This window comes from Nerophis ophidion, linkage group LG20 (assembly GCF_033978795.1).
Source record: "Nerophis ophidion isolate RoL-2023_Sa linkage group LG20, RoL_Noph_v1.0, whole genome shotgun sequence".
Lineage (NCBI taxonomy): Eukaryota > Metazoa > Chordata > Actinopteri > Syngnathiformes > Syngnathidae > Nerophis > Nerophis ophidion.
Genome location: NC_084630.1, coordinates 15,259,444 through 15,403,622, shown reverse-complemented (window position 1 = coordinate 15,403,622; position 144,179 = coordinate 15,259,444). Strand labels below are relative to the sequence as shown.

The 144,179-nt window shown below is 39.4% G+C and overlaps 2 protein-coding genes and 1 long non-coding RNA gene across 4 annotated transcripts; 2 read left to right on the top strand and 1 right to left on the bottom strand.

Moving 5' to 3' along the window:
- The first annotated feature begins 7,858 nt into the window (after positions 1-7,858).
- Positions 7,859-49,891, top strand: dennd1c (DENN domain containing 1C). 2 transcript variants are annotated; one of them, XM_061880571.1, is made up of 22 exons: positions 7,859-8,211; positions 8,477-8,541; positions 16,929-16,972; positions 17,076-17,116; positions 21,068-21,187; positions 21,250-21,319; positions 21,396-21,476; positions 24,200-24,253; positions 24,334-24,444; positions 24,524-24,624; positions 24,698-24,743; positions 24,813-24,911; positions 27,052-27,177; positions 27,494-27,595; positions 35,507-35,594; positions 35,664-35,704; positions 35,771-35,824; positions 35,916-35,951; positions 36,038-36,145; positions 39,382-39,461; positions 40,653-40,854; positions 42,374-49,891. In XM_061880571.1, exons 1-22 carry the CDS (start codon positions 8,042-8,044, stop codon positions 42,998-43,000), a joined length of 2,466 nt encoding a protein of 821 aa, XP_061736555.1. In that variant the 5' UTR covers positions 7,859-8,041; the 3' UTR covers positions 43,001-49,891. The 2 variants fall into 2 exon arrangements, with proteins under 2 accessions (XP_061736555.1, XP_061736554.1); XM_061880570.1 differs by having other exon boundaries at positions 7,860-8,211; positions 24,810-24,911.
- Positions 49,408-55,675, bottom strand: LOC133538786 (uncharacterized). Its single transcript, XR_009803101.1, has 2 exons — positions 55,430-55,675; positions 49,408-50,128 (listed from the first exon to the last, which is right to left on the bottom strand). It is a non-coding gene; the product is annotated as an uncharacterized LOC133538786 (long non-coding RNA).
- Positions 55,676-65,251: 9,576 nt separating this feature from the next.
- Positions 65,252-142,184, top strand: LOC133538784 (complement C3-like). Its single transcript, XM_061880569.1, has 43 exons — positions 65,252-65,413; positions 78,680-78,875; positions 78,952-79,114; positions 79,188-79,282; positions 82,263-82,354; positions 82,573-82,655; positions 82,734-82,821; positions 82,902-83,004; positions 88,470-88,590; positions 88,700-88,815; positions 93,767-93,913; positions 97,731-97,830; positions 97,902-97,996; positions 98,071-98,262; positions 98,354-98,509; positions 98,675-98,804; positions 101,578-101,649; positions 101,743-101,937; positions 104,323-104,446; positions 107,073-107,161; positions 110,413-110,552; positions 110,658-110,870; positions 112,660-112,723; positions 112,813-112,902; positions 115,288-115,494; positions 116,991-117,066; positions 117,159-117,318; positions 117,411-117,506; positions 119,002-119,152; positions 119,299-119,384; positions 121,765-121,842; positions 121,940-122,095; positions 122,178-122,240; positions 126,656-126,737; positions 126,816-126,858; positions 128,140-128,230; positions 128,328-128,417; positions 128,515-128,617; positions 131,363-131,452; positions 133,795-133,887; positions 136,368-136,451; positions 136,561-136,705; positions 141,933-142,184. Exons 1-43 carry the CDS (start codon positions 65,343-65,345, stop codon positions 142,072-142,074), a joined length of 4,971 nt encoding a protein of 1,656 aa, XP_061736553.1. The 5' UTR covers positions 65,252-65,342; the 3' UTR covers positions 142,075-142,184.
- The last annotated feature ends 1,995 nt before the right edge of the window (positions 142,185-144,179 follow it).

Sequence of the window (144,179 nt, the reverse complement as noted above, 5' to 3'; positions counted from 1 at the left end):
GCACGCGTCATCATTCCGCGATGTTTTCAACAAGATACTCCGCAGGAAATTTAAAAAAGCAATTTAGTAAACTAAACCGGCCGTATTGGCATGTGTTGCAATGTTAATATTTCATCATTGATATATAAACTATCAGACTGCGTGATCGGTAGTAGTGGGTTTCAGTAGGCCTTTAACGCTTAGTGTTTCCCACTAAAAGCACTCAAAGGAAGACATGAAACTGCTGCAGGAAAACAACAACAAAACAGGAAAAAACACCAAAATAGGAGCGCAAGACACAGGAAAACACCAAAAAACTACGTCACAACGTGATGTGACACTTACTTTGAGACAAGAGCTATAGTGATGCATGCTTTGTTATGCTTTAATGCAGGGGTGCCCACACTTTTTCTGCAGGCGAGCTACTTTTCAATTGACCAACTCGAGGGATCTACCTCATTTATATATATCATTTATATTTATTTACTTATGAAAGAGACATTTTTGTAAACAAGTTAAATGTGTTTAATGATAATACAAGCATGTGTAACACATATAAATGTCTTTCTTTCACAAAGACAAGAATATAAGTTGGTGTATTACCTGATTCTGATGACTTGCATTGATTGGAATCAGACAGTAATGATGATAACGCCCACATTTTCAAATGGAGGAGAAAAAAAGTTGTCCTTCTGTACAAATACCACATGAAAGTGGTTGGTTTTTGGCATCTAATTCATCCAGCTTCCATACACTTTACAAGAAAAACATTGGCGGCAAATTCCATAGCTTGCTTGATTGACATTCACGGCACCCGAGGGTCTTGTGAGATGACGCTGGCTGCTGCCAGTTCATTATTATGAAAAAATGACAGAGAGGAAGGCGAGAAACACTTTTTATTTCAACAGACTTTCGCGCCGTCCCTTCCGTCAAAACTCTAAAGGCCGACTGCACATTTCCTATCTTCACAATAAAAGCCCTGCTTCATGCTGCCTGCGCTAACAAAATAAGAGTCTCGGAAAGCTGGCGTGCACAAGTGATGTGCACGCCAGCTTTCTGAGGAATCGCTTGTGCACGCCAGTTTTCCGAGACTCTGTATTTAGTTAGCGCAGGCAGCATGAAGCAGGGCTTTTATTGTGAAGATAGGAAATGTGCAGTCGGCCTTTAGAGTTTTGACGGAAGGTACGGCGCGAGAGTCTGTTGAAATAAAAAGTGTTTCTCGCCTTCCTCTCGGTCATATTTTAATAATAATGATCTTGCAGCAGCCAGCGTCATCTCACAAGACCCTCCGGTACCGTGAATGTCATTTAAGTGACGTCTTGGTGAAGATTGATGATCACTAATTTTTAGGTCTATTTTTTTTAAAAGCCTGGCTGGAGATCGACTGACACACCCCCCGCGGTCGACTGGTAGCTCGCGATCGACGTAATGGGCACCCCTGCTTTAATGTCATATCCAACAATTGCAACAATGACTTTTTATTGTCAACATCAACTACCGAGTTTACATTTTTTATGTTTTCTACTGGTGGTGTGCCTCCGCATTTTTTCAATGAACAAAAATCTGCCTTCACTCCAAAAAGGTTGAAAAACACTGCCTTCACTCACGATTTCAAAGCAAGTTACCCATTAATCTTGTCACGGTCTGCATGGCAGTGTTTGCTTTGGTGTTGTTTTCGTGTTTCTTCCTGTCTAGCTCTATCACATCTGCTCCACTTCCTGTTTTGTGGTCGTTATGCAGTGACTTTGCCCCTGCGTCTGGTCGCTGGTCTCCTCAGCTGTTCCTGGTTGGCAATTGATAGGATCACCTGTTGTTGATTGCCCATTAAGGGTGTTTATATACCAGTGTCACCTGCCTCTTGACCCTGCTTTGTCTTTCCCGGTATGCCACTGTGTGGTCTGGTTCATTTTTGCATGTGTTACCTTGCTACTGTTACATGCCTTGTTCTAATTTTTTTTCCCTTTCTGCTTAAAGAGTTAAACATTTTTACAGCAGGGAGGGTGTATATGGCCCTTTTCATCACAGTTGACCTAACACATAAAACTTGATGAATTGGGGGTGCACTATCCACTTTAGCTGTGAAAATGAACTGAAAATCTCCGAAAAAAATATATATGACAAAGTGGCAAGAAATTTGTAATTAATGAGTACAGCAAACTACAAACCCTGTTTCTATATGAGTTGGGAAATTGTGTTAGATGCAAATATAAACGGAAAACTATGATTTGCAAATAATTTTCAACCCATATTCAGTTGAATATGCTACAAAGACAACATATTTGATGTTCAAACTGATAAACATTTTTTTTTTTGGGAAAATAATCATTAACTTTAGAATTTGATGCCAGCAACACGTGACTAAGAAGTTAGGAAAGGTGGCAATAAATACAGATAAAGTTGAGAAATTCTCATCAAACACTTATTTGGAACATCCCACAGGCGTGCAGGCTAATTGGGAACAGGTGGGTGCCATTATTGGGTATAAAAGCAGCTTCCATGAAATGCTAAGTACTTCACAAATAAGGATGGGGTGAGGGTCACCAAATTGTAAACAAATTGTCGAACAGTTTTAGAACAACATTTCTCAAGGACCTATTGCAGGGAATTTAGGGATTTTACCATATACGGTGCGTAAAATCATCAAAAGGTTCAGAGAATCTGGAGAAATCACTGCACATAAGCGATGATATCACAGATCGTTGGTCACTCAGGCAGTACTGCATCAAAAACAGACATCAGTGTGTAAAGGATATCACCACATGGGCTCAGGAACACTTCATAAAACCACTGTCAGTAACTACAGTTGGTCGCTACATCTGTAAGTGCAAGTTAAAACTCTACTATGCAAAGCCAAACCCATTTATCAAAAATATCCAGAAACGTCGCCAGCTTGGCTGGGCCCGAGCTCATCTAAGATGGACTGATGCAAAGTGGAAAAGTGTTCTGTGGTCTGACGAGTCCACATTTCAAATTATATTTGGAAACTCTGGACATGGTGTCCTCCGGAACAAAGAGGAGAATAACCATCCGGATTGTTATAGGCGCAAAGTTCAAACGCCAGCATCTGTGATGGTGTGGGGTTGTATTAGTGCCCAAGGCATGGGTAACTTACACATCTGTGAAGGCACCATTAATACTGAAAGGTCCATACAGGTTTTGGAGCAACATATGCTGTCATCCAAGCAACGTTATCATGGACGCCTTTGCTTATTTCAGCAAAACATTGCCAAGCCACGTGTTATAACAGCATAGTTTCGTAGTAAAAGAGTGCGGGTACTTTCCTGGCCCGCCTGCAGTCCAGACCTGTCTCCCATCGAAAATGTGTGGCGCATTATGAAGCGTAAAATACGACAGCAGAGACCCCAGAGTGTTGAATGACTGAAGCTCTACATAAAACAAAAATGGTAAAAAATTCCACTTTCAAAGCTTCAACAATTAGTTTCCTCAGTTCCCAAACGTTAATTGAGTGTTGTTAAAAGAAAAGGTGATGTAACACAATGGTGAACATGCCCTTTCAAAACTATTTTGGCATGTGTTGCAGCCATGAAATTCAAAGTTAATTATTATTTGCAAAAAAAAATAAAGTTTATGAGTTTGGACATCAAATATCTTGTCTTTGAGTGCATTCAATTGAATATAGGTTGAAAAGGATTTGCAAATAATTGTATTCCGTTGATATTTACATCCAACATCATTTCCCAACTCATATGGAAACGGGGTTTGTATGTTCTGGTCCAAAAATCACCCCATATTCTGTACTGCTCGCCAGTGTTAACATATATGAGTTACTGGGCAGAAATATGGGGAAATAGACAAGCGGTAGAAAATGGATGGATGGATGGAAGTACAAAAGTATACTTATTCACTTAGTGTCACACCTATGGATCATGTTTTGTTTTGTCATGTTATGTTTTTGATTTTGGACAATCAGTCACGTTTTGCACTTCCTGGTTTTGTTTGTTTCCATGCCAACCTCATTAGTTTTATCCTAGTCACGCCCCTGCCCTCAGTCCCGCACCTGTTCCTAATTATCACAGCCACTACTTAAATCATTTTCTTTCTGTCCATCAGTCTAGGATTTTTGCATTCTGCTTCATGCCACATTTCTATCACAAACCTCCACGCCTTGCCACGCTGCTAAACATTTGGACCATGCCACGTAAGGTCCATGTATTCTTTTGCCTAAGTGCTGTTTTTTTTTTGGTTCATTGTTAGCATCTCTTGTTCATTTATAGATAGCCATGCCATTGTGCTGTTTTTGTTAACGTTTTAGCATATATTATTATCCGCCATCGAGCGTGCTTTTTGTTTTGCCTTTTGTATTTAAGTAACAAATAAAAATGTACTTACATTCATGCCTGATTCGTCCCACATCATCCTTGCATCGAGGAAGCACAAACACCCACAGCTCAAGCTTGACACTTAGCATGTTAGAAAAAAAGAAAGGTACTAGAATAATGCATAATCAGCGATACATACAGTGATCACAAATACATTGAAGGCAGCCACCACAGTTGACATACTTCACACAAAATTCGTATTTTCTCTGTGATTGTTGGTCCAAAGCGAATGAAGATTTTGGCAAATTTTTTGGGTCGTTCTGTGTATTTTTTTCACGTTTATTGCATCGTCGGGTGCGTGTTAGAGTGCATATTAGTAAATGAAAACTGCAGCAGGTTTTATCGTAAGTTTATGAGCAAGAGCATTGGTCACCAACCTTTTTGAGCCGAAGATCCCTGGTCTCAGCCAAAAACCAAAGCAAGATCTACCGATGCATCAACAATTAACATACAGTATATGTATAAGTATATGAGTATGTATGTATGCGCATATAAATATATGTATAGAGTATATGTATATATGTGTGTATATGTACAGTCGTGGTCAAAAGTTTACATACACTTGTAAAGAACACAATGTCATGGCTGTCTTGAGTCTCCAATCATTTCCACAACCCTTATTTTTTTGTGATAGAGTGATCGGAGCACATACTTGTTGCTCACAAAAAACACTCATGAAGTTTGGTTCTTTTATGAATTTATTATGAGTCTACTGAGAATGTGACCAAATCTGCTGGGTCAAAAGTATACATACAGCAATGTTAATATTTGGTTACATGTCCCTTGGCAAGTTATAAGGCGCTTTTAGTAGCCATCCAGAAGCTTCTGGTTGAATTTTTGACCACTCCTCTTGACAAAATTGTTGAGTTCAGCTAAATGTGTTGGTTTACTGACATGGACTTGTTTCTTCAGCTTTGTCCACATGTTTAAGTCAGGATTTTGGGAAGGTAATCCTAAAACCTTCATTCTAGCCTGATTTAACCATTCCTTTATCACTTTTGACGTGTGTTTAGGGTCATTGTCCTGTTGGAACACCCAACTGCGCCCAAGACCCAACCTCCGGGCCGATGACTTTAGGTTGTCATGAAGAATTTGGAGGTAATCCTCCTTTTTCATTGTCCCATTAAAAGCACCAGTTCCATTGGCAGCAAAACAGGCCCAGAGCATAATACTACCACCACCATGCTTGACTGTAGGATAGGTGTTCCTGGGATTAAAGGCCTCACCTTTTCTCCTCCAAACATATTACTGGGTATTGTGGCCAAACAGCTCAAATTGTGTTTCATATGACATCACATGGACAAAGATAAGACCTTCTGGAGGAAAGTTTTGCTGTCATAATACATCATTTTTTTTTTAATATTTTCGCAATCGGGGCTTCACGGTGGTAGAGGGGTTAGTGCGTCTGCCGCACAATACGAAGGTCCTGGAGTCCTGGGTTCAAATCCAAGCTCGGGATCTTTCTGTGTGGAGTTTGCATGTTCTCCCCGTGAATGCGTGGGTTCCCTCCGGGTACTCCGGCTTCCTCCCACTTCCAAAGACATGCACCTGGGGATAGGTTGATTGGCAACACTAAATTGGCCCTAGTGTGTGAATGTGAGTGTGAATGTTGTCTGTCTATCTGTGTTGGCCCTGCGATGAGGTGGCGACTTGTCCAGGGTGTACCCAGCCTTCCGCCCGATTGTAGCTGAGATAGGCGCCAGCGCCCCCCGCGACCCCGAAAGGGAATAAGCGGTAGAAAATGGATGGATGGATTTTCACAATCGACCGGTAGGGTCCCAAAGATCAACAGGTTGCCGATCCCTGAGCTAGAGTATGTTTAGAATTCTATAAAGACAATTATTCGATGTTTTTTTGGCCGCTTCAGCTGCCAGACGGCAGTAGAGCGTTGAATATCTTATTTCATTTGTGGCAATTCCAACTTGGACTACAGCGTCCATTGCTGTTTAGAGTGGCATTTTCCATAATTTTCAGCAGACTGCATTGCAAAATGATATTATGTTTATCTCCTCCCAACCTTCCACCTAGGAATGAGGTTGTATAAATTCCTTCAATACTGCACCTGCAAACCGCTTTGTCTTTGCATCCTGAGGTCATGCCAAACTACATCATTCCACATTGTGAAAATATGTTCATAAAAATATAACGATCAAAAACAGTTGGAAGGTTATTATGTTTATGAATTAATTTATATTCACTGTTACAAGTGACATAAATTTGATGTGGCCCTCAATGAAAATGAGTGGGACACCGCTAAGACAACAGAATCTGAGGATGCTAGCGCACATCACTGGGTGAGTTAAGTGTCACGGCCGCTTGGCAGTCCTCAGCGCGCTCCGCTGAGCGCAACTCTGGATACGCCCACAGGCGTTCCTCTCCTGCAGCAGCTCCACCTCCGCCTCTCCACTCACTCTGCAATCCGCACACCTGATGCATATGAGGGTCCACTCTTCATAAGCCAGGGTGTCCTGCGTTCCAGTGCCAGAACGTAGTCCCCCTGTATGGTACAGTAAGCCTACACGTCTCTAGCTCCCTTCCAATGTGCATTCGCTCATCGTCTTGTGTCCTGTGTCGTCATCCGTTTCCTGGTTTTAAGCTGTGCGTCTTGTCTCCCTGAAATCCCTCTGTTTCCCTGGCTGCCTCTGTGGATCTCGACCTCTCGCCTGGTCACGGACCTTGACACCTCGCTCCTGTCTTTGACCTCTCCCCTGCCCACGGACTTCCGAGCTCAGCTTGTCCTCTGTGAAATTCCTCATCACGCTCAACACGCACCTTCAACAACTCCTTGGTAACACTCAGTAAAACACAACACACAGTCACACCTGTCAGGTTCAAACACTGATGACAACTATTAAACAAGACAAGAAGCAAGGAATTAAACAAAGATATAATTAAATGTTGCTCAATTGAGGAGAGCGCGTACACCTGTACCCTTGTACAGTGTCTCACCACGCTCTGACGAAAGCTTGTACGCCTCCTCTTTTATGTGGACGTTCCCTGATTACATTGCAACACTTGTTTCTAAGGGACAGGGGTCGTAAACAGCTATCGCTTTTGGTTACAAAACAGTTCAAAGAAAAGGTCGCCGTGAGGGGGGGTCAGACTCTGCCTCCTCTTCCTGTTGTTTACAATACATCAAAGAAACCGAACCCCTTTGTGTCCTCCCATTGTACACAATGGAGTTAATGTCAGGGTCAAATACCATGAGATATTATATAGACACAGAAACAGAGAATAGAAGACAAACCAGTGATTGCTTTTCTCGTACGAGGAGAGTAACTGGAGCAGTTGTCAGTTACAGGCTCCTAATTTACTCTGAAAACTTTATCCACTCTACTCGCTTTTTAATTCATTTGGGGGCCCTACAGTACAAACACACACAGCTGCACTAGAGGAGGGGGGGGGGGTGTATCTGCAGCTGTGTTGGATACCTAACACCTGTGGTGAGAACGTAACACATGCAAATAAATACAGAGTACAAACAATATAGCAATTTCCTGCATTGCTCTGTACCATCAGCCAATTCCTCTTTGAAGTGGGTAGGTCAACCTAATTTCAATCTAATGCAAGTTTCCTTTCTGCTTGTCTACACAATGCAAAAACAATCAAATTTGAATAAAATGTGATAACTTATTTACAATTAATCCGACAGTTTTACAAGCCTTTTGCTTAGTAAGATCAAAGACAGCTTTTAGTCACACACATTGTGACACAAGACCGACATGAAGCAGGAAGTGTTCAGACACACGCAGGCAGCGTTCATAGCGCAGACCGCCCTACTTCTTCTGTCCGTCTTCCTGAACGCCACCAAAACCAATGCGACCCACTCGCTGAAGATCTCCCACCGGCCGTTTCAGGCGCATGGGACACACAACATGGGCTCCAGACTCAGGTAGGACAAACACGTCGCTCTGGCATTCAAATCATCAGAACGGATATTTAGCCTGTCGGTCTGTTCTTGTGGGTTTGGATCACTTCCTCTCACTCTCGCACTGTGTTGTGAAGATAATCTTTTATTTTGCATAAAATATCATTTGATCATTGGAGTCGCATTGAAACTTTAAGAATAAAATCTGCACAGTCTCTACAACAAATAGGACGTATCACATCTAAAAGCATTGGCAGCTTGATTTCTGACTACGTCTCTGTGTTCACAGACAAAACCCTGAGCAAACATTTAATGTGTTCTTTGAGGCAAGTTGTTCTGCAGCCAAGGACACAGGTGAGTACTCTGACCTCTTTATCCACCTGAGAAAGAGGGTCTGAAAGTGTTTCCACTTTCATCAATGCACCACAGATGCCTCAACCAATACAAAATCATGTTACTTGTGAAAGCTATTTTTGAGCCATGTTGACCGTTGTTCCTTAAATTACTTTGCTTGCAACTTTAGCACAGGTTTTTCCATTAATTGTGCAAGATGACTACATACTGTATGCATGTGCTGATAATAATAAAGCACCACACTCTTCACTGAATGATAGACGACAGCTCTAGATGTCTCTTCCTGTTCTGTGGTTTGACAACCGCACAGCCTATCGCGTTTTGAACCAGACAGCAAAAGTCTAAGTAAATGCTGTCTGTCAACTGGTATGGAAAGTTACTCCATTAAGAATTGCAACATTTATTTACATTACTATATATTTGTTTCTGTTTTTTAACTGATGCAGTAAATGAGCTAAAATATGGTTCTGGTTTCTCTTTGTCTATTACAAAATGCTTTTAAAGTCTCGATCTCCAGCAAAGAGTTATTAACTGGCGGCCAGGGTACTAAATCTGGCCTTCAAGTTCAGTTAAAAACCTGGGAGACGAACATTTTTGCAGCAAATTCCTAAAAACACCACAATGCTCTTGTTGTATAGAGCAGTGGTTGTCAAATGGGGGTACGCGTACCCCTGGGGGTAATTGAAGCTATGGGAGATTTTTTCAAAATATTCTAAAAATAGCAACAATTCAAAAATCCTTTATAAATATATTTATTGAATAAAACTTCAACAAAATATGAATGTAAGTTCATGAACTGTGAAAAGAAATGCAACAATGCAATATTCAGTGTTGACAGCTAGATTTTTTTGTGGACATGTTCCATAAATATTGATGTTAAAGATGTATTTTTTTGTGAAGAAATGTTTAGAATGAAGTTGATGAATCCAGATGGATCTCTATTACAATCCCCAAAGAGGGCACTTTAAGTTGATGATTACATCTATGTGTAGAAATCTTTATCTATAATCGAATCACTTGTTTACTTTTCAACGAGTTTTTAGTTATTTGTATATTTTTTTTTTCCCAATGAGTTCAAGAAAGACCACTACAAATAAGCAAAATGTTGCACTGTTATACAATTTATTAAATCAGAAACTGATTGCATAGTGCTGTATTTTACTTCTTTCTCTTTTTTTCAACCAAAAATGCTTTGCTCTGATTAGGGGGTACTTGAATTAAAAAAATGTTCACAGGGGGTCCATCACTGAAAAAAGGTTGAAAACCACTGGTATAGAGGAACTTGGACCAATGGAAACACATTGGCATTTCCTTGCATTGACATTCTAATCCTAATAACACACATAAAACCCTGGGGTTCAAACTAGTGATTTTCAAGGAACCAGTTTAAAGAGGAACTACACTTTGGGAGTTTTGCCTATCATTCACAATCCTTATCTGAGAGAAGAACACACGTTATCTCTCTTGTGTGGTGTTCGGGTCTGTAGGACCCGTTTTCATTTTTTTATTATAAAAAAATGATACAATGAATTAATTTTTCAAACTGAGACTTACTGACTTTGGCTCATTTTCAGTGGAGAACATATATCAGAATACATATTTAAAGACCACACAACATAAACCCGCCCCCAACACATTTCTATTACATATAAGATGTCGGGGTCCACTGGACCCGGTGCTATTAGTAAATTTATGTTCTGTGTACCACACACACACACACACACACACGCGCACGCACACACGCACACACACACAGCAGGCCTAGACAGGAGGAGGACATAGTGTAGGTACACAGAACATCAGAGGGTCAAATGTGCGAGAAAATGAGAGCAGACAGTGTTGACAAACAATGTTGCAACCTTGTGTGGGAACCGCAGGTGCAGAAAAAAAAAAAATCCTTGTGGGATGCAGAAACTGGCAGAAAAAATGTCCGTGCAACGTTCATATTGTTGTTACTAACCCAGCGTTTGTGGGTCTGATGGACCCGTTGCTTTTTGTGGCTTTTAATGCCTCACAATCAAACACTTTTGCTGAACAGATGTTCATCGTATCCCAATAAACATCTGAACAGTATTTTAACATAAAAATGTTTGATTGTGAGACATCAAAAGCCACAAAATGCAACGGGTCCATCAGACCCACAAACACTGGCTGAGTAACAACAATATGAACGTTGCACAAGGGTTAAGAGATTCTCGATCATAAAATAAATCTCATCCCAGACGGCTAACAATGTAGCTAATGTAAGTAGTCTATTGCGTCCGTAAAGCCCTACAAAAAACATCCAAAACCGCCAACAGTACTCGATTTACATGTTGTGACCTGCATGTTAGCCACATAAGCGCTAACACCGCGGAACTAATTTTAGGTCCTTTCTACACTAAGCCGGCTAAAGTTATCCAGGGTAAATCCCACCGAACCTTATCGTTGTCCACACACAGACACACACACACACAAACAATGGTCGTTTAAGACCCCTTCCCCTGTGGAAAATGCTCACGTCATAGTCACCTCCAGTGTTGCTTTGTGTGCAAGTTCTTGAATGTAACTTATCTGAACAATATCCAGTGTTGCATTATTTCAATTAACTGGAATCCAGTGGGGGCTTCACGGTGGCAGAGGGGTTAGTGCGTCTGCCTCACAATACGAAGTTCCTGCAGTCCTGGGTTCAAATCCAGGCTCGGGATCTTTCTGTGTGGAGTTTGCATGTTCTCCCCGTGAATGCGTGGGTTCCCTCCGGGTACTCCGGCTTCCTCCCACTTCCAAAGACATGCACCTGGGGATAGGTTGATTGGCAACACTAAATTGGCCCTAGTGTGTGAATGTGAGTGTGAATGTTGTCTGTCTATCTGTGTTAGCCCTGCGATGAGGTGGCGACTTTTCCAGGGTGTACCCCGCCTTCCGCCCGATTGTAGCTGAGATAGGCGCCAGCGCCCCCCGCGACCCCAAAAGGGAATAAGCGGTAGAAAATGGATGGATGGATGGATGGAATCCAGTGTGCTGTGGGGCCCTATTGTAGTGAATCACACCCGAGACATCATAAATTAATAAAATCTTTAATAGACAGGTGAAAGTAAAGAACATTTTACATCAATCAATCGAGGGATCTAGATATCTGGTCAGGACACTGTCCCACTATGGATTATTTTGCAGACATATTCAATAAAATAAGCAAGAGACTGAGTCACTTGTTGGTTTGGGCGTAGTGATACACAGGGAAACTCATTTGTTTTTAACCGTAATGTTTGACCTTACAATACCTGAACATCTTCTCATAATTTCCAAATATCTTGGTGAACGTTTTCATCAAAAACCGGCATCGTACGAAATTGAGGTGTACAAAAAGCCGAGGTACAGCTGGATCTACAGTCGGGAAGGGATTCATATGGCCCTATTCCTGGGTGGATCCCGCATGAGAGGAAGTGGGGGTTAATCATGTTGCAATGCAGTCTGCTGAAAATGATGGAAAAGGGCCACTCTACATAGCAACGGACGCTGCGGTCAAAGTTGGAATTGCCATTAAACCCAGTTAAGATATTTAACAGTCTACTCCCATCGCGGCTCTATTGGATAGTACCCTGCCCCAATTTGTCACGTTTTATATGTTAGGTAAACTGTGAAGAATGGGGCCATATGAAACCCCTTCATACTGTATTTTTTACAGACAAAAAAGTAATCTTCTGTCATGCCTGTAATTCAGTTTTAAGTTTGATCATGTTTGTTTTGTTTTTGGACTCTTGTTTCCCGTTTTACACTTCCTGGTTTTGTTTGTTTCCATAGTAACCCATTAGTTTCCACCTGGTCTCCAAGTCACGCCCAGCCCTCAGTCCCACACCTGTTTCTAATCATCATAGTTGCTATTTATATCATTCTGTTTCTGTCCTCGGTCTGGGAACTTTGCCTTCATGCCTGCTATTGCATTGCCTACATATGCTACTCATTTTCCATGCCCACAATCACCTGCCACGCACCTTGCTACTCTTGCCTCCTGTTTTTGGTGACAGTAAGTGTTTTGTTTTAGTTGTTTATAGTCATGCCATCTTGCTGTTCATGTTCATAGTTCATTCATGCCATTGTGCAAGTGTTTTTGTTTCCTGTTTGTATTTTGTAGTCTAGTATTATACCTCCTTGTAAGCGCCCTTTGTTTTGATTATTTTTGTATTTAGTGTATTAATAAATTATCATGTACCTGAATTCACGCCTGGCTCGTCCTGTAATCCCTCTGCGTTGAAGGACCAAAACCAATTCATGTCATACTCCTGACATCTTCCAAGGTGAACGGACAGAAATTCCAACAGAAATACTTAGAATAAAAAAAAGCAACTTGGAAGAGTGGAAATGATTGTGTTTGTAAAGCAGACCTGGGCAAATTAAGGCCATGGCGACATGCCACCCGTTAATCTTTTGAATCTGGCCCGCCGGACATTCCCAAATACAAACCCCGTTTCCATATGAGTTGGGAAATTGTGTTAGATGTAAATGTAAACGGAATACAATGATTTGCAAATCATTATCAACCCATATTCAGTTGAATATGCTACAAAAACAACATATTTGATGTTCAAACTGATAAACGTTTTTTTTTTTCGCAAATAATCATTAACTTTAGAATTTGATGCTAGCAACACGGGACAAAGAAGTTTGGAATGGTGGCAATAAATACTGATAAAGTTGAGGAATGCTCATCAAGCACTTATTTGGAACATCCCACAGGTGTGCAGGCTAATTGGGAACAGTTGGGTGCCATGATTGGGTATAAAAGCAGCATCCATGAAATGCTAAGTAATTCACAAACAAGGATGGGGCGAGGGTCACCAATTTGTAAGCAAATTGTCGAATAGTTTTAGAACAACATTTCTCAACGAGCTATTGCAAGGAATTTAGGGATTTTACCATCTACGGTCCGTAAAATCAACAGGTTCAGAGAATATGGAGAAATCACTGCACGTAAGCGATGATACTACGGACCTTTGATTCCTCAGGCTGTACTGCATCAAAAAACGACATCAGTGTGTAAAGGATGTCACCACAAGGGCTCAGGAACATTTCATAAAACCACTGTCAGTAACTACAGTTGGCCGCTACATCTGTAAGTGCAAGTTAAAACTCTACTATGCAAAGCGAAAGCCATTTATCAACAACACCTACGAACGCCCCCGGCTTCGCTGGGCACAAGCACATCTAAAATGACATGACTTGACTTTATTTATTCATGCTTGCAGTGGAGCCAAGGCCCCACTGAAAAAACAGCTGAACTTTACAATAGATATCAAACAAACAACAATAAAAAATTAAAAGAACAAACAGTATTTTAAAAAATGTTGAACATCCTCAGGGCAGCAGCAGCATGGAAACTGTTAGCATTCTGGTATATAACTATATTACTTATTTAATTAGTGTCATTATTCAGCTTAATTGCAGCGTGCAGGGTAGAGTTTTTAAGTCTCTTTGTCTTTGCTCTGGGCTCGGGTTCAGCCAGCTTATGTTGGTTCCTCAATGTCCTGGCAGTGCGGCTGCCTCGTGTTGGAGGTAGCAGGTCATGCAAAGGATGTTGCTCATCATGCATATCCCTGACCAGCTTCACTGCAGCCTCCTCTCTCCTGGTCTGGAGTGATGGTAGGGGTTGTGAGATGTTTCCAGCTCTCCTTGTAATGATTTTACAGGCACGTTTCTGGACTCGCTCTAGCTCTGCCTGTTGTTTTTTGGAGCAGCCCACTAAGAGCACTGAGCTATATTCCAGACACGGCCTGATGAGGGTGGTGTAGATGGTAACAAGGTTGTCGGCAGGTAGTCCATGTCTCGCCATGACTGTGAGGTAGTGCAGCCGCTTGGAGGCGGTTTTTATTGCCTTCTCGATGTGCACATCTCCAGTGAGGTTTTGGTCGAGGTGGTAACCCAGGTACTTTGTTGTTTCCACGACAGGGACCTCCTGTCCCCACAACATCAGTCCCCCAAAATGGACTGATACAAAGTGGAAAAGTTTTCTGTGGTCTGACGAGTCCACATTTCAAATTATATTTGGAAACTGTGGACGTGGTGTCCTCCGGAACAAAGAGAAAAATAACCATCCGGATTGTTAAAGGCGCAAAGTTCAAAAGCCAGCATCTGTGATGGTATGGGGGTGTATTAGTGCCCAAGGCATGGGTAACTTACACATCTGTGAAGGCACCATTAATGCTGAATGGTCCACACAGGTTTTGGAACAACATGTGTTGTCATCCAAGCAACATTATCGTGGACGCCCCTGCTTATTTCAGCAAAACACTGCCAAGCCACGTGTTACAACAGCGTGGCTTCGTAATAAAAGAGTGCGGGTACTCTCATGGCCCGCCTGCAGTCCAGACATGTTTCCCATCGAAAATTTGTGGCGCATTATGAAGCGTAAAATACGACAACAAGACAACTTAAGCTGTACATCAAGCAAGAATAGTAAAGAATTCCACTTTCAAAGCTTCAACAATTAGTTTCCTCAGTTCCCAAACGTTTATTGAGTGTTGTTAAAAGAAAAGGTGATGTAACACAGTGGTGAACATGCCCTATCCCAACTACTTTGGCACATGTTGCAGCCATGAAATTTTAAGTTAATTATTATTTGCAAAAACAAAATTAAGTTTATGAGTTTGAACATCAAATATCTTGTCTTTGTAGTGCCTTCAATTGAATATGGGTTCAATCAATCAATCAATCAATGTTTATTTATATAGCCCCAAATCACAAATGTCTCAAAGGACTGCACAAATCATTACGACTACAACATCCTCGGAAGAACCCACAAAAGGGCAAGGAAAACTCACACCCAGTGGGCAGGGAGAATTCACATCCAGTGGGACGCCAGTGACAATGCTGACTATGAGAAACCTTGGAGAGGACCTCAGATGTGGGCAACCCTCCCCCTCTAGGGGACCGAAAGCAATGGATGTCGAGCGGGTCTAACATGATACTGTGAAAGTTCAATCCATAGTGGCTCCAACACAGCCGCGAGAGTTAAGTTCAAAGCGGATCCAAGACAGCAGCAAGAGTCCCGTCCACAGGAGACCATCTCAAGCGGAGGCGGATCAGCAGCGTAGAGATGTCCCCAATCGATACAGGCGAGCGGTCCATCCTGGGTCCCGACGAGCGGTCCATCCTGGGTCTCGACTCTGGACAGCCAGTACTTCATCCATGGTCATCGGACCGGACCCCTTCCACAAGGGAGGGGGCGACATAGGAGTAAGAAAAGAAGCGGCAGATCAACTGGTCTAAAAAGGGGGTCTATTTAAAGGCTAGAGTATACAGATGAGTTTTAAGGTGAGACTTAAATGCTTCTACTGAGGTAGCATCTCGAACTGTTACCGGGAGGGCATTCCAGAGTACTGGAGCCCGAACGGAAAACGCTCTATAGCCCGCAGACTTTTTTTGGGCTTTAGGAATCACTTATAAGCCGGGTTGAAAAGGATTTGCAAATTATTGTATTCCATTTATATTTACATCTAACACAATTTCCCAACTTATATAGAAACGGGGTTTGTATTTTTTTAGATTTTTAAGATGGAAAGTGTATCTGCCATTATGATGTGCAGTGATGTTTTGTGATGACTTTAAATCTTCGAGTATACAAAGTATTTCAATGGTTGGAATCAGTGCTTTTGCATGATATATTAGTTATTTTGGTAATTAATTAGTTACTATGGTAATCTAAGTCATGGCAGCTCAGACGAGGCACCAAGCAGTGTGGGTGGGGAGCTTTTCCACAGAGTGTTTCCAGAGCCTGAAATGTGGGTGTCCGGGACAGACACGGAAGGAGATTTTACAACAATGTTCTAAAGCTTAGTGATATAGCAGATGTATCAGAGTAGGTGTTTTTTTTACCGTTTTGGCGATCATATTTTGCTGTGTTTGTATATGTGGAGGAAGAGAGGGTGCGACGTTCAAATGTTGTCAATATTTAGTGTTTTATCGTTCATAGTTAATATTGTAAATCCCACATTCTTTTTTTTCATGTACATTCTGAGTGTTTCATTCAGTAAAAAAATGTGAAAATCCATTGTTTTTAAGGCGGTCTGTCATAACGTTTTTAGCATTCAGTCAGACATTATTGAGAGGTTTTGTATTAGTGTTCCTAAAAATAATACCAGCCCCCCCAGACACATCTTTTTATCAAAATTTGGCCCCCTAGTATAAAAAAATTGCAAAGCCTGCTGTAAAGGGAAGGATTTTTTTATATGTGCTTGCTCTTCTTGTCGGTGTGCCAGTTATAGAAATCTACGATGGAAAATCCATAGACATTAAGAGAAGCTTGATTAATACTGCTTTTTTTTTATGTTTCATGATATTGGAGTTGCTTTGTAGCGCTGTTTGGTTGAATGTATTTGCAGAGAAACATCATGTACAATATGCATATGTTACAGACCCAAGCATACGTCTTCAGTTTCCAGATGACTTCAGAGATGAGGTAGCCCTTTATTTTATTTGAGATTATCATATCACTCTGCTAATAACAGTGTTACTACTTGAAATGATGCATTTATCAACCAAAAAATGTCTCTTCTTTGCAGGAGTCTTTGTCTAGGTTCTGCTTCCCTTACGACATACAAAAGTAAGTTTGTCATCATTTCCAAGGGTAAAGGTTTTGTTTTGATCGCCACTCGTTTGTTTGTCAGTGAGCAAGTTTTTTTTGTTGTTTTTTTTAAACATAGAAATTAATTTACGTGAAACTCTTCTGGATTGTGGCTCCAGTGACAAGTAAGAAAACAGTAAACTATTTGCTGGTACATTCATTCTGGTGCTTTTTAAACCTACAGAATGAGTATACCGGACTGTTATTATTATCATTGTCTAATGCACCGGTGTCAAACTCAAGGCCCAAGGCCCATATTTGGCCTGCCTCTGGATTTAAAGTGGCCCACCACTTCATTTCATGTAAACCCGCCGGCAGCCGCAATATTTGATGTGGTCCGCCACATATTTTGTGATATTACACATATTATGTTGGACTTATAGTTTAGATCAGGGGTCACCAACCTTTTTGAAACCAAGAGCTACTTCTTGGGTAATGATTAATGCGAAGGGCTACCAGTTTGATACACCCTTAAATAAATTGCCAGAAATAGCCAATTTGCTCAATTTACCTTTAATATATATATATATATATATATATATATATATATATATATATATATATATATATATATATATATATATTTAAAAAATGGGTATTTCTGTCTCTCATTCCGTCAAACATTTTTTTTTCCTTTTACAGAAGGTTTTTTTGTAGAGAATAAATGATGAAAAAACACTTAATTGAACGGTTTAAATAAGGAGAAAACACGAAAAAAAAGAAAATTTAATTTTGAAAAAACACAGTTTATCTTCAATTTCGACTCTTTAAATTTCAAAATTCAACTGAAAAAAATTAAGAGAAAAACTAACTAATTCGAATCTTTTTGAAAAAATTAAAAAAAGAATTTATGGAACATCATTAGTAATTTTTCCTGATTAAGATTAATTTTAGAATTTTAATGACTTTTTTTAAACAGGTTAAAATCCAATCTGCGCTTTGTTAGAATATATAACACATTGGACCAAGCTATATTTCTAACAAAGACAAATCATTATTTCTTTTAGATTTTCCAGAACAAAACATTTAAAAGAAATTCAAAAGACTTTAACATAAGATTTAAATTTGATTCTACAGATTTTCAGAATATTTTTTTGAATTTTAATCATAAGTTTGAAGAAATATTTCACAAATATTCTTCGTCGAAAAAACAGAAGCTAAAATAAAGAATTAAATTAAAATGTATTTATTATTCTTTACAATAATAATAATAATAAAAATACTTGAACATTGATTTAAATTGTCAGGAAAGAAGAGGAAGGAATTTAAAAGGTAAAAAGGTATATGTGTTTAAAAATTCTAAAATAATTTTAAGGTTGTATTTTTTCTCTAAAATTGTCTTTCTGAAAGTTATAAGAAGCAAAGTAAAAAAAAAAAAATTAATTTATTTAAACAAGTGAAGACCAAGTCTTTAAAATATTTTCTTGGATTTTCAAATTCTATTCGAGTTTTGTCTCTCTTAGAATTAAAAATGCCGTACAAAGCGAGACCAGCTTGCTAGTAAATAAATAAAACTTAAGAAATAGAGGCAGCTCACTGGTAAGTGCTGCTATTTGAGCTATTTTTAGAACAGGCCAGCGGGCAACTCATCTGGTCCTTACAGGCTACCTGGTGCCCGCGGGCACCGCATTGGTGACCCCTGGTTTAGATCATAGTCAATATTAATGCCAATAATTTTTACCTTGCCTTTTGGCTTCTGACCTAGGGATTTGAGATAATAAAAAAATTACCGACCTACCTACCTAACTACCTACCTACCTACCTATCAATACCTAGAATATTATCATTATATAAACAATATTAAACTGAAAATAATCCATATTTTTTCTTTTTTTTATTCTTAGTAACAAAAAATATATTTATTTTAGTGATTTTTGTTACTGTTTACAAACTAAGGGAGTAAGTCTCTGTTTACAGGAAGGCTTCGAGGGCAAAACCCAAATGATCGAAATGGGAGACAATCATAGTTTTTGCTTTTGTTTAAAATAAAATGTGGTATTCAAGACCACAAATACTTCATCTGATTTACATCAATACTCAAAAATCTAAATGTAACAAGATAAGATTTATAAAAAAATGTTCACCACTATTGTCAAGGTATCGGATCAGGACTTAAAATTGGATCGAAAACGGAGGCCACAAATGTTTATGGGGACATCCCTCCCGTCCAAAGGCAAAACCTAGTAACTCACTTCTAGCTGATTTTGAGAAAACAAAGGAAAACCAATCTATCTTGATGCTGTCTTACAAAGATCTACAAAGTCATCAAACGTATAGATGTTTTCTTGAGCTTTCATTTACTTGCCGATTGAGCCATGGATTGAATCTGCTCTCATGAACGTGTGCCCTTTCTCCAGATATTTTATCACAATCTCGGGTGGGCCCCATTCTGCGTTTGCACATTGGGCAAGAGCCGTGTACAGCGTCCAGTTTTTATTTTGACCTCCACAGTTATCTGCCCAAAAAAGTATGCAAGGGGAAGAATCAAGAACAATACATTTAATGAAGGTGCTTGCAACGCTTGGTCCGCATTGCTGGCAGTAAGTCGGACACGTTTCCAGTGAGGGTTGGACTCCGCCAAGGCTGTCCTTTGTCACCGATTCTGTTCATAACTTTTATGGACAGAATTTCTAGGCGCAGCCAAGGCGTTGAGGGGGATCCGGTTTGGTGGCCACGGGATTAGGTCTCTGCTTTTTGTAGATGATGTGGTCCTGATGGCTTCATCTGGCCGGGATCTTCAGCTCTCACTGGATCGGTTCGCAGCCGAGTGTGAAGCGACCGGAATGAGAATCAGCCCCTCCAAGTCCGAGTCCATGGTTCTCGCCCGGAAAAGGGTGGAGTGCCATCTCCGGGTTGGGGAGGAGACCCTGCCCCAAGTGGAGGAGTTAAAGTACCTAGGAGTCTTGTTCACGAGTGGGGGAAGAGTGGATCGTGAGATCGACAGGCGGATCGGTGCGGCGTCTTCAGTAATGCGGACGTTGTATCGATCCGTTGTGGTGAAGAAGGAGCTGAGCCGGAAGGCAAAGCTCTCAATTTACCGGTCGATCTACGTTCCCATCCTCACCTATGGTCATGAGCTTTGGGTCATGACCGAAAGGATAAGATCACGGGTACAAGCGGCCGAAATGAGTTTCCTCCGCCGTGTGGCGGGGCTCTCCCTTAGAGATAGGGTGAGAAGCTCTGCCATCCGGGAGGAGCTCAACGTTAAGCCGCTGCTCCTCCACATCGAGAGGAACCAGATGAGGTGGTTCGAGCATCTGGTCAGGATGCCACCCGAACGCCTCCCTAGGGAGGTGTTTAGGGCACGTCCAGCTGGTAGGAGGCCACGGGGAAGACCCAGGACACGTTGGGAAGACTATGTCTCCCGGCTGGCCTGGGAACGCCTCGGGATCCCTCCGGAAGAGCTAGACGAAGTGGCTGGAGAGAGGGAAGTCTGGGCTTCCCCGCTTAGGCTGCTGCCCCCGCGACCCGACCTCGGATAAGCGGAAGATGATGGATGGATGGATAGATGGCTTGCAACGTCCTGTGCCAATCTTCCAAATATCCCCTCATGCCATAATATCACATAATCAGGTTGACCGTCGGCCCCCATTCGTGCAAATGTCTCATTAAAGACAATAAGGCGACTGACAAAGAAGCTCCGATTAGTCCCTTGAGATACTAGGTTTTTCTGTTGTATCTACGCGGTTATGTGGTAGTTGCTAGGTCCTGCCATGCGCGTAACAGCTTACCTACGGAACAAATTACAATATCGCATACACTAATGTAAAGCATATCACCTAGGAACTCCAAAATTATTATCAGCTCAGTTTTGACCAAAATTGAGTTACTGGGTTTTGCCTTTGGACGGGAGATCCATAGTGTTTCTCTTCTTGCCTTCTGTTCTAGGTACTTTCTGCCTGTTGTTCATGGTAATCTCTTCCTACTCAGGATGGGTGAGAGCGTGGCTGTGCAGCACTTTTGCTTTGCTCTCACTGACCTCGAGGGATGCCAACGCTTCGGCTTCTGTCGTCTTAGCAACAGAGCTCGGACGTGCCTTTGTATGCTCAGGTGTGAACATGTCTCTCCATGACATCAGAACCTTGCAGTTTGACGCCGTCATGTCATTACAGTTACTTTCCGTGGTTTGAAGTATTCTATAAACTTCTCAACAACCTTGCTGACTGCATCACAAAGGGACAGGTACGCCTGTGATGAAAGTGTAACATGTTCTGAATAACCGTATTTTTTCCCGAGCACGTTTGTCTTCTGGCCACAGACCAATGAGATGAAAGTGATGCTCACTGCGCTCTACAAGCAGTCCGTACCACTGACGGCTGGAACGACCACACTGCAGATGGTAAAATGACGTCATGGACACGAGTCCCTCCTGATGATGAATTAGATTTTCTATAGACAGTTTATGATTTTTTTCCTGAGAGAGAGCAGGTATTGGTCAGCACAGATGTTGGATAATCCTGTGGTACAAGAGGTGGTGAGTCCCGTGAATGTTCAGTGAACAAGACCATAAGTCCGGCTCATTCTCACCCACTCTTCTAATCAAACAACTGTGCAGATGAACACCTGACTAACATACAGTGGGACAAAAAAGTATTTAGTCAGCCACCGATTGTGCAAGTTCTCCAAATTAAAATGACAGAGGTCTGTAATTTTCATCATAGGTACACTTCAACTGTGAGAGACAGAATGTGGGAAAAAAAATCCAGGTATTCACAGTGTAGGAATTTTAAAGAATTTATTTGCAAATTATGGTGGAAAATAAGTATTTGGTCAACCATGCAAAGCTCTCACTGATGGAAAGAGGTTTTGTCTCAAAATCTCACGATACATGGCCCCATTCATTCTTTCCTTAACACGGATCAATCGTCCTGTCCCTTTAGCAGAAAAACAGCCCCAAAGCATGATGTTTCCACCCCCATGCTTCACAGTAGGTGTGGTGTTCTTGGGATGCAACTCAGTATTCTTCTTCCTCCAAACACGACGAGTTGAGTTTATACGAAAATGGATACATGCAGAGGATTGGGAGAATGTCATGTGGTCTGATGAAAACCAAAATCGAACTTTTTGGTATAAACTCAACTCGTCGTGTTTGGAGGAAGAAGAATACTGAGTTGCATTACAAGAACACCAGACCTACTGTGAAGCATGGGGGTGGAAACATCATGCTTTGGGGCTGCTTTTCTGCTAAAGGGACAGGACGATTGATCCGTGTTAAGGAAAGAATGAATGGGGCCATGTATCGTGAGATTTTGAGCTAAAACCTCCTTCCATCAGTGAGAGCTTTGAATGGTTTACCAAATACTTATTTTCCACCATAATTTACAAATAAATTCTTTAAAATTCCTACAATGTGAATTCCTGGATTTTTTTTTCACATTCTGTCTCTCACAGTTGAAGTGTACCTATGATGAAAATTACAGACCTTTGTCATCATTTTAAGTGGGAGAACTTGCACAATCGGTGGCTGACTAAATACTTTTTTGCCCTACTGTAACTTATTACAACTAATCAATTTCCAAATATATCTGATTAAGTGTTTTAGTGTTATCTCTCCATAATTTTTCAGACTATATGGCGCACTGTATTATAATGCGCCCTATCGATGAACAGATCTATTTTCATACAAACCCCAAAACTAGTGGACTTGCCACGTTGAGTAAACCGTAAATAAAAACAGAATACAATGATTTGCAAATCCCTTTACCCCTATATTCAATTGATTAGACTGCAAACCCAAGATGCTTAACATTTGAACTGGAAAATGTTATTTTTTGCAAATATTATCTCATTTGGTATTTGATGCCTGCAACATGTTTCACAAAAGCTGGCACAAGTGGCAAAAAAGAGTGAGAAATTTGAGGAATGCTCATTAAACATTTATTTTTTTGAACATCCCACAGGTGAACAGGCTAATTGGGAACAGGTGGGCACGATTGGGTATAAAAGCAGCGTCCATGAAATGTTGAGTCATTCACAAAAAAAGATGGCGCGAGGGTCACCACTTTGTGAACAAATGCGTGAGCAAATTGCCGAACACTTTAAGAACAACATTTCTCAACGAGCTATTGCAAGGTATTTAGGTATTTCACCATACACGGTCCATAATATCATCAAAAGTTTCAGAGAATCTGGACTTACCTCTGCACGTAAGCGATGATGGTACGGACCTGCGGTCCGTCAGGTGGTACTGCATCAAAAAGTGACATCAGTGTGTAAAGGATATCATCACATGGGCTCTAGAACACTTCAGAAAACCACTGTAAGCAACAACAGTTCGTCGCTACAACTTTAAGTGCAAGTTAAAATTGTAACATGCAACGCCAAAGCCATTTATCAACAACACCCAGAAACGCGGGTGTTGGGCCCAAGCTCAAATAAGATGGACTGATGCAAAGTGGAAAAGTGTTCTGTGGTCTGACGAGTCCACATTTCAAATTTTTGTGGACGGTGTGTCTTTCGGACCAAAGAGGAGAAGTATTAGTGCCAAAGGCACTAATAAATATACATACATACATGCATAAATGAGGTGCATTAAGACAAACAAAACAGTCATATAAGTCAAACTGTATTTAACTATTTCACAATAATTTTCAACATTGTTCAGTTGTAACACAATATCGCACAATACCATGAATGTGGAGGAAAATGAGTGTCTCCATGGGCAGATAATGCTGGTAGTACATGCAAAAAACTCATATAAATAAACTTTTGCACGTTATCAATTGTAAAACCAGTCTTAGAAGGTCACACTGAATCCGCTCACCCAATTTTATGGTTTGCAAACACTGTTTAATACCTGTTAGTTGGATCTTAGTAGATAAGGCCCGTAATGTGTGCATGCAATAGAATCTACGAGCATGAAAGACAGATAACAACGTCAGTGGGGTTGTTGAGTGCCTTGCTCAAGGTTACTTGACTGACCCTTTTCCAACAACCGAACCTGACAACATTTTACACTCCAACAAACTGTATGTTGTTGTTTTTTTACAGGCATTCCAACTTTTTTAAATTGTACAATCCAATTAAATAAAACAATCATTAACATGGAATGTTATTGATTAGGTTCCCTACTTCATTGCTCCAGACCCCAGCAACCTCCCTTCCATTCCTGAAAATGTGAGTATTTGGGATTGAACACTGCATCCATGCATTAGTGTTGTTCTACACCGTCATTTTCCTTGTGTTTGGTGTACCAGAGAAACTTGACTGAGCTGATTGTGGCGGTGGACGTGGCGAACCTTCTACAGCTCTATGCCAGCATGCTATTTGAAAGACGCATTCTCATCCTGGCCTGCAAACTCAGCACTGTTGGTCACATTCATGTCAGCATTTTTTCATGTAATCTTTCCACACAAAACTTACTGCCCACTTTTGTGCCGCCTGCAGTTGACATCATGTGTGCACGCGCTGGGGGCTTTGTTATACCCCATGCACTGGCAACACATCTTCATCCCAGTCCTCCCACCTCACCTACTGGACTACTGTTGGTGAGTGAGTCTCTCTGGGTCACTGACCTCTGTCTGTCTTCCCGTAGTTCATATTTGGTATTTCCTGTTGCAGCGCACCTATGCCATACCTGATAGGGGTCCACAGCAGTCTATCCGAGGTAAAAGCCAATACATGAGTGTCCGCTAACGTAACACATAACATAATCACAATATGTGTTTGGCAGAAGGTGAGGAGTCGTGGTTTGGAGGAAGTTGTCATTTTGAATGTCGATACAAACATATTGGAAACCCCCTTCAATGACCTGAAGAAGATACCTTCCGTTGTGGTAATGCTCTAACAATAAACAAAATATTTATTTTTTAACTACTCAAATGTGTATTTAACCAATTCAGGTATTATTATTATTATTATTATTATTATTATTAATAATACATATCATATTCAAATTTTGTAAAATTGCATACCAGAATTATTTTCAGTTGTAATTTGGAAACACATAGCTTGAACAGTTTCTTTAACTGGAAATATAAGTACATTGTTTGATGTCTTTTTTTAATCCATTCCATAATGTTTATATAAATGTGTATATATATATATATATACACATTTTCTACCGCTTATTCCCCTTTGGGGTCGAAGGGGGCGCTGGTGCCTATCTCAGCTACAATTGGGCGGAAGGCTGTGTACACCCTGGACAAGCCACCATCTTATTGCAGATATATATATATATATATATATATATATATATATATATATATATATATATTAGGGCTGTGAATCTTTGGGCGTCCCACGATTCAATTCAATATCGATTCTTGGGGTCACGATTCGATTTTATATCGATTTTTTTCTATTCGATTCTCGATTCAAAAACGATATTTTTCTGATTCAAAACGATTCTGTATTCATTCAAGACATAGGATTTGAGCAGGATCTACCCCAGTCTGCTGACATGATGGCAGAGTAGTAGATTTTTGTAAAAAGCTTTTATAATTGTAAAGGACAATGTTTTATCAACTGATTGCAATAATGTAAATTTGTTTTAACTAATAAACAAACCAAAAATTTGACTTATTTTATCTTTGTGAAAACATTGGACACAGTGTGTTGTCAAGCTTATGAGATGCGATGCAGGTGTAAACCACTGTGACACTATTGTTCTTTTTTTTTATTTTTATAAATGTCTAATGATAATGTCAATGAGGGATTTTTAATCACTGCTATGCTGATATTATAACTAATATTGATACTGTTGTTGATAATATTCATTTTTGTTTCACTACTTTTGGTTTCTTCTGTCGTGTTTGTGTCTCCTTTCAATTGCTCTGTTTATTGCAGTTCTGAGTGTTACTGGGTCAGGTTTGGTTTTGGTATTGGATTTCATTGTTATGGTATTGCTGTGCAGTGGTTTGTTGGTTTGGAAAATAAAATAAAAAATAAAAAATAAAAATCGAGAATCGATTCTGAATCGCACAACGTATTCGATTCGATTTGTATTCGAATCGATTTTTCCCACACCCCTAATATATATATATATATATTTGGTGGAATGGCTTATGTATGTAAACAATGTCTAAAAGCAACATAAACATGAGATTGATCTAATATTGAGGTGGCCACCTGTCCAGGGTATAATCCGCCTTCCGCCCAAATGCATTTGAGATAGGCTCCCTGCCCCCAGCGACCCCAACAGGGACAAGCGGTAGAAAATGGATGGATTTACATGTCATGCAACCACTGAGTTTAAAATAGTGTCACTGTCAGACAATTTAGCTAAATCCTGTCTGCAGTTATGTTGCACTGAAACAGAGTCATTATTCATGCGTTGTCGCCATTTGTTCCTTGGTGGTTACATGGTGCTGCAAAACATTTAACCACGAATGCAGCATCGACATGTCACGATGCAAAACATCCGAGATGCTCAGCTGACATTCGTAAGGCTGACATGCGTTCACTTTTCCACCGACTCTCGACCAATATAGAATATCAAAAGTCAGTTGTGAAACTGGGCTTCACGGTGGCAGAGGGGTTAGTGCGTCTGCCTCACAATACGAAGGTCCTGCAGTCCTGGGTTCAAATCCAGGCTCGGGATCTTTCTGTGTGGAGTTTGCATGTTCTCCCCGTGAATGCGTGGGTTCCTCCCACCTCCAAAGACATGCACCTGGGGATAGGTTGATTGGCAACACTAAATTGGCCCTAGTGTGTGAATGTGAGTGTGAATGTTGTCTGTCTATCTGTGTTGGCCCTGCGATGAGGTGGTGACTTGTCCAGGGTGTACCCCGCCTTCCGCCCGATTGTAGCTGAGATAGGCGCCAGCGCCCCCCGTGACCCCAAAAGGGAATAAGCGGTAGGAAATGGATGGATGGAGTTGTGAAACTGAGCAGTTTAAAAAGAACAGATGAATGGAAATCAGTCCCTCAAAGTACCTTATTGCGTGTTTACTTGACTTCATTTATTTTTCCTAGACGTCTGGATTGAAGCTTTGTTTGAAACGTGAGGCGGTGTCTCCTGGTTGTGGGGTCTCGCTGGCTTTTCTCAAGGCCCAATCTCTCTTGTTTGGAAGATACAGAGATGCACTGCAGACTCATGAGGTCAGTTTATTATCAACATTTAGCTTTTCCTAGAATCTAATGCCCTATTTACCGATACAGTATGTATATGCATACATTAATCATTATGATTTGTCCATGTTTCATGCTTCAAGATGGTCCATTTATGTTTTTTGGACTAATTTGTAATATAAGAATTTTCGGTTGAGTTTGCTTTGGTCCCGATTTAAGCAGACTGTAAAAAATCTCCACAATCAACAATCCTTCACCCGAAGGGGGGACCCTCTTTCTTCATAAGCCAAATCCCTGCTGACGGATCTATTTATGTATTTTAATCGTTTATAATCTCTTTTTACAGGGGGGCCAGATATGGTTCAATGAAGATGTGTTCCTAGAGCACAAGTCACACAGTATGCAGAGGTTTCTACAGAGTGCCATTCATTTGCAGTTTTTCAAACAGGTACTGCCCTCTGCTGGAAACATGGTTGTATCAATCCTTCAACATTCACCTAGAACAGTGCTTCTCAATTATTTTAAACCGCCCCCAGGAAGAAGAAAATATCTTGCACTCCTATATCATTATACTTCATTTATGCACATTTTTAATTACTATTATCATATTTCTGGTATAATTGTCTGCAGCTCCCCCGCAACCCCATGGATGGATGGATGGATAACATGAATGGATAGATAATTGCATGGATAATTGGTTAATAGACGGATGCATGATTTGATGGATGGATTGATAATTGGGTGGGATGAGGTGCCGACTTCTGCCTGAAGTACTGGGATAGGCTCCAGCACTCCTTGCGACCACGAGAGGGACAAGCTGTAGAAAATGGATGGTTGGATGGATGATTGAATGGTTACAAAATTGGATGGATGGATAATTGGCTAGATGGATGGACGGGTTGTTGTGTTTATAGATGATTGATAGATGATAGATGATAAATGGACTGATGCATGGATTGATGGGTGGTTAAATGGATGGATGGATAATTGGATGAATGAATGGAGGGGTTGGTGGGTTTATCGATCACAAATGATAGATGTAGGATGGATGGATGGATTAATGGTTGAACTGATGCATGGATTGATGCGTGGTTAATTGGTTCCATGGATAATTGGATGAACGGATGGTTGGGTTGGTGGATTTATTGATGACAAGTGATAGATGATGGATTTATGGATGGATGGATGGATGGATGGAAGGTCAGATGGGTTGGTGGTTTTATGGATGGATAATGATGGATGATTGATAGATGAGGATAGAAACTGATGATCCACCGATAGACATATGGCTAATTGGATAAATGGATGGATGGATGGATGCCCTAGAAAATCATTGGAAACTAATTTAATTAATTTGGTAAAATATGTATTTTATGTTATCCTGATGTTTAATTCATGCAAATGTTTAATTATTATTTTTACATTGATTATCATATTTCTAGTATAATTGGCTGCAGCTCCCCCGCAACCCCATGGACTGATGGATGGATAACATGAATGGATAGATGATTGCATGGATAATTGGTTAATAGACGGATGCATGATTTGCTGGATGGATTGATAATTGAGTGGGATGAGGTGCCGACTTGTCCGGGGTGAACCACGCCTTCCGCCTGAAGTACTGGGATAGGCTCCAGCACTCCCTGCGACCCTGAGAGGGACAAGCTGTAGAAAATGGATGGTTGGATAGATGATTGGATGGTTACATAATTGGATGGATGTATAATTGGCTAGTTGGATGGACGGGTTGGTGTGTTTATAGATGATTGTTAGATGATAGATGGATAAATGGTTGGACTGATGCATGGATTGATGGGTGGTTAATTGGATGGATGGATGGAGTGGTTGGTGGGTTTATCCATGACAAATGATAGATGATAGATTTATGGATGGATGGATGGATGGGTTGGTGGTTTTATGGATGGATAATGATGGATGATTGATAGATGATGGTTAGAAACTGATGATCTACAGATAGACATATGGCTAATTGGCTGGATGGATGGATGCCCTAGAAAATCATTGGAGACTAATTTAATTCATTTGGTAAAATATGTGTTTTACTTTATCCTGATGTTAATTTATGCAAATAATTAATTATTATTCATAAATTTGTTATTGTATTTCTATAATAGGCTGCAACTCCCCCGCAATCCCATGGACTGATGGATGGATAACATGAATGGATAGATAATTGCATGGATAATTGGTTAATTGACAGATGCATGATTTGATGGATGGATTGATAATTGGATGGGATGAGGTGGCGACTTGTCTGGAGTGAACCCCGCCTTCCACCTGAAGTACTGGGATAGGCTCCAGCACGCCCTGCGACCCCGAGAGAGACAGGCTGTAGAAATGGATGGATGGATAGATGATTGGATGATTACATAATATATGGCTATATGGTTGGTGTGTTTATAGATGATTGATAGATGATAGATGGATAAATGGTTGGACTGATCCATGGATTGATGGGTGGTTAATTGGATGGATGGATAATTGGATGAATGGATGGAGGGGTTGGTGGGTTTATCGATGAAAAGTGATAGATGATGGATGGATGGATGGAAGGTCAGATGGGTTGGTGGTTTTATGGATGATGGATAATTGATAGATGATGGATAGAAACTGATGATCCACAGATAAACATATGGCTAATTGGATAGATGAATGGATTATTAGATGGATGGATGGATGGATGGATGGATGGATGGATGGATGGATGGATGGATGGATGAACTAGAAAATCATTGGAGACTAATTTAATTCATTTGGTAAAATATGTGTTTTACTTTATCCTGATGTTAATTTATGCAAATATTTAATTATTATTTATACATTTGTTATCGTATTTCTAGTACAATAGGCTGCAGCTCCCCCGCAACCCCAAACATGGATGGATGGATGACATGAATTGATAGATAATTGGATGGATAATTGGTTAATGAACGGATGCATGATTTGATGGATGGATTGATAATTGGGTGGGATGTGAACCCTGCCCTCCGCCTGAAGTACTGGGATAGGCTCCACCACCCCCTGCTACCCCGGGAGGGACAAGCTGTAGAAAATGGATGAATGGATGATTGGATGGTTACAAAATTGGATGGATGGATAATTGGCTAGATGGATGGACGGGTTGTTGTGTTTATAGATGATTGATAGATGATAGATGATAAATGGACTGATGCATGGATTGATGGGTGGTTAAATGGATGGATGGATAACTGGATGAATGAATGGAGGGGTTGGTGGGTTTATCGATCACAAATGATAGATGTAGGATGGATGGATGGATTAATGATTGGACTGATGCATGGATTGATGCGTGGTTAATCGGTTCCATGGATAATTGGATGAATGGATGGTTGGGTTGGTGGGTTTATTGATGACAAGTGATAGATGATGGATTTATGGATGGATGGATGGAAGGTCAGATGGGTTGGTGGTTTTATGGATGGATAATGATGGATGATTGATAGATGATGAATAGAAACTGATGATCCACCGATAGACATATGGCTAATTGGATAAATGGATGGATGGATGGATGGATGCCCTAGAAAATCATTGGAGACTAATTTAATTCATTTGGTAAAATATGTATTTTACTTTATCCTGATGTTTAATTTATGCAAATGTTTAATTATTATTTATACATTTATTATCATATTTCTAGTATAATTGGCTGCAGCTCCCCCGCAACCCCATGGACTGATGGATGGATAACATGAATGGATAGATGATTGCATGGATAATTGGTTAATAGACGGATGCATGATTTGATGGATGGATTGATAATTGAGTGGGATGAGGTGCCGACTTGTCCGGGGTGAACCACGCCTTCCGCCTGAAGTACTGGGATAGGCTCCACTACTCCCTGCGACCCTGAGAGGGACAAGCTGTAGAAAATGGATGGTTGGATAGATGATTGGATGGTTACATAATTGGATGGATGGATAATTGGCTAGTTGGATGGACGGGTTGGTGTGTTTATAGATGATTGTTAGATGATGGATAAATGGTTGGACTGATGCATGGATTGATGGGTGGTTAATTGGATGGATGGATGGAGTGGTTGGTGGGTTTATCCATGACAAATGATAGATGATAGATTTATGGATGGATGGATGGATGGGTTGGTGGTTTTATGGATGGATAATGATGGATGATTGATAGATGATGGTTAGAAACTGATGATCTACAGATAGACATATGGCTAATTGGCTGGATGGATGGATGCCCTAGAAAATCATTGGAGACTAATTTAATTCATTTGGTAAAATATGTGTTTTACTTTATCCTGATGTTAATTTATGCAAATATTTAATTATTATTTATACATTTGTTATCGTATTTCTAGTATAATAGGCTGCAGCTCCCCCGCAACCCAAAACATGGATGGATGGATGACATGAATTGATTAATAATTGGATGGATAATTGGTTAATGAACGGATGCATGATTTGATGGATGGATTGATAATTGGGTGGGATGTGCTGACGACTTGTCCGAGGTGAACCCTGCCTTCCGCCTGAAGTACTGGGATAGGCTCCACCACCCCCTGCGACCCCGGGAGGGACAAGCTGTAGAAAATGGATGAATGGATGATTGGATGGTTACATAATTGGATGGATGGATGGATGGTTTGATAGATGGATGGACGGGTTGGTGTGTTTATAGATGATAGACAGATGAAAGATTTTTACTGATGCATTGATGGATGGTTAATTGGATGGGTAGATAATTGGATGAATGAATGGATGGGTTGGTGGGTTTATCGATGACAAATGATAGATGATAGATGGATGAATGGATTAATGGTTGGATTGATGCATGGATTGATGGGTGGTTAATTGGTTACATGGATAATTGGATGAATGGATGGATGGGTTGGTGTGTTTATCAATAATAGATGATGGGTTTATGGATGGATAATGATGGATGATTGATAGGTGATGGATGGATACTGATAATCCATCGATAGACATGGCTAATTGGATAGATAAATGGATTATTGCATGGATTATTTGACAGATGGATGGATAATAGGACAGTTACATAATCGGATGGATGGATAATTGGATAGATGGATGGATGGGTTGGTGTGTTTATAGATTATTGATAGATGGATAAATGGTTGGACTGATGCATGGATTGATGGGTTGTTAATTGGATGTATGGATAATTGGATGGAGGGGTTGGTGTGTTTAGAGATGATTGATAGATGATAGACAGATTAAGGTTGGATTGATGCATAGAGGCGACGGGCTGGGGTGGCAATTCTCGTTGCCCCCCGGCTCAAAGCTGGGGGGCAATTATCCATCATGGATGGATGGATAATTGGGTCAATGCATGGATGGGTCTGTGGGTTTATCGATGACAAATGATAGATTATGGATGGATGGACGGAAGGTTAGATTGGTTGGTGGTTTTATGGATGGATAATGATGGATGATTGATAGATGATGGATAGAAACTCATGATCCACAGATAGACAAATGGCTAATTGGATGGATGGATGGATGGATGGATGGATGGATGGATGATGGATGGATGGAGGGATGGATGGTTGATGGATGGATGGATGGATGACCTGGCTAATCATTGAAGACCAATTTAATTAATTTGGTTAAAATATGTGTTTGACTTTATCCTGATGTTTAATTTATGCACATATCTAGTATTTATACATTTGTTAATATATTTCTAGTATAATAGGCTGCAGCTCCCCCGTAACCCCAAACATGGATGGATGGATGGATAATATGAATAAATAAATAATTGGATGGACAATTGATAGACTAGGAGTCGGCAACCCAAAATGTTGAAAGAGCCATATTGGACCAAAAATACAAAAAACAAATCTGTCTGGAGCCGCAAAAAATGAAAAACCATATATAAGTCTTATAATGAATGCACTGACCAAAAATTCCTGATTAGCCCTCTAACAAGTCTATAACATCAACAAAGTGCACCTTTATGCATTCACGCACACCATAAAACTTTTGGTGAACAAAATGAGACAAAGGAGTGGAAGATTTTACATGTAAACAAACTGTTGTGTCACAGTCCACACAGTGGTGAGTTCAAGAACTGACAAAATTAGTAGGAAAAGACATCCATCCATTTTTTACCGCTTATTCCCTTTTGGGGTCGCGGGGGACGCTGGGGCCTATCTCAGCTCCAATCGGGCGGAAGTCGGTCTACACCCTGGACAAGTCGCCACACCTCATCGCAGGGCCGGTAGGATGTTCACCAAATACTCTCATCAGTGAAGCATATATACAAACATATTAAACAGTGGGATTTCTAACAATTGGGAAGGTTTGTCCTCAAACAAAAAACATACTAAAACAAAAAATATTTTCCCCCATATTTTTCCATTTTCAATCCTTTTTTTAAAAATACCCAGGGAGCCACGAGGGCGGCACTAAAGAGCCGCATGCGGCTTGAGAGCCGTGGGTTGCTGACCCCTGGGATGGATGGATGGATGGGTTGGTGTGTTTATAGATTATAGATGGATGAATAGTTGGACTGATGCATGGATTGATGGGTGGTTATTTGGATGGCTGGATAATTGGATGAATGGATGGATGGGTTGGTGGGTTTATCAATGACAAATGATGGATGGATGGATGGATGGATGGATGGATGGATGGATGGATGGATGGATGGACGGAAGGTCAGATGGGTTGGTGGGTTTATGGATGGATAATAATGGATGATTGATAGATAATGAATGGAAACTGATGATCCATAGATAGACATATGGCTAATTGGATAGGTTGATTGGCAACACTAAAATGGTCCCTAGTGTGTGAAAGTGAGTGTGAATGTGATTGGCCCTGTGATGAGTTGGCGACTTGTCCAAGGTGTACCCCGCCTTCCGCCCGATTGTAGCTGAGATAGGCGCCAGCGCCCCCCGCGACCCCAAAAAAGGGAATAAGCGGTAGAAAATGGATGGATGGATGGATGGATGGGTTGGTGGGTTTATCAATGACAAATGATGGATGGATGGATGGATGGATGGATGGATGGATGGATGGATGGACGGAAGGTCAGATGGGTTGGTGGGTTTATGGATGGATAATAATGGATGATTGATAGATAATGAATGGAAACTGATGATCCATAGATAGACATATGGCTAATTGGATAGGTTGATTGGCAACACTAAAATGGTCCCTAGTGTGTGAAAGTGAGTGTGAATGTGATTGGCCCTGTGATGAGTTGGCGACTTGTCCAAGGTGTACCCCGCCTTCCGCCTGATTGTAGCTGAGATAGGCACCAGCGCCCCCCGCGACCCCAAGGGGAATAATCGGTAGAAAATGGATGGATGGATACATGAATGGATTATTGAATGATGATTGGTTTGACGGATGGATGGATAATTTGACAGTTACATAATTGGATGGATGGATAATTTGATGGATGGATAATTGGAGGATTACATAGTTGGATGGATGGATACTTGGATAGATGGATGGATGGTTGGAGTGAAGCATGATTTGATGGGTGGTAAATTTCAATGGCTGGATAATGGAATGAATGGATGGATGGGTCTCTGGGTTTATCGATGACAAATGATAGACGATAGATGGATGGATGGATGGAAGGTCAGATAGGTTGGTGGGTTTATGGATAGATAATGATGGATGATTGATAGATGATGTTGGAAACTGATCATCCATAGCTAGACATGGCTAATTAGATGGATGGGTGGGTGGATGGATAATAGGATGGTTACATAATTGGATGTATGGATCGTTGGATGGATGGGTTGGTGGGTTTATCGATGATTGATAGATGATAGATGGATGAATGGTTGGACTGATGCATGGATTGTTGGGTGGTTAATTGGTTAGATGGATGAATGGATGGATGGGTTGGTGGATTTATCGATGACAAATGATAGATAATGGATTTATGGTTCAGGGATTTTTAAGGTCAGATGGGTTGGCGGGTTTATGGATGGATAATGATGGATGATTGATAGATGATGGATGAAAACTGATGATCCATAGATAGGCATATGGCTAATTGGATAGATGAAAGGATTATTGGATGGATGGATGGATGGATGGATAATTGGATCAAAGGAAGGGCAAACAGATAAAGTAAGGAAACAAAATATGGTTTCTTGCTCTTTTAATATTTATGCAGTCAATATTTAACTTATCCTTATAACAGCATGCATAATTATTCAGGTGAGTGCACATGTGCAGTAGAGTACTTTTCTTGATGCATAATAGACATGCTTCATTTGGAGGGAGAGCATGGTACCATATGCATCTTATGGGCTACAACAGTCGGCATATTGATATTTATTGGGTTTTATGTGGCATGATTTCAGTTCATTGATGGACGCCTGGACATCCTAAACACCGGGAAAGTTCCCGAGGATCTCTTTGAAGAGGAGCTACTCAAGTGTGAAGCAACGGGTGTGTTCTATTTGTTTCAGGTGGGATCATCTGACAGCTGTGACTCATTCTAATCTCATTGTTTTGCAGGGAAGAGTAAATCCTATCAAGAGTTAGTTGGTAGTTTAAAGGTAGTTTATAAATATTTAAGTCCATATTGTGGGATATTTTGAAATACTTGTGTACCTTTTTGACAGAAAGGGGGCGGGGCACTGATCCTCAACATTAGGTCCAAAACAAACAACATGAAGGTGAGCGCATGCTGGGTGATGTTTACTGTCCGTGTGTGCTTTACAAGAACACTAGTCCACTTCCAATATTTCTAACGCTTGTCTTCACCAGGCGAGTTCTGGTCTGAAAACTAAGTTGAAGCGTAAGGTGAGTTTATGGTTGAAAAGATGCAGGGCAAATTCAGCAATGATTGCATTTTCAGCCCATTGTGTGTGTTTGTGTGCGTAAGGCAGGCCGGCAACGAAACACGCACTCTTCAGAGAAGCGGATCTGTGTCACACCATCGTTCTCAGTCTGACTGCCTGCAGAGTCGCCTGCCAATCACACCGCATTTTGGAATGGTGACAACCGCAAAATGACCCCACCTGTCGGTTACAATCCAGCCGAAAAAAATTCACAACGCTTCACTTTTTTGTTGTGACAAACTTGTTCTAAAATGGAACAAGTTAATTTTTGTCCTCGAAATTCTAGATAAACCGTTGCTCCAGTTTGAGTTCAACAGTGCGCTGTGGCAGGATGTGTCGGTATATTTCTGCCTTCATCTTTCCCTCTATCCTGACTAGTATCCCAGTCCTTGCCGCTGAAAAACATCAATCAAGATTCAAGATTGTTTATTGTCATATGCACAATTAAACAGACAGTTTGCCGTACAATGAAAAGCTTACTTTGCTAGCCCATCCTTCAACAAGTCACACGGTACTTAGCTAAAATAAAAATAAAACCTGTACAGTTTAGCAGTGAGCTAAACAAAAATAAAAATAGAAAATAAGGTATAAAAAAACGTATAAGGTATATACAAGGTACTGTGAGTAACATATCATTACTGCACATTTTAAGTATAAATAGTATAAATATGGAGGTGACATTGGGTCACAGCAGCAGTTTTTAAAGTGTCTTTAGGGATCAAAGGTGAAAACTGTCTACAGTGATGGTTCACAGTTCGGGGGTGGTCACGGCAGCAGTTAAAAGTGTCTACAGTGATGGTTCACAGTTCTGGGGTGGCCACAGCAGCAGTTAAAAGTGTCTACAGTGATGGTTCACAGTTCTGGGGTGGCCACGGCAGCAGTTAAAAGTGTTTACAGTGATGGTTCACAGTTCTGGGGTGGTCACGGCAGCAGTTAAAAGTGTCTACAGTGATGGTTCACAGTTCGGGGGTGGTCACGGCAGCAGTTAAAAGTGTCTACAGTGATGGTTCACAGTTCGGGGGTGGTCACGGCAGCAGTTAAAAGTGTCTACAGTGATGGTTCACAGTTCGGAGGTGGTCACGGCAGCAGTTAAAAGTGTCTACAGTGATGGTTAACAGTTCGGGGGTGGTCACGGCAGCTGTTAAAAGTGTCTACAGTGATGGTTCACAGTTCGGGGGTGGTCACGGCAGCAGTTAAAAGTGTCTACAGTGATGGTTCACAGTTCGGGGGTGGTCACGGCAGCAGTTAAAAGTGTCTACAGTGATGGTTCACAGTTCGGGGGTGGCCACGGCAGCAGTTAAAAGTGTCTACAGTGATGGTTAACAGTTCAGGGGTGGCCACGGCAGCAGTTAAAAGTGTCTACAGTGATGGTTCACAGTTCGCGGGTGGTCACGGCAGCAGTTAAAAGTGTCTACAGTGATGGTTCACAGTTCGGGGGTGGCCACGGCAGCAGTTAAAAGTGTCTACAGAGATGGTTCACAGTTCGGGGGTGGTCACGGCAGCAGTTAAAAGTGTCTACAGTGATGGTTCACAGTTCGGGGGTGGTCACGGCAGCAGTTAAAAGTGTCTACAGTGATGGTTCACAGTTCGGGGGTGGTCACGGCAGCAGTTAAAAGTGTCTACAGTGATGGTTAACAGTTCAGGGGTGGCCACGGCAGCAGTTAAAAGTGTCTACAGTGATGGTTCACAGTTCGCGGGTGGTCACGGCAGCAGTTAAAAGTGTCTACAGTGATGGTTCACAGTTCGGGGGTGGTCACGGCAGCAGTTAAAAGTGTCTACAGTGATGGTTCACAGTTCGGGGGTGGTCACGGCAGCAGTTAAAAGTGTCTACAGTGATGGTTCACAGTTCGGGGGTGGTCACGGCAGCAGTTAAAAGTGTCTACAGTGATGGTTCACAGTTCGGGGGTGGTCACGGCAGCAGTTAAAAGTGTCTACAGTGATGGTTCACAGTTCGGGGGTGGTCACGGCAGCAGTTAAAAGTGTCTACAGTGATGGTTAACAGTTCGGGGGTGGTCACGGCAGCAGTTAAAAGTGTCTACAGTGATGGTTCACAGTTCGGGGGTGGTCACGGCAGCAGTTAAAGGTGTCTACAGTGATGGTTCACAGTTCGGGGGTGGTCACGGCAGCAGTTAAAAGTGTCTACAGTGATGGTTCACAGTTCGGGGGTGGTCACAGCAGCAGTTAAAAGTGTCTACAGTGATGGTTCACAGTTCAGAGGTGGTCACAGCAGCAGTAAAAGTATCTATAATGTTTCCTCTGAGGTTTAGGGGAGGGGTGATGGTGAGAATCAATCAATCAAAGTTTATTTATATGGCCCTAAATCACGAGTGTCTCAAAGGGCTGCACAAGCCACAAAGACATCCTAAGGTCAGATCCCACATCAGGGCAAGGGAAAAACTCAACCCAATGGGATACAATGAGAAACCTTGGAGGGTTCGCCACAGCATCCCCACAGCATGATTTTGCCATCACCATGCCTCACTGTTTGGATGGTATTGGCCTGGCAATGAGCCATTGCTGGTTTCCTCCAAACATGGTGCCTGGCATTCACGAAGAAGAGTTTAATCAGAGAATTTTGTTTCTCATGGTCTGAGAGTCTTTCAGGTGCATTTTGGCAAACTTTTATGAAGGATTGGCTTCCATCTGGCCACTATACCACACAGGCCTGATTGGTGGATTGCTGCAGAGACTGTTGTCCTTCTGGAAGGATCTCTTCTCTCCGCAGAGGAATTCTGTAGCTCTGACAGAGTGGCCATCCGGTTTTTGGTCACCTGCCTGACTAGGGCCTTTCTCCCCCGATCGATCAGTTTAGACGGCGGGCCAGCTCTCGGAAGAGTCCTGGGGATCCCAAACTTCTTCCATTTGAGAATGATGGAGGCCACTGTGCTCATTGGGACGTTCAAGGCAGCTGGTATTTTTCTTTACCTTTCCCCAGACAATTCTTTCTCGGAGAGCTACAGACAATTCCTTAGATTTCAATCTTGGAATATACAGGCCTTTCCAAATCATGTCCAACCAACTGAATTTACCGCAGGTGGACTCCAATTAAACTGTAGGAATATCTCAGGGATGATCAGTTGAAACAGGATGCTCCTGAGATCACTTTTGAGCTTCATGGCAAAGGCTGTGAATACTTTTGTACATGTGATTTCTTGGTTGTTGTTTTTTTTTTTTTTAATTTACAAACATTCCTGGAAAAAAAAACCTTATTGTCATTTTGGAATAAGGCTCTAACATAACAAAAAAGTGAAACGCTGTGATTACCTTCCGGATGTATTGTACATGGGAGAAATGTAAAAACACAAAAGCTTTACTGTGTGTGTGTGTGTGTGTGTTTTGTTTTACACCTCTGTCACAACGTGCTCGCTTCACTGCAATGTTGCACATGTCAGCCGCGCCCTCGCCGGCCTGTTTGCAGACATGGCGTCACCCACGACAAGAGCAGCAAGGCGGTTGGAGAAGCTTGGACCGGGTAAGGCAAATAAACCTGTGGACAAAAGTTCATAATGGAATCGTTTGTATATTTAAGCACATTTCTTTATAGGTTTCATAGAGGGAAACATTAAAGTGGACAAAGAAAAACAAAAAAGAGCACCAGATTTTACATACGGCAACTAAAGTAAAATTTAATGAAAATTTAAAATTTGAATGAACACATGTGGAGTTATATACTTGACAAAAAAAAGGTGAAATAACTGAAAAAGTGTTTTATATTCTAGTTTCTTCAAAATAGCCACCCTTTGCTTCAATTACTCCTTTGCTCACTCTTGGCATTCTCTCAATGAGCTTCAAGCACACCTGTGAAGTGAAAACCATTTCAGGTGACTACCTCTTGAAGCTCATTGAGAGAATGCCAGGAGTGTGCGAAAAAGTAATCAGAACAAAGGGTGGCTATTTGGTAGAAACTAGAATATAAAACATGTTTTTAGTGATTTCACCTTTTCTTGTTAAGAGTGATAGATAGATAGATAGATAGATAGATAGATAGATAGATAGATAGATAGATAGATAGATGGATAGATAGATAAATAGATATAGTACATAACTCCACATGTGTTCATTCATAGTTTTAATGCCTTCATTGACATTTAATGAGAAGGTGTGTCCAAACTTTTGGCCTAAGCCGTATAAACTTGCGGTGTGTATATAAAATGTTAATGGAGGGTTTTGAAGCTGTTTTAAAAGGCTTTTCAGAATACAACAGTGACTCCAATTATAGCATCTTACAAGTGTTATCCATCCATCCATTTTCTACCGCTTATTCCCTTTTGGGGTTGCGGGGGGCGCTGGCGCCTATCTCAGCTACAATTGGGCGGAAGGCGGGCTACACCCTGGACAAGTCGCCACCTCATCGCAGGGCCAACACAGATAGACAGACAACATTCACACTCACATTCAAACACTAGGGCCAATTTAGTGTTGCCAATCAACCTATCCCCAGGTGCATGTCTTCAAAGCACATCTGTGAAGTGAAAACCATTTGGTTTTTTTTTAAATAATTTTTTTTAAATCCTAAAAAAGAAAAAAAAGATGTGTGTTCTTGTCCCTCATAATGATTGTGAATGATAGGCAACATTTCAAAAGAAAGTGCAGTTCCCCTTTAAAGTTTAGGTGCTACAGTATTTCGCTGCCTGTGAATTAATGTGGCCGTTTTTTGTACCAGGGCTACGTCCGGGCCTGACTCAGAGCTTCAAAAGAATGAAGACGCTGAAGAGGAGTCGCTCCTGTGTGATCTAGAGAAGATGGATCTATTAGGGGAGATCTTTGACACACTCAGCACCCGCAGCATGCATGACCGTGGCCTGCTGTATGGCACACGAAGCCTGGACCTCTTTGGACCAGACAGTCACGACTATATCACAAAGGTAAGAAGGCTTCACTAATAAACACAATATTGAAAGTTGTAATGCAGGGGTCTCAAACTCAATTGACCTGAGTACACCAGGAGGCAATGTCTGGGTGAGGCTGCACAGCACAAATTATTCATTTCTGAATCACGTCATATATATAGACACACACAGTACAGGCCAAAAGTTTTGACACACCTTCCCATTTCAATGTGTTTTCATGACTATTTACATTGTAGATTGTCACTGAAGGCGTCAAAACTATGACACCTGTGAAATGAAAACCATTTCAGGTGACTACCTCTTCAAGCTCATGGAGAGAATGTCAAGAGTGTGCAAAGTAGTAATCAGAGCAAAGGGTGGCTATTTTGAAGGAAATGGAATAGAAAACATGTTTTCAGTTACTTCACCTTTTTTTGTACATAATTCCACTCATTGTTTTGATGCCTTCAGTGACAATCTAAAATGTAAGTGTACCTATGATGAAAATTACAGACCTCTGTCATCATTTTAAGTGGGAGAACTTGCACAATCGGTGGCTGACTAAATACTTTTTTGCCCCACTGTGTAAATATATATATATATATATATATATACACATATATATATATATATATATATACATACAATATATGGTGTTGTGATCCGATGGTCTGATCATCACCATATTGTTATTTTTGTTCCATTTTTATATCACTCTGCGGTTTAACATACTTAGTTCCTGTTTTGTTCGTTTCCATGTTTACTCATTAGTTTCAGCTGCTACTCTCTTTTCCAGCACACCTGTCTTTACTAATCACCACCTGTTTATAAGCCAGCGTTTTCTGTTCACTGATTGTCGGATCTTAGTTTGTTCACATACATCTGTTTATGACTTGTCTCTCACTCTCGTTTTTCGCTAGCTCTCACGCTAAGCTTTATTTTATTCCTAGCTTTCACGCTAGTTGTTTTGTGTTTCCTTTTGTGTGCCTTTGTGCTTCGGTTTGTTTGTCCTAGCTTTCCATGCTAGCGCTTTTATTTGCCTTTTCTATTTGTATCAGTGTTTTTGTTCATAGTTCCTTTTGTTTAATAAATCCCTTAGTTCTTACCTTTTTGCTGTGTTCTTGCTGACGCATCCACGGAGGACCGAATCCGGCATTACAATGCCACACAAGCGTAACATATGGTACATTACAAGGAGGTGTGGCCATTGTTACACAGTAGCGCCTTGATTCTGTGCCGGCACGATGAGACCAGTTCGTTGCGTTTGTTTATAGTGGACATGGTGGACAGCTGGGATGGTATACAATGAAAAAAATATTTATTATAAATTAAAAAAAACATTTTTATTATATACACACCCCCATGTAATGTACCCTGTATGTAACAACAATATGTAACAACCACAGACACTTCAATAAAACCCCTGAAGAGCAGAGAAACCTGTGAAACAGGCTTGTAGGGATGAATTAGCATCTGTGTTTTTTCCTGACCTAACGTGTATGTATGTATGTGTATATTTGAATTGGGTTGAACAACTGCTCCTTTTGTTTTCAAGCTTGGTCCAGCCAATCCCAGCGAGGAGAGCCTCTCTTTGTCCACAAGTGGCAGTGGCAGCGGCAGTCTACACAGCTGGAATCCAGAATCCACAGAAGAGGCGTACCCGCTTGTTGATGACTCTTGTACAAACAACGGCGTCATGGAGGCAGCTGCATTTGAAAGCGAAGAACATGAAGAAGAAGGGTGGAGACTGAGAGAGGTTGATGGAGAAGAACTGCAACTTCGCTCAAAAGAAGAGGAAGATCCAGAAAGGAGAGTGACTTTTGAACAAGGACCTGTGGAGGAAACAGACGGGCAGGATGACGGCGAGGAGTTGAAAAAGACGCAGCAAGATGGAAAGAAGACTGAGAGACACCATGTTGAGAAGAAAACAACCAAAGCGCAGGATGTAGCAGACAAGAATGAAAGTAAAGAGGCGGGCTTTACGGAGAAATTAGAGACTGAAATATTGCAAGTGGGGACGGATGGACCGTGCAACAACAGTGAGAATGGTCAATTATGCGACCCGAAGGGCCAACGGGGCACCAAAAGCTGCATCGAGCAAGAGAAGGAAGACCCGAGTCCTGTCAAGGTGTCGGAACTTAAAAAGAGATTTGAAGCTCAATGGAGCAGCCACGCTGACTGACAGGAACTCAAACAGCCAAATTGGGGGTTTATTTTGAGGCCCTCAATTACAAAAAAAATCCACCCTTTATTTGAATAGATTTTTATATTTTGTTAATCACTCCGGTAATTTAATGGAGGTTTTTTTACTATTGAATCCATGGGGGAAATAAATTGTTCAATAATTTATTTTGTGTGCGCAAAATACATAAATCTAGGTTGATTGGCAACATTAAAATTGGCCCTAGTGTGTGAATGTGAGTGTAAATGTTGTCTGTCGATCTGTGTTGGCCCTGGGATGAGATGGCGACTTGTCCAGGGTGTACTCCGCCTTCCGCCCAATTGCAGCTGAGATAGGCTCCAGCAACCCCCGCGACCCAAAGAGGGACAAGCAGTAGAAAATGGATAGGATGGATGAATGTTTTCGTATCTTAGGATTCAAGCCGAGCACTAACAAATAACGCCACATGAGATTTTGTGTAAGTCACATATGTAACATAGAAGAAGAAAAAACGGTATTAAAATAAATATAATAAATGTTCTGTAAAATTTAACAAAATGAATAATGTGGAAATTACACAAGAATGTAACATTTATTAACACATGATATTAACTTATTAAATGCAAAGTGAGATATATCCAGCCTTTATTGCAGGCCTGGGCAATTAGTTTGACTGCTGGGGGCCACATTTAGAGAAAAAAATGTTTCTGGGGGCTGGTATGTATATCTATCTATCTATCTATCTATCTATCTATCTATCTTAATGGGCTGCATATGGCCCCCAGGCGTTAATTTGCCTATATCTGCTTTGTTGGTTATATTTTTGATAATTATGGCTTGCAGTTTATGAAAACCTTGAATTGAAAATTTCAGCAAATGTGGGGTTCAAAAAATGTACGCCAAAATGATCAAAAAAGGCTTGACATACCTCACTTTAATGAGTTAATATCGCAGATTAGTTTCACATTTGAAGTTAATTGCTGACATGATGGAACTTTTACACCGTGTTCTAACTTTATGAGTTTCACCTGCAATAACTGAGAGAAAATGTGGTGGGAGAAAAAAATCCAACTTTTCTCTGACTACAATTGAACATTTACCTACCGGAAATTAGGATTCTAGACTGTGGCAATATACCACAAACATCGTCGCTCCTCGGTGACGTTTGTCTAGCACAGGGGTCGGCAACCCAAAATGTTGAAAGAGCCATATTGCTCCAAAAAAAAAAAAAAAAAAAAAAAATGTCCGGAGCTGCAAAACATTAAAAGCCTAATATAAGTGTTATAATATAGCCTACTATCAAAGGCTGATGCAAATCTTCGTTCACAGAAATGGTGTATTATAATTTTCATTATAAACATTTTTGCAACATTGGAAATCAGTAGTAAAATGGACGCTTCTCATAGGACGAGATGACATCTAGAAATTACTGGCTCAGAATGGCCAAAGGTATAGATGTGTGTAAAAGTTTAAGGAAACGACAGGCTGTCTTCTTCTAATGGATTTATTACAATCTTTAGCAAGCTTTGTAATATTTGCTGTGGTCTGGAACAACATGACACTCAAACAACTATGAGAAATGCAGCCAATATTACATACAGATCATGTGTCATGAGACATGCAAATATAAAATAAATACTAAGAGGACATAAGTGAGGGAAATTAAATGAGCTCAAATATGCCGTATTTTTCGGAGTATGAGTCGCTCCGGAGTATAAGTCGCACCTGCCGAAAATCCATAATAAAGAAGGAAAAAACATATATAAGTCACACTGGAGTATAAGTCGCATTTTTGGGGGAAATTTATTTGATAAAACCCAACACCAAGAATAGACACTTGAAAGGCAATTCAAAATAAATAAAAAATAGTGAACAACAGGCTGAATAAGTGTACGTTATATGAGGCATAAATAACCAACTGAGAAGGTGCCTGGTATGTTAACGTAACATATTATGGTAAGAGTCATTCAAATAACTATAACATATAGAACATGCTATACGTCTACCAAACAATCTGTCACTCCTAATCGCTAAATCCCATGAAATCGTAAACATCTAGTCTCTTACGTGAATGACCTAAATAATATTATTTGATATTTTACGGTAATGTGTTAATAATTTCACACATAAGTCGCTCCTGAGTATAAATCGCACCCCTGGCCAAACCATGAAAAAAACTGCGACTACCAGTCCGAAAAATACGGTACCTACAAACGAGGCGTAATGATGCATTGTGTACATACAGCTAGCCAAATTAGCATGTTAGCATACATTAGTTTGCAGTCATGGATTGACCAAACCTGCTTGATAAAAGCTCCAGCAAATCAATAAAATCAACAATGCACACTCTTTGTGCATTCTCACACAGCATAAAATGTTTGGTGGACAAAATAAGACAAAGAAGGAGTGGCATAAAACACGTCTTTCTGTGGCAGCATCGGAGAAAGTTGCACATGTAAACAAACTACGATGAGTTGAAGGATCGTTGAAATTAATAGGAAAAAACAGTGCTTGCCAAATACTCTCATCAGTGAAGCATGTTTGATACAAACAGTTGGATTTCTAACAATTAAGAATGTTTGTCCTCCAACAGAAACCATTGTAAAACCAAAAAAAAAAAGAATGAATTAATTTACCTTTTTAATTTTCACACATCTTTGAAAAAGCTCCAGGGTTGCTGACCCCCGGTAAAGTGGCAGACGTGAACAGAGCACTGCCCACCTCGGAGTCAGTCAGAATCTGTCTCTCGTCATGCTCATCTAAATGAGGAGGCATTCATTTCAATTAAGCAAAAATAATAGCGCTAATATGATAGGCGGCAAGTTAAAGGCCTACTGAAATGAGATGTTCTTATTTAAACGGGGATAGCAGGTCCATTCTATGTGTCATACTTGATCATTTTGCGATATTGCCATATTTTTGCTGAAATGATTTAGTAGAGAACATCGACGATAAAGTTCGCAACTTTTGGTCGCTAATAAAAAAGCCTTGCCTTTACCGGAAGTAGCAGACGATGTGCGCGTGACGTCACCGGTGTGAGGGTTCCTCACATCCTCACATTGTTTATAATGTGAGCCACCGGCAGCAAGAGCTATTCGGACCGAGAAAGCGACAATTTCCCCATTAATTTGAGCGAGAATGAAAGATTTGTGGATGAAGAAAGTTAGAGTGAAGCACAAAAGAAAAAAAAAAGAAAAAGCGACGGCTCCAGGCGGCGACGGTGTGAGCGTTTCAGATGTAATTAGACACATTTACTAGGATAATTCTGGAAGATCCCTTACCTGCTTATTGTTTTAACAGTGTTTTAGTGAGATTGTAAAATCATACCTGAAAGTCTGATGGCTGCGGTGAACGCCAGTGTCTCTCAGAGAAGTCAATGCAGGAGCCAAGATCACAGCTGCCTTTCTGAGCTGCAGGAGGAGGTCGCATAATCCGCTGAAGTCTCCGGTAAGAGCCGACTTAATATCACAATTTTCCCATCCAAAAACTTGCTGGTTGACGTAGAGAAACATGTTCGCTTGACCGCTCTGTGTTAAAGCTTCACAACAAACAAAGAAACACCGGCTGTGTTCCGGCTGCTAAAGGCAGCTGCAATCCACCGCTTTCCACCTACTGCATTCTTCTTTACAGTCTCCATTATTAATTGAACAAATTGCAAAAGATTTAGCAACACAGATGTCCAAAATACTGTGTAATTGTGCGATGAAAAGAGACGACTTTTAGCCGTAAGTGGTGCTGGGCTGAAATGTCCGCATCAACCAATAACGTCACAAAGGCGTCATCATTCCGCGACGGTTTTAACAGGAAACTCCACGGGAAATTTAAAATTGCAATTTAGTAAACTAAACCGGCCGTTTTGGCATGTGTTGCAATGTTAATATTTCATCATTGATGTATAAACCATCAGACTGCGTGGTCGGTAGTAGTGGCGTTCAGTAGGCCTTTAATAGCTGACGTATTCAGATGACGTGTTAGCGTTACTACTGCTGCCATGACATCACAGCGGTTAGAAAAAAACATGGCTTTCATTTACAATTATTGCATGTTCTGTGTTCAAATGTTTCAGCATATCCTCCTCTTGATGAAATAGCTGTCTTCTAATTATTACAAGTAGTGCTAATGTAGTATTTTCTTGTAAAATGAGTTTCGGCCAGACATCGCCATCTTGAGATCTGCCGTCACTGAGCTGTCCGCACGTTGCGTTTGATTGATTGATTGATTGATTGATTGATTGAAACTTTTATTAGTAGATTGCAAAGTTCAGTACATATTCTGTACAGTTGACCACTGAATGGTAACACCCGAATAAGTTTTTCAACTTCTTTAAGTCGGCGTCCACGTTAATCAATTCATGGTAATGACGTCATCGCCACCGGGAAGCAACGACAAGAAAATCGCTTGATGTGACGTTTGGTCATTTCCCAACCAATATTCTACAACACAAATACATTAAAACATGCTTTTTGACATTTAATCAATGTTGTTTTCTAACGGTGATTTGACCATTAAAATTTTGTCCTTCTCCAGCCAATATTCTACAACACAAACACGTTGAAACAACATGCTTTTTGACAACGTTTAATCAATGTTAGGTCCCATTTTTAGGGGATTTGGTCCTGTTGAATTGTTCATAGTTTTTTGCTCTAATTTGATTGACTTTTTTGTTGTAATTTGGGACCTTTTTAGTTTGTCTATAGCAGGGGTGGGCTTCACGGTGGAAGAGGGGTTAGTGCGTCTGCCTCACAATACGAAGGTCCTGCAGTCCTGGGTTCAATTCCAGGCTCGGGATCTTTCTGTGTGGAGTTTGCATGTCCTCCCCGTGAATGCGTGGGTTCCCTCCGGGTACTCCGGCTTCCTCCCACTTCCAAAAACATGCACCTGGGGATAGGTTGATTGGCAACACTAAATTGGCCCTAGTGTGTGAATGTGAGTGTGAATGTTGTCTATCTGTGTTGGCCCTGCAATGAGGTGGCGACTTGTCCAGGGTGTACCCCGCCTTCCGCCCGATTGTAGCTGAGATAGGCGCCAGCGCCCCCCGCGACCCCAAAAGGGAATAAGCGGTAGAAAATGGAGGGATGGATGGATATAGCAGTGGTCACCAACCTTTTTGAAACCAAGAGCTACTTCTTGGGTACTGATTAATGCGAAGGGCTACCAGTTTGATACACACTTAAATAAATTGCCAGAAATAGCCATTTCGCTCAATTTACCTTTAATGGATAAATCTATATATATATGTATATATATAAAAAATGGGTATTTCTGTCTGTCATTCCGTCATACATTTTTTTTCCTTTTACGGAAGGTGTTTTGTAGACAATAAATGATGAAAAAAACACTTAATTGAACGGTTTAAAAGAGGAGAAAAGACGAAAAAAATAAAAATAAAATTTTCAAACATAGTTTATTTTCAATTTCGACTTTTTAAAATTTAAAATTCAACCGAAAAAAATTAATAGACACTAACTAATTCGTATCTTTTTGAAAAAAATGAAAAAAAATAATTTATGGAACATCGTTAGTAATTTTTCCTGATTAAGATTAATTTTAGAATTTTGATGACGTGTTTTAAATAGGTTAAAATCCAGTCTGCACTTTTTTGGACCAAGCTGTATTTCTAACAAAAACAAATTATTTATTCTGGATTTTCCAGTACTAAAATTCTAAAAGAAATTCAAAAGACTTTGAAATAAGATTTAAATTTGATTCTACAGATGTTCTAGATTTGCCAGAATATTTTTTTATGAATTTTAATCATAAGTTTGAAGAAATATTTCACAAATATTCTTTGTGGAAAAAAACAGCAGCTAAAATGAAGAATTATATTATAATGTATTTATTATTCTTTACAATAATACAAAAAAAAATTACTCGAACATTGATTTAAATTGTCAGGAAAGAAGAGGAATGAATTTAAAAGGTAAAAAGGTAGATGTGTTTAAAAATACTAAAATAATTTTTAAGGTTGTATTTTTTCTCTAAAATTGTCTTTCTGAAAGTTATAAGAAGCAAAGTAAAAAAATAAAGGAATTTATTCAAACAAGTGAAGACCAAGTCTTTAAAATATTTTCTTGGATTTTCAAATTCTGAGTTTTGTCTCTCTTAGAATTAAAAATGTCAAGTAAAGCGAGACCAGCTTGCTAGTAAATAAATAAAATGTAAAAAAAATAGAGGCAGCTCACTGGTAAGTGCTGCTATTTGAGCTATTTTTAGAAGAGGCCAGCGGGCTTCTCATCTGGTCCTTACGGGCTACCTGGTACCCGGCGGCACCGCGTTGGTGACCCCTGGTCTATGGAATGTGTCGCGGGCAATAAAAATCGCGCTGTGGGATGCCAATTGCCCCAGGGCCGCACTTTGGACACCCCTGGCTTACAGGGAGGGGTGGAACTTCCAACAAATACTGCATACGCGCCTTAGAAAGAACACAGTAACGTACACATTTTTTTATTTACGTACACATTTTTTTTTTTTTTTTTTAACAAAAAAGTGCATTTTATGATTGTCAGTGTCTATCAGTATCCTTCATGGTTATATAAAGTGTGAAACATGTTTTCAAAATAAGCGAGTGCGGTAAAAACAAACCTCATCTTCAAGTTATCTTTTAGACTGAGGAGAGTGACTTTAAATGAGCAAATTCACCAGAAAGCCAAACTCCAACAGTCAAAAGGAATATTTTCTTTTTTTTTCTTCTTTTTTTTTTTTAATACAATGTAACTGGTGACAGATCCGATGTTCTGTCAGTATCATTATTGTTCGGAATTAAAAATCAGTCCAACAAACAAGAGTTGAGTGTGTCATAAGATTTGTGGTGCAAAAGTCAAGCTTGAAACATAACCAGGAGTGAGTGGCAGCAATAATCCAAACGTTGACCAAAAAAAAAAGCTCTTAATGGAGTCCATTTGCACGGCGTAATCATATGAGGCGCTCTTCTTTGGGCAAAGGCAGAGACAGGCCGGACTTGTCGGATCTGGTCCCGCCCATCTGTTTTCTCTCCTCTGCGCTGGGCCGGTATGTTCCCTCCATCCTTCTTTTCTTCTTCAGCACACACAGCATCAGCAGCAGAGCCAAGCAGAGAAGGAGCGCCACAGTGGAGACCAGTGCCGACACCGTGGGTGTGATGGATGTCTGCATCGCTACGGTGACGGACCGCTGCGGACAGGGAAGGAAAATGTCAGACAAGGTCACAAGTTACATGTCAAATGCACATATCCTTATAAAACAAAAAAGTTAAATCATTTCTGCGATTTAAATTGATTATTTTGAACAAAAACCATACATCCATCTTCTTCTGCTTATCCGAGGTCGGGTCACGGGGGCAGCAGCCTAAGCAGGGAAGCCCAGACTTTCCTCTCCCGAGCCACTTCGTCCAGCTCTTCCCGGGGGATCCCGAGGCGTACCCAGGCCAGCCGGGAGACATAGTCTTCCCAACGTGTCCTGGGTATTCCTCGTGGCCTCCTACCGGTCGGAAGTGCCCTAAACACCTCCCTAGGGAGGCGTTCAGGTGGCATCCTGACCAGATGCCCGAACCACCTTATCTTGCTCCTCTCGATGCGGAGGAGCAGCGGTTTTACTTTGAGCTTCTCACCCTATCTCTAAAGGGAGAGCCCCGCCACCCAGCAGAGGAAACTCATTTTGGCCGCTTGTACCTGTGATCTTATCCTTTCGGTCATAACCCAAAGCTCATGACCATAGGTGAGGATGGGAAAGTAGATCGACCGGTAAATTGAGAGCTTTGCCTTTCGGCTCAGCTCCTTCTTCACCACAACGAATCGATACAGCGTCCACATTACTGAACTGAAGACGCCGCACCGATTGATTTGAACAAAAAAATTTGACACAATTAATCAGGATATTTTAATAAAACAATTAGAAAGATATGACATCAGAGGGTTGGTCATGAACTGGGTAAGAAGCTATTTCACCAACAGGAAGCAATATGTGAAGATGGGTGAAAATATGTCAACAGAGCTAGATATATCTTGTGGTGTACCCCTGGGATCAATACTGGGACCAAGATTGTTTAATCCTTATATAAACAACATTTATAATGTTACAAAGGACTTAAAGTTAGTTTTATTTGCAGACGACACAACAGCTTTCTGTTCAGGAGAAATCAAAAAGAAGGTAATATAAATACTAACAGGATAAATGAAGAAATGAAAAAGATGGTTTGACAAAAACAGACTATTTGGTCAATGTAAAAAAGAGCATCATTCACAAATACAAATAGACGGAGTAGCTATTGAAAGGGTAAACAAAACTAGATTTTTGGGAGTATAGATGTTTAAATGAACTGGGAATTTCATATACAAAATATACAAAATAAAGTAGTAGCAAGAAACAATAATGAACAAAAAAAATATGTACTGCGCCAAAATTCACTTCGCTAGTTTTACCATACCTGAGTTACTGTGTAGAAATATGGGGAAATAACTACAAATTACAAATGTGAGCTTCATTCACTAACTGTGTTACAAAAAAGTTCAATTACAATAATACATCATGTTGGATATAGAGAACATACAAACCCTTTATTAAGTAAAAAAATATTGAAGTTGAATGATTTGGTAAAATTGCAAACAGCTAAAACTATGAACTAATCAAACTATAACCTGCTACCCAAGAATGTACAACAATTCTTACCAACTACAGAGGACAAATATAACTTTAGAGGAAAAACTCATTTAAAACATTCCCTGCAGCACCAACTCTTCCGGGTCGCCACAATAGAAACAAACGCCATTAGCGGATCAACGCCAAACATCCACTATAATGATACCAAGCACGATAGCGTATCGAGTCGATACTACTATGATTACATCAATGTTTTCTAGCATCACAAAATCTTCTTTCTTTTTTTAAAATGTATATTATGTTTATAAACTCAGGAAATATGTCCCTGGACACAAGGGGACTTTGAATATGACCAATGTATGATCCTGTAACTACTTGGTATCGAATTGATACCCTAATTGGTGGTATCATCCAAACTAATGTAAAGTATCAAACAACAGAAGAATAAGTGATTATTACATTTTAACATAACTGTAGATAGAACATGTTAAAATAGAAAATAAGCAGATATTAACAGCTAATGAACAAGTAGATTAATAAATCATTTTCAACCACTTGTCCTTAATAATTTTGTCAAAATAATAGAATGATAAATGACACAATATGTTACTGCTTATGTCAGCAGACTAATTAGTAGCCTTTGTTTGTTTACATACTACTAAAAGACAAGTTGTCTTGTATGTTCACTATTTTATTGAAGGACAAACTTGCTATTAGAAAACATATGTTTAATGTACCCTAAGATTTTGTCTTAAAATAAAGCCAATAATGTATTTTTTTGTGGTCCTCTTTATTTTGAAAAGTACCAAAAAGTATCGAAATAATTTTAGAACTGGTTCCGGTACCAAATTATTGGTATCGTTACAACACTACCCTGGAGACATGAGGACTTTAAATATGACCGATGTATGATCTTGTAACTGCTTGGTATCGGATTGATACCCAAATTTGTGATATCATCCAAAACTAATGTAAAGTAGAATAAGTGATTATTACATTTTAACAGAAGTCTAGATAGAACATGTTAAAATAGAAAATAAGCAGATATTAACAGCTAATGAACAAGTAGATTAAAAATTCACTTTCTACCACTTGTCCTTAATAATGTTGACAAAATAATAGAATGATAAATGACACAATATGTTGCTGTATATATCAGCAGACTAATTAGGAGCCTTTGTTTGCTTACTTACTACTAAAAGACAAGTTGTCTTGTATGTTCACTATAAATTTGCTATTAGAAACGTATGTTTAATGTACCCTAAGATGTTGTGTTAAAATAAAGCCAATAATGTATTATTTTGTGGTCCTCTTTAACTAAAAAAAGTACCAAAAAGTATCAAAATAATTTTAGTACCGGTTCCGGTACCAAAATATTGTTATCGTTACAACACTACCCTAGACACATGAGGACTTTAAATAGGACTAATGTATGATCTTGTAACCACTTGGTATCGGATTGATCCCCAAATTTGTGGTATCATCCAAAACTAATGTAAAGTAGAATAAGTGATTGTTACATTTTAACAGAAGTGTAGCTAGAACATGTTAAAATGGAAAATAAGCAGATACTAACAGCTAATGAACAAGTAAATTAAAAATTCATTTTCTACCACTTGTCCTTAATAATTTTGACAAAATAATAGAATGATAAAAGACACAATATGTTACTATATATGTCAGCAGACTACTTAGGAGCCTTTTACTACTAAAAGACAAGTTGTCTAGTATCTTCACTATCTTATAATATAATAAACGTACCATATTTCCTTGAATTGCCGCAGGGCATATAGTATGCGCCTGCCTTGAATTACTGCCGGGTCAAGCTGGCTTCCCAAAATAATTAGCGCATGCTTAGTATTACCGCCTGGTCAAACTCGTGACGTCATGAGTGACACTTCCCCTGTCATCATTTTCAAAATGGAGGAGGCGGACTTCAATACCGGTAATTTGAAATCGCATAAAAGGAAGAAGATTAAGAGCTATTCAGTAGGATTTAAGGTCCGAGCTTACATCACACTCAATTTTTTATTGCATACCTTTGGTAAGTGGCGGAGTGAGAAGAGGTCTTAAAATAATTAGAGCAGGGGCGCTCACACTTTTTCTGCAGGTGAGCTACTTTTCAATTGACCAAGTCGAGGAGATCTACCTCATTCCTATTTATAATTTATATTTATTTATTTATGAAAGAGACATTTTTGTTAACAAGTTAATGGTGTTTAATGATAATACAAGCATGTTTAACACACATAGATTCCTTTCTTTCATGAAGACAAGAATATAAGTTGGTGTATTTGATTCTGATTACTTGCATTGATTGGAATTAGACAGTGGTGCTGATAACGTCCGCATTTTCAAATGGAGGGGAAAAAAAGTCCTCCTTTCTGTCCAATACCACATGAAAGTGGTTGGATTTGGCATCTCATTTGTCCAACTTGCATACTCGTTTTTAAACACTTTGTTATGAGAGTAGCATATGTGTGTGGCCCTTTAATGTCTGGCAGCAGGTGAGTGACGTCAGTGACTGTGCGGGTGGGCAAGCAAGTGAGAAAGCGGTCGCTGAGGGCGGGGGAGAAATACATTGGCATCAAATTCCGTAGCTTGCTAGCTTTCTGAGACTCTTATTTTGTTAGCACAGGCAGGATGAAACAGGTCTTTTATGGTGAAGACAGGAACTGTGCTGTCGGTCTTTAGAGTTTTGACAGTAGGTACGGAGTCTCTAGAAATAAAATGTGTTTCTCTGCGTCCGCCCTGTTAGGGATTTTTTTCTTAAATATGAGCTCGCAGCAGCCAGCGTCATCTCACAAGATCCTCGGGTGCCGAGAATGTCAAAAAACTGACGAAAGTGAAGTCTTGGTATGATTGATGATTGCTCATTTTTATGTCTATTTTTTAATGCCTGGCTTGAGATCGACTGACACAACCTCCGAGATCGACCAGTCGATTGCGATCGACGTAATGCCCACCCCTGAATTAGAGCATGCTTACTTTTACTGCATGCCTTTGGTAAGCGCAGGAGTGGGAAGAGGTTTTAAATTAATTAGCGCCCCGGCGGTTATTCAAGAAAATACGGTATATTTAATGTACCCTAAGATTTTTTGTTAAGATAAAGCCAAATATTGTTTGTCTATCTGTGTTGGCCCTGCGATGAGGTGGCGACTTGTCCAGGGTGTACCCCGCCTTCCGCCCGATTGTAGCTGAGTTAGGCGCCAGCGCCCCCCCGCGACCCCAAAAGGAATTAAGCGGTAGAAAATGGATGGATGGATAAAGCCAAATATGACATTTATTTTGTGGTCCCTTTTTTTTTTTTTGCAAAAGTACCAAAAAGTGTCAAAATAATTTTGGTACCAGTACGAAAATATTGGTATCGGGACAACACTAGTATGTTGCGGAAATGAGGTAGCATTAAATAAGCTGTGCGTCTTCCTACTCCTTTTGGGGCATGTTGCAAAGACCAATAAAAAAAAATGAAAAAATAAAAAACATATTTGTCTGACATTGAAACTGGATACATATTTCAGACAAACTAAAACCATCTAACAATCAAACACACTTAGGGAAATGTGCAGCATAATCAACTTCAGATGCAATTCTTGCAATGGATGTCATTAGATTGAGCCGGTGTGCCTAATATTTTGACCATATATGCATACCAAAAAAAAAAAAAAAACTACACACTTATTTCATGTTGCATTAAAATGATCCAAAGCAAACGTGCGTGACTATTCTTGATGGAGTACCTGTACGTAGCAGGATGTGGTGTTTGAGGGCAGGAATGCGGTCTTTCCTGCCGCACCTGTCCTTGATGAGCGGATCAACAAACAGCTGAGCAGTTTCTTTCAGAGTCGCACGCGATTCATTCTACGACATATTTACCTGTCGAACGGCCAGAAACCCGTGGGGGAAAGGTGAGCCGTTTTGAGGACGTCCCAGTTGAAAAAAAAAAGGAAGAAAAAACAACAAATTTGATCCGAGGAGACGGAGCGGCGTTGCACGCACAGCCGGGACTGTTTGCTCCCACTCTACCTGGCCGTATGGTAATGAGGCAGGTCACGTGGTCCAGCTTGGCCAATCAGAAGTCGCTCACTGTGGTTTCGCTCTAGTTTTGCTGATACTTTTGTATTTTCACACACAGCATAGAGACACTTAATAATCATTATTTATACACATAATTAATACAATTTTAAACACATACGTTCATAGCATCAGTGACACGTGGTCAGGGAAGACAGTCCTCTTGAAAAAAAAATTGTAATAGTAAAATGTTTTCTAACATGTTTTGAGCTAATAATCCCATTTCTCTCAACTTAAAACTCATTTGTATACTCTAGCCTTTAAATAGACTCCCTTTTTAGACCAGTTGATCTGCCGTTTTAAGTCTCACCTTAAAACTCATTTGTATACTCTAGCCTTTAAATAGACTCCCTTTTTAGACCAGTTGATCTGCCGTTTCTTTTCTTTTTCTCCTATGTCCCACTCTCCCTTGTGGAGGGGGTCCGGTCCGATCCGGTGGCCATGTACTGCTCGCCTGTGTATCGGCTGGGGACATCTCTGCGCTGCTGATCCGCCTCCGCTTGGGATGTTTTCCTGCTGGCTCCGCTGTGAACGGGACTCTCGCTGCTGTGTTGGATCCGCTTTGGACTGGACTCTCGCGACTGTGTTGGATCCATTATGGATTGAACTTTCCCAGTATCATGTTAGACCCGCTCGACATCCATTGCTTTCCTCCTCTCCAAGGTTCTCATAGTCATCATTGTCACCGACGTCCCACTGGGTGTGAGTTTTCCTTGCCCTTATGTGGGCCTACCGAGGATGTCGTAGTGGTTTGTGCAGCCCTTTGAGACACTAGTGATTTAGGGCTATATAAGTAAACATTGATTGATTGATTGATCGATTGATTTAAAGGCCTACTGAAACCCACTACTACCGACCACGCAGTCTGATAGTTTATATATCAATGATGAAATATAAACATAGCAACACATGCCAATACGGCCTTTTTAGTTTACTAAATTACAATTTTAAATTTCCCGCGGAGTTTCTTGTAGAAAACGTCGCGGAATCATGACGCGTGCGCGTGACGTCTCGAGTTGGAGAGGACATATTAGCGCAGCACCACTAACGGCTAAAAGTCGTCTCTTCTCATCGTGCAATTACACAGTATTTTGGACATCTGTGTTGCTGAATCTTTTGCAACCTGTTCATCTAACAATGGAGAAGTCAAAGTAGAAAGATGAAGGTGGGAAGATTTAGCCTTTAGCCACACAAACACACAGTGTTTCCTTGTTTAAAATTCCCGGAGGTGAAGCTTTACTATGGATCAGAGCGGTCAAGCAAACATGGATCCCGACCACTTGTCAACCGGCAGGTTTCGGTGAGAAAAATGTGGTAAAAAGTCGCCTCTTACCGGCGATCAGCGGAACTTCTGTCGTGCTGCTGCTGCCGTGACTAATTCCCTCAGAGACTGGCGTCAAGACACCCGTGGACACACCACTCCGACTATCAGGTACTATATAATCGTACTAAAACACTAGCAACACTATTTAAAGATAAGGGATTTCCCAGAATTATCCAAGTAAATGTGTCTAAAAACATCTGAATTGCTCACAATGCAATCGGCTTTCTTTTTTTTTTACTTTATTTTTAAATTTTTTATTTTTCTAGTCCTTCGCTATCAATATCCTCAGCCACAAATCTTTCATCCTTGCTCAAATTAATGGGGAAATGGTCGTTTTCTCAGTCCGAATAGCTCTTTTTGTTGGAGGTTCCCATTATAAACAATGTGAGGACGTGAGGAGCCCTCACACGGGTGACATCATCGTCTGCGACTTCCGGTAAAGGCAAGGCTTTTTTATTAGCGACCAAAAGTTGCAAACTTTATCGTCGATGTTCTCTACTAAATCCTTTCAGCAAAAATATGGCAATACCACGAAATGATCAAGTATCACACATAGAATGAACCTGCTATCCCTGTTTAAATAAGAAAATCTCCTTTCAGTAGGCCTTTAAGTATTCAGTAAAAACAAGGTAGAGGTTTAATTGAACAATAATATTTAATATTATTTACACACAACTTGAACAGTGACACTGTCTTTATATATGGGAAAATTAAACACTGTAGTTTAATCAAGTGATTCTTTAGCTTACCACTGGATCAGGGCAGGGCAATTATTTTGACTTGGGGCCACATTTAACGAAAAAATGTGTCTGGGGCCGGTATATCTATTTTTAGGAACACTAATACAAAACCTCACAATAATGTCTGATTGAATGCTGAAAAAGTTATGACGGACCGCCTTAAAAAACATAGTGGAATTTTACCTTTTTCTATGAACGATAAAACACAGAATATTGATCAAATATGAATTTCACACCCCCTTTCGATCGACATATTTTACAATCAAGTGAAACGCGACAAAAATGCAACAAAAAGTGAAATATGAACGCGGAAGGTACAAAATAAACCCACCTACAATCTGATACATCTGATAGATCTCTAAACTTTAGAAATTTGTTGTGGAAATCTCCTTCCGCGTCTGTGGAAACGCTTCCCACCCACACTGCTTGGTGCCTCGTCTGAGCTGCTGTGATGTAGATTACCATCCATCCATCCATCCATTTCCTACCGCTTATTCCCTTTGGGGTCACAGGGGCCTATCTCAGCTACAATCGGAAGGAAAGGCGGTAGATGACCATAGTAACTAATTAGATTACCATATTAACTGGTATATCATCCAAAAGCGCTGATTCTAACCATTGAAATACTTTGTATAGTTCAAGACTTACATCATAATAGCAGCTACACTTTCCATCTTTAAGATCTAAAAAAAAGTATTTGGGAATGTCCGGCGGGCAATATTGAAAAGATTAACGGGCCACATGTGACCCCCGGGCCTTAATTTGCCCAGGTCTGCACTAGATGGTACGTGGGCCACAGTTTGAGAAACATTGAGTTATGTCATTCAAACAATTAAGCATTTCCAGTAAAATATATTTATCTGCAAATAAAAGCGATATAAAATATTATTATTAATAAAATATACAAAGAAACATGTGGTGTGTATGAAAAAGAGCAGGAAGAACTGGCCCATAACTCAAATAATCTGATTTTAAATCATCAATACATAATCACCCGATAGTATTCGTTATAGTAATACATAATTATGTTATCCAAGATGTATAAATAATGATTTTAGTTGTACTTTGTGAACACTCTGAGTTTGAACAGTTTCTTAACTGCATCATATTAGTAAATGTTTTGATTTATTGGTTTAATCCATTCCATAATTTAATCTCACATACCGAAATACTAGAGGTTTTATGTGTTTTTACCATGTTTATTTTTACCAGGTTATTTTTCTCATTTGTCAAGAAGAATTGCTGGGTAGCAGGTTATAGTTTGCTTTGTACATAATTTAAGATGTTTGTGTGGCACTTAGTGATTTATTTGGATTAAAATAGTTGCCTCCCATTAAAAACTCTTTAAGGTCAGAAAACTAGATTTAAATACTGTTTATAAACCGATTTTTTTTTGTGAGGTCAGGGTTTTCTATGTATTTCCATGCAGCAAGTGATATTTAGTTTTACCAACAGAGGGCGCTATGAGTAGCTGGCACCGTAGAATAAGTCTGTCAGTACGTAATATGAAAAAAACAGATGCATCAAGCTCCGGTTGTAACGCTGCGTTAATTGTTTTGCAGGTAAGCTGGTTTGCATATAACACATACAAACAGTAGTATACTTTATTCTGTACCTTTTAGAACAAGCAATGTTGAACTAAGGTTTTTTTTGTTAATTTTATGAGCTAAAGACAAGTCACATGCAGGTTTATTTTCTAAGATGGCGGACGTCGGTCCGACGGTAACCACGGTGACGAAGCAAAATATAGTTAGCTTTAGTTTAAGAGTAAGTTCACAGCATAAATCCATCCATCCATCCATCCATCTTCTTCCGCTTAGCCGAGGTTGGGTCGCGGGGGCAACAACCTAAGCAGGGAAACTCAGACTTCCCTCTCCCCAGCCACTTAGTCTAGCTCTTCCCGGGGGATCCCGAAGCGTTCCCAGGCCAGCCGGGAGACATAGTCTTCCCAACGTGTCCTGGGTCTTCCCCGTGCCCTAAACACCTCCCTAGGGAGGCGTTCGGGTGGCATCCTGACCAGATGCCCAAACCACCTCATCTGGCTCCTCTCGATGTGAAGGAGCAGCGGCTTTACTTTGAGCTCCTCCCGGATGACAGAGCTTCTCACCCTATCTCTAAGGGAGAGCCCCGCCACACGGCGGAGGAAACTCATTTCGGCCGCTTGTACCCGTGATCTTATCCTTTCGGTCGTGACCCAAAGCTCATGACCATAGGTGAGGATGGGAACGTAGATCGACCGGTAAATTGAGAGCTTTGCCTTCCGGCTCAGCTCCTTCTTCACCACAACGGATCGCTACAACGTCCGCATTACTGAAGACGCCGCACCGATCCGCCTGTCGATCTCACGATCCACTCTTCCCTCACTCGTGAACAAGACTCCTAGGTACTTGAACTCCTCCACTTGGGGCAGTGTCTCCTCCCCAACCCGGAGATGACATTCCACCCTTTTCCGGGCGAGAACCATGGACTCGGACTTGGAGGTGCTGATTCTCATTCCAACATAAATCCTCAGAGATATTTGAAAATAGGGTTTTAAATACCATTTATGTTACAAGGACATGCTAAACGAACTTTTGAGTGTTGTGTTGATCATAAGCACACCAGAAATGTGTGCCAAAGCTGAACTACAGTTAGCGTGTGCTAAGGCAGTAGATGTACAGTCGCATATAGGACAGTAGATTGAGTACAAGTAATGATAAAATGACATAGATAAATACAATAGATACATATAAATAAAATCCATATATTATTAAACAGTGATTAATATTATTCAAACAAGGTAGATAAAAACAGTAAAAATGGTTTTTGTGTGTTTGTATATGTATAATAGATATGGTGATGACATGTGTATGTATATGTATATATTTGGAATATTTGTAGAATTGTTCAACTCCAGACATTGTAGACCGTAGAATAAGTCTGTCAGTACGTGATATGAAAAAAACAGATGCATCAAGCTCCGGTTGTAACGCTGTGTTAATTGTTTTGCAGTTTCATCCTGAAAAAAATAAATGTGTCGCACAAAGAAAGAGTTGGCCCATCTTTCCAGGCGTGTAACATTTGCAAATGTACCAAATCATTGAATATCATTTTCTTTTTAATTCTAAAATTAAACTGTATTCTTCAGAACCAATTTATAACAAAAAATATATACATCATAAGTTGTGCTGTGGAAACATTTACATTTTTTAATCAGGTTTCTGTGGATACATTTTTATCAATCACAATTAAATGTGTATTATTTATAATCAATAATGTGAGTGTGAGTGCAGCTGGGATAGACTGCAGCACCCCTATACATATATCAATCAATCAATCAATCAATGTTTATTTATATAGCCCCAAATCACAAATGTCTCAAAGGACTGCACAAATCATTGAGACTACAACATCCTCGGAAGAACCCACAAAAGGGCAAGGAAAACTCACACCCAGTGGGCAGGGAGAATTCACATCCAGTGGGAGGCCAGTGACAATGCTGACTATGAGAAACCTTGGAGAGGACCTCAGATGTGGGCAACCCCCGCCCTCTAGGGGACCGAAAGCAATGGATGTCGAGCGGGTCTAACATGATACTGTGAAAGTTCAATCCATAGTGGCTCCAACACAGCCGCGAGAGTTCAGTTCAAGCGGATCCAAGACAGCAGCGAGAGTCCCGTCCACAGGAGACCATCTCAAGCGGAGGCGGATCAGCAGCGTAGAGATGTCCCCAATCGATACAGGCGAGCGGTCCATCCTGGGTCCCGACGAGCGGTGCATCCTGGGTCTCGACTCTGGACAGCCAGTACTTCATCCATGGTCATCGGACCGGACCCCCTCCACAAGGGAGGGGGGGACATAGGAGAAAGAAAAAAAGCGGCAGATCAACTGGTCTAAAAAGGAGGTCTATTTAAAGGCTAGAGTATACAGATGAGTTTTAAGGTGAGACTTAAATGCTTCTACTGTATATATATCTGCGATGAGTTGGCGACTTGTCCAGGGTGTACACCGCCTTCCGCCCGATTGTAGCTGAGATAGGCACCCACGACCCCAAAGGGAATAAGCGGTAGAAAAATGGATGGATGGATGGATGGATATATATATATCCATCCATTTCTACCGCTTTTTCCCTTTATTTATATATATATATATATATATATATATATATATATATATATATATATATATATATATATATATGTATGTATGTATGTATGTATGTATATGTAAGATACACAGACACATACTCACGGAAAACAACACTTAATATAGCTAAACATATATCACGTATAAATAAGGCAAGAACTTTCCTCTAGAAAGTCTTATCTTTGTCCATTTGATGTCAGAAGAAACAAAAATTGAGCTGTTTGGCCACAGTACTCTGCTATATGTTTGGAAGAGAAAAGGTGAGGCCTTTAATCCCAGGAACACCATTACTACCACCAAGCATGGTGGTGGTAGTATTATGTTCTGGGCCTGTTTTGCTGTCCATTGGAACTGGCGCTTTACAGAGAGTAAATGAGACAATGAAAAAGGAGGATTACCTCCAAATCCTTCAGGATGAACTGAACTCATCAGACCGGAGGTTGGGTCTTGGGCGCAGTTGGGTGTTCCAACAGGACAATGACCCTAACCACACATCAAAATTGGTAAAGGAATGGCTAAATCAGGCTAGAATTAAGGTTTTAGAATGGCCTTCCCGAAGTCCTGACTTAAACGTGTGGACAATGCTGAAGAAACAAGTCTGTGTCAGAAAACCAACACATTTAGCTGAACTGTACAAATTTTGTCAAGACGCAAATTCAACCAGAAGCTTGTGCATGGCTACCAAAAGCGCCTTATTGCAGTGAAACTAGCCAATGGACATGTAAGCAAATATTAACATTGCTGTATGTATACTGTTGACCCAGCAGATTTAGTTACATTTTCAGTAAACCCATAATAAATTCATAAAAGAACCAAACTTCATGAATGTTTTTTGTGACCAACACGTATGTGCTCCAATCACGCTATCACAAAAAAATAAGAGTTGTAGAAATTATTGGAAATGCAAGACAACCATGACATTATGTTCTTTACAAGTGTATGTAAACTTTTGACCACGACCGCAGCTCGCAGCCTGTCAGAAAATGTCCATGTTTCTGGAACTCCAAATAATGTTTGTCAAAGATTACACAACTTTTTAACCTTGTGTGCTTGCTGTCCAAAATAACGAATGAGTCAGCAGGCTCAGAATTAGCGTAGATTAAAGTAAAGTAAAACAACATGATTCATGCATTATCTATAAAAGAGATAATTTTGGTTAATCTAAGATGTAATGCCTGTACTTATTTGTGTGTGTTGTATTCCATTCAAGTGAAATGTGTCACAAAATCACATTTAAACTATTTTGGATTGGTTATGTAATTGTGGTCAAATATATTTCTACAAGAGAAAGTCAAACACAAATCCAAATAGACGGAGTAAATATTGAAAGGGTAGAAGTAAACACATTTTGGGGTGTAATAATAGATGATACTAATTAATTGGAAATCTCATGTAAAAAATATACAACATAAAGTAGCAAGAAACACGTCAATAATGAATAAAGCAAAACGTGTTCTAGACCAAAAATCACTTCATATTCTTTACTGCTCAATAGTGTTACCATATTTGAGTTATTGTGTAGAAATATGGGGAAATAACTACAAAAATACACTTCATTCACTAACGGTGTTACAAAAAAATCAGTTAGAATAATTCAGAGAATATAGAAACCCTTTATTTATTTAAGGCCTACTGAAATGAGATTTTCTTATTTAAACGGGGATAGCAGGTCCATTCTATGTGTCATACTCGATCATTTTGCGATATTGCCATATTTTTGCTGAAAGGATTTAGTAGAGAACATCCACGATAAAGTTCGCAACTTTTGGTGCTGATAAAAAAGTCTCGCCTTTACCGGAAGTCGCAGACGATGACGTCACAAGGGTGATGGCTCCTCACATCCTCCCGTTGTTTGTAATGGAAGCCTCCAGCAGCAAGAGCTATTTGGACCGAGAAAACGACAATTTCCCCATTAATTTGAGCGAGGATGAAAGATTTGTGGATGAGGATATTGATAGCGAAGGACTAGAAAAAAATAATAATAAAAGAAAATTAAAAGCGACAGCTCCGGGCGGCGGCAGTGTGAGCGTTTCAGATGTAATTAGACACATTTACTAAGATCATTCTGGAAGATCTCTTATCTGCTTATTGTTTTAGTAGTGTTTTAGTGAGATTGTAAAGACATACCTCGAGGTCGGATGGCTGCGGTGAACACGCAGTGTCTCAGAGAGAAGCCGAGGAGCCAAGCTTACAGCTGCCTTTTAAACATCTACTGCAGAAGGACGAAAAATCCAAGGATGTCTCCGGTAAGATATATATCACAATTTTCCCATCCAAAAACATGCTGGTTGACGTAGAGAAAACCTGTTCGCTTGACCGCTCTGTGTCAAAAACAAAGAAACACCGGCTGTGTCTCGGTGCTAAAGACAACTGCAATACACCGCTTTCCACCAAAACCATTGTTCTTTATAGTCTCCATTATTAATTGAACAAATTGCAAAATATTCAGCAACACAGATGTCCAAATTACTGTGTAATTATGCGATGAAAAGAGACGACTTTTAGCCGTAACTGGTGCTGAGCTAATATTTCCTGACAGTCCGTGACGTCACGCGCACGCATCATTCCGCGTCGTTTTCAACAAGAAACTCCGCGGGAAATTTAAAATTGCAATTTAGTAAACTAAACCGGCCGTATTGGCATGTGTTGCAATGTTAATATTTCATCATTGATGTATCAACTATTAGACTGCGTGGTCGGTAGTAGTGGGTTTCTGTAGGCCTTTAAATCACAAATATTGAAATTTAACGATTTGGCGCATTTGCAAACAACTAAAATGATGTACAAAGCAAACTAGAGGAAAAATCTAATTTAAAACAATTGTATGCTCATACAACACTTAAAACCTTTAGCACATACGTATGTGGAATTAAATTATGGAATGGATTAACCAGAGAAATCAAACAAAGCACCAATATGATTCACTTTAAGAGACTGTTCAATCTATTGTGAACACAGAACAAGAATTATGATGAATATCTTGAACCCTTTTTTTTTCATTGAGACAAATATTTTTTATGTATTTAATATTTGTTTGCTTACTATGGTATATTATTTATTTATTATTCGTTTGTTCACTGTTTTGTTCCAGAAAACAAGGAAATGGGGATATAATTGCAATGGTATGAAAAGGGGTAGGATTAAATATGCTCTGCTTCTTTCTATTCCTTTTCGGACGTGTTGTAATGAAACAACTGCAATTGTGTGACGCATTATATTGTATCGTACGCATGTTTCAAATAAACTGAAACTGAACTGAGCTGAACTAATGTTCACTTGGTCAAAAAACCCCAAAAACAACAAATGTAATTTAAGTTGATCCAGTGATTGATTTTTTACTGTTTATCTTTGTGTTGACCTTTGTCGAAATTCTGCAGTTTCTCAACTGTTGTCGGGAAATGATGTCGGGGAAACCCATGTGGGCGCTCTGGGAGGAGATTGGACAAGAGGAGCGTGCAAAGGAGCATAAAAGTGGACGACTGCCGTGCTGGACTCTTACTGACAGCAGTTCAGGATAAGGGAGACCATGACCCCTCTGTGGCTGCTGGCCTCTTTGGCCTTTACCTTCTTGTCTTCTGTGGCTGATGGAGTTCCATTGTAAGTACATTTAAGGCTCATTTTTTTAACATTTTCACCTGAAAGTGAATGCATTATCTACCGATCTATTGACAGCAGACATGGGCAAGTGGAACGTTGGGTTCTGTGCTGTGCAGTTAAATCTGTGGTAGTTCAGTTCAGTTTATTTGAAACATGCATACGATACAATGTATTACATCACATATTTCCAGTTGTTTCAATACAGCACGTCCGAAAAGGAGTAGGAAGAAGCTGACCTTATTTAATCCTACCCCTTTTCATACCATTGCAATTTTATCCAATTCCCTTGTTCTCTGTTACAGACCAGCGAATAAATAAATAATTGACCATAGTAAGTAAACAAATATTAAATACATGAATATTATCTGTCTCAATAAAAAAAAAAAATGTTCAAGATGTTCATCATAATTGTTGTTTTGTGTACTTTGTGAACACTTGTAGTCTGAACAGTCTCTTAAAGTGAATCGTATTGGTGCTTTGTTTGATTTCTTTGGTTAATCCGTTCTATAATTTAATTCCACATACTGATATGCTTAAAGTTTTAAGTGTTGTATGAGCAGACAAATGTTTTAAATTCTTGGGTAACAGGTTAATGTTTGCTTTGTACATTTGTACATCATTTTAGCTTGTTTTCAAATGCACCAAATCGTTGAATTTCAATAATTGTGATTTATAAAATAAAGGGTTTGTATGTTCTCTATATCCAACATTATGTGTTATTCTAATTGATCTTTTTTGTAACACAGTTAGTGAATGAAGTGCACATTTATAATTTGTAGGTGTTTCCCCATATTTCTACACAATAATTCAGATATGGTAACACTCACGAGCAGTAGAGAATATGAAGTGATTTTTGGTCCAGAACATGTTTTGCTTTATTCAATATTGACATGTTTCTTGCTACTTTATGTTGTATATTTTTACATGAGGTTTACAGTTCATTTTATCATCTTTTATTACACCCAAAAATGTGTTTTATTTTACCCTTTTCAATGTATACTCCATCTTTTTGTATTTGTGTTTGACTTTCTCTTCTACAATTACCAAATAGCATTATTTTACTTTTATTGAGATTTAAAGACAGTCTGTTTTTGTCAAACCATGTTTTTAATTTGTTCATTTCTTCTGTTATTGTTTGTATTGGCTTCTGTGTGTTCTCTCCTGAACAAAACACAGTTGTGTCACCTGCAAATAATATTAACTTTAAGTCCCTTGTAGCTTTACAAACATAATTTACAGTGGGGCAAAAAAGTATTTAGTCAGCCACTGATTGTGCAAGTTCTCCCACTTAAAATGATGACAGAGGTGTGTAATTTTCATCATAGGTACACTTCAACTGTGAGAGACAGAATGTGAAAAAAATCCAGGAATTCACATTGTGGGAATCTTTCGGCAATCTTCACATAAAACAAAGAACAACAACAAAAAAAGAAAGAAAAAAAAAACACTCATTTGAGCAATGATTGAGCCGAAAGGGTGTAGGTTGAAGCAACGCTTATATAAACCTACCCCATCACAACAAGAACAAGGTTCAAAATATATAAAATCTAAAACATGCTTCACTTATATTACTTTTTTTTTTTTTTTTTTTTTTTAACAATATATAAGCAAGCACACGTCTCATATACACAGTTTAACATTTAAATCAAACATATACATTTGTACACTTATATATATATATGTATATATATATATATATATATATATACACAATTTATTCAAATTCCATATAAAGTGGTAATATATACATTTTAATATAACCTATATGTATAATTATGAAATCATAAATTGTATTTATATACATGTTATATATTATTGTCTTTCTAAAACAATGTTTGCTCTTCTTTCTTATATTTACTAATGATAAATGATTTAAAAAGCTTTTTAAACTGGTTTATGTCGGTGCTGTGTTTTATTTCATCCTTTAAACAGTTCCATATTTTAACCCCTGCTATTGTTATACTCATTCGTTTCTGCGTTGTTCTACAATATTGGATTTTAAAAAGTAGTTCTCCTCTTAAATTATAATTCCCTTCTCTCTGTAAAAATCTTCTCTGTAACCCTGTTGGAAGTGAATCTTTACTTGCTTTATAAATCATTTGGGCAGTCTTGAGTTGGATGAGATCTGGTAGTTTTAAATCAAATGTTTTTATAAATAATCCATTAGTGTGTTCTCGGGGTCCTGTGTTATGTATCAGTCTGATGGCCCTTTTTTGCATTATAAATAGTGGTTGGATGTTCGTCCTATATGTATTTCCCCAAACTTCTATACAGTAGCTCAAATATGGTAAAACAAGTGTACAATAAAGAGTGTGTAATGTTTTTTGATTAAGAATGTGCCTTGTTTTACCCAGGACAGCAATACTTCTCGCCAACTTCCCTTTGATGTATGTAATGTGTGACTTCCAGCAGATCCTGTGGTCCAAGATCACACCCAAAAATTTGATTCTGTTTACTCTTTCTATACTAACATTGTCTATATATAATTTTACATCTATATCATTTCTCTTATTTCCAAATAACATAAAGTTAGTTTTATTTAGGTTTAATGATAATTTATTAGCATCAAACCATTTTTTTAGTTTACACATCTTAAAGAATTTATTTGGAAATTATGGTGGAAAATAAGTATTTGGTCAACCATTCAAAGCTCTCACTGATGGAAGGGGGGTTTTGGCTCAAAATCTCACGATACATGGCCCCATTCATTCTTTCCTTAACACGGATCAATCGTCCTGTCCCCTTAGCAGCAAAACAGCCCCAAAGCATGATGTTTCCACCCCCATGCTTCACAGTAGTTACGGTATTCTTCTTCCTCCAAACACGCAAGTTGAGTTTATACCAAAATGGATACATGGATGATACATCAGAGGATTGAGAGAATGTCATGTGGTCAGATGAAACCAAAATAGAACATTTTGGTATAAACTCAACTCGTCGTGTTTGGAGGAAAAAGAATACTGAGTTGCATCCCAAGAACGAATGAATGGGCCCATGTATCGTGAGATTTTGAGCCAAGACCTCCTTCCATCAGTGAGAGCGTTGAATGGTTGACTAAATACTTATTTTCCACCATAATTTAAAAATAAATTCTTTAAAATTCCTACAATTTGAATTCCTGGATTTTTTTTTTCACATTCTGTCTCTCACAGTTGAAGTGTACCCATGATGAAATTTACAGACCTCTGTCATCATTTTAAGTGAGAGAACTTGCACAATCGGTGGCTGACTAAATACTTTTTTGCCCCACTGTATATAGAGATTGAACACTTTTGGTCCAAGTATTGAACCCTGAGGTACACCACAAAAGATGTTCATCTCTTTAGCAGTGTGTTTGCCTATCTTCACGACTGTTTCCTGTTGGTTAAGTAGCTTCTAATCCAGTTCAATACCAACCCTCTGATTCCATACCGTTCTAACTTTTTTATTAAGATGCTATGATTGATTGTGTCAAATGTTTTTGTTAAATCCATAAACACTGTAGCAGCACATTTTTTGCTGTCTATTGCAATGGTTATCTTTTCCTAGTATTTTTAATTTTTGTCAGGGAACTTTAATGCAAGGAAATGTTGTAATGACCAACAGTATCCATCTTCTCACTGCATATATTAATGTGTATAAAAATTCTGGGGCCCTGTTGCAAATCAATAAAGTGTACTACAAGTGCACTGGAGCCTATCCCATGCAGCTAATCTTGGTTAAGAGATGGGTTACACCATAGACCAGAAATATTCAGCTTAACAGTTTTAGGTGGCACATTTTCAGAAAGCTAAGGACCGGTAGACCGCACTTCTCCCGTTACTATTAGTCTTATTTTGTATAATCCTAATTAGAACCAGGGTCCTCTTCAGCAGACATTGGATTTTGGTTTATTTAATTTGTCAGAGTGGCTGGAGAGCTCTGCTGCTTTTAGGGGCCTTCCGCAAAAAAAGCTAGTCAAAGGTCATCTGGTACATAAATGTGAGTCCCTCACAAGTTTTTTTTTAACTAAACTCGTGGGCTACTAGTTGAAAAGCCCAAATGATGAAAAAGAGAGGACCTAAAATGTAACCTTGAGGTACACCACTACTATATCCAAAGTAGTTGAACAAATGAATACTGACTGGATCTGAAGCTACAGCAACACCTCAGTTCCATAAATCACATAACGGAAAAAAATGGTACTGCCATAAAAAGATGCCCTAAGGAACGCCTCAGTTATGTCAATCACAAGTTCGGACCCCAGTGGTTTGTGTTTAGGTAAGTTTAAAATGATAATGCAAGTATCTGCCATTATGTTTACATTAGTCCAAGCACTGCAGTGTCTTTAAACTTGCTGCAAGAAATGTTCGTCTTCCAAATTTTGAACTGAGTTGAATAGCCCTGATCTAGGACAGGGGGGTCAAACATTTGGCCCGTAGGAACAGGTTTTATCCGACCCGCGAGTTGTGTCTGCTCAGTGTAAAAATGAGCTGAAATTTTGGAATGAAGGAAACTGCAGTTCTGAATGTGTCCACTGGATGTCACAATAGCAATTCTTTGAATGCTACATACTTATGCTGCTGAGTAGTGATAGTATACAAATTGTGGATTGTTATGTTTATGGCTTAATTGTTAAATATGTTGTTGGTAATGTAACATGTAACATTTATACCTAGATTCATGCTTTTGATAATCTGTACATTTTGTGTTGTACTTATAACTGCATGGAGACTTTTTCTGGGTGCACTAAAATATTCAGAAATAATATGTATCCCCTTGACTAGTTATCCATCCATCCATCCATCCATTTTCTACCGCGTATTCCCTTTTTGGGGTTGCGGGGGGCGCTGGTGCCTATCTCAGCTACAATCGGGCGGAGGGCGGCGTACACCCTGGACAAGTCGCCACCTCATCGCAGGGCCTAAGTTACATTTAAACCAGTGTGGGTGGCACTGGTAGCAGGTGGGTAAAGTGTCTTGCCCAAGGACACAACGGCAGTGACTAGATTGGCAGAAGCGAGGATCGAACCTGGAACCCTCAAGTTGCTGGCACGGCCACTCTACCAACCGAGCTATACCGCCCCCTTGACTAATTAAATGAGTTAAAATTTTGTTGACTGGACTCTCACACTATTAACTAGATCCACTCGATATCCATTGCACCGGTCTCCCGGGGGGAGGGGGGGTCCCTATATCTGCAGTCCCCTCCAAGGTTTCTCATTGTAGCCCATTGCGTTGAGTTTTTCCTTGCCCTGATGTGGGATCTGAGCTGAGGATGTCGTCGTGGCTTGTGCAGCCCTTTGAGACACTCCTGATTTAGGGCTATATAAATAAGCTTTGATTGATTGATTGATTGATTGATGTTGTGGATGATGGTACATTTGTCCGTACATCATTTGAGAGAAATAAGTAAAATACATTTTAATAACATCCTGTAATTTGAAACTGATACTATTATTCACTTCGTTTTCCGAAAATGTTCACCCATGAGAGCATTTAAAAACTCTGCCTGATTCAATTAACCTATTATTATAATGAAGATTATTACAGAAAGTATAAATAACGACAAATGAAGATATAATGCTATTAACTGAAACGTGTACTGTAAGTGTAAAAAAAAACTAAACATTATGATTTGTACATTTTCAGAAATTGCTTCCTCTATTTTAAACAAAAAAAAACAAACAAAAAAAACAATCTGAAGTTCTCATGCTATGATTTTACCAGTCCGGCCCATTTGGGAATAGAATTTTCTGCGCGTGGCCCTTGAGCTAAAATGAGTTTGACACCCCTGCTCCAGGACATCAATACTTGACATCGATCATAACATTTTATTAGAATGTATCAAAACACGAATTGGTATGTCAGACTTAGCCCTGTCTTGGTTTAACTCTTATCTTACTGACAGGATGCAGTGCGTCTCCCATAACAATGTGACCTCGGACTACGTTAAGGTAACGTGTGGAGTTACCCAGGGTTCGGTCCTTGGCTCTGCACTCTTCAGCATCTACATGCTGCCGCTAGGTGACATCATACGCAAATACGGTGTTAGCTTTCACTGTTATGCTGATGACACCCAACTCTACATGCCCCTAAAGCTGACCATAACGCCGGAGTGTAGTCAGCAGGAGGCGTGTCTTAATGAAATTAAACAATGGATGTCCGCTAACTTTTTGCAACTCAACGCCAAAAAAACGGAAATGCTGATTATCGGTCCTGCTAGACACCGACCTCTATTTAATAATACAACTTTAACATTTGACAACCAAACAATTAAACAAAGCGACACGGTAAAGAATCTGGGTATTATCTTCGACCCAACTCTCTCCTTTGAGTCACACATTAAAAGCGTTACTAAAACGGCCTTCTTTCATCTCCGTAATATCGCTAAAATTCGCTCCATTTTGTCCACTAAAGACGCTGAGATCATTATCCATGCGTTTGTTACGTCTCGCCTCGATTACTGTAACGTTTTATTTTCGGGTCTCCCCATGTCTAGCATTAAAAGATTACAGTTGGTACAAAATACGGCTGCTAGACTTTTGACAAGAACAAAAAAGTTTGATCATATTACGCCTGTACTGGCTCACCTGCACTGGCTTCCTGTGCACTTAAGATGTGACTTTAAGGTTTTACTACTTACGTATAAAATACTACACGGTCTAGCTCCATCCTATCTTGCCAATTGTATTGTACCAGAAATCTGCGTTCAAAGGACTCCGGCTTATTAGTGATTCCCAAAGCCCAAAAAAAGTCTGCGGGCTATAGAGCGTTTTCATTTCGGGCTCCAGTACTCTGGAATGCCCTCCCGGTAAAAGTTCGAGATGCCACCTCAGTAGAAGCATTTAAGTCTCACCTTAAAACTCATTTTTATACTCTAGCCTTTAAATAGACTCCCTTTTTATACCAGTTGATCTGCCGTTTCTTTACTTTTTCTCCTATGTCCCACTCTCCCTTGTGGAGGGGGTCCGGTCCGATCCGGTGGCCATGTACTGCTTGCCTGTGTATCGGCTGGGGACATCTCTGCGCTGTTGATCCGCCTCCGCTTGGGATGTTTTCCTGCTGGCTCCGCTGTGAACGGGACTCTCGCTGCTGTGTTGGATCCGCTTTGGACTGGACTCTCGCGACTGTGTTCGATCCATTATGGATTGAACTTTCACAGTATCGTGTTAGACCCGCTCGACATCCATTGCTTTCGTCCTCTCCAAGGTTCTTAGTCGTCATTGTCACCGGCATCCCACTGGGTGTGAGTTTTCCTTGCCCTTGTGGTTCTACCGAGGATGTGGTAGTGGTTTGTGTTGTGGTTTGTGCAGCCCTTTGAGACACTAGTGATTTAGGGCTATATAAGTAAACATTGATTGATTGATTGATTGACATGTGCATGCATGTTCTTGCCTTTTTTGCATCAATGACGATAAAATTTTGCATGTACATCCGTCCTGAAAGCACCAGTTCTTAATCATCATTGCATCCATTTCACTTGTGTGGCTGTTTGAGGAACATAGATGTTTGTAATGACAGCACCTGAACTCTGGCACTGATTGGCTTACTATAACATTTTCCCCTACTTTTTAGCCAACAGAAAAAGAAAAAAAACCTCTTATTTGCAGCTTTTGTCCTGTGCCAGGTCGGATAAAAGCTGCTAAATTCAGGGCATAGTTTACTGTCGTTGTAACGTTTGAAAAATAAATTAAATAGATGTATCCTTTTAATGCCATCTCCCCCAATATTGGTCAGGACTATTATGTACCGTATTTGTAACTGATTAATTGGGAATAATAAACTTTAACTTATCTCACTTACATAAGGATCAGCAGACCTTCAGTTTGCCCTTTAATGGGGTCTTTTAAATCATGCCAGATATCGGGTGCGTATCTGATCCGTGTTTGCACAGTGGAGCATGACACCAGGCACAGCAAACAGTGCTGTGATGACATTTACCCAAGGCTGGATTTTAGTCCCTAAAATCAATAGCTGACTCATCGTTTGAGTCCATGTAAGAGCAGGCTTGGCGGAGGTTTGAGACCCCGAACCTAACACGATGAGGTATTTTCAAAAGGAAGGTTGTAACATGATCAGCATGTTGAGAATAAGGTGAAGGTGGCGTGTAAGGCCATGTCCACACGAACACAGACAGCTTCAATAACACATATTCGGGGTTAAAACGATCTCCATCCAAACAAGTGTCAAAACTGTCTATGTCGACAAACAAACGCATACACCTGGTGTCATGCACATTTGGTCCAATCAGAAGCCTGATAAAACCAGCCATAGCTGACTTGGTGGAATTACACCTCATATTATGTTTATTTTGATATACTAGACCAGGGGTGTCAAACGTTCAGGTTTTATCCTGCCTGCGGGATGAGTTTGCTAAGTATAAAAATGAGCTGAAATGTTTGAATGAAAGAAACCGCTGTTCTAAATTTGTCCACTAGATGTCACAATAGCAATTCTTTGTATCTTTGTAGATGATGCTACATATGTACAAAAAATAAATAAATAAACCACATGATGTTAGTGCACCAGTCGAGTAAAATCAATCAATCAATCAATTTTTACCTATTTAGCCCTAAATCACGAGTGTCTCAAAGGGCTGCACAAGCCACAACGACATCCTCGACTCAGATCCCACAACAAAACAAACAAAAAAAAACTCAACTCAATGTGATGACAATGAGAAACCTTGGAGGGAACCGCAAATGTCCATCAACATATCCTGAATGGAAACCCGACACTCCAGTGGGAAAACGGCATTCATTTACTACACAGCAAAAAAAAAAAATAGATTCCACTGTAAAAAATACCTGGCAATCCCGTCTCCATATTTTTACTGTAAAATGTACAGGCGACCGGTGCAATAGACGACGAGTAGATCTAGCATAATAGTGTGAGAGTCCGGTCCATAGTGGATCTAACATAATAGTGTGAGAGTCCAGTCCATAGTGGATCTAACATAATAGTGTGAGAGTCCAGTCCATAGTGGATCTAACATAATAGTGTGAGAGTCCAGTCCATAGTGGATCTAACATAATAGTGTGAAAGTCCAGTCCATAGTGAATATAACATAATAGTGTGAGAGTCGAGTCCATCGTGGATCTAACATAATAGTGTGAGTCCAGTCCATAGTGGATCCAACATAATAGTGTGAGAGTCCAGTCCATAGTGTATCTAACATAATAGTGTGAGAGTCCAGTCCATAGTGGATCTAACATAATAGTGAGAGAGTCCAGTCTATAGTGGATCAAATATAATAGTATGAAAGTTCAGTCCAAAGTCGATCTAACATAATAGTGTGAGAGATCAGTCCATAGCGGATCAAATATAATAGTATGAAAGTCCAGTCCATAGTGAATCTAACATAATAGTGTGAGACTCTAGTGTATAGTGAATCTAACATAATAGTGTGAGAGTCTAGTGTATAGTGGATCTAACATAATAGTGTGAGTGTAGTCTGTAGTGTAGGGGTCACCAACCTTTTTGAAACCAAGAGCTACTTCTTGGGTACCGATTAATGCGAAGGGCTACCAGTTTGATACACACTTAAATAAACTGCCAGAAATAGCCAATTTGCTCAATTTACTTTTAATATATAGATCTATATATATAAAAATATGGGTAGTTATGTCTGTCATTCCGCCGTACATTTTTTTTTCCTTTTACAGAATGTTTTTTGTAGAGAATAAATTATAAAAAAAAAACACTTAATTGAACGGTTTAAAACAGGAGAAAACAGGAAAAAAATTAAGAAAATTTAATTTTTAAACATAGTTTATCTTTAATTTCGACTCTTTAAAACTCAAAATTCAACTGAGAAAAAGAAGAGAAAAACAAGCTTAAAAAAAGAATTTATGGAACATCACTTGTAATTTTTCCTGATTAAGATTAATTTTACAATTTTGATGACATGTTAAAACCCAATCTGCACTTTGTTAGAATATAGAACAAATTGGACCGAGCTATATTTCTAACAAAGACAAATCATTATTTCTTCTACATTTTCCGAAACAAAAATTTTAAAAGAAATTCAAAAGACTTTGAAATAAGAATTAAATTTGATTCTACAGATTTTCTAGATTTGCCAGAATAATTTTTATGAATTTTAATCATAATAAGTTTGAAGAAATATTTCACAAATATTCTTCGTCGAAAAAACAGAAGCTAAAATGTAGAATTAAATGGAAATTGATTTATTATTCTTTACAATAAAAATTAAAAAAAATACTTGAACATTGATTTAAATTGTCAGGAAAGAAGAGGATGGAATTTAAAAGGTAAAAAGGAATATGTCTTTAAAAATCCTAAAATAATTTTTAAGGTTGTATTTTTCCTCTAAAATTGTCTTTCTGGAAGTTATAAGAAGCAAAGTAAAAAAATTAATGAATTTATTTAAACAAGTGAAGACCATGTCTTTAAAATATTTTCTTGGATTTTCAAATTCTATTTGAGTTTTGCGGGTGCTTGGTGTCTTGAAACCAGGCTCAGTCTGTGGATATGTGCAGTGCTTCTGAGGTTCGGGAAGATGATTATTGGGCATAGTTATCTCAGGTGGCGGCTGGAGATGATTCACATCCTCCAAAGAGAAGGAGAACAATGAGCAAACACCTTGCTCAAAGTGTTGTGCTCTCAACTGTGGGCCATACAGGTGATGATGACCTTACCCTTAGTCCCCATCAGTCTCTGAAAAGATCTCTGCTCAACATCCTTGGCAGAGCCATTTCAGAAATGGAAACTAGATTTTCATAGAGAAATCTTGATCTGATTAAACCCATATCTAGTCTTGCACCCAAATCTGGTGCATTTCTAGATTCAACCCAGTTGTACCCTCTGGCTGTGCTGGCTGGCACAGTGGCAGACAATGCAAGTCTGAAAAATGAAATCCTTGTATCAAAACAGATGTTGCTCAAGAAATGTCCAAATGAAACAGACCTGTCCACTGATGTGAAAACACCTGCAGGAATACAGGGATGCTTTTCCTGTGTTGCATAAATTGTACGTAACAGCTCTGGTAATTGGTGTGTCTTCAGCAGCATGTGAGAGTTCCTTCTCCACATTGTCACGGGTTCTAACCCCCTATCGTCGCACCATGTTACACAAGAGAAAGAGGAATCTGGTGATCTTGGCTCATGAGAAGTCCATAACAAATTACTTGGACATGGATGAATTTGTGAGAGTTTTTGCAAAGGGAAACCAGAAACTGCTGTTGTAGAGTGGAGTGGAGAGAAAAAAGAAGAGTTGAGAGGAGTGAGAGAACTGAGAGAGGAGTGGAGAGAAAGGAGTTTTTGAGCTGTTAAGTTGCCAACCCAAAAAAAAAAAAAAAAAAAAAAATACAAAAGAAAAAAATGTTCTACTGTAAATCTGTTCTGTTTTATAAATTAGTTTGAGATTCTTTTTTATCATTATTCATCAGACTAACTTTCAGTTTTGTAAATATTGACTGTAGTGTGTGAAGTCCTACTTTGGGTCAAAATTTATTTGAGAGTTAGGCCATCCAGTTAGGATAAATGTTATGTTGTTGGTTGATAAAATCTGGATGAAGGATGTTTTATTTTATTTTATTCATTTATTTTTATTTTTCAGTTTCCCCCCCCCCTTGAGGGATTGCCACCTTATTGTGGTCAAGGGGTTTGCGTGCCTCAGTGACCGTAAGAGCTATACCAGCAAGAGTTTAGTCTTCAGGTGGGACACCCAAGTTGGACAGGTCTGAAGGTAGAGGCCTGACAAAGTGATAAATAAATAAATGGGTTGTACTTGTATAGCGCTTTTCTACCTTCAAGGTATTCAAAGCGCTTTGACACTACTTCCACATTTACCCATTCACACACACATTCACACACTGATGGAGGGAGCTGCCATGCAAGGCGCCAACCAGCACCCATCAGGAGCAAGGGTGAAGTGTCTTGCTCAGGACACAACGGACGTGACGAGGTTGGTACTAGGTGGGATTTGAACCAAGGCCTCTCGGGTTGCGCACGGCCACTCTCCCACTGCGCCACGCCGTCCCAATGCAATCCACTACTCCGCCCCAGTGCAATCCACTACTCCAGGTTCGGGTTTGACACATAGCTAAAGACCCATTTCAATAAAGAAAGCATCATTACTATAAGCACAGAAGAAAAGGTGCTGGAGCATGAAGTGTACACATGATGCCCCCTTCACATTTCTGACTTCCCCCTCATATAAGCATGCCTAGAACCGCCCCTGCTTAGTATGGTAATTGATTGCTACTGTATTCACTCCACTAACAATGAGCACATGGCTAATTAATATGGTGATTTATTCACGTGTGGGTCGAGACTTCAGTAGAGAGAGAGAGAGAGGGAGGGGGGGGGGGGGGGGGGATGAGAATCACTGCGTGAGGTAGGTAACGTTAGCCAACAAAAATTTGTTGATTATATTATTTTGATTTTGATTTGACTCAAACTGTAACGCCTAGATGGATTTAAGAAAGTTATTCGCCCGCAGCAGAGAAGAAGCAGCGGAATGAGAGATGTAAGTGAAGTCCTAGCAAGCTAGGCAACATCATTGTTTTAAGTTGATGCTAAGTTAGCTAATGTTATTCCTTGTATCAGACAAACATATTCATTTGCTGTACGAGCTGTCGGGGGAATTTCCAATGAACATGAAACATAATGTTGGTTATTGTCTGCTGGTTCTGCATCAATGATGATTTGGAGTAAGCATGTGTGAGTTGAGTGCTTCTCAAATGGTTTATCTTCAGGAAGAAAAACATTTTTCCATATCATCAAGTCGTGAGCCAATTTTTAAATCATTCAAGTTTATTTCACAGAAAAATAGCGCAGTAGACTTGTCTTGTTAATCGGTGTGACTAATCTAGATTATCTAGTTTCACATATTTGGGTTACAAATAGGGGTTGAAAAACACTGGTATCCATCCATCCATCCATTTTCTACCGCTTATTCCCTTTCGGGGTCGCGGGGGGGTGCTGGCGCCTATCTCAGCTACAATCGGGCGGAAGGCGGGGTACACCCTGGACAAGTCGCCACCTCATCCCAGAAACACTGGTATATACATTGAATTATTTACATTATTTACAATCGTGACGTCATCGCAAGTCTCCGTTTGTGCGGTCTACTCTCATACGCAAAGCAAAGAGATTTGGATCTCTACACTTTGGCCAGAGTTTGTAAACGTATGCGTTTTTAAAGACAAAAGAATGTGTCTGCGTGTGGACAAGAGGCCTGAACGCAGAGATAGGTATGTGTTTATTAAGTATCTGTGTTCGTGTGGACATGGCCTGAATCTGAATATTCTAAAGTTTTCTCCCCATCTAATGTGTTACAGGAAGTTGATGTCTTCCCCGAACTTGTTGCGGGTAGCTACGCCAGAAAACATATTTGTGGAGTGTCAAGACTGCACTGGGGGGGACATGAAGGTGGACATTAAGGTGATGAATCATCCAACCAAAACCAAACTGCTGGGACAAACATCGGTGACCCTTAATAGTGGGAACAACTTCCAAAGCTTTGGGCAAATTACGGTACCAGAAAAGTTACACACTTGTTTTGGTGGTGTCTCCAAGGTCCTCAAAACAACTTGTGTCTTTCCTATACTAGATACCACCAGCAGACTTCAGAAATGATCCTGACATAAAGCAGTATGTATACTTGCAAGCTCAGTTTCCTGACCGACTGCTGGAAAAAGTTGTGTTGGTATCCTTCAAGTCCGGCTATATCTTCATCCAGACCGACAAGAACCTCTACACTCCGGACACCACAGGTGGATAAAGCCCTGGCAGTTGTTGCAATATTCTTTTTTTTTTTAATGACAAACTTATCACGCTGTCTTTCAGTGAACTACAGAATGTTTGCCGTCACGCCCAGAATGGAACCTGTCGAGAGAGATCAACAAAGCAACGCGGAGGCTGCTATAACTATTGAGATGGTGGTTCGTATTTTATTCCACTTGTTGGGACGAGCGGTAGGAAATGGATGGATGGATGGATGGATTGTTCCCAGCTCAATTTTTCAGTCTTCCTCCACAAATGTAATGTATCAGAGAAATATAGATAGATAGATAGATAGATAGATAGATAGATAGATAGATAGATAGATAGATAGATAGATAGATAGATAGATAGATAGATAGATAGATAGATAGATAGATAGATAGATAGATAGATAGATGGGTGGGTGGGTGGTATTGGGTGGATGGATAGATAGATAGACAGATAGGTAGATAGATAGGTAGGTGGGTGGGTGGTATTGGGTGGATGGATGGATAGATGGATAGGTAGGTAGGTAGATGGATGGATGGATGGATAGATAGGTAGGTAGATGGATGGATGGATGGATGGATGAATAGGTAGGTAGGTAGGTAGATGGATGGATAGATAGATAGATAGATAGATAGATAGATAGATAGATAGATAGATAGATAGATAGATAGATAGGTGGGTGGTATTGGGTGGATGGATAGGTAGGTAGGTAGATGGATGGATGGATGGATGGATGGGTGGGTGGGTAGATAGATAGATAGATGGATAGATAGATAGGTAGATAGTACTTTATTGGTTCCTTCAGGAGAGTTCCCTCAAGAAAAATAAAATTCCAGCAGCAGTGTACAGAATTGAGATCAAATTAAAAAAGTAAATAATAAATAATGGGGGTCATTCTAGTACCCTCCATTCCCCCCCAGAGAGGAGTTGTACAGTCTGATGGCGTGTGGGACAAAATAGTTTTTGAGTCTATTAGTCCTGCACTTGGATGAAGCAGTCTAGCACTGAACAGGCTCCTCTGGCTACTGATAACGGTATGCAGAGGGTGACTGGCATCATCCATGATGCTCACTAGTTTTTCCACAGTCCTCTTCTCTGCCACCACCACGAGTGAGTCTAGTTTTATTCTGATTGTAGAGCCAGCCCGTTTGATCAGTTTCTCCAGCCTGGAGTTGTCCTTAATAGATGTACAGCCCCCCCAGCACACTACCATGTAGAACAGAACACTGGCAACCACGGACTGGTAGAACATCCACAAGAGTTTTTTTTGCAAATGTTGAAGGAGCTCATGCAGCCTCCTCAGGAAGTACAGCCTGTTTTGTCCTTTCCTGTACAAGTGGTCCGTGTTAACAGTCAATTCCAGCTTGTTGTCCACGCACACCCAGAGGTACTTGAATGAGTCCACGGTCTGTACCTCGACTCCCTCGATCACAATAGGTTGTGACCTTTGACTGGACCTCCCAAAGTCAATAATCAGCTCCTTGGTCTGGTAATGGGATGTTTAGAATCGCCAATAGTAAAATGGTGCCAATGGTAATGTATCTCAGGGGTTCTTAACCTTTATGACCATAGGGCCCAACTTTTCTACTACAGAGAGGCTCAGGGCCCACTCAAATATTAACACTACATTACTAATCTTATTTTTGATTTTGTTTATATGCAATAATTATATCTAACCTACTTACACTTTAACACAGGGGTTGGCAATCCAAAATGTTAAAAAAGCCATATTGGACCAAAAATACAAAAAACAAATCTGTCTGGAGCCGCAAATAATGAAAAGTCTTATATAAATGTTATAACGATGGCAACACATGATTGAAGTGTCTATATTAGTTAGAAAATGACTATGTGTCGCAGACCGAAGCAAATCTTCGTTGACAGAAATGTTGAAATGTAATGTTTATTCTACACATTTTTACATTAGCAACTATTAGTAAATCAGAGGCTACTCAGAAGATGACTGTTTTTAATGGCCAAAGGTATAGATGTTGTCTTGAACAACATGTCACACAAACAACTATCAGAAAGGCAGCCAACATTACATACATATAATGTGTCATGAGACATGCAAAACTAAATTATATACATAGGGGATAAAAGTAAAGGATTTTAAATTAGCTCAAATATACCTACAAACAAGGCATAATATTGCAATATGTACATGCAGCTAGACTAAATAGTATATTAGCATCAATTAGCTTGGGCGGCATGGCGTAGTGGGTAGAGCGGCCGTGCCAGAAACCTGAGGGTTGCAGGTTCGCTTCCCACCTATTGACATTCAAATTGCTGCCGTTGTGTCCTTGGACAGGACACTTCACCCTTTGCCCCCGGTGCCGCTCACACTGGTGAATGAATGATTGGTGGTGGTCGGAGGGGCCGTAGGCGCAAACTGGCAGCCACGCTTCCGTCAGTCTACCCCAGGGCAGCTGTGGCTACAAATGTAGCTTACCACCACCAGGTGTGAATGAATGATGGGTTCCCACTTCTCTGTGACCGCATTGAGTATCTAACAATAGAAAAGCGCGATATAAATCTAATCCATTATTATTATTATTATTGCAGTCATGCAGAGACCAAATATGCCTGATTAGCACTCCAACAAGTCAATAACATCAACAAAGCGCACCGTTGTGCATTCAGGCACAGCAGAAAACTTTTGGTGGACAAAATGAGACAAAGAAGGAGTTGAATAGTTTACATTAAAAAATTAGTTTCAACCAAATTAATTCAAAAATTATTTTTTTAGTGCACGTACCCATACTGAGTGTGTGTTCACTATGAGGGGTGGTGACATCATGTTTAGGGTGGGGTAGGGACCTTTCAGGAGTCTAATAATACTACCAATAATAAGTCATATTAAAGACAAACAGATTCTTGTTTAGTGTCACACAAAGCCTAGGGCCATCCCTGGTTTCAGGGTCCATAGAAAGTTGCAATCTGTCCCACCTGACTGTGTGCAAAAAGTAGACTACATCGTACTGATCACCAGTCACTAAGTGGGAATTGATCTTCCCCTGGTTGCATTTAAGTCACCCATAGCCACTACTAATGACCTAAAATGTATTCATTTTTTAAATAGATAATACATTACTGGTAGTAAACTTGTGACATTGATGATCAAGACTGCCCCATGTTCTTTATTCTCAGACCCCCGAAGGCGTCATTTTATCTCTTGAAGCTGCAGTCTTTCTGAAATCAGGGATGCACACTGGAAGTTTTCAACTCCCTGATATTGTCAGGTGAGATATTTTGTTGTGCTGTTTTACACTTACTGAATCTTAGTTATGAATGTTTAGTTGTATTCAACAACTCTGCATTTAGACCATTGAGTCAAGCAAGTATTGGCATTTTCAAATTGTAAATGTAAATATGAATATAACCCGTGTGACAGACATAGATCACATTAATGGATCCAACTGCCTCTGAAAAGTTTTACCTTTCAAAATATTTTGTGTAGCACCGGATTGTGGAAAGTGGTGGCAAAGTTCCAAAGTCACCCACAACAAAGTTTCTCTGCGCAGTTTGAGGTCAAAGAGTACGGTAAGGACCTCCTACATCATAAACTGCCTCACAGAAAATTGTACCGTGTCATTTTTATGCATTTAACATTTTTTGCAGTGCTTCCCAATTTTGAAGTCAAGTTGACACCCGTGGTTCCCTTCTTCTATCAGGACAACGAAGAGTTCACTGTCAACATCAGAGCCACGTATGTGAATGTTCTCTTTTAAGGTAACTTTTTAAAAATCAGCGTGTGGATTTCAAATGGCCTACTGTCATGTGGTTTAGGTATCTTTTCGGTAAGGAAGTCGATGGGACAGCGTCCGTGGTGTTTGGGATTTTGTACGACGGCCAAAAGAAGAGCTTTCCCGCTTCTCTTCAGAGAGTGTCTGTAAGTGCAGAATATAAACTTATCTTGCATCTCATTTTATTAAACAGCATGTCTGCAGAAACAGATTCAGGCAGATATCAGGCAAGGGTATTTAACCAACTTACCTTGGTGGTCTGTAACCAATAATTATCCGTGAACCATCCAACCACAATAAGACATGCGTGTTCTTGTCTATAATAATTATTGTGAACGATAGGCAAAACTCCAAAAAAAGTACAGTTCCCCTTTAATTGGTCCAAATTTTTTTATTAATTTTCAGAGATGTCTTGGTCGGGATCAGCTCGAGGCAGATATTTGCCTTGTTTTTACTGATCAGTGATTGGCTGATGAGTTGAAAAAGATCTTTACCACAGCTGTGTCGCAGTGTTTAAATAGCTTAAGATTGTACTTATTCCTTCAAAAGGGATGCAAGCTCAGGGAGACACAAATGCATTTCCACATTCCTTGTTACACACATGCAGGAGTTTCATGGATTTTAGAGTGTCTTGTCAGAACAACTCCAATTGGAAAGCAAGATTCAACGAAGGCATTGTCTATCCACAATGCGGAGCCGCTTCAAAGAGACTAACCCTCACCACCACGGTTCAATATCAATGGATAACAAGAGAAAAACGAATGGCTCAGCATGATATACTGTGGGGCAAAAAAGTATTTAGTCAGCCACCGATTGTGCAAGTTCTCCCACTTAAAATGATGACAGACGTCTGTAATTTTCATCATAGGTACACTTCAACTGTGAGAGACAGAATGTGAAAAAAAAATCCAGGAATTCACATTGTAGGAATCTTAAAGAATTTATTTGTAAATTATGGTGGAAAATAAGTATTTGGTCAACCATTCAAAGCTCTCACTGATGGAAGGAGGTTTTGGCTCAAAATCTCACGATACATGGCCCCATTCATTCTTTCCTTAACACGGATCAATCGTCCTGTCCCCTTAGCAGAAAAATGTTTTCACCCCCATGCTTCACAGTAGGTTTGGTGTTCTTAGGATGCAACTCAGTATTCTTCTTCCTCCAAACACGACGAGTTGAGCTTGTACCAAAAAATTATATTTTGGTTTTATCTGACCACATGACATTCTTCCAATCCTCTGCTGTATCATCCATGTATCCATTTTGGTATAAACTCAACTTGTCGTGTTTGGAGGAAGAAGAATACTGAGTTGCATCCCAAGAACACCACACCTACTGTGAAGCATGGGGGTGGAAACATCATGCTTTGGGGCTGTTTTTCTGCTAAGGGGACAGGACGATTGATCCGTGTTAAGGAAAGAATGAATGGGGCCATGTATCGTGAGATTTTGAGCCAAAACCTCCTTCCATCGGTGAGAGCTTTAAATGGTTGACCAAATACTTATTTTCCACAATAATTTACAAATAAATTCTTTAAAATTCCTACAATCTAAATTCCTGGATTTTTTTTCACATTTTGTCTCTCACAGTTGAAGTGTACCTATGATGAAAACTACAGACCTCTGTCATCATTTTAAGTGGGAGAACTTGCACAATCGGTGGCTGACTAAATACTTTTTTGCCCCACTGTACGTACACACCGAGCAAGACCACACAAGAAGCTAACCGCTAGCCCTTCAATCTAAATAGGGGCGATCGGCCCAGATGTCGATAATATCGATACCTCGTATAGTCTCAGTATGCAAACAATACTGAAGGGATTCGATCGTCATTTTTTTCTTTTCCTTTTTCCTTTCATCACAGAATACTTTTGGGATGTTTTTTGTTTTTGTTTATGTACTCGGGGATTAAGTATGCGGATACAGGAAGGCTTTAAGGGCAAATCCCAAACGGGAGCCAATAGTAGTTTTTGCTTTGTTCAGTTATTATGTACTAGCCATTTCTTTTAAATTGAACTAGATAAGTTGTTTTTTTGTAAGTTTTGTATTGTTTACTTTAGTTATTTGCTATAAAACATTTTCAGTTTTATAATATAATGCCGGGTTGCAATCACGTGACCCAAAGGTACATCCGGGCACTTCTGGTTTTGAGGATATGGTCTAGAGGAAATGGTCTAGAGCAGTGGTTCTCAAATGGGGGTACGCGTACCCCTGGGGGTACTTGAAGGTATGCCAAGGAGTACGTGGGATTTTTTAAAAATATTCTAAAAATAGCAACAATTCAAAAATCCTTTATAAATATATTTTTTGAATAATACTTCAACAAAATATGAATGTAAGTTCATAAACAGTGAAAAGAAATGCAACAATGCAATATTCAGTGTTGACAGCTAGATTTTTTGCGGACATGTTCCATAAATATTGATGTTAAAGATTTCTTTTTTTGTGAAGAAATGTTTAGAATGAAGTTGATGAATCCAGATGGATCTCTATTACAATCCCCAAAGAGGGCAGTTTAAGTTGATGATTACTTCTATGTGTAGAAATCTTTATTTATAATTGAATCACTTGTTTATTTTTCAACAAGTTTTTAGTTATTTTTATATCTTTTTTTCCAAATAGTTCAAGAAAGACCACTACAAATGAGCAATATTTTGCACTGTTATACAATTTAATAAATCAGAAACTGATGACATAGTGCTGTATTTTACTTCTTTATCTCTTTTTTTCAAACAAAAATGCTTTGCTCTGATTAGGGGGTACTTGAATTAAAAACATGTTCACAGGGGGTACATCACTGAAAAAAAAGTTGAGAACCACTGGTCTAGAGTCCCTTTAGGCAACTGAATCATGACCTGTTTCATCACAGCTGGTGTTTTAGTCAGTACGTGGCGGTACCTTTTGGTTGAAAAATCATATGAAGGTCTATGTTTACAGTAATCGTTGATGAGCAACTCAGGCAGATGTATTATGCAGGTTGCTGAAGCGCTTCTTCCCAGGGGAGGCTCAGACAAGCGTACACTACATCACAGACATTACTTCAAATTCCGAGAAGTTCCCTTTTCAGCCTTAAAAAGTAAAATTGAGTACTCGTCCAGTAAATGGCATTATGTACATACATGACCTATATATTTTTGTGGCATAACTGGAAGAATAATTAATTGGTGACATCTTAAAAAGATATCTTCCTTGTGTTGCGCCAGGTCCACTATGATGACTGAATGGTGATTTAGGATCAGAAACAGGAAGTCATTGAGACAAACACATACAGTAGTAAGGGGATTCATATCACCCAACCAGTCTTGGTTTACCTCAGACATGAAACGTGACAAATTGGGGGGTGCACTATCCGCTTTGGCCACCAGATGCCGGTAGTTTTTTTAATGTCCTAAAATGTGTTTTGTGGCAATTCCAAGTTCGACCACAGCGGCAGTTGCATCTAGAGTGTCACGTTTCAAATGTATTTACCCCCCACCTTTCTGTCCCAGGAAAACCAGCCACGAATGGGGTAACATGAATCCCTTCCATACAGTAGGAAGTTCAGAATCATAATCAGAAGTACTTTATTAATCCCAATGGGAAAATTAAGATTTTCAGCACAATCCCATTGAAGATCAGACAAACATTACAGGGAGACCGAACAGGATCGCTGACGAGTCTGCCAACTTACGGCGCCCCTTACAAAAAAAGTGAGAAAAAGGTAAACGCTAGGGACAGGGAGTGAGGAGGGAAAAAAAATCAATCCAAACCTGGGCCCCTGGAGAACCGGTCCAGACTGAGGCCAAGGGAAAAAAACTCATAGCCATAGCACACATAAACGTGTGTAAGAGGGAAACATCAAAGAATACAAAGGACATTAAATACATGAAAAGAGCAGAGCTGACGCAACCAGCCGCTTCTACACACAGCCACAAAAGTGAAAAAATAAATAAATCAACCAATGATATATGTCAGGTTCAAACACTGAGGACATCTATTAAACAAGACAAAAAAGCAAAGAATAAAACAAAGACAGAATAAATCTAGACTCGGATCCAAGCAGAGGCATGGCCACTGTACACCCTGTACAGTCCTGCACCATGCTCTGCCCCAAGACCGTGCTCCTCCTTCTTTATTTGATTTTCCACCCCCTCCTTCCCACAGCTGCTTCCTCATGAAAGTGGGTCGTGACCAGCGTTGCCTTCGGTTCCCGAACAAATCAAAGAAAGTTCCATAAAATATATAAAAGAGGGTCCCATAAAATAGATCAAAAAGAGTCCCATAAAATAGATCAAAGAGGGTCCCATAAAATAGATCAAAGAAAGAGTTCGTAAAAGTACTTGAAAAAGAGTTCCTGTGGAAGTTGGGCAGGTTTTGCCATCTGTACGCTTGGACGTCCAGAGGGGTTTTACCATCATTCTTCTTGGACGATTTCAGCCTTTTGTCTCTTTTCCCGGAACACAATGTTATACAAAGTTATATTCGATAATTTACACACAATTTTTCTGACGATATACATTGCGCACACACGATTGCACCATGCATAGACGAGCAACCAAAAAAAAGCATAATTTCAACATCCACACTGTGATGGCCTCTGCTGTGTTCCACGCCATCGTCTGCTGGGGCGGAGGGAGCATGGCCGGAAACAGGAGCAGACCCAACAAAGCAACGAAGAGAGCCGACTCCACCCTCAGCCGCCAACCAACTCTCGGCCAGTGTCCAGTCCGCATGGATGACCGAGGCGTCCGATACACGCTCATTCAGCCAAGACACTGTGAAGCTTGTCCGCAGCCCTGTCTCTTCATCCGCATCTCCTCCAGTCTCTCCAAACGGACTCTGGCGTGGCAGAGACCAAGCAGCTGGTCTCCATGGCCAAAAGGCTCCCGAGAGACAGATCCAGAAGTCCACAAAAAAGCACACCAGAAGTCACGAACGGCGTGGCGAAGTTGGGAGAGTGGCCGTGCCAAAGAATCTGAGGGTTACTGGTTCAATCCCCACCTTCTACCATCCTAGTCACGTCCATTGTGTCCTTGAGCAAGACACTTCACCCTTGCTCCTGATGGGTCTTGGTTAGCGCCTTGCATGGCAGCTCCCGCCATCAGTGGGTGAATGTGTGGTGTGAATGGGTGAATGTGGAAATACTGTCCAAGCGCTTTGGGCTCCTTAAAAAGTGGTAGAAAAGCGCTATAAAAGTACAACCATTTAATTTACGAAAGTGCCACCCCTTGTCACACAGTCACAAAGGGTCCTGAACCAAAAGGCAAAAAAATAAAATACCATCACATGAAAACAAGAGGGAAACACCAGGAACACAAAAGGATGACAAAAGAGCACAGAGCTCCTGCCATTACAACGGCACCATCTTGGGAAAAATTGATGCACGTTAATTTTACAGTTGAATCACTTATCCGCTACAAAAATTTAATAAAATTTCCCAAAAAACAAAAACAGCCCTAATTGGCTGGCATTGCAAAAACATGACCAACACACCACCACCTTAATGCACGTGTCACCAATATTTCATGTTGTCACGCGAAGCTGACAGGGTTTGTCGAATGCAAAAGAAATAACACCACAGAGAGAATGTTCACCATTTATTTACTCATCCATTGTCTGTTTTGGCCTTTTAGGTTGACAGAGGTGTTGGAGTGGTCACACTCAAGAGAGCGCACATCACCCAAACATTCCCAAACGTCCATGAGCTGCTGGGGCATCACATGTTTGTGTCTGTCAGCGTGCTGACACGAAGTGGTAGGCCAGCGTGCAGAATTAACTCATACCACAATTCAACTGCAACAGTTAACCGATATTAAGTGTGTCTAAAAAAATACCTTGCTGTGTGTGCATTTTGTGTTCACAGGTAGTGAAATGGTAGAGGCCGAGTTAAGAGGCATTCAGGTCGTCACCTCGCCTTACACTATCCACTTCAAGAAAACACCCAAATATTTCAAACCAGGAATGTCCTTTGATGTTACGGTAAAGTTCATTTCTACTTAAAAATGATGTACAAAGCGAACTATAACCTGCTACCCAAGAATGTACAACAGGGGTCACCAACGCGGTGCCCGCGGGCACCAGGTAGCCCGTAAGGACCAGATGAGTCGCCCGCTGGCCTGTTCTAAAAATAGCTCAAATAGAAGCACTTACCAGTGAGCTGCCTCTATTTTTTTAAATTGTATTTATTTACTAGCAAGCTGGTCTCGCTTTGCTCGACATTTTTAATTCTAAGAGAGACAAAACTCAAATGGAATTTGAAAATCCAAGAAAATATTTTAAAGACTTGGTCTTCACTTGTTTAAATAAATTCATTCATTGTTTTACTTTGCTTCATATAACTTTCAGAAAGAACATTTTAGAGAAAAAATACAACCTTAAAAATGATTTTAGGATTTTCAAACACGTATACCTTTTTACCTTTTATATTCCTTCCTCTTCTTCCCTGACAATTTAAATCAATGTTCAAGTAAATGTATTTATTTATTGTAAAGAATAATAATTCAGTTTTAATGTAATTCTTTATTTTAGCTTCTGTTTTTTCGACGAAGAATATTTGTGAAATATTTCTTAAAACTTATTATGATTAAAATTAAAAAAAAATATTCAGGCAAATCTAGAAAACCTGTAGAATAAAATTTTAATCTTATTTCAAAGTCTTTTGAATTTCTTTTAAACTTTTTGCTCTGGAAAATCTAGAGGAAATAATGATTTGTCTCAGTTAGAAATATAGCTTGGTCCAAATTGTTATATATTCTAACAAAGTGCAGATTGGATTTTAACCTATTTAAAACATGTCATCAAAATTCTGAAATTAATCTTAATCAGGAAAAATTACTAATGATCTTCCATAAATTCTTTTTTTAATTTTTTCAAAAATATTTGAATTAGCTAGTTTTTCTCTTCTATTTTTCGGTTGAATTTTGAATTTTAAAGAGTCGAAATTGAAGATAAACTATGTTTCAAAATTTCATTTAATTTTTTTTTCCTGTTTTCTCCTCTTTTAAACCGTTCAATTAAGGTTTTTTTTCATCATTTATTCTCTACAAAAAACCTTCGGTAAAAAATGTACGATGGAACGACAGACAGAAATACCCATTTTTTTTTTATATAAATAGATTTATTTATTAAAGGTAAATTGAGCAAATTGGCTATTTCTGGCAATTTATTTAAGTGTGTATCAAACTGGTAGCCCTTCGCATTAATCAGTACCCAAGAAGTAGCTCTTGGTTTCAAAAAGGTTGGTGACTGACCTGGAAGTATATCCTTACCCCGTGTTTCAATGTAGACTATTGCCACATTTCTCTTAACAGTAAACCTTGCTTGCCTCACCATCAGCAGCTGTTGGACTATTGTAGTGAATCACACCTCGGCCAACATTCATGAATCATATCTTTAATGGACGTGTGACAGTAAACAATGTGATAAAGAACATTTTACATCAATCATAGATATCTGTTCAGGACACTGTGCTTGTAGGCTGCAATTGGTGGTCGTGGTACCTGACAGCCGCAACCACTTAATGGCTTCACAATGGTTATGGAGTACAAAACTAGACATTGAGTAATCGCTCGACATACATAGCGGACAATAACCAGTAATAGTCTGCTTTGCCAGTCGAAATGTATTCGCTGTTTTTCGTAGTCTGTCGTTGTCTCCCCTTCGACAAATGGACAAAGTTTTTCACTAAGTACAACCTGGACCTAGACCTTCGAAAGTTCTCTTGCCGTTCAGCTGGCACAACACACTCGGTGACAAAACATATCCCTCCAGGCTGCCAGTTTTCCAGGCCTTATCCAAAACCGTCGCTCAACCGTCTATGTTAGATGTGTTGTATCCGAAATAGCTGCAATTGCGCGTTTTCTTCTCTCAAGGTATTCATGTGTAATTTACATCTTTCTGACGTCATTTCCTGTGTAGGGCGCGGTCTTTCTGGCGTCACTTCCTCTCCGAACTCAGTTTGTAAACGGTTAAAGAGTTCATACAAAGCTAAGAGCTGGAGATTCAAGAAATACACTTAACCGTGTAAAAAAATTGTCCGAGGAGGGGGACCTTAAACGCTGATTTAGTGTGGCTGGAACGAGGCTTAGGCTACATAATAATTCGTTTAAGGCAGGGGTAGGGAACCTGTGGCTCTTTTGATGCCTGCATCTGGCTCTCGGATAAATCTGAGCTGACTTTGCTTAACACGATAAGTAATGAACAATTCCACTTGTAATCACAGTGTTAAAAATAATGTTCAAAATGAAAAACATTCTCATGCATTTTTAATCCATCCATCTGTTTTCTACCGCACCTGTTCAAGAAGTTGCATTAATGGTAAGAAGTTATTTATTTATCATTGGTTAGTGTGGGGCTTGCCCTCCTGGGGGTTCTTCAGACCACCAAGCACCGACTGAGAGCCTGTTTCAGGGTTACAATATTGTTTTATTTTTCAATAAGTCTCTCAGTTGCTTTCCAGCAATTGTCTTTTTGTCTTTCGTCCTCGCTCGTGCTTTGGCTCCAGCTCCAACCCCATCTCTCCTCCTAGCTGCTGCTTATAACAGAGCTAAAGGTGATTAGATAACAAGGCCCAGGTGGGCCATCTACGCAGCTGTCGCTGATTTCGAGGCTGATCGTGGCAACACCCCGCTTCGATGCAGGCCCGCAGGCCACGCCCCCTCCACAGTTAGCTTCCGAATAACACTGTTATTATAAAGAATAAAAGACTTAATATACTCTAGAAATGTTGGTCTTACTTAAAAATGCACGAGTTTAGTTGTGTTCAGTGTTAAAAAAAATATTATATGGCTCTTACGGAAATACATTTTGAAATATTTGGCTTCTTGGCTTTCTCAGCCAAAAAGGTTACCGAACCCTGGTTTAAGGGGTTATCCAGCTTAATGTAGACATAGCCTTAGTCCGACTTTAATAAATACCTCTCATAATACCGTAGTGTGTGTCACCACATGACCACTTCTAGATAAATACTATACTTAAACACACTTGCGCACTACTGCTCATTGAATCACCTCAATAGTGTACAAAACGGGCTAGTTTCCAGCACATATAAAAAATCAATAAACCCACATCAGCAAGTAAAACATATCTCAACGTGCTTCTGTCAAAAATTTTATGATTGTTAAATTATATTAAATGAAAAAAACTATTAGTACAATATTTAAACCCACTATTTGTAGCACCCATCGAAAACCGTAATCCAGGGGTTGATTTGATTGGAACAGGAAGTGACCAACCCTCTTACCGGCCGTGACAGGGATGGCCGACCTCGGCTCACGAGATCTGGTTTCTCCTGAAATGTCCTTCTTAGAAATGACCTTTCAGATAAATATCAATGACATAATCAACGTTTTGCTCTACTTCCTTGCGGGTTAAAAAAGCGAGTTGATATCGGATTTCTGGCTTGGGTGCAGCACTTTCTGCTCTCGCAACACAACCTGTGAATGAATACTCACTAATGTGAGTCACACGTGAGTATAAAATCACAGTAGGCATGAATATTATGAAAGTGTTGGTCAACATGAAACAACCAAGAAGAGCTACTGTCAACAACTCGTGATCTAATTGGCTATTTCAACTGTTTATCAACCATGTGATTTCATTTGGTGCTGGCAACAAGCTAGCTGAATTCTAATTGAATAAAAGCATTAACGTTAAACCAGCAACATTTGAGCCTAATATGACATTAAGAGAACATGATGAATACTTTTATATTTTTAGGGAAAGGAAATTAAAAATGTAATTAAATGTTATCAATTTATGATCATAATTTATGTTCGGCAGGCACAGAGGGCTTACTACTGTAGAGGTTTCGTACGGCACTACAAAAATTATATTCTCAATACTCACTTCTGTCATATAGCTCAACAAGGCAAACCAATTACAAAATCCTTTAAGCAGCGCCGTTTTTGAATTAGCTTCTATTCCATCTTGAAACTACATTTAATGTTGTGTGCTGTTAGATGTTGAGTGGTGGTGTTCTAGTATCATATTGTTCTTATCAGTCAAGTTATAAGTTGCCACAGAATAACTTAAGTTCAACTACCACATAGCCAGGTTTGGTCTACATGTGTATTAGGGGTGTGGGAAAAAATCGATTCGAATTTGAATTGCGATTCTCACATTGTGCGATTCAGAATCGATTCTCTTTTTTTATTTTTATTTTTTTTTATTTTATTTTTTTATTTTTATTTTTTTTTTAAATCAATCCAACAAAACAATACACAGCAATGCCATAACAATACAATCCAATTCCAAAACCAAACCTGACCCAGCAACACTTAGAACTGCAACAGAGCAATTGAGAGAAGACACAAACACGACACAGAACAAACCAAAAGTAGTGAAACAAAAATGAATATTATCGACAACAGTATCAATATTAGTTGTAATTTCACCATAGCAGTGATTAAAAATCCCTTGTTGACATTATCATTAGACATTTATAAAAATAAAAAAAAGAACAATAGTGTCACAGTGGCTTACACTTGCATCGCATCTCATAAGCTTGTCAACACACTGTGTCCAATGTTTTCACAAAGATAAAATAAGTCATATTTTTGGTTCATTTAATAGTTAAAACAAATTTACATTATTGCAATCAGTTGATAAAAACATTGTACTTTACAATTATAAAAGCTTTCTACAGAAATATACTACACTGCTTGCATGTCAGCAGACGGGTAGATCCTGCTGAAATCCTATCTATTGAATGAATAGAGAATCCTTTTGAATCTGGAAAAAATCGTTTTTGAATCGAGAATCGTGTTGAATTGAAAAAAAAAAAATCGATTTTGAATTGAATCTTGACCCCAACAATCGATATTGAATCGAATCGTGGGACACCCAAAGATTCGCAGCCCTAAAGTGTATATCTTTTAACTTTTGATTATCTGTTTTCAACGTAACTTATTTTCCGTGTCTTGGATGACAGGTTGAAGTTCTGAACCCGGATAAATCTCCAGCAAAAGATGTTCCGGTGGTGGTGAGCCCGGGTGAGGTGAAAGGCATCACGACAGAGAGTGGCACTGCCAAACTCACCATCAATACAGTCGCAAGGGATCCAAAATTGACAATCAATGTGAGTATTAAATAAAGCTACTGTTCATAAGTTTATGTTTAAAAAAGCAATATATTATACAAAAAGTGCATAAGGGTTGTTCATGTTGATGCTAGCCTGCCCCGTCTGGTTGGATTTACTGCAGATGTGTGTGCCCAATTCCAATTTGCCAGACTAAAATTAATTGTTTTCATTTTTTCGGACAATATTTTTGCGTACCTAACTCTAACCTGTATTGTCTTGTCACATTGAAAAAGGTGTAGCCCATATGTCACTTCACTTAATAGGGAGCGGTTTCCGCTCTAAAAATATTTTCTTTACACTATCACGATGCATACCATGAATTGTGCTGCTTGAGCGTCAGAACTTTGTCAATGGAACCATGTTGTGTAAACCCAGACTTGGCTACCTCTTGAGGGTAACCATATGTCTTGCCAGACTCACATTGAAGTTGGTTTAGCCAATATGTTGGATATCCACTTCATATCAGACATTTATTTAGTTTCTGCTCTAAAAATAGTCTTTACACTATCACGATCCATATTGTTAATTGTGCAGCTTGAAGAAGGTGTAGCCAATATGTTTGATATCCAGTATATATCAGACACTTAACAGAAAAAATAGACTAACTTAAAAAAATTATGTTTCATAAATAATTACATCAAATTGTATGTAAATGTAACTATGCATATTAATTGTAGATTCAAGGGTGAATTTTTTAATCGATAAAGTATTCTACTTTTTTACTTTTATAATGCATTGGGGTCAAAGATTTCTCACTGGGGATACTGAAGAAACTTTGATTGATTGATTGATTGATTGAAACTTTTATTAGTTGATTGCACAGTTCAGTACATATTCTGTACAATTGACCACTAAATGGTAACACCCGAATAAGTTTTTCAACTTGTTTAAGTCGGGGTCCACGTAAATCAATTCATCCATTACTCAATTCACTTGAGGAACTACCACTCAGCATAATGGGGAGACAACTTAAAATGATGACAGTATTTACTGAAAATATTGTGTTTTCATTTTGTTTGGTCATTTCACATTAAAATTGGGAGGAACTAACCAGAAATGTCAACAATAGCAGCTAATATGTTTTCGTTGGTACATAAGCTAGTTAATGTGCTCCAAAAGGTTGGGGACCACTATTTTAGAAGAGTCAATCAGTTTTATAATATATCATTTTTGCTATACCGTATTACCTTGAATTGCCGCCGGGGCCAAAGTAATGCGGTAAAAGTAAGCATGCGCTAATTATTTTGAAACCTCTTTTCACTCCGGCACTTACCAATGTTATGCAGTAAAAATTTGAGTGTGGTGTAAGCTTGGACCTTAAATCCTACTGAATAGCTCTTAATCTTCTTCCCTTTATGCGATTTCAAATTACCGGTATTGAAATCAGCCTCCTCCATTTTGAAAATGATGACAGGGGAAGTGTCACTCGTGACGTCACGAGTTTGACCAGGCGGTACTACTAAGCATGCGCTAATTATTTTGCGAAGCGAGTTCGACCCGGCAGTAATTCAAGGCAGGCGCATACTATATGCCCTGCGGCAATTCAAAGAAATACAGTAATCCAAATATACAGTCGCGATCAAAAGTTTACATACACTTGTAAAGAACATAATGTCATGGCTGTCTTGAGTTTTCCAATACTTTGTACAACTTTTATTTTTTGTGATAGAGTGATTGGAAGCACATACATTCATGAAATGTGGTTCTCTTATGAATTTATTATGGGTCTACTGAAAATGTGACCATATCTGGTGGGTCAAAAGTATACATACAGCAATGTTAATATTTGCTTACATGTCTCTTGGCAAGTTTCACTGCAATAAGGCGCTTTTGGTAGCCATCCACAAGCTTCTGGCAAGCTTCTGGTAGAATTTTTGACCAGTACTCTTGACAAAATTGGTGCAGTTCAGCCAAATTTGTTGGTTTTCTGAGATGTACCTCCAAATTCTTCAGGACAACATGAAATCATCATTGGGTCTTGGGCGCAGTTGGGTGTTCCAACAGGACAATGACCCCAAACACACGTCAAAAGTGGTACTCAGTGGCCTAATGCAGTGGTTCTCAACCTTTTTTCAGTGATGTACCCCCTGTGAAAATGTTTTTAATTCAAGTACCCCTTAATCATAGCAAAGCATTTTTGGTTGAAAAAAAGTGAAGTGAAGTGAATTATATTTATATAGCGCTTTTCTCTAGTGACTCAAAGCACTTTTACATAGTGAAACCCAATATCTAAGTTACATTTAAACCAGAAAAGAGATTATAAAAAAGGAAAATACAGCACTATGTCATCAGTTTCTGATTTACTAAATTGTATAACAGTAGTGGTCTATCTTGAACTATTTGGGAAAAAAAGATATAAAAATAACTAAAAAAACTTGTTGAAAAATAAACAAGTGATTCAACTATAAATAAAGATTTCTACACATAGAAGTAATCATCAACTTAAAGTGCCCTCTTTGGGGATTGTAATAGAGATCCATCTGGATTCACGAACTTAATTCTAAACATTTCTTCACAACATTTTTAACATCAATATTTATGGAACATGTCCACAAAAAATCTAGCTGTCAACACTGAATATTGCATTTCTTTTCACAGTTTATGAACTTAAATTCACATTTTGTTGAAGTATTATTCAATAAATATATTTATGAAGGATTTTTGAAATGTTGCTATTTTTAGAATATTTTTTCAAAAATCTCCCGTACCCCATGGCTTACCTTCAAGTAACCCCAGGTGTACGCATACCCCCATTTGAGAACCACTGGCCTAGTGGTTAGAGTGTCCGCCCTGAGATCGGTAGGTTGTAAGTTCAAACCCCGGCCGAGTCATACCAAAGACTATAAAAATGGGACTGATTGCCGCCCTGCTTGGCACTCAGCATCAAGGGTTGGAATCGGGGGTCAAATCACCATAAATGATTCGCGGGCGCGGCACCGCTGCTGCCCACTGCTCCCCTCACCTCCCAGGGTGTGAACAAATGCAGAGGACAAATTTCGCCACACCTTGTGTGTGTGTGACAATCATTGGTACTTTAACTTTAACTTTAACTTAAAGAAATGGCCAAATCATGCTAGAATTAAGGTTGTAGAATGGCCTTCCCAAAGTCCTGACTTAAAAGTGTGGACAATGCTGAAGAAAACAAGTCCATATCAGAAAACCAACAAATTTAGCTGAACTGCACCAAAAGGAGTGGTCAAAAATTCAACCAGAAGCTTGTCAGAAGCTTGTGGATGGCTACCGAAAGTGCCTTGTTGCAGTGAAACTTTCCAAGGGACATGTGACCAAATATTAACATTGCTTTATGTATACTTTTGACCCAGCACATTTGCTCACATTTTCAGTAGACTCATAATAAATTCATAAAAGAACCAAACTTCGTGAAGTTTTTTCAATTATGTGCTCCAATCACTCTATCACAAAAAAATCTATGTTAACTTTTGATCGCGACTGTAGCTATGATGAAGGGTTGATGTTTTGACTTGCTGTTTGGTTCTGATTTTGTATGAAAGCACTTATTCTGGTCAGGGAGGCTGATGGGTAGAAGAGTAGAGAAGAATGCAGTTTGTGTAGCTGTCTCCTATGTGTGCTGGCTTGGCTTGGCTTCTGCAATAAGTCCTACCTGTGTACAGCATCCAATGGACATGCTATGTCATGGTCTTGGTAAACCTAATGTCGCATAAACCTAAGAGTGTTTTCTATCATATGGTGCAATTTTGTATAAAAACTGCTGGTAGATCCTATGTGGTTTATGTCAATTGCAATGAGCGTCATATAGCATAATCATGCATTGAATGGTTTGTTTTTACTACAGGCAATGACCAATGATCCTAAAATATCACAAGATAGGCAAACCTCCGCCTCAATGGAAGCACTCCCATACAACACCAAAAGCAATAACTACATCCACATAGGTAATTTGCATTTGTACTATCTCATGTACATATATTCCAAGCTGTCGTGTTAAAACATTTATTTTTTGCAGGGGTGGATTCAGCTTCACTGACTTTGGGAAAAAACATGAAAGTCAACCTTCATCTGAGCAGGCAGTCAAACCCCGATACTGATATCACATACTTGGTAAGAGGTGTTTTGCATGTGAATACGTTTGTGTTTTTGACTGTTGATGAACACTGACAATTTTTACATTTCAGATCTTTAGCAGAGGTCAACTGGTGCAATATGGCCGTTACAGGTCAAGAGGGGAAATTATCATCTCCATCATTGTCACCGTCACCAAAGACATGCTGCCGTCATTCCGGCTCATAGCTTACTACCATGCAAATGCAAACGAGGTGGTCTCTGACTCTATTTGGGTGGAGGTCGAGGACTCCTGCATGGGCTCGGTAAAATGACAATTGAGCAACGTGAAGTGGTATTCGGAGAAAAGGTGACACGTCTCTGTGTGTCTCACTTGCTTCCCTTCCTCGCCATCAGCTGAAGCTAGAACCAACAATACCTCAACCTGCCTACGAGCCTGGCAAGTTATTTGGACTGAAAGTCACTGGAGACCCAGAGGCCACGGTGGGACTGGTGGCAGTTGACAAAGGTGTCTTTGTTCTGAACAACAAGTATCGCCTCACTCAGAAAAAGGCAAGAAATGGTACCTTCTTTTTTTTTGATGCATGTGGTTAGTTATTCTGTATATGTTCCCAGTCAGCCATTATCCAGTTAAAAACACGGTGCTGCAGATTAAAGTATGTAATTTGTTGGGTAATTTCACAGTTATATCAATGTTTACCTCTTGGTGAATAACAGGTGTGGGATGTTGTGGAGCAGCACGACACAGGCTGCACTCCAGGTGGAGGCAAGGATAGCATGGGTGTGTTCTACGATGCCGGACTAGTTTTTGAGACCAACACCGCTTCAGGAACTCCTTACAGACTAGGTGACATGTCTATGTCTATACTTTTTCTACATTTCATATTCTCTTAATATAGTGGTTCTCAGACTTTTTTCACCCAGTACCACCTCAGAAAACACTTGGCTTTCCAATAATAATAATGACCAACAATAAAATAAACAAGCCTGAATATTCATTAAAATCAAGGCAGGGGGGTTTATTTAACAGGTATATTTAATATTATGACCACTGTAACATTACACACAGTGCGAATAGTAACACTGTGTCCGAATAGGTAAGTAGGTTGGTTTTTATTGTCAATGCACAAGTACAACAAAACTTTATTTTCAGCACAAACCCGTTCAAGATTAGACAAACAAACAGTGTACAGGGTTACAGAAAAGGAACGCTGATGGGTCATGACAAGGCGCCCTGTAAAAAATGGGGATAAGGTCAATGCTGGGGGACGATGAGGAAAAAAATACAATCTAGACTGGGTACCTAAGAGGGCCCAGTCTGGAGTGGGAAAAAACCTCCATAGCAAAGGACATATACATATTACAACATCCATTTCGAGGCTAGCAACAGAGGGGAGGGAGTGGGGGCCACGGTGGAAGGCTGCAGCTCTTCAGGCGCTGCCAATCCATCCATCACCTCTAAGGGATTCGCGTCAAGGGCGTTGGAAAGGGGTGGGGTATGTGTGTGTGGCGTATATATTTTTGTGGGTGCATGTGTGTGTGTGTGTGTAAGCCTGCCGCTTGTCTCCATTCCGCGGCGAATATTTAATTAACTGATTATTTGGCAGAAAGGTTAGTGCGTCTGCCTCACAATACGAAGGTCCTGAGTAGTCCTGGGTTCAATCCCCGGCTCGGGATCTTTCTGTGTGGAGTTTGCATGTCCTCCCTCTGTACTCCGGCTTCCTCCCACTTCCAAAGACATGCACCTGGGGATAGGTTGATTGGCAACACTGAATTGGCCCTAGTGTGTGAATGTGAGTGTGAATGTTGTCTGTCTATCTGTGTTGGCCCTGGCAACTTGTCCAGGGTGTGCCCCGCCTTCCGCCCGATTGTAGCTAAGGCTCCAGCGCCCCCCGCGACCCCAAAGGGAATAAGCGGTAGAAAATGGATGGATTTCGCGTACCACTAGATGGAACACATGCACCACTTGTGGCGCAGTGGGAGAGTGGCCGTGCGCAACCCGAGGGGTCCCTGGTTCAAATCCCACCTAGTACCAACCTCATCACGTCCGTTGTGTCCTGAGCAAGACACTTCACCCTTGCTCCTGATGGGTGCTGGTTGGCGCCTTGCATGGCAGCTCCCTCCATCAGTGTGTGAATGTGTGTGTGAATGGGTAAATGTGGAAGTGTCAAAGCGCTTTGAGTACCTTGAAGGTAGAAAAGCGCTATAAAAGTACAACCCATTTATATGTACCACAGTTTGAGAAGGGCTGCCTTATTATATAAAGAACAAAGCATAGGTAGCTGGGCAGAAGTCCACATTCCTTGCAATAACTTGCTGAGAACTGTTGTTCTTAAACTGTTCGACAATTTGCTCACGCATTTGTTCACAAAGTGGTGACCCTCAGCCCATCCTTGTTTGTGAATGACTGAGCTGAAAGAAGCTGCTTTTATCAATCATGACACCTACCTGTTCCCAATTAGCCTGTTCACCTGTGGGATGGTCCGAATAAGTTTTTGATGAGCATGCTTTAACGCTCTGAGTCTTTTTTTTTTTTAAACGTGTGGCAGGCATCACATTCCAAATGAGCGAGTATTTGCAAAAAATAACAAAGTTTTCCAGTTTGAATGTTAAGTATCCTGTCTTTGCAGTCTAATTATTTGAATATAGGCTGAAAAGGATTTGCAATACATTGTATTCTGTTTTATTATATGATTTACACAACGTAACAACTTCACTGCACTGCAAAAACTGAAATCTAAATATCGGAAATAGGGTGATATTTGCTTGTTTTCTGACTGCTAAGATATTTCTTCTACCTAAGCAGATTTTATGTTAGAGTGTTTTAATGATTTTGGTCCTGAATTATCTCAGTAAGATATTACAGCTTGTTGAGATTTTATGACCTATATTGAGTAAAACATGCTTGAAACTAGAATATCAACTGATGCGAAGCTGTGTCATCAATACTCTCAAGTATAAAAGTACTTTTTTTAAGTAATAATTTCTTACTTCAAGCATTAAAAAAAAATCATGAAGTCAAGACAATGGCACTATTATTTACTTAATTTAAGAATATTTTTCAACATATTGACAAAAAGGTCTCTTTTTTTTCTACCAAGAAAAGTGCACTTGTTATTAGTGAGGATATACTTATTTTAAGGTATTTTGGGGTTAATTGAGGTTAGCTAATTTTACTTGTTTTGGAAAGTCTTGACAAGCCAAATTTTCTTGTTCTATTGGCAGATAATTTTGCTTAGTTCAAATAAAATACCCCTAATTTTTGTATTTTTTTTTCTTGTTTTCTAAAACTGACTTTTTGCAGTGTGGTTTGGGGGTTTGTAGTTAATCATAGAACTGGCACACGCTGTTATTAAAAATGTATTGATTTTGAATTGAATCGTTAGCCCCAAGAATAGAATCGTATTGAATGGTGTGGTGCCCAAAGATTCACAGCCCTAAAAACAACTGATCTTTACTTGTCCTATCAAATATGCTATTAAAATAGTGATATTTTTTTTCTGACTGACTTAGACAATGATGGTGTGGTTTCCCAACTGATCTTGAAAGTTGCATGACAACACATGTCTGTAAACGTATTCAGAGATGTTTCGTTGACTCAAACTGTACTGCACTTCCAGAACTGAATTGTCCATCCACCGGCAGCAGGACGAGACGAGCTACTACTCTTCTAGAGGTTACAACAACCCTGGGTGAGACCGATGTTCAAATCTCTACGTACCTTAATCGCCATTATAAAAAGCATTGACCTCACGCGTCTTTACTTCTCCGCCGTCTGTCCTCAGCGGGTAAATACAAAGGGATGCAAAAGGATTGTTGTTTGGATGGCATGAGCGAAACTCCTCTCTCGTACACTTGTGAAACGCGCAGCGAATACATCACCGACGGCGCCGAGTGTGTGGAGGCCTTCCTGCACTGCTGCAAGGAGGTGGAAAGCCAACGGGCTGACATGAAGCATGACACCCTCAAAATTGCTCGCAGTAAGTGATTGACAGTTGGGATGGGATGAAAGCTCTCCGCAGTATTTGTCCGCAAGCCGTGGTTCATTAGTTTTATCATTTAAAACCTGTTACGGTACAGGGAGAAGAAGACGGCACAGAATGCAGGGACGTAGTTTTAGTTCATTTCATTATATTTAGAAAAGTATGGAGTGTGAAACTAATCCAAAATGTGTATGGTGTGCGACTATGTGTAGCGATTATCTGTAGAGTGTTACCGGAAGTGTTGAGCGAGGTGCGGAAATCCAAAGGGGCAAAGCAAGCTCGGAGATCCATGGGCAAGCGTGAGGTCAAGGGCAAGGATGAGGGTCTGGATCCAAGAGGCAGCCAGGGAACCATAGGGCAGTGATTCTCAACCTTTTTTCAGTGATGTACCCCCTGTGAACATTTTTTTAGTTCAAGTACGCCCTAATCAGAGCAAAGCATTTTTGGTTGAAAAAAAGAGATAAAGAAGTAAAATACAGCACTATGTCATCAGTTTCTGATTTATTAAATTGTATAACAGTGCAAAATATTGCTCATTTGTAGTGGTCTTTCTTGAACTATTTTGAAAAAAATATATAAAGATAACTAAAAACTTGTTGAAAAATAAACAAGTGATTCAATTATAAATAAAGATTTCTACACATAGAAGTAATTATCAACTTAAACTGCCCTCTTTGGGGATTGTAATAGAGATCCATCCGGATTCATGAACCTAATTCTAAACATTTCTTCACAAAAAAAAAAATCTTTAACATCAATATTTATGGAACATGTCCACAAAAAAATCTAGATGTCAACACTGAATATTGCATTGTTGCATTTCTTTTCACAGTTTAAGAACTTACATACATTTTTTGTTGAAGTATTATTCAATAAATATATTTATAAAGGATTTTTGAATTGTTGCTATTTTTAAAATACTTTTGAAAAATCCCACGTACCCCTTGGCATACATTCAAGTACCCCCTGGGGTACGTGTACCCCCATTTGAGAACCACTGCCATAGGGAATAGGGGGAGACGAGACACACAGCTCGTGAAAAGGGAATGGAGGAATGCTGCTGGAAGACGACAAGGGACACAAGACAAATGGACACGGAGGGGGGGGAAACACAGAGAGAGTGAGTGTGTATAGAGCTACAGCTATTCGGCTTACTGTACTGGATGGAACAGGTCGATACGATTTGGCCTGGAACGCAAGTTTTAACTGGCTTAAGAAGCCCAGGAAGCTCTTCAGCAGCAGGTGTGTTAAGTGCTGACTGATTGCCGATTGAATGTAGCCGCCTGCTGCAGCCGGAGTGCCGAGCACAGGCGCATGCAGCGCAGTGCACAGATGAATGTGTACTGGAGTGCGCTCGGTCTGTGACAAAACCAGCACAAAAAAATCAAATGGCCCTTTTTTTTTTGTTTCAGTCTTTAAATACGACTAGAAATATTGTCATCTCCATAGTTCTCCAAATTTATCATCCATCTATTAAATTGAAAACTGTGTAAAACCGGGGGGGGGGTCAAACGTACGACTCGAGGGCCGGATCAGACCCGCGAACAGGTTTTATCCGGCCCGGAGGATGAGTTTGCTAAGTATAAAAATTTACCTGAAATTTTTAAATGAAATAAACAGCTGTTCTAGATGTGTCCACTGGATGTCTCAATAGCAATTTGTGTATCTTTGTAGATGATGCTACATATGTACAAAAGAAACCACGTGATGTTAGTACATCAGTCGAGGAAAATAATCAAACTACATAAATAACATACTGTAATTTTATTTTGATATAATTTTTTTTGTCTTGATAGATTGAAAATGAACACCAATGAGTTGAGTGTTGAACATTATCACATAACTTATTCAGAAAAGTTAAATAACGACAAATAAAGAGAAAATATTATCGACCGCAACATGTCAGTGCAAAAAAACCAACAACATTATGATGTGAAAAATTTCAGAATGTTGTTGTTCTATTTTTAAACAAAGAAAACAATCTGTAGTTGTCTTTATTTTTAAGTTGTCGTTCCAGTCCGGCCCACTTGGGAGTAGATTTTTCTCCCTGTGACCCTCTATTTAAAAGGAGTTTGACACCCATGGTGTAAACAAATAAACAAGTGTATGAACCGTATGTGTGTGACTTTGTTTTAGCTTCTTTTACCCATAAGTAGTTTGTACACAGATATTTTTGAAAGACCAAGTTGCTCATAATTTTGTGCCTGTTTTGCCACTTTCCAAATCTGTATTTGTGTCAGCAAAGGTCTATTCATGTCAGCATGCATATACTTAGTTTCCCTTCTTGGTCTTCTTGTATGTTTGTTTGCCCGCAAGCCCTAATCCACTTTCATATCACTGAAATTACTCTCTCTCATGATTCTTCTTAATTCCATTTTTTAGGTGAGCAGCAGAACAACGACCTTTACGTGGACAACATTGAGATTATTACCCGCACCGAATTCCCTGAGAGTTGGCTGTGGACCACTGTCAAACTGCCTACTTGCCCTAATCAAACGCCAAAATGGTGAGGAAACCAATCTAAACAGTATGATCCTACATAACACAAGCTAAATTGCGTGTGCAAACTATAAAATTCTGTGTATCAGGGTTGTACGGTATAACGGTATTTGTATAGCACCGCAATACCAATTAATCATATTCGGTACTATACCGCCTCTAAAAAGTACTGGTCCCCCACCCGTCGTCATGTCAGCTTTGAGACACGTCTGGGAGACAAATCAAGTACATTTCTAACCCCAAGTGTCAACCATTTAGGACAAGTGATGTCTATACACGCTTCATTACACACTGTAGTCATGATAATAGTTGAATTAGGATTTATCTATGATTGACATTCACAAGACAAGATTTCATCATGCCCGATCATTGACCATTAAGACGAGCTACTCGGCTTTCAACACACCAATCACGTGAATGACTGTCATACTAATTCAACAGCCATACATGTCACACTAAGGGTGGCCATATGAACAATGCCGACACAGTCATAAACATGTGCCATATGGTGAAACCAGACTAAAAAACAATGACACATTTTGGGAGAATATCTGCACCGCAACACAAAATAAACACTACAGAACAAATTCCCAGAATTCCCTGCAGCATCAACTCTTCCAGGACGCTATGATATAAACAAACGCCATTGGTGGTTCTACACCTAACATCCGCTGTAATGATACCAGTACAGGAGCGTATCTAGTCGATACTGCTATAGTTACATCGATATTTTTTAGCAATCCAAAATCTGCTTTCGTTTTTTTGTATCATGTTTATAAACTCAGAAAATAGGTCCCTGGACACATGAGGACTTTAGATATTACCAATGTATGATCCTGTAACGACTTGGTGTCGGATTGATACCCAAATTGTTGGTATTATCCAAAACTAATGTAAAGTATCTAACAACAGAAATATAAGTGATAGTTACATTTTAACAGTGAACATGTTAAAACAGAAAATAAGCAGATATTAACAGTAAATGAACAAGTAGATTAATAATTCATGTTCTACCACTTGTCCTTAATAATGTTGACAAAATAAAAGGATGATAAATGACACAATATGTTACTGCATACGTCAGCAGACTAGTTAGGAGCCTTTGTTTGTTTACTTACTACTAAAATACACGTTTTCTTGTATGTTCACTATTTTATTTAAGGACAAACTTGCAATACGAAACACATGTTTAATGTACCCTAAGATTTTTTTGTTCAAATAAAGCTATTAATGAAATTTTTTGCTGTCCGCTTTATTTAGAAAAGTACTGAAAAGTACCAAAATACAATTTGGTACCGGTTTTTGTACCAAAATATTGGTAATCGAGACAGCACTAGTGTGTACTATTAGTGGGCGAGTTGCGTGTGATTTACTAAGACTGCATGCACAATTGATAACAAGCGCTCTATCTGACCAAGGATTTTGTGTGATACCGGCTGTCACCACTGGGGCAGTCAAATGCTGCATACCCATTGCAATATACAGTGGGGCAAAAAAGTATTTAGTCAGCCACCGATTGTGCAAGTTCTCCCACTTAAAATGAAGACAGAGGTCTGTAATTTTGATCATAGGTACACTTCAACTGTGGGAGACAGAATGTGAAAAAAAATCCAGGAATTCACACTGTAGGAATTTTAAATACGTTTTTTTGTAAATTATGGTGGAAAATAAGTATTTGGTCAACCATTCAAATCTCTCACTGATGGAAGGAGGTTTTGGCTCAAAATCTCACCATACATGGCCCCATTCATTCTTTCCTTAACACGGATCAATCCTTGTGTCCCCTTAGCAGAAAAACAGCCCCAAAGCATGATGTTTCCACCCCCATGCTTCACAGTAGGTATGGTAGTCTTGGGATGCAACTCAGTATTCTTCTTCCTCCAAACACGACGAGTTGAGTTTGTACCAAAAAGTTCTACTTTGGTTTCATCTGACCACATGACATTCTCCCAATCCTCGGCTGTATCATCCATGTATCCATTTTGGTATAAACTCAACTTGTCGTGTTTGGAGGAAGAAGAATACTGAGTTGCATCCCAAGAACACCATACCTACTGTGAAGCATGGGGGTGGAAACATCATGCTTTGGGGCTGTTTTTCTGCTAAGGGGAAAGGACAATTGATCCGTGTTAAGGAAAGAATGAATGGGGCCATGTATCACGAGATTTTGAGCCAAAACCTCCTTCCATCAGTGTGAGCTTTGAATGGTTGACCAAATACTTATTTTCCACCATAATTTACAAATAAATTATTTAAAATTCCTACAATGTGAATTCCTGGATTTTTTTTTCACATTCTGTCTCTCACAGTTGAAGTGTACCTATGATGAAAATTACAGACCTCTGTCATCATTTTAAGTGAGAGAACTTGCACAATCGGTGGCTGACTAATTACTTTTTGCCCCACTGTATGTATGCAGCGTGCAACTTTGTACTGTGTTTATTCAGCTATCATGTTGTTCGTCTTCCATGTATGCTGTGCTGCACGCTCTGTTATTATGTTGTGCATTTTATGCTTTACCATTGCACATCTGACCAAAACGTGTACCAATTTACAAGAATGAAAAATATTTCGTTAGAAAGCGAAAATCCCCAAGTAAGAAATGATCAAGCCTTTTTTTTTTTTCATTTCAGTGACACCACATCACATGTGAGTTCCTTTCCCCTGCAAGACACCATCACAACATGGCAGTTCACGGGCATTAGTCTATCCAGAACTCACGGTGAGAGTCCGCTCACGAAAAGCTGTCTTTCCTTTAAAGGGACCTGTGATGATGCTAATCTGCATCTAAAATACTTCTCTTTGGTCCAGATCATGCGTATTGGACATGCTTCGGTGTAAAGTGCTGAAAAATTTTGCTCCACGGTCACTTTTATGACAAGCTTTTTGAGTCTGTCTGCAAGATGTTAGATTCTGGTTTCCGGATTATAACTAAAACCACGCCCCTTAATCTCATAATGTATCTTTAAAAAATGTACACTGTTTGCATATACACTTTTCAGTTGTCATTATTTTATTTTTCAGACATGTTCCAAAATAAATTCATAAACATTCTATACTGTATATTCACCTGGCCACAAAAATAGGTACACGATCGCTGATTGATTCAGACAAAAAAAAGATGCTTTTAGCAGCATTTATCTCACTCCATGTTGCCCATCGGTGTCATTAGGCCAAAACTACATGAAAATATAATTTTGTCCCTCCTAAATTGTGTTTCCTCATAGCCTGAAGCACCGGTTAAGAGCTTTAGATACACAGTGCAGGCCAAAGGTTTGGACACACCTTCTCATTCAAAGTGTTTTCTTTATTTTCATGACTATTTACATTGTAGATTGTCACTGAAGGCATTAAAACTATGAATGAACACATGTGGAGTTATGTACTTAATAAAAAAAGGTGAAATAACTGAAAACCTTCGCTCTGATTACTTTTTCGCACGCTCTTGGCATTCTCACGATGAGCTTCAAGAGGTAGTCACCTGAAATGGTTTACACTTCACAGCTGTGCTTGAAGCTCATCGAGAGAATGCCAAGAGTGTGCATAGCGGTAATCAGAGCAGAGGGTGGTTATTTTGAAGAAACTACAATATAAAACATTTTTTCAGTTATTTAATTTTTTTTGTTAAGTACATAACTCCACGTGTGTTCATTCATAGTTTTGATGCCCTCAGTGACAATCTACAATGTAAATAGTCATGACAATAAAGAAAATGCATTGAATGAGGGGAAGGTGTGTCCAAACTTTTGGCCTGTACTGTATGTCCAAATAAGTACGTCCGCCTCGCAGTGACGTCACAACGTAGCCAGATTGCAAAAAAACGACAAACAGAGGCATTCAAACCTATGTGCAAGCTCGTGCTCAAATGTATGAACCTTATGATTTGGACCAGGGGTTGGCAACCCACAAAGTTGAAAGAGCCATATTGGATCAAAAAATACAACAAAGTACCGTATTTCCTTGAATTGCCGCTGGGGCGCTAATTAATTTAAAACCTCTTCTCACTCCTGCGCTTACCAAAGGCATGCGGTAAAAGTAAGCATGCGCTAATTATCTTAAAACATCTTCTCACTCCGGCACTTACCAAAGGTATGCAGCAAAAATTTGAGTGTGTAAGCTTAGACCTTAAATCCTACTGAATAGCTCTTAATCTTCTTCCTTTATATCTTTGTTGTTGCTATTTTTGTATTATGACAATTTATTATTGGATAATGTTGTACTGCATTTTAATCGTTTGTTCTGTGGTTGTGTGATGTTTTTTGCCTGGACCCCAGGAAGAATAGTCTCCACTGCGGTGTAGACTAATGGGGATCCTTAATAAACTAAATGCAATTTCAAATTACCGGTATTGAAATCAGCCTCCTTCATTTTGAAAATGATGACAGGGAAGTGTCACGAGTTTGACCAGGCGAGTAATACGAAGCATTCGCTAATTATTTTGGGAAGCAAGTTTGACTCGGCAGTAATTCAAGGCAGGCGCATACTATATGCCCTGCGGCAATTCAAGGAAATACGGTATAAGTCTTATAATGAAGGCAACACATGATGTAAGTGTCTATATTGGCTATAATAGCCTACTATCAACATGACTATGTGTCGCAGGCTGAAGCAAATCTTTGTTGACAGAAATGTTGAAATTAAATATTTATTATAGACATTTTTATAACATTAGAAACCTTTAGTAAATGAGAGGCTACTTAGAAGGTGAGATAACTTCTGGAAGCAACTGGCTTTTAATGGCCAATAGTATAGATGTGTGTGTCCAATTAAAGAAAATGATAGGCTACCTTCTTTTAATAGATGTATTACAATCTTTGGCAAGCTAGGTAATGTTTGCTGTGGTCTGGAACAACATGGCACACAAATAACAGAAATGCAGCCAATATTACATACAAATAATGTGTCATGAGACGTGCAAATCTAAATTATATACAAATAGGATACAAGTACCAAAATATTGGGCGGTATAGCTCGGTTGGTAGAGCGGCTGTGCCAGCAACTCGAGGGTTGCAGGTTCAATCCCCGCTTCCGCCATCCTAGTCACTGCCGTTGTGTCCTTGGGCAAGACACTTTACCCACCTGCTCCCAGTGCCACCCACACTGGTTTAAATGTAACTTAGATATTGGGTTTCACTATGTAAAGCGCTTTGAGTCACTAGAGAAAAAGAGCTACATAAATATAATTCACTTTACAAGTAAAGGGTATTAAATTAGCTCAAATATACCTACAAATGAGGCATAATGGTGCAATATGTACATACAGCATTGATTAGCGTGCAGTCATGCACTGACCAAATATGCCTGATTAGCACTCCAACGAGTCAATAAAATCAACAAAGCGCACCTTTGTGTATTCACGCACAGCATAAAACTTTTGGTGGACAAAATAAGACCAAGAAGGAGTGGAAGATTTTACATGTAAACAAACTGTTGCGTCACAGTCCACACTATGGTGAGTTCAAGAACCGCCAAAATTAGTGGGGCAAATCGATATTCACCAATTACTCTCATCAGTGAGGCATACACAAAAACATATTAAACAGTGGGCTTTCTAACAATCAGGAAGGTTTGTGTCATGTTTGTCCTCAAACAAAAAACATCCATCCATCTTCTACGGCTTGTCCTGTTCAGGGTGGCGGGGGGTCGCTGGAGCCTATCTCGGCTGTATTCGGGCGGAAGGCGGGGTACACCCTGGACAAGTCACCACCTCATCGCAGGGACAACACAAATAGACAACATTCGCATACTAAAACCCCAAAAATATTTTTCTCCATCTTTTTCCATGTTCAACCCTTTTTTTTTAAATGCTCCGGGGAGTCGCGGGTTGCTGACCCCGATTTAGATGCTTTAACACAAGTCTCCAGCACTGTAACAATATTTATAAGTCAGAAAAGACAAAATCATAGGTCCACTTTAAAGCCGAAAGCCAGTCCGACACTGTAGTCCTTGTACTAACTTTCTGATATTTTCTAGGACTCTGCGTTAGTGCACCATTAGAGGTGATCGCAAGGAAGAATTTCTTTATCAAACTCATGCTTCCTTATTCTGCTGTGCGCGGAGAGCAGATTGAGATCAGAGCCATCCTGCACAACTACAGCCCCAATGAAATCCAGGTAGGTCTGTTTGCCTCCAGCCTGCTGTTTTCTCTTAAACAGTTCACAGTTTCGACACAATAAATCCAGTCCATCCCCTCAGTCTTGATATCCGTCTGGGTTCAGGTACGTGTGGATCTTTTTGAGACGGAGCATATATGCAGTGCGGCCTCCAAGCGGAGAAGGTTCCGTCGGGAGATTGACGTCGGGCCCCAAACCACGCAAGCTGTACCTTTTATCGTCATTCCTATGAAGGAAGGAGAGTTTGGTATTGAGGTCAAAGCAGCTGTGAGAGATTCTCATCTCAACGACGGAATCATGAAGACGCTGCGCGTGGTGGTAAGAGGAAATTACATTCATCAAAAGTATTAATTTATTTTGCTGATGCGAAGTGACGTGAATTATATTTATATAGCGCTTCTCTCTAGTGACTCAAAGCGCTTTACATATGCAAGTTACATTTTTAAAGCAGGGTAGGTGGCACTGGGAGCAGGTGGATAAAGTGTCTTGCCCAAGGACACAACGGCAGTAACTAGGATGGCAGAAGCGCGTATCGAACCTGGAATCCTCAAGTTGCAGGAATGGCCACTCTACCAACCAAGCTATACCGCCCCAATAATGACACTATTAGTTATTATTAGTCAAATAATTACTAAACAGAAAGCAACTGATTTAGCCTACTTCGTGCCTAAAAATGCTTTAAAACAGGGGTGTCAAACTCATTTTATATCGGCGGCGAGATGGAGAAAAATCTACTCCTAAATGGGCCGGACTGGTAAAATTACGGCACGATAACTTAAAAATAAAGACAACTTCAGATTGTTTTCTTTGTAAAATCACGGCACAATAACTTAAAAATAAAGACAACTTTAGATTGCTTTCTTTGTTTAAAAATAGAACAAACACATTCTAAAAAAATGCACAAATCATAATGTTGTTGTTTTTACACTTACATGTTGGGGTTATAATTTATTCGGCGTTATTTATATTTTCTGAATAAATTATGTGATAATGTTCACCAGTCAACTCATTGGTGTTAATTTTCAATCTATCAAGATAAAAAAAAAATTGGTAACACTTTAGTATGGGAACATATTCTACGTAACAAAGACTTAATTTGGAGTTATTTGGACATTAGGGGAACATATAAGGGTTAGGATTAGGGTTAGGGTTAGGATTAGTAATAAGCAATAATACTGAGGTTATTGAGGGAAGACTCTTGGTTAATGGCTTACTGGTTGTATAATAAGGCCATGCAGAATAGGTTATTAATAAGTACTTAAAAAATACTAATTAAGAGCTAATATGTTACTAATTTGCATGTTAATAAGCAACTAGTTAATGGTGAATATGTTCTCCATACTAAAGTGTTACCGAAAAATTATATCAAAATTAAATTACGGTATGTTATTCATGTAGTTTGATCATTTTCCTCGACTGATGTACTAACATAATCTGGTTTATTCTGGTCATATGTTGCATCATCTATTAAGATACAAAGAATTGCTATTGTGACATCTAGTGGACACCTTTAGAAAAGCTTTTTCCTTTATTAAAAAATTTAGGCTCATTTTTATACTTGGCAAACTCATCCAACGGGCCGGATAAAACCTGTTTGTAAACCTAATCCGGCCCGCGGGCCGTACTCATTTGTGGTCACCTAATAACCTCTCCACGCAGGAGAGGGTGGCAAAGCGGGAAAGAGCCGGCAGATCAACTGGTCTAAAAGGGGGGTCTATTTAAAGGCTAGTGTATACAAATGAGTTTTAAGATAGGACTTCAAATCTTCTGGAATACACAATTAGGAAAAAACTTGAATGTAAAAAATAAGACAAAAATTTTGCTAGGGGTATGAATCATTTTGCCTTGACTCTTTATGCAAAATTATATTTTACCAAGCCGATACCAACGTAAATACACGTATCATACATTACACAACAGCTAAATAAATAATTCAAATAAATTCCAGCAATACCAACATTAAGCACAATTAGCAAACAGATTATGTCCAATCTTTTTTTCTGTTTCTGTCAGGCATCTGTAAAGAAAGTTTAGTTATACTGTACCGTATTATTAGTTTGTTTGTTTTTTTTTTACTTGAAAATGTTTTCTTTTCTTACTTTTCCAGTCAGAAGGTGTTCTGGTTAAAGCTCCCAAGACAATTGTTCTTGACCCTACCAATAAAGGGAAAGGTGAGTTTCATTTCCAACACTGTAATTTGGCACTGTGTTTTTTTGTTTGCCCTTTGATCCATCCTCTAATGTGCGTGCTTTGCCTGCAGATAAAAAACAAGAATTCATTCTCAACAGCCAAATTCCGAAACAGGATATGGTTCCAAACTCTCCCACCAGCACAGTGATCTCTGTCATAGGTGAGATATCATTTTTGTATTTTGCCTTAAACATTTTGTTATATATCTACAAAACTATTAGGACATCCTGCCATTTCACGTAAATGACGGCGATCCGACAGTCCGGGTTAAAGAATAAATGGGGTTTGCTCCGCCCCCTTTTGTAACAGCTTCCACTCTTTTTTACGCTCTTGTCTGCAAATTATATTAGCTGATTAAATCTGATTTAGGGACTAGAAATGTCCTATGTCGTCGTTGAGCCTGCGATCTAGTCAACGTCCAAAGTCTAATCAATGTATTTGCTTGAATACTAGAAAGGACAGAAGATTTGCGCTGAATAAATTTGATTTAGAGCCTACAGCTGTCCTCTCTAGTCATTGAACCTTTAATCTATTCAATGCCCAATGTCTAATCAATGCCTTTTTTAAAGACTAGATAGGACAGCTCAAGTCTACAGATGATCAGAACGGACTAAATCTGATTTAGTTGTTGAGCCTGTGATCAAGTCGACGTCCAATGTCCAATATATGTATTTGCTTAAAGACTAGATAAAACAGCGCTAGTCTACAGAGGATCTGAATTGACTAATTCTGAGTTAGGGACTAGAAATGTCCTATTTAGTCATTGATCCTATAATCTAGTCAATGTCCAATGACTATGCTACAGACCAGATAAAACAGCTCTAGTCTACACATGCTAAATCTGACGAGGTCTGATTTAGAGACTAGAGCTTTCCTATCTAGTTGGTAAGCCTGTAATCTAGTCAACGTCCAATGTCTAATCAATATATTACCTTAAAGACTGCAGATGTTCTGATCTGACTAAATCTGATTTAGAGACCAGAGCTGTCCTCTCTTGTCATTGAACGTTTAATCTGTTCAATGCCCAATGTCTAATCAATGTCCTTTTTTAAAGAGTTGATAGGACAGCTCTCGTCTACTGACTAAATCTTATTTAGAGACTGCAGGTGTCCTTATTTAGTCGTTGAGGCTGTACTCTAGTCAACGTCCAATGTCTATGCTACAGACTAGATAAAACAGCTCTAGTCTACGGATGTTCTGATCTGACTAGATCTTATTTAGAGACTAGCGCTGTCCTATCTAATCGGCGAGCCTGTAATCTAGTCACAGTCTGATATCTGTGCCCTAAGACTGGATAGGACAGCTATAGTCTACAGATTATCTGATCTGATGAGACCTGATTTAGAGACTTGAGCTGTCCGATCTCGTAGAGCCTGTAATCTAGTCAACGGCTAATGTCTAAACAATGTCTAATCGAAAACTAGATAGGACAGTTATAGCATAGAGCTATACTCCTGGAAATGACTGGCTTTTAATGGCAAAATGTATGGATGTGTGTGTCCAAGTTAAAGGAAACGGCAGGCCGTCATCTTCTAACAGATTTATTACAATCCTTGGCAAGCTAGGTAATGTTTGCTGTGGTCTGGAACAACATGGCCCGCAAACAATTATCAGAAATGCAGCCAATATTACATAAAGATAATGTGTCATGTGACATGCTAAACAAAATTGTATACAAAGAGGATACAAGTAAAGGATATTAAATTAGCTGAAATATACCTACAAATGAGGCATGATGATGCAATATGTACATAGAGCCAGCCTAAATAGCATGTTAGCATTGATTAGCTTGCAGTCATGCAGTAACCAAATATGTCTGATTTGTGCGCCAACAAGTCAATAACATCAATAAAGCTCACTGTTGTGCATTGATGCACAGCTTAAAACTTTTGGCGGACAAAATGAGACAAGGAAGGAGTGGAAGATTTTACATGTTAACAAACTGTTGCGTCAGTCCACACTATGGTGAGTTCAAGAACCGTCAAAATTAGTAGGACAAAACGATGTTCACCAAATACTCTCATCAATGAAGCATACACACAAACATATCAAACAGTGGGCTTTCTAACAATCGGGAAGGTTTGTGTCTTGTTTGTCTTCAAACAAAAAACATACTTAAAAAAATGCTCCAGGGAGCCACTGGGGCCGCACTAAAGACCCGCATTACGGCTAGAGAGCCGCGGGTTGCTGACCCCCGGCCTAGAACTAGCTCAGCTCTGATCTGGTCTCAGCTGGTCTATACCATTGCTGTTCTATCTAGTGTTCTGTCAAACACTACAGCCGTTATTGGCAAAGATTTTTTTTATCTGACTACAGATGTGCTAATCTTTAGACTACAGCAGTCCTATCTTGTCTTCAAACAAATACATACTTAAAGACTAGATAGGACAGCTGTAGCCTGGAGACTATAACTGTCTTTGAACTCATTAAGCCTGCTCAGGTGAGAAGTGAAACGCCTTCCAAAACAAATGAAATTCACAGTCGTGTTCTAATTCTTTCACATGAATACATATGTGTTTATTTATGTGTTTGTTTATTTTTACAGGTAGAGAGCAAGTGAGTGTACTGGTGGAGAACGCCATTGCCGGAACGTCTATGGGTAGTCTTATCTATCAGCCCACAGGCTGTGGAGAGCAGAACATGATCCACATGACCCTGCCTGTAATTGCTACCACGTATTTGGACAAAACCAACCAGTGGGAGACTGTAGGCTTTCAGAAACGTGCCACGGCCCTACAACACATTAAGACCGGTAGGTACACTTTACGTTATCCACATTTTACTCAAAGGTTTTTGTTCCAGCACATCACTGAAAACTGTATAACTTTAAGTTATGACCACATTCTGCGGATTGCTCGATGGTTCAACGACTGCTATGGTTTAAGTCAGGGGTTCCTAACATTTTTGATCTCGGGGCCCACTAAATTCTTAACACTGAATTATTAATCTTACTTTTGACTTTATTCGTACTGACTATTTATATCTAATGGTTTACAACCTTTTTAAAATTATATGAAAGCCTGTGTTAATCACAAAGATTATTATGAAGGCTTAGGTCAGGTTGATTACAAAAAATAAATACTAATTAAATATACTGCAAGAGAAGGAAGGGACTCATAAAAACTGATGAAAAAAAATGTACATACAATTAAACAGCGCTAGAATAAATACATTCTAATTTAACTAATAATAATAAAAAGATGTATTTATTTTATTTTATTTTTACATCTTCACCGCTTTAGTCATAATTTTTGCGCTTAAGAAATATCTCCAAGACTTGAGCTCAAACTTCTTTTATTTGTTTAATATTGTTATTACCGCACCAAGTGGTGGAAAAGTGTATTATAACCGTGTACCGCTGCGACCCATACAGCTATTTTTGGCGGCCTCCGACGGGGCGCTCAAAGTTTATGGTTTAAATTATATCTGGCCAGAAATACTGTCTCCAAAGGCCCTGGGCAGGTTATATTGACATGGCAACACATATAAGCTTATATCTGATTAGACAAAAATAATCAAACAAACTGTGGTACGTGCACCATTATTAGTATGCAGGCTCCATCTTGATTAAAGTACAGTGTTTTATTTTACTATTTTTAAACATAGTGTTACTGTTCAAACTGTGCGTAATGTTACAGTGGCCAAATATATTAAATATACTCTTTAAATAAAACCCCTGCCTTGTATTTAATAAATACTTAGGCCTAGTACGCTACTGTATTTTAATGTTGGTCATTATGGTGATACTTGGAGATCCAAGTTTTTTTTTCTGATGTGGTACTTGGTGGAAAAAAGTTTGAGAACCACTTTATTAGACTACTGGAAATATAAACAAATACCAGAATTTGAGTTGTAAAATGTAGGTCAGTGCTTCTGATAGTTTTTAGGCCTGGAAACAACTGATTAAACTGAACAGGCACAATATCAAGTAACATTTAATATTCAGAACTATTGTGAAAGCCTTAAGAAAGGTTGACCACTGTATAATGAGGTTAAATACAACTCAAATAAAGCATTATGACACATTTCCATTAATTTTGTTCATGCATCCTGATGTCCAACAAGGATGTGAGCGCCATGTTTTGTTTAACCTTTAGAGAATATTTTTTACAGAAGAAGTGTAAAGTTGTAGAATGTTCAAGACCAGAGGTTGCACTGTATAATTGACCTCAACTGCAAACAACGAATGATAATTACGTAGATGTCAGAGTGGTCAAAGTGGTTCAAAAGTTTGTTTGATGTGCACAGGATTCAAAAACCAGCAGAAATATCGGCAGCCGGATGGTTCTTTTGCTGTTTGGGCCAAAGGAAAAGGTAGCAGCTGGTGAGTCAAACAGCCTCTTATATTTACACATCATGGAGGAGATTGTGCATGCATGCAAATAAACATAAGTTGTGCACTCTCTCTTCTCTCAGGCTGACAGCCTATGTTGCCAAGGTTTTCTCCATGGCCAACCAGCTGGTGGCAGTGCAAAGGGATGTGATATGTGATGCTGTCAAGTTTCTTATCCTCCATGCACAGCAACCTGACGGCATGTTTAGAGAAGTTGGAACGGTTTCTCATGGCGAGATGATTGTAAGGGCAATACATCAACAATGAAATTCTGAGGATGCCGCTGCTGCTGACAACAGTGTGCTTCCGTGTCTTGTTTGTGTTTGTGTGTGCAGGGCGACATACGTGGTGGGGACTCGGATGCCTCCATGACGGCCTTTAATGTCATTGCAATGCAGGAGTCAAGGGCACTTTGCGCTGAGACTGTTAATGTGAGTATTCCTTTTGCTGACCTCCTTAGTCCTAAAATAGGGGTCGCCAACCCATCGATCGCGATCCCCCAGTGGATTTTTGGGACCCTACTGGTTAATGGCAAAAATATTTGAAAAAATATATATATTAATAGTATATAGTCGCCTGCCTGTGACGGAAAGTTAACAAACTAAATAATAAAGTCCGTGAACATTGCTCCAAAGTACGGATTTTGTGTTGATTAATTATGAATACAAAACTAAATTATGACTTAAATTATGACCTATGACCTTGTAAAAAAAAAAATTCAAAATATTATGTCCAAATATTTAGTATTTTTAAGTCTATTTAAATTATTGATTCTGATTTGTGATGTTCATGCTTAATCCAAATTTTAACGTACAATTAATATTATTTTAAATAAATGGAATGAGTGGAATGAGGTGAAGTCTAACGAGAAAAAGTTGCAATGTTGACACAAAGCTGCCATGCGTGCTTTTTTTTTTCTTTAGTGTTTGTTTATTTTTCTTTTTTTTGACATTGCTCAAAAAAAAGACAACAAATCTGTTATAATGAATTATTGACTTATTCATGGCTCCAATTACTTAAAATAATGCACTTTAAAATGTTTTATGTGTAAAAAATATGGTGTGTGGTTGCCCTATAAAAACATCACAGTTTTAATTGACAAAAGAGCATAAAACAAACAAAATAATAGTTCAAACATAAAATCGACAGATATATCTGAAGTAGAGCTCGTAATTGAATTGTTAAAAGTTTTTTTTAAAAACTAATAAAAATATATCACTTTGAGTGAGATACCTTTTGGATCCCAAATATATTTAGTAGGTTTTTATTTAACTTTTCTCTGTGATTACTCAAAAATATTAAATAATTAAAATCAATGGTGTCCTGCATTATTGAACTTTTAGGTCTTTAATTACTAAATACTGCATATTTCAGTTTTACTATAAAAAATAAAGTTGTCTTTGACAAAAAAAACTTTTTTTTTTACTTTATATAAACCTCAACGTGATATAGAGATTTACTGTAAGCGTTAAATGAAAAAATAACATTAATTTGACTCATTTTCAACATTTTAATCACTGAGACACTTTATGGTCCCTAGGAGCCCTAAGGCTTAAAAAAAATTAAAAATCCATATATTTTTTTATGGTTTGAAAATCAAAAATATCAAAATGACCCCCACATGCTTACATTTTTTTCCACGTACGGCCTTCTGTGGAAAACGTTTGGACACCCCTGATTTAAAGCATCACATCAGCATCACTATGGATTAAACAATTGTTGCTTGGTTATATTCTATCATTATTACGAGTGTTTTAAAAATGTTTTGCGCACACTGATTGTTCACCAGTTGAGTCAAACGAGTCAACTACACGCCAGCATTAGGCAAAGCACAGTCATTTGTCTTAATTGTTTAATTCATATTTAGGTCAACTATTTTTCCATCATGACCCCGTCCCTCTTACTCTCCCCGCTCCTTCCGTTCAGAGCTTAGAGGACAGCGAAAACAAAGCTATTACTTACCTGGAGAAACGTCTGCCCAGCCTTGTCAACCCATACGCTGTTGCCATGACATCTTATGCTCTGGCGAATAAGAACAAGCTGAACAAGGAGATCCTGTTTCGATTTGCTTCACCAGGTAAATTATATAACAAACTAAAAACATTAGATTACAACACTTTAATTAAATTACGTTACGTTTCCATAATATTTTCTAACAAAAAAACTATATTACGAAACAATGATTCTGGTAGAAATATAAGTTTTTGTATTTCTCGTCTGCAGACCTGAGCCACTGGCCTGTGCCTAAAGGACATATTTATACTCTGGAAGCTACAGCCTATGCTCTTCTGGCCCTGGTCAAGGCCCAGGTGAGTTTCCTATATGTTTATTTGTCAAGGCCCGCCACAAACAAATTTGGCACCACCCACACGGAGCGGTACGGATCAGTGTTGCCAACTTAACGAATAAGCAAACCGCTCCAGCTGTTTAGTTTCATTTGTTTCAATCCCGGGTTCTGGATCTTTCTGTGTGGAGTTTGCCTGTTCTCCCCGTGACTGCGTGGGTTCCCTCCAGGTACTCCGGCTTCCTCCCACCGCAAAAAACATGCTCCTGGGGATAGGTTGATTGGCAACACTAAATGGTCCCTAGCGTGTGAGTGTGAATGTTGTCTGTCTGCGGTGGGGCAAAAAAGTATTTAGTCAGCCACCGATTGTGCAAGTTCTCCCACTTAAAATGATGACAGACGTCTGTAATTTTCATCATAGGTACACTTCAACTGTGAGAGACAGAATGTGAAAAAAAATCCAGGAATTCACATTGTAGGAATTTCAAAGAATTTATTTGTAAATTATGGTGGAAAATAAGTATTTGGTCAACCATTCAAAGCTCTCACTGATGGAAGGAGGTTTTAGCTCAAAATATCACGATACATGGCCCCATTCATTCTTTCCTTAACACGGATCAATCGTCCTGTCCCCTTAGCAGAAAAACAGCCCCAAAGCATGATGTTTCCACCCCCATGCTTCACAGTAGGTATGGTGTTCTTGGGATGCAACTCAGTATTCTTCTTCCTCCAAACACAACGAGTTGAGTTTATACCAAAAAGTTCTATTTTGGTTTCATCTGACCACTTGACATTCTCCCAATCCTCTGCGGTATCATCCATGTATCCATTTTGCCAATCAGCCGCAAGTGAGGGGAAACAGCTCTCAGACAAAGATGTGTGACGTGGTCACGAAAAATCACCAACACAACAGGAAGAGTCACCAAAATAAAAGCGCAGAACAGGAACCAACCCAAAAATCCAACAAAAAGGACACGGCTTGACGTAAACAGCCGTGACAAGATCATTAGATTTAAAAAACAGGGGGAGACTTAACTCCGGCTGGCCTGGGAACGCCTCGGGATCCCCCGGGAAGAGCTAGACGAAGTGGCTGGGGAGAGGGAAGTCTGGGTTTCCCTGCTTAGGCTGTTGCCCCCGCGACCCGACCTTGGATAAGCGGAAGATGATGGATGGATGGATGGACTTAACTCCATGGAGATGCACTAATAATATATTTAGACTAATAGTGATGTATTATTATGATTCGTATTATCCACTGGTGATAATCCTGCCTTCTTGCTTCTCGCGGACTGACGTCATGCATGCGACATGTCATATTTTCAGTATAAGGACCAGTCCAGTGTTGCCAAATTGACGACTTTCCTGCCAAATCTGGTAACTTTGCAGCTCCTCCCAGCTACTATTTTTTGCATCAGAAGCAACGAGTGACAAATCAAACTCCTTTTTTTCGGGTGTTTTCCAGACATAAAAGCACAAATCACTCTGCATTGAAAGTCTTCAAGGAGTGGCAATGTGTACTGTCTACTATACCTGTTACGTACGATGGGTGGAGGGAGATGACACAACGGCAGGGATCAGGCCAATAGGTTTATTGAACCCGATGATGATGTGTTTGGGTGTGTATGCTACTCTAAGTAAATGGTGCAAGACGATGCGTAAAATTAACAGTGTAAACGTTACCAGAGTTTGTTGTACTATAAGTTCGTGTTGGATAAATGCCAAAGGGGCAAGGCGAGAAGGCAGTCTGTGGGCAAGCAAGCGATCGGGGGCTGGAGAGAATGAGGTCTGTGTCCAAGGAGGGGTCTAGGATTAAAGGAGGGTAATCCAGAATCCAGAGGCAAGTCGAGGCATACAGCTTGATTATGGTAAACAGGGGAAGCACTGCGGGGAACACAGAGGACATCAGACATGGGATCAGGGAAGGCACAGAGACAGAAAAAGTATGCAGGAGGGAAGCCAGAGACGGGATGCTTACTGCAAGGAGTGAACTAGGTTCTGACACTGGTTCTTTGGATCCCCTGGTCTTTATGCTGTCTGTCTTCATCAAACCCAGACGTGCTGATTGCAGATTACCTGCAGCCCTGCAACCGGCGTGCTTCTCGCCGCAGATGACATGCGGGGTTGCGCATGCGCCGTGACAATAACCCCGTAGCCAATCACTGGGACAATTAGATTGCAATCCAATGGGTAACACGGCGCTGAGGCCTTTTGTTAATGCATGGTTCTCCAGAAAGCTGTCATGAATATATGATATTCTCCAGAAAAATATATATATTGTCAAAAAAGAGATGGCTCAATAGTTTGTGAAGCCTCATTCCCCTGTACCATCATGTTCAATTGGTCCATTCTCTTGTACCTGTAGTTTCACACACACACACATTTTTCCTTTGATCTGATTTGCAAAGGCCTTTGAGGACGCCCGACCTATAGTTCGATGGTTCAACAAACAGCGAAAGGTTGGCGGAGGTTTTGGATCAACTCAGGTGAGTGAGATACAACTTGATCATATAACTATACCTGGTCATGTCATCTACGCTTGGCTTAGTATTTTTGGGTTTTTCGTTTTTCGCTCTTATCTAGGCCACTATCATGGTATATCAAGCTATCGCTGAATACTGGACCAACGTTAAAGAGCCAGATTATGATCTGAAAGTGGACATCCAGCTGCCGGGCAGATCAAAGCCGATCAAATACAGCATCAACAACGAAAACCACTATACCACAAGAACATCTGATGTGAGCATGCATAATGTCTCAATAATGTATGATATCTACAGTTGTAATATATATGCTGTTGTATATCCTTTTTAACGCACAGATGAAGCAGATTAACCAGGATGTGAAAGTAATTGCAGAAGGTACCGGGGAAGCAACACTTACAGTAAGTTATTACCTCAACTAGGAGGTTATGTACAGTATTTGTCTTTCTGTTTGTTAGTTAGCAACTTAAAACTTATGGGTGGGTTCTGATTAATCTTTCAGGAAATGTCAGAAATGGGATAAAGAACAAGTGATTAGATTTTCCGGTAGGGTGACTGATCACCACCCGGATTTAGCCTTTTTTTTTAAAGGGGAACATTATCACCAAACCTATGCAAGCGTCAATATATACCTTGATGTTTCAGAAAAAAGACCATGTATTTTTCTAACCGATTTCCGAACTCTAAATGGGTGAATTTTGGGAAATTAAACACCTTTCTGTTTATCGGTCCTTTAGCGATGACGCAGAACGTGACGTCACCGAGGTAACACACCCGCCATATTTATTTTCACATTACAAACACCGGGTCTCAGCTCTGTTATTTTCCGTTTTTTCGACTATTTTTTGGAACCTTGGAGACATCATGCCTCGTCGGTGTGTTGTCGGAGGGTGTAACAACACTGACAGGGAGGGATTCAAGTTGCACCACTGGCCGAAAGATGTGAAAGTGGCAAGAAATCTGCCGCCAGACCCCCATTGAATGTACCAGAGTGTCTTCACATTTGACCGGCGATGCTAAGACAGACATGGCACAGAGATGTATGGATAACCTGCAGATGTATTTGCAACGATTAAGTCAACGAAATCACAAAAGTTGAGTTTTGTTGATGTTGTTGACTTATGTGCTAATCAGACATATTTGGTCACGGCATGACTGCCAGCTAATCGATGCTAACATGCTACGCTAATCGATGCTAAAATGTTATTTACGCTAGCTCTATGTACATTTAAAACAAGATACCCACATTTAATGCGAAACAAACACTTACCAATTGACGGATTTAAGTTGCTCCAGTGTCACAAGATGCGAAAGTCCTGATCGTTTGGTCTGCACATTTTACCGGCGATGCTAATAAGGCAGCCATGCTATGGGCCACTTCATTAGGTACACCCACGCTATGGCCGAATAGCGTCAATAGCTATTCGCTCAATAGCTTCAATTTCTTCTTCAATTTCGTTTTCGCTATCTGCCTCCATACTTCGACCATCTGTTTCAATACATGCGTAATCTGTTGAATCGCTTAAGCCGCTGAAATCCGAGTCTGAATCCGAGCAAATGTCGTTACCGGTAAAATTTTGAAAAAAACTTCAAAAAATACAACAAGCCTCTGGGAACTGATTTTTATTGTTTTCAACCCTTTTGAAATTGTGATAATGTTCCCCTTTACAGGTTTCTTTACTATTGGGAGATATGCCCAATACTCTTTCTCAATACAGGCATAGACAGTGTTCTATATGTACAGTCGTCCCTAGTTTGTCACGGTTGTTTGGTACATGACTTCGATAAACATTTGTCTGCAAAACAGGACTATTATTAATTAATCTAATACTTTCACAGTTTCAATATAAGAAAACTGTTTATGACCTTCTACATATGTTTTTGATATTATTAGAGCCATCTAAACATTAAAATAACCCATATACAACCCCTTTGCACTTGTTTCATATAGTAGCCCTGAGGGTGTCCTACTGTAGTTACAGCACTCACCGGTAGCTCAGAGGACCCTCTAAGTGTCATTCCTCTGGCAGTCGTCCGGTCACTACAACACATCCACAGCCTGAAAATACTTTGTCACATCCTGGCTAATTACTTAAGTACTGTATTTTCCGGACTATACGGCGCTACTTTTTTACAAAGCTGTCAGGCTGGGACTAAGGAGTAGATTCAGACGCAGAGTAGGGACTCTTTAGTAGGGCTTTTATTTTAACAACTCTTTCACCTCCAAAGTCAGAGTAATACAAAATTAATAAATAACAAAAACGGTCAGCAAAAAAGGTTCCAAAGAAGTGAACAACCAAAAATCACTCCTTAAAAGGAGGAAAATGCAAAAACAAAGACGAACTATAATTTGCGCCGTATCTACTATGAAACTTAACATAAAACGCTCCAACAGGAGGACGGAAACAATAACTATAAAAATCTCTACTCTTAATTTTAATCTAATAAAGGTAAACAAAAAAATCACTTGAGAAATTTGAGGAAGGAAAGATTATTAGGAAAAAATAATAACTCACCAATTCGGTTGAACAAAGACTAAGTAACAAAATTCACTCTGAGGAAGAGAAAAAGTTAAACTCAAAATTACAGCGAGGGATTTCAGGATCCAAGGAAATAGGCGTGGGACGAGAGACATAAAGATGGAAGCAAGACAGGCACGAAAGCTCGAGACAATCTGGCACAGAACAAGGAGAAGCATGGGCTTAAATGAAACATGAGGGTAATGGTAAACAGGTGGACACAATCAGGGGTGAGGGATGACGTCAGACTGGTGACACAAGAGGAAGGGCCAGTGATCTGAAACGAGAGGAGTTGCTTTTCAAAATAAAACATGCAATTCACAAGACAAAAAAAAAAAACAAGAAAAGACATCCCTCACCGAGGTGTAACAAAAGTGTTGAGCCCTGCGGTTTATCCAAAGGTGCGGGTATTCTATGGCTGTTTCTTCGCCAACGGCTAAATTATAGAATGGCTTTAGCAAAAAAAACTAACTATGTACTAAAATGATCCACTTCCACTGTAAAAAAAAAATCCAAGCAATTGTTAAATAGCAACAGTAAAACACCGTAAAACCATAAACAGTTTATTACAGTAGTAAATGCAGTACTACGGTTAAAGTACATATAAAACACAAGACTTTAATGTGAAAATAATGAAAGATTGCACAATGCATTTGCAAATATTTAATGTCAAAAGCATGCAAATACTATAAAATTCACGGTGTTATGTCTAATTAAAGATTTTGCAGATTGTACATTTAAATGTACAACATAAAGCATCTTAATTGCTTTAGGGGTTTGTGTTAAAGCATTAGCCTTGTTTACTTTTGGCTAACAACATGTTTTTTTTGTATTTTTGTGGCAAGTTGTTTCTGGTATTGAGGGGTTATGTCTATGAGCTTCATTGCAAACTGCATCGAAATTAACCACACTGTGTGTTTAAGTGTGTTGGAACTGGTTGCAAGCAGCTATTTAACAGATATGGAGCATTTAAGGATAATTTTTTAATAGCTCACTTGAAGGAACATGTTGTGGAAGGCCATGTTGTGAGTTGTCCAGTGAAAGGTTGTACAAAAATTTCAAGATAAAATCCTCAGGTACAACTCACATGTCTCAGAAACACAGTATTGGTGACCTGGTGGAAGATTAGATAACGTTCGGGCTCACAGTGAGAAGGACCTGGGTTTGATTCCCGGTCTAGGGGCATTTCTGTGTCGACTTGGGATGTTCTCCCTATGACTGCGTGAGTTCTTTCTGGGTTCTTCTCATCTCTAAAGACATGCATCTAGGGACAGGCTGATTGGCAACACTAAAATTGGTCTAAATGTGTTTTATTGTGAATTCCTGTTAACTCCTGACATTTTTTTTTTTACCTTAAATTCTATTGTTTTTCTGTTAACAGGTTAACAATATATCAGTTTTTTTCTTAGTATTTTACAGTAAGCAAAACCAGTTATCAACTATAAAATTTACGGATTCAACATCAACATACCGCAGCGTCCTATACATCGTGACTGTATTTTTTACGGTGAATTCGAGGCAACCACAGGTATTTTAGCATAAATTGTGCAGATTTTTTTTTTTTTACATTGTGTTCAAACTCAGTGTTCACAAATTACAAGGAAGAAGAATCCCGATAAACATATTGAACCTTATTATTGAAATTATAAATTCTTCTTAATCTCAAAAAGGATGATTAAAGACATTAATGCCTTTTCTGTTTTGTTTGTTCAGCTATTTAACTGTAATTTGAAATTGTCACAGTGAAGATAGAGTAGCGCCAAAATTAGCCGCCTGTTGTAGCGTTGTTCACCCTTAATCCGGAAACGATTGGTTCCATAACATAATATTGGAAAATAGGACATATAATGCACCTTATTACATAAATACAAACGTAACACTTCATTTAACACTTACTTTATTCTTAAAAGAGATGTTTTTAAGTTGTGTTTTAAGGATTCATTTTATATATTTAATTGTTTTTTTTTCCAAATCTGCGACATAGTGAGACCACGATATTTGGATGACTGTATAGTTCAAATTAAATCAAAGTAAATGAAAAAACTCATTGGATTGTGCCTCAAGTAACCAGTTTTCTTTATCAAATGATGCAATGTAAACATATGTGTTAATAATTGAGTTATTAATAACTCTGAAACTAGTTCTTGTAGGCTTTCACTACTGTCTTTTGTCATTTCAAGACAGGACACACCCATGTAACAAATACTTATTCATATATATTTACTACCGTAATGTTTTTAGGAAAAAATGGCTTTAGGTCATGCAATAATATGATGTGCTGTTGTCAATTGTGGCAGATGGTGTCGTTGTATTATGCCCTGCCTTCCCAAAAAGAAAGTGACTGTCAGAAGTTCGACTTATCCGTGAAGTTGATCCCAGGTAATTTGATTAACTGAAGAATATATTTGCCGACGAATGCAGTTGTTTGCATGTAAACATTTCATCTTGTTAAAACAGATATCAAGGATCCGGAGGACTTCAAGCTCCAAATAGAGGTTATGTGAGTACAATCGATAATGGTAAACTTTTCAAGTTTGATTCAGTCTCCCCCTGTATCTTATTAAAGGTTTTTTGTGCAATATACTGAATTCATAGTTGCTTCAGATGCTGTTATTTGCATGTGAATGATCTGATTACCTTGCTTCTGAGGCACCATAAGCCAGCTTTATCATCCTGAGAATGAAGCAACAAATGATAACAAAGATAATATTGAAATGCTACCCATTAACTGTACCATATTTGGCATTATCTTAATGCCGTTTGTCAAAGCCATCAAGACTGAGATACACTCGTTTGCTTTTGTTTTTGGTCGGTCATAACGTTTTAGCATTCGAGCAGACATTATTGTGTGACCCATACTGCATATGTATAGCTAAATATACATACGTTAGGTCAGGAAAAAACACAAGAGGCTATGTCATCCCTTTTTCAGGTTTTCCTGCTTGTCAGGGGATTTTATACATACAGTATAGGCCAAAAGTTTATATATATATATATATATATATATATATATATATATATATATATATATATATATATATAGAATAGAATAGAATAGAAAGTACTTTATTGATCCCTGGGGGAAATTCAGCACCACAGTTCGCTCACAATAGACAAAAATAATAATAAATAATATACAACATATATTATATATATAATATATGAATAATATAAATATATTCTACATATATTTTACATTTAAGTGCAGTCAAGAAGGAACATATGCATTATACAGTCTGATGGCTATATATATATATATATATATATATATATATATATATATATATATATATATATATATATATATATATCATACCTACATATATATATATATATATATATATATATATATCATACCTACAAGCCTGTTTTGCAGGTCTCCCTGCTTGTCAGGGAATTTTATTCAATAGAATACAGTCAGGGGATTTTATTTTTTTCAGAGATACCTGCAAAACAGACTTGTAGGGATGATATAGCCTCTGTGTTTTTCTGACCTAACGTATATTCCGCTCTACCCCGGTAGTGAGCACTGTGTAACGGATAAACTACAGAAACCTCACACATACACACTGGCCCCCAGACACATGTGGCCCCCGAGTCAAAATAAATGTCCAGGTCTGGTTCAGTGTGGTTTGTCTGGTTTAGTAGCTTTGGCCCTAAAAATATAAACTTTAAAACAGCAAATTACCATTTTAGAAGGTGAGAAAACCCACCAAAAATTATTTACATGATTTCCTGACTGTGCATTGAAATGCAAACAATATGTTTGGTGTCTGAGCAGGTATAAGGACAAAGACCATGATGCAACAATGACGGTCTTGGACATTGGCATGTTGACTGGTTTCACTTTCAACACCAAAGACCTGGAGTCTGTAAGAGCCCTCAACCACACACACACATACATACGCTCATGCCTTACATTGTTCATAGTTTCAAGAACATGTCTAATGGTGTCTTGTGTTTCTATAGTTGTCCACGGGACATGCCCGCAACGTTGCAAAATATGACGTGAACTCACCCCTGTCAAAGACAAGCTCGCTCATCATCTACCTGGACAAAGTGAGATATCTCTTCACCTTACTGACATCTCCAATTTGTCCTTTTCATCACCTGCCACTAAGAGCTGCCTCACTCTTGTGTCACATTATGTGTGCAGGTTTCTCACACCCGTATGGAGGAAATTAGCTTCAGGGTCCACAAGGACTTCATAGTCGGCGTCTTACAACCAGCCGCAGTCTCTGTCTACGAATACTACGACCGTAAGTCATTAGACACATACAGGACTGTCTCAGAAAATTAGAATATTGTGATTAAGTCCTTTATTTTCCGTAATGCAACTAAAAACATGAAAATGCTATACATTCTGGATTCCTTACACATCCACTGAAATATTGCAAGCCTTTTATTGTTTTAATATTGCTGATAATGTCATACAGCTTAAGAAAACTCAAAAATCCTGTTTAAAAAAAACTGAATATTTCCTCAGACCAAGTAAAAAAAAATTTTTTATAACAGCAAATCAAAATCAAAGATTTGAAAATGTCAATTAATGCACTCAGTACTTGGTTGGGAATCCTTTTGCACGGATTACTGCATCAATGCGGCGTGGCATGGAGGCAATCGGCCTGTGGCATTGCTGAGGTGTTATGGATGCCCAGGATGATTCAATAGCGGCCTTCAGCACATTTGCATTACTGGGTCTGGTGTCTTTCAGCTTCTTCTTCACAATACCCCTACAAATTCTCTATGGGGTTTAGGTCAGGAGAGTTGGCAGGCCAATCGAGGACAGTAATGCCATGGTCAGTACACCAGTTACTGGTGGTTTTGGCACTGTGAGCAGGTGCCAGATCATGCTGGAAAATTAAATCATCATCTCCATAGAGCTTTACAACAGATGGAAGCATTTACACAGCTGCATTGACTCTGGACTTGATGAAACACAGTGGACCAAAACCACCAGCTGACATGGCTCCCCAAACCATTGCTGACTGAAGGAACTTCCGTTGTCTAGAGTTCAGGAGTGGCTTGACCATGGGAATACGGCTATTGAAGCTGTATCTGTTGAAAAGCTCTATGGAGATGATGATTTAATTTTCATACTTTATTACAATATTCAAATTTTCTGAGACAGTCCTGTATACCGCATCAAGACATTTCTACTAATGGGCCTGATCTACTAAAAGTTGATGTGTATTAAAAAACGTGCAAACTTGATAGTGCACGCCAAGCTGATCTACTGAACTTGTGCATAGAAGATTGCTTCTCAATCAAAATAGCGAGAAAGTCAATTTAGTGTGTCTTTCTTTATGTATATGCAGACTATATGCTCTATAATAAAATGCCCAGAATAGTAGGAGAAGAAATGCACTGCATTGTGATTAATCAAGGCTGGAACTGTTTTGCAGCCACTGTTTTTCACGTTTAGAATGCTTGTGCAAACTGACACAGTTACGCACAAATGGCTGCGCTTTAGTCTTTCATATTTTTTTTATCTTTGTCGGTTTCATTTGACAAATAATGTACATACAAATGTATATGTGCCAGATTGTAAGCTAATTTCCATCTGTAAAGTTAAAGTACCAATGATTGTCACACACTCTTGGTGTGGCGAAATTATCCTCTGCATTTGACCCATCACTCTTGATCACCCCTTGGGAGGTGAGGGGAGCAGTGGGCAGCAACGGTGCCGCGCCCAGGGAATAATTTTTTGGTGATTCAACCCCCAAATCCAACCCTTGATGCTGAGTGCCAAGCAGGGAGGTAATGAGTCCCATTTATATAGTCTTTGATATGACTCGGCCGGGATTTGAACTCACAACCTACCGATCTCAGAGCGGATACTCTAACCACTAGGCCACTGAGTAGTCCCTGGTCTGGTGGATGGTACGTACAATAAAGTCTGTAAAAAACAAAACATGTCTATAAAAAATGCACAACACCAGCATCAAACGTCATATACAAACCGTACAGCCCAGTAAAATACATAGACTCCGATACAACAAAAGGAAGGTGATCGCTGCAATATGACAGACGATGGAGAGAAAGAATCTTCCACGATTGTGTCGACATATTTCTGTACAGAATTAAAAAAAAAATAGACATATCGTGTGTCCAGCAGTCCATGTTTTAAACTAATGAATACCTTAAGGGCTAATTTGGAGACTGGCAATTTTTTAATGATGTTTAGTTTTTTTTTATAAAAGAAATATATTATTACCTTCTCTCATATTTTGAAAATTTGTTTTTGCAACATCTGGATAATTCCAGTTATTAAGTTAAAGTTAGAGTACCCATGATCGTCACACACACACTAAGTGTGGCGAAATTATTCTCTGCATTTGACCTATTACCCTTCATCACCCCGGGGGAGGTGATGGGGAGCAGTGAGCGGCAGCAGTGGCCGCGCCCGGGAATAATTTTTGGTGATTTAACCGCCAATTCCAAATTCTCGATGCTGAGTGTCAAGCAGGGAGATAATGGGTACCATTTTTATAGTGTTTGGTATGACTCGGCCGGGGTTTGAACTCACGACCTACCTACTCTAACCATGTCTGTGTTGTACCTGTGCATCATTAGCCTGCTAAGTAAAAAAAATAAGTTATCTTGTCAGAAAAGGTGGCACAGATTATAGTACCGGATGTGCAGGAAATGGAGACAGCTGTGTACTACACCAAACATTCTTCATTTTAATAGGGCGATGTGTACCACTTTTGCACTTGTTATCCATTGTGCACGCAGTCATTGTAGGTAACCTGCAACACACTCACATATTTTTACACGCCATTTTATGTTTCGCACTCGATATCTAGCACTCATTATTTGGATCTTAGTAGATCAGGCCCTTACTGTTCCCTCTCATCTGTAATAGATTTAGAGTTTGGTGTAGAAGAACACCACTAAACTCTCAGAACTTTGTCTGTCGGAGTAATTCATGGATAATCAGACTAGAAAAAAATTGCTGTGTATTTCAGTAAAACCAACACAATTTGTTTGTCTTATTGTAGAGACCCAGTGTGTGAAATTCTACCATCCGGAGAGGAAAGGTGGTCAGCTGCTAAAGTTGTGCAGAAATGATGAATGCACATGTGCTGAAGGTAAGCTACGGTTGACTGTGACTGATTTGTTTAAAGGGAACTTATAATGCAAAACCAACTTTTCTTACTTATTGGTACCAGTTTTTGTGTATTTGTGATCTGCATAAGTCCCGAAAATTTGAAATCAAACGGAGATATTTATAAAACAATCTTGCCTTCCATCATACTTCCTCCAAACGAACCATTTGGAATTTGTACAACTTGTGACATCAGCGGAAATCTCCATATATGGTAGAGGTTTACCCGAAGAGCTTTGCACGGGTTTTCCATTGCAGCCCAACATTGTAGTCAACTCCCTTCTGTTCTCTATCCTCTTGTTATGGGGCAGACTGGCTCGTACGTGCACATGCATCCTCTTTTGTTGCCATTTCTATTAAAAAGTAGCTATATAGTATAGTTTTAACTTATATTAATCAGTAGACACAATATAGAAGTGCTAAAAATTACAACGTGGCTGTTGGTGTGAAGACACAGTCGGAGTGGAGGCACGTTATTAAGACTGCTCACAAAACGGGGCATCCTGAAAAGATGATCAGAAGGCGGTTTGAAAATGGTCTGTAAAGCAAAACAAACAAATGAGTAGCATATACTTTATTTGCGCGAGGATGAAAGATTTGTGGATCAGGAAAGTTAGAGTGAAGCATTAAAAAAATAAATAAATAAATAAAAAGGCGACGGCTCCAGGCGATGGCAGTGTGAGCGATTCAGATGTTATTAGACACATTTACTGTACTAGGATAATTCTGGAAAATCCCTTATCTGCTTATTGTGTTAATAGTGTTTTATTGAGATTATAAAGTCATACCTAAAAGTCGGAGGGCTGCGGTGAACGCCAGTGTCTCTGAGAAAAGTCAATGGAGGAGCCAGGATCACAGCTGCCTTTTTGACAGCTACAGGAGGAGGTCGCATAACCCACTGAAGTCTCCGGTAGGAGCCGACTTAATATCACAATTTTCCCATCCAAAAACCTGCTGGTTGACATAGAGAAACATGTTCGCTTGACCGCTCTGTGTTAAAGCTTCACAACAAACAAAGAAACACCGGCTGTGTCTCGGTGCTAAAGGCAGCTGCAATCCACCGCTTTCCACCAACAGCATTATTCTTTATAGCCTCCATTATTAATTGAACAAATTGCAAAAGATTCACAGATGTCCAAATTACTGTGTAAATATGCGATAAAAAGAGACGACTTTTAGCTGTGAGTGGTGCTGGGCTAATATGTCCGCTACAAACATGGTGGATAGCACAGAAAGGTATAGCATAGTAGCTCGGATTCAGACTCGGATTTCAGCGGCGCAAGCGATTCAACAGATTACGCATGTATTGAAACAGATGGTTGGAGTGTGGAGGCAGGTACCGCAAACAAAACTAAAAAAGAAACAGAAGCTTTTGAGCCATATCACGACAGACAGCGGCAAGGGAGGAAGCGCGGACGAATTTGGCGATCGCCTTCTAACCAACGATTGGTATGTGTTTGTTTGGCATTAAATGTGGGTGGAGGGAAAGGCTGGATGCAAATATAGCTGCAAATGAGGCATAATGATGCAATATGTACATACAGCTAGCCTAAATAGGATGATAGCATCGATTAGCTTGCAGTCAAGCCGTGACCAAATATGTCTGATTAGCACTCCACATAAGTCAATAACATCAACAAAACTCACCTTTGTGATATCGTTGACTTTATCGTTGGAAATGTATCTGCTTTGAGTGTCGCAGGATATCCACACTTTTTTGCCATCTCTGTCCTAGCATAGCTGTCGTCGGTACAGTGTGCAGAACAAACAAGGGACTTTCGCATCTTTTGGCCACTGTTGCAACTTGAATCCGTCTCTGTTCGTGTTGTTACACCCTCCGACAACACACCGACGAGGCATGATGTCTCCTAGGTACCGGAAATCAGTCGAAAAAACGGAAAATAACAGAGCTGATTTGACTTGGTGTGTGTAATGTGTTTGAGAAAATGGCAGGTTGCTTCACAATGTGACATCACGGGTGAAAGGTCATCGCTCCGACAGGCGAACAATTGAAAGGCGTTTAAATCGCCAAATTCACCCTTTTAGAGTTCGGAAATCGGTTAAAAAAAACATATGGTCTTTTTTCTGCAACGTCAAGGTATATATTGACGCTTACATAGGTCTGGTGATAGTATTCCCCTTTAATACTGTGATAAACTATTTATGATTTTAAGGTCTTTACTGTTTTTATTTAACAATTGCTTGCCTTAGTTTTTATCATATTTTTTTACAGTGTGGCCCAAAAAAAATCCCAAAATATATTTTCTAACAGAAACACCAGAATATCTTTAGCACATTTTAATCCTATGTTCTCTCCTCAACTAGAGAACTGCAGTCTTCAGAAGAAAGGCCAAATCAGCAACGACTTGCGCACGGAGAAGTCTTGTGAGAGTACACCGACGAGCAAGATAGACTTTGGTAAGTGTAAATACTGACCTGGTGTGACATCCACACCTGGTAATGCGTTAATATCTTTGGGGTTTTTTGTGTGTGTGTGTGTGTGTTTTTTTCACTTTAATGTATATGTACTAATCAGTGTCTATACAGGTTGATCATTAAAGGCCTACTGAAATGAGATTTTCTTATTCAAACGGTGATAGCAGGTCCATACTTGATCATTTCGCAATTTTTCCATATTTTTGCTGAAAGGATTTAGTAGAGAACATCGATGATAAAGTTCGCAACTTTTGGTCGCCAATAAAAAAGCCTTGCCTGTACCGGAAGTAGCAGACGATGTGCGCGTCACGTCACGGGTTGTGGAGCTCCTCACATCCTCCCATTGTTTATAATCATAGCCACCAGCAGCAGGTGCAATTCGGACCGAGAAAGCGACAAGTTCCCCATTAATTTGAGCGAGGATGAAAGATTTGTGGATGAGGAAAGTTAGAGTGAAGCATTAAAAAAAAATAAAATAAAAAGGCGACGGCTCCAGGCGATGGCAGTGTGAGCGAATCAGATGTTATTAGACACATTTACTGTACTAGGATAATTCTGGAAAATCCCTTATCTGCTTATTGTGTTAATAGTGTTTTATTGAGATTATAAAGTCATACCTGAAAGTCGGAGGGCTGCGGTGAACGCCAGTGTTTCTGAGAAAAGCCAATGGAGGAGCCAGGATCACAGCTGCCTTTTTGACAGCTACAGGAGGAGGTCGCATAACCCACTGAAGTCTCCGGTAGGAGCCGACTTAATATCACAATTTTCCCATCCAAAAACCTGCTGGTTGACATAGAGAAACATGTTCGCTTGACCGCTCTGTGTTAAAGCTTCACAACAAACAAAGAAACACCGGCTGTGTCTCGGTGCTAAAGGCAGCTGCAATCCACCGCTTTCCACCAACAGCATTATTCTTTATAGCCTCCATTATTAATTGAACAAATTGCAAATGTCCAAAATACTGTGTAAATATGCGATAAAAAGAGACGACTTTTAGCTGTGAGTGGTGCTGGGCTAATATGTCCGCTACAACCCGAGACGTCACAAACACGCGTCGTCATTCCGCGACGTTTTCAACAAGAAACTCCGCGGGAAATTAAAAATTGTAATTTAGTAAACTAAAAAGGCCGTATTGGCATGTGTTGCAATGTTAATATTTCATCATTGATGTATAAACTATCAGACTGCGTGGTCTGTAGTAGTGGGTTTCAGTAGGCCTTTAAGATGATAACAAAAAAGGGAGTAATTCACTATCACAAAAATGTTACCAAATACTTTTTGATCTCATTTATTTGCTCTGAGAAAATAAATACAACATTTTGAATTTTTTTACTGTCCTGTACTTATATGTGAAGCAGCACTATGCATCGAGAATACATACTTTGTGTGATCACCTCTGTTTCGTCTGAAAGTCCAATTTCAAGAGATAAGTTAGATTGGATGTAGATAGATAGATAGTACTTTATTGATTCCTTCAGGAGAGTTCCTTCAGGAAAATTAAAATGTAATTAAAATGTATGACCCTACTAGGGTTGTAGGGTACTCCAGTATTAGTATAGTACCTCGATACTATTGAATCATATTCGGTACTATACCGCCTCTGAAAAGTACCGGTCCCTCCCCGTTACAAGTATCATCCCTATAGGACGAGGAATAGCTAAACATGCTTCACTACACAGCGTAGCTCACCCTAACCAGATGCGGCTCTTTTGATGATTGCATCTGACTCTCAGATAAATCCTAGCTGACATTTTTATTAACAGGATAAGTAATTAATAATTCCGCTGGTAATCACAGTGTTAAAAATAAAATTCAAATTATAAAACATTCTCATGCATTTTAATCCAACCATCCGTTTTCTATCATACCTGTTCAAGATGTCGCATTAATTGTAAGAAGTATTATATATTTATTATTGGTTAGCTTTAGAATAACAATGTTATTAAAAAGGATAAGAGATGTATTATACTCTAAAAATGTTGGTCTTAAAAATACACGCATTTAGTTGTATTCAGCGTTAAAAAATATTAAAAGGCTCTCACGGAAATACATTTTGAAATATTTGGCTTTCATGGCTCTTTCAGCCAAAAAAGTTCCCGACCCCTGGGTTAGAGTGTCCGCCCTGAGATCGCTAAGTTGTGAGTTCAAACCCCGGCCGAGTCATACCAAAGACTATAAAAATGGGACCCATTACCTCCTTGCTTGGCACTCAACATCAAGGGTTGGAATTGGGGTTTAAATCATCAAAAAAATATTCCCAGGCGTGGCCACCGTTGCTGCCCACTGCTCCCCTCACCTCCCAGGGGGTGATGGTGGGTGATGCGTCAAATGCAGAGAACAATTTTGCCACACCGAGTGTGTCATCATTGGTGCTTTAACTTATGCATTTTCATGCGTATTAGATTTTAGCAGTTTGAAGGCAAGAGTGATGAGAGGCTAACATGTGACTCGTCTGTCCTCAGTTTACAAGGTGAGAATTGAAGGATTTGCCGACCTCGGGTCAACTGACATGTACACGGTGCGGGTGGAGCTTGTCATCAAAGAAGGTGAGATTTTGATTTCCTCTTTTGGACTGTTTCCTTGGAGTCTGCTTTGAAAAAGTGGTCACATAAAACAATTCATGCTTTTCTTCCCTCTCCCGTGATCCCATTACAGGAAGTACCGATATGGGCGCTCAGGGCCAACTGCGGACGTTCCTCAGTTATCAACACTGCAGGGAAGCTCTGGACCTAAAAACCGACAAGACCTATTTAATCATGGGCACTTCCACGGATATTTACAGAGATGAAGAGAGGCAAACGTAAGTCTGTGTTTTCTTATGAACAGAATGTGCATGCCCTTGGTTGTCCCCTTTAGAATCGTATGTTGTTGTTTTTTTGGCCTTATGGTCTACAGCAGAGGCTCTAATGATGCTTACACTGTAGTGAACAGATCAATGGAAGACGTCTTTAATGACACTTTTTGAAGCTGAGCACCCAATTGGTTGAGTGTGTCATATAACAAGTAGGACCCGCCTCTATCGCTGCTGTACCAATCACGAGGCTCTGTCAGGTTCTCTGTGATTGGCCGAGAACCTGTTATTTAGCAGCTGGTTTTGTCAGGACTTGGAATAAGGAGTGGATCCAGATGCAGAGATGAAGTTCTAATAAAGCTTTTATTTTGAAACAACTTTTAACCTCCGGTGCCAGAGTATTACGCACTTAATGATTAACAAAAAAAACGCGGAAATAATTCCGGAAAAAGATCAACCAAAAATCACTCCAAAGAATAGGAGGAAAAAACTAACAAAAGGACGAACTACAATTAAAGTCGTATCTACTATAAAAATAATACGAAGCGCTCCAACAGGAGGAAGAACAAAAAAAGCTATAAATAAATACTTGATAAAGATAAACAAAAAAAAATCACTCAATCTTTGAGGAAGAAAAGGAATTTAGAAAAACACAAAAACTCACCAATTAGGTTGGACGAAGGCTAGAATAACAAAGGATGCTCTAATGAGGAAAAAAGTAAAAATCTAAATTACAGCAAGAGATTTCTTGATCCAAGGAAGTAAACGAGGAAATAAGCAAGGCAAGTATACTAACATGGACATGGGCATGGACGCTGGATTGACACGAAAGCACGAGACGATCTGGCACAGGACAAGGGGAGGCATGAGCTTAAATAGAACATGATGGAGATAGGCGCCAGCGCCCCCCGCGACTCCAAAAGGGAATAAGCGGTAGAAAATGGATGGATGGATGGTAATGGGAAACAGGTGGAAACAATCAAGGGTCGGGGATGATGTCAGACTGGTGACACAAAAGAAAGGGCCCATGATCTGAAACAAGAGGAGTTTCTTTTCAAAATAAAATATGCAAATCACAAGACAGAAAAAAACCAAGAAAAGACTTCCCTCACCGCGGTGTGACAGGTTTTTGTTTAAGCAGAGCGGAGATAAGACTACCCTTCCACCTCAGAAACAACAGTTTAGCAGGGTACTTGATGGTCAACTTGACAGTCACAGCTACGACCATTTGCCGTGTTGTCAGCATTCTGTGTTGTTAGACTTGCGTGTCCCATGTTGTCATTCCACATCAAATGCAAATCAACAGAGTTAATTTCCACTTAGCTTTGCCCAGACAGCTGCTGATAGCTGATAGCAGTCTTGTTTCCATTAAAGGGCGCCCTGAGTCACATCAATCAATCAATCAGTCAATCAATCAATCAAAGTGTATTTATATAGCCCTTAATCACAAGTGTCTCAAAGGGCTGCACAAGCCACAACGACATCCTCGGCTCAGATCCCACATCAGGGCAAGGAAAAACTCAACCTAATGGGATACAATGACAAAACTTGGAGGGGACCGTAGATGTGGGGTACCTCCGCCCCCTGGGCAACCGGTGCAATGGACGTCGAGTGGATCTACTTAATAGTGTGAGAGTCCAGTCCATAGTGGGGCCAGCAGGAGTTCATCTTGAGTGGAGACAAGTCAGCAGCGCAGAGACGTCTCCAACTGATGCACAGATGAGTGGTCCACCCCGGGTCCTGACTTTGAACAGCTAGCACAACATCTGTGGTAACCTAAAAACCCCTCCATGCAGGAGAGGGGGGCAGAGCAGAAATAAGACAGCAGATCAACTGGTCTGAAACGAGTGTCTATTTAAAGGCTAGCGTATACAAATGAGTTTTAAGATGGTACTTAAATGCTTCTACTGAGGTAGCATCTCTAACTGTTACCGGAAGGGGATTACAGAGTACTGGAGACCGAATAGAAAACGTTCTATAGCCCGCAGACTGTTTTTGGGCTCTGGGAGTCACTAATAAGCCGAAGTTCTTAGAACGCAGATTCCTTGCCGGGACATATGGTGCAGTACAATCAGCAAGATAGGATGAAGCTAGTATTTTATACGTAAGTAGTAAAACCTTAAAGTCACATCTTAAGTGCACAGGAAACCAGTGCAGGTGAGCCAGTAAAGGCGTAATGTGATCAAACTTTCTTGTTCTTGTCAAAAGTCTAGCCGTCGCATTTTGTACCAACTGTAATCTTTTAATGCTAGACATGGGGAGACCCTAAAATAATACGTTACAGTAATCGAGATGAGATGTAACGAACGCATGGATAATGATCAATGGTGGACCAAATGGAATGAATTTTAGCAATATTATGTAGATGAAACAAGGCTGCTTTAGTAACACTCTTAATGTGTGACTCAAACAAGAGAGTTGGGTCGAAGATAATACCCAGGTTCTTTACCGAGTTGCCTTGTGTAATTGTTTGCTCGTCAAATGTTTAGGTGGTATTGTTAAATAGGTGTCAGTGTCTAGCAGGACCGAGATCAGCATTTTCGTTTTCTTAGCGTTGAGTTGCAAAAAGTTAGCGGACATCAAGTCCTGGTCCGTCTCGAGTCTCGTCTTTTGACATTGCTTAAGTCTCACCAATGTGGAGATGTCTTATTGATGAGGCAATAGTTGAAGATGACGTCCATCAAAAAGTTTTCCTGCCGAAAGATTGTCGCGATAAAGATATTGCAGCACAAAGAATAGCCGCCTCTTGATGTTAGCGGTGTTCACCCTTAACTTGGATGAGGGAGAACATTATTATCGATTGCCAAAACGTAATAGAAAACATTGCACTGTAATACATACAGGTGAAAATAAAAATATAGACTACCATGCAAAGGTTAGTTCAGGGGTCACCAACCCCGTAAGGACCAGGTGAGTAGCCCGTTGGCCTGTTCTAAAAATAGCTCAAATAGCAGCACTTACCAGTGAGCTGCCTCTATTTTTTTTATTGTATTTATTTACTAGCAAGTTGGTCTCGCTTTGCTCGACATTTTTAATTCTAAGAAAGACACAACTCAAATAGAATTTGAAAATCCAAGAAAATATTTTAAAGACTTGGTCTTCACTCGTTTAAATAAATTCATTTATTTTTTTATAACTTTCAGAAAGACAATTTTAGAGAAAAAATACAACCTTAAAAATGATTTTAGGATTTGTAAACACATATACCTTTTTACCTTTTAAATTCCTTCCTCCCCTTTCCTGACAATTTAAATCAATGTTCAAGTAAATTCATTTTTTTTATTGTAAAGAATAATAAATACATTTTAATTTGATTCTTCACTTTAGCTTCTGTATTTTCGACGAAGAATATTTGTGAAATATTTCTTCAGACTTATTATGATTAAAATTCCCAAAAATTATTCTGGAAAATCTAGAAAATCTTTAGAATCAAATTTTAATCTTATTTCAAAGTATTTTGAATTTCTTTTAAAATTTTTGTTCTGGAAAATCTAGAAGAAATAACGATTTGTCTTTGTTAGAAATATAGCTTGGTCCAATTTGTTATATCTTCTAACAAAATGCAAATTGGATAGTCATCAAAATTCTAAAATTAATCTTAATCAGGAAAAATTACTAATGATGTTCCATAAATTATTTTTTTAAATTTTTCAAAAAGATTCGAATTAGCTAGTTTTTCTCTTCTTTTTTCGGTATAATTTTGAATTTTAAAGAGTTGAAATTGAAGATAAACTATGTTTCAAAATATAATTTTCCTGTTTTCTCCTCTTTTAAACCGTTCAATCAAGTGTTTTTTTCATCATTTATTCTCTACAAAAAACCATCCCGTAAAAGGAAAAAAAATGTACGACGGAATGACAGACAGAAATACCCATTTATATATATATATATATATATATATATATATATATATATATATATATATATATATATATATATATATATATATATATATATATATATATGGATGGATGGATGGATGGACGGACGGACGGACGGACGGACGGACGGACGGACGGACGGATAGATAGATACATACATAGATATTTCTGGCAATTTTTGGCAATTTTTTCAAATGTGTATCAAACTGGTAGCCCTTCGCATTAATCAGTACCCAAGAAGTAGCTCTTGGTTTCAAAAAGGTTGGTGAACCCTGGGTTAGTTAACAGCAATTAGATTTTGTGAAACTAATATATGATATGGGCTAATAACGTGCAACTCAAGATTTTACAAGACATCAAGATTTTGATGTTCATGGCTTACAGCTTATGAAAACCTCAAATTGAACATTTCAGAACACTTTGGGTTTTCAAAAACTGTAAGCCATTATCATCAAAATTATAACAAATAAAAGTTTTACATACAATGCGGCCTAAAAGTTTGTACACAGCTTCTCATTCAATGCATTTTATTTATTTTCATGACTATTTACATTGTAGATTGTCACTGAAGGCATCAAAGCTATGAATGAACACATGTGGAGTTATGTACTTATCAACTTCAAGCACACCTGTGAAGTGAAAACCTTTTCAGGTGACTTCCTATTGAAGTTTATCGAGAGAATGCCAAGAGTGTGCAAAGCAGTAATCAGAGCAAAGGGTGGCTATTTTGAAGAAACTAGAATATAAAACTTGTTTTCAGTTATTCCAACTTTTTTTGTACATAACTCCACGTGTTTATTCATAGTTTGGATGCCTTCAGTGACAATCTACGATGTAAATAGTCATAAAAATAAAGAAAACACATTGAATGAGGAGAAGGTGTGTCCAAACTTTTGGCCTGTACTGTATCCTGCGATGAGGTGGCGACTTGTCCAGGGTGTACCCTGCCTTCCGCCCGATTGTAGCTGAGATAGGCGCCAGCGCCCCCCGCGAGCCCGAAAGAGAATAAGCAGTAGAAAATGGATGGGATGGATGTATCTCACTTTGTATGTAATGAGTTTCTATCACGTGTTAGTTTTATATTTGAGACTGAATCACTGAAGTGAATGGACTTCTATACAATAGTCACATTTTTAGTTATTCCTGTATAAGACATAAATACAGTAATATTTAACACTTATATAGGATTTGCTTGAATTGTTTCCCCTTAATTCCACGATGAATTGAAGCCGCCGACGACTGCAAGGGTGTCCGCTCCATTTTTCCATCAGTTTGGAGATCATTGCCCTGGAAAGCGTTGCAGATCCCTGGTCTACGACTTATTTTCCTTTCCCTACTTGCTTTTTTCTCCTCAGGTTCCAGTACGTGCTTGGAGAGAGGACCTGGCTGGAGTATTGGCCAACACCTGCAGAGTGCCAAACCATGGAACACAGAGTTGTGTGCTTAGGCATGGAGCAGCTCGTCAAGAAATACGCAAATTTTGGATGTGAGCAATAATCAAAGACATGCCCTGACAATATTTTTTGGGGCATTACTCTCATTATGTACAATTTCCGATGTTTTCAAAAATGTTACACCGTCCTTATTAAAAATGAAACAATTTCTAATTTCATTGCCTCTGTTTTATTTTTTTTTATTTTATGTATTTTTTTTTTTTTGTCCTGTCCAGCTTCTGAGGCAAATCATATAGTTGATGTAGATGCCCATATCAGCTGTACAAATCTACTTTACAAAAGAGAAGTGTAGGATACTTCTCTTGTTGCCTTATTTGCATTTGACTTTATTAAATGTATTTATATTATCATTTGGTGCAGCCGGGGCTGGAGCAGGAGGGGATAGAAAGAGGAAAAAAAGGAAGACAGAGGGGGAAATTATAGAGACAAGAAGGGAATTAAACAGAGAGACAAAAACAACAGAAAACACAATAACAACAACAAGGTTTTATTGTGAAAGAAAAAACACAGTCAATGTAACAGATGGTAGGTGATGCCTAGGATGAAAAGGCAATACCGGTATTAACACTAATGAAACACATGGAAAATCCACTCACTGATTTGTAGTAAAGTAATAGTTGTACTTCAGTTTCCACTATTACTAATACAATGTTTATATTATGAAATAATGTAAATCAAATGAATCTGTTCCAGACACCCAAAAATATTAACACTAATCACATTTAAAGAGAATAATCTTATATTTTTATTTGCAAGATACATAGGAAGGTTGAATGAAATGGATTCGATAGTGTTTCTCACATTCTGAAAGTGCTGGCACTCACAACTTTCTTTCACCCCATAGTGGATTATTTTGCAGGTTTACTCAATGAAAAAAAGCACGCAGACTGAGTCATAAATGTGTGAGATTCTTTGTTAGGGTACTAGATGCCACAGAATGACTAGCTTGTTCTGGAACTATATACAAAAAGTGGGACAGTGGAGGGGGGCGTGGCCTCCGGGCCTGCAGCAAAGCGGGGTGTGCCAGAACAGGCCTCGAAGTCTGCGACAGGTGCGTAGATTGCTCAGGTGGGCCTTATTATCAAATCACCTGTCGCTCTGTTTAAGCAGCAGCCGGGGAGAAGAGGTTGTTGTAGCTGGAGTGAGAGCGAGCCTGTTAAAGCCAAAAAAGACAATTGCAGGAAAGTAACAGACAGCCTTTAATTAAAAAATAAAATTGTATTGCACCATGAAACGGGCTAGGAGGAAAATGGTTGTTGCTCTGGAAGACCCACTGAAAGGCGTACTTGCATTCCCCTCCGAACTTCTTCCAGTTGAAGGGGATCTTGCAGGGCTGCGTCTTGATGGTCCGCTTGAAGTCGGTGCTGGTGCGCATCCCCTCGCAGATATTGAAGAGTGCAGGGCCAAGAACCGAACCCTGGGGAACTCCACATGTTATCTTAACATAGTCCGAGGTCAAATTGTTATGGGAGACGCACTGCATCCTGTCAGTAAGATTAGAGTTAAACCAAGACAGGGCTAAGTCTGACATACCAATACGTGTTTTGATACGCTCTAATAAAATATTAAGAACGACGGTATCGAAAGCAGCGCTAAGATCAAGAAGCAGCAACATGGATGATGCATTATAGGTATATAGAGTATTGTTGGAGGGTTTTGTAGGTAGAATAGAGAGCCCTCATCGACAGACTATTAATGTATTTACAAACCCCGTTTCCATATGAGTTGGGAAATTGTGTTACATGTAAATATAAACGGAATACAATGATTTGCAAATCCTTTTCAACCCATATTCAGTTGAATGCACTACTAAGACAAGATATTTGATGTTCAAACTCATAAACTTTTTTTTTTTTGCAAATAATTAACTTAGAATTTCATGGCTGCAACACGTGCCAAAGTAGTTGGGAAAGGGCATGTTCACCACTGTGTTACATCACATTTTCTTTCAACAACACTCAATAAACGTTTGGGAACTGAGGAAACTAATTGTTGAAGCTTTGAAAGTGGAATTCTTTACCATTCTTGCTTGTTGTACAGATTAAGTTGTTCAACAGTCCGGGGTCTTGTTGTCGTATTTTACGCTTCATAATGCGCCACACATTTTCGAGGGGAGACATGTCTGGACTGCAGGCGGGCCAGGAAAGT

What these genes read in the sequence shown, in the direction of transcription:
- LOC133538784 (XM_061880569.1), top strand. Translation starts at nt 65,343, where the DNA reads ATGACCCCTCTGTGGCTGCTGGCCTCTTTGGCCTTTACCTTCTTGTCT. An exon ending in GAATGTCCTTTGATGTTACG is followed by an intron (nt 88,816 to 93,766) that starts GTAAAGTTCATT and finishes CTTGGATGACAG; the next exon opens with GTTGAAGTTCTGAACCCGGA. An exon ending in ATACTGATATCACATACTTG is followed by an intron (nt 97,997 to 98,070) that starts GTAAGAGGTGTT and finishes TTTACATTTCAG; the next exon opens with ATCTTTAGCAGAGGTCAACT.
- dennd1c (XM_061880570.1), top strand. Translation starts at nt 8,042, where the DNA reads ATGAAGCAGGAAGTGTTCAGACACACGCAGGCAGCGTTCATAGCGCAG. An exon ending in TCCACAGCAGTCTATCCGAG is followed by an intron (nt 24,744 to 24,809) that starts GTAAAAGCCAAT and finishes TGTGTTTGGCAG; the next exon opens with AAGGTGAGGAGTCGTGGTTT. An exon ending in AGTTAGTTGGTAGTTTAAAG is followed by an intron (nt 35,705 to 35,770) that starts GTAGTTTATAAA and finishes CCTTTTTGACAG; the next exon opens with AAAGGGGGCGGGGCACTGAT.